The sequence below is a fragment of the Scyliorhinus canicula genome, chromosome 12 (assembly GCF_902713615.1).
Source record: "Scyliorhinus canicula chromosome 12, sScyCan1.1, whole genome shotgun sequence".
In the NCBI taxonomy this organism is placed as follows: Eukaryota; Metazoa; Chordata; class Chondrichthyes; order Carcharhiniformes; family Scyliorhinidae; genus Scyliorhinus; species Scyliorhinus canicula.
In genome coordinates this window covers 59,980,142-60,124,320 of record NC_052157.1, presented here as the reverse complement: position 1 = coordinate 60,124,320, position 144,179 = coordinate 59,980,142, and the positions used below count along the sequence as shown (strand labels likewise).

Below are 144,179 nucleotides of genomic sequence, written 5' to 3'. Positions count from 1 at the left end.
ATATCTCTGATACCCTGCCCTCTCCAACTCCTGCTCTCGACAGCATCTTGTCCTGCAAACCCGGGGGGTGGCAGATCAGGAAAGGATGGCACCTCCTTTCTCATGTAATTCCGCACCAGTATGTATTGGAACCCATTTCATACTCGTCCACCAGCCCTTCCAAACTCGGGAACCTCTCCTACACAAACAAATTCCAAACCTCGCAATTCCTGCCCGCCGCCAACCCTAAAAATCCCAATCCAGTTCCCCCAGAGCGAACCTGTGATTCCCCACAGATCGGGCCCCAAACCGAAACCCCCTCAAGCCTCAAGTGCTGTGGCTACTATCCCCACACCCTCAGGGCCACCACTACTCCCGCTCTTGCTGGAGTACCTGGCCGACGAGAACGGCAGAGGTGCTGTCAACAGCACCACTCCCAAACTAGTACCCTTACACGAGGCCTCCTCCATCTGCTCCCAAACCAACCCTGCCCCCACTACCCAATTCCTTACCATGGCTATGTTTGCCACCCAATAATAATTCATTAAATTTGGCAAGCTCAACCCACCCCACCCCCGCCCATCACCCCCGCTCCAACAGCGCCTTCTTTACTTGAGGGGCCTTTCTCGCCCACACCAATCCCAACATCAATTTCAAGAAGAAGTTAACCTTCTTGAAAAAGGCCTTGGGGATAAAAATCGGGAGGTTCTGGAATGCAAAGAAAAACCTCGGGAGCATTGTCATCTTCACGGACTGCACCTGTCCTGCCAATGACAATGGAAGCACAATCCCACCTTTTAAATTCGCCCCTCATTTGCTCCACCAACCGAGCCAGATTCAACTTGTGTAGGTGCTCCCACCCCCCCGCGCCACCTGAATACACAGATACCTAAATCGTTCCCCCACCACCTTAGACGGTAGCTTGCCCAACCTCCTCTCCTGCCCCCTCGCCTGAATCGGAAACCCTTCACTCTTTCCCATGTTTAGTTTGTACCCCAAAAACTGACCGAATTTCACCAAAATACTTTCCAGTGGATCCGATATATACAACAGCAGGTCGTCCGCATACAGGGACACCCACTGCTCTGCGCCACCCCCCCCCCCCCCCCCCCCCACCCCCGCACATTCCCTTTCCAACCCCGAGACGCTCCTAGTGCCATCACCAATGCTCTATCGCCAAGCAACGGGGAGAGCGAGCATCGCTGCTTCGTCCCCCAGTGCAACCTAAAGTACCCCAAACTAACCTGATTCGTTCTGACACTCGCCAACGCCGCCTGGTAAAACAATCAAATCCAATCTACAAACCACTGCCCAAACCTGAACCACTCCAGTATCTCCCACAAATACTCCCACTCTACCCAATCAAAGGCCTTCTCCGCGTCCATTGCAACCGCCACCTCCACGTTTCGTCCCTCCGGGGGCATCATTATAACATTTAGCAGGCGCCTGATACTGGCCAACATTTGCCTCCCTTTTACAAATCCCGTCTGATTCCCCCCCACTATCACACAATCCTCAATCTGTGAGGCCAGAATCTTAACCAGCAACTTGGCATCCGCATTCAATAGTGATATCGGATAGTGTGACCCACACTGCTCCGGGTCATAGAACATAGAACAGTACAGCACAGAACAGGCCCTTCGGCCCTCGATGTTGTGCCGAGCCATGATCACCCTACTCAAACCCACGTATCCACCCTACACCCGTAACTCAATAACCCCCCCCCCCCCTTAACCTTACTTTTTAGGACACTACGGGCAATTTAGCATGGCCAATCCACCGAACCCGCACATCTTTGGACTGTGGGAGAAAACCGGAGCACCCGGAGGAAACCCACGCACACACGGGGAGGACGTGCAGACTCCGCACAAACAGTGACCCAGCCGGGAATCGAACCTGGGACCCTGGAGCTGTGAAGCATTTATGCTAACCACCATGCTACCGTGCTGCCCTAATCTTATTTTTCCTTATCTTTCTTCAGGATCAGAGATATTGAGGCCTGTGACAACGTTGGGGGGAGCTCACCCTTCTCGCCCTCACCAGTGATACACCATCAATTGGACTCGAGTCGTAGTGAAGTTCCAAACAACAGGCTTTAATACGCTAGATGTGAGCCAGGCAGTGGTCATACAGAAAAAGGCCGACTGCCAGCCAACACGAGCTCTTATACCCTGCCTTGTAGGTGGAGCTACCAAGCTCTCAGCCAATCAGCGGGGAGTCACATGACCAGCCACAACCAATTGGCAGAGAGGCACATGACTTGCCTGGGCCAATAGGCAGTGAGGCTGCTGTACCAATGGCAGCCTGGTTCTCCGGTAATATGATCTCTCTAGCCATACTACCACAACCAGCAGGGGCTCAAGTCACCCAAAAATGTTTTATAAAACCCTACTGGGAAACCGTCCGGACCCAGGACCTTCCCTGCCTGCATTGCCCCCATACCCTCCAGCACCTCCACCAAGCCAATGGCGCTCCCAACCCCTCTACCAGGCCCTCCTCTACCCTGGGGAATTCCAGCTCATCCAAAGAAATCCCACATTCTCTTCCCCTCCGGCGGAGGCTCTGATTCATAAAACCTCCGATAAAACTCCTCAAACACCTCATTCACCCCCACCGGTCCAATACCACTCCACCCTTGCCATCCTTCACCCTGCCAATCTGCCTCGCTGCCTCCTGCATGCTGAGCTGGTGTGCCAGCATCCTGCTAGCCTTCTCCCAGTACTCATACACTGCCCCTCTGGCTCTTCGTAACTGCTCCTTGTGGACACCAACCCAAACTCCATCTGGGGCTTTTGCTTCTCCATCAACAACCCCGCCTCCGGGGGCCTCAGCGTACCTTCTGTCCACCCACATAATCTCATCCAACAACCTTGGCATCTCTGCCCGCTCTGCCTTCTCCCTATAGGCCCGAATTGATATGAACCGCCTGACCACTGCCTCCCATAGCATGGCAGCCAAGACCTCACCTCCGTCGTTTAATTTCGTTTAACCCCCGGATGGCAGCCCTCACCGGCTCACACACCTCTTCCTCCGCTAGCAACCCCACATCCAACCTCCACTGCAGGCACTGAGCCCAGACCTCCCCCTCCCCGATCTACCCGCAAGTCCACCCAATGTGGCGCGTGGTCCGAGACCACGATCACCGGGTATCCCGAGTTCACCTCTCCCGCCAGCAACGACTTACCCACCACAGAAAAATCAATCCGAGATTAAACCCTGTACTCATGGGAGAAGTCTGAAAACTCCTTCGCCCTCGGCCTCCCAAACATCCAGCGGTCCACTCGCCCCCCCCCCATGCGCTCTCTAAACACTTTCAGCTCCTTCGCCGATATCGACACACTCCCCGAAATCGAACTCGACCGGTCCATCCCCGGGTGAATAACTGCGTTAAAGTCCCCCCCCCCCCCCCCCCCCCCCCCCCCCCCCCATAATCAGCCGGTACGAGTCCAGGTCCCAGATCTTCCCCAATACCCGCCTAATAAACAACGTCCCAATGTTTGGCGTAAACATTAACTAGGACCACCGGCATCCCCTCCAATTTCCCACTTACCATCACAAACCTCCCCCCCCGAATCCGCTACGATACTCCCCACCTCAAACGCCACCCGCTTATTGATCAGCACCACCAACCCAAGCGTCTTAATATCTAACCCCGAATATAAAACTTGCCCTACCCACCCTTTCCTTAGCCTTGTCTGGTCCCCAATCTTCAGATGTGTCTCTTGCAAAAAGGCCACATCGCCTTCAAACTCCTCAGATGCGTGAAAGCGCGCGGCCGTTTGACTGGCCCATTCAGCCCCCTCGCGTTCCATGTGACCAGCCTGGTCGGAGGGCTTCCCCCCATGTGACCAGCCTGGTCGGAGGGCTTCCCCCCATGTGACCAGCCTGGTCGGAGGGCTTCCCCCCATGTGACCAGCCTGGTCGGAGGGCTTCCCCCCATGTGACCAGCCTGGTCGGAGGGCTTCCCCCATGTGACCAGCCTGGTCGGAGGGCTTCCCCCCATGTGACCAGCCTGGTCGGAGGGCTTCCCCCCATGTGACCAGCCTGGTCGGAGGGCTTCCCCCCATGTGACCAGCCTGGTCGGAGGGCTTCCCCCCATGTTACCAGCCTGGTCGGAGGGCTTCCCCCATGTTACCAGCCTGGTCGGAGGGCTTCCTCCCATGTGACCAGCCTGGTCGGAGGGCTTCCCCCCATGTGACCAGCCTGGTCGGAGGGCTTCCCCCCATGTGACCAGCCTGGTCGGAGGGCTTCCCCCCATGTTACCAGCCTGGTCGGAGGGCTTCCCCCATGTTACCAGCCTGGTCGGAGGGCTTCCTCCCATGTGACCAGCCTGGTCGGAGGGCTTCCCCCATGTTACCAGCCTGGTCGGAGGGCTTCCTCCCATGTGACCAGCCTGGTCGGAGGGCTTCCCCCCATGTTACCAGCCTGGTCAGAGGGCTTCCCCCCATGTGACCAGCCTGGTCGGAGGGCTTCCCCCCATGTGACCAGCCTGGTCGGAGGGCTCCCCCTCCCCCTGCCAATCAATCTTCTTTAGCCAGCCCCCGCCGGTCCACACAACCCTACAGGCCCACCCCGGATGTCCATCGCCACCACTCCCTCCTGTATAACCCCCCAGCAACAACACCTTCATCAACAGACCCCTTCCCCGAAACAAAACAACAACCCCATTGCTACACTGTCCACCTGACCACCCCCCCACTCCGCCCAGCTAGCCTGGCAGCCCCCTCCCAAGAAGCTCCTAGCCCCCACTGATTCCCCTCCCCCCACTTGCACACTTTGCAACAGTGCAACAATAAACAACAAAAAAAAACAAGTCGAAAAGGTGCACTCACCTCCTCATCGCATCGAAATATCTCGGAGGGTAAGAGATCCCCAACCACCCACCAAACCGAAAAAAAATACAAGAATTACCAAAAATAGCAGGACAAAAGAAACCACATTCCTCTCCACACCCTTCCTCCACCATTCAACGTCCTCCTTCAGGGTTACAAGGACAGGGTGGAGGCATGGGCTGAAGTAAGGTGCTCTTTCCAAAGACGGTGCAGATTCGATGGGCCGAATGGCCTCCTTCTGCACTGTAAATTCTATGATCTATAGCCTGCCAGTCCGTTGTCTCGCAAACATTCCGACGCCTCCTCTGGTGTTCCACAGTCATGCTCTTTATTATTAAAGGTCACCCAGAGGCGAGCCGGGTACAACATTCCAAACTTCACCCTCTTTTTAAAGAGGGCAGGCTTCACCCTAGGTTTAAACCCAGCCCTCCTCTTCGCCAAGTCCTGGCCCAGGTCCTGATACATTTGCAGCTCACTCCCCTTCCAGGTGCATCTCCTTATCTGCCTCGCCCATCTCAGAATCTTCTCCTTATCTAGGAACCGGTGAAGATGCACCACCATTGCCCTGGGTGGCACGTTCGCCTGCAGCCTCCTCATCACCGCCCTGTGCACTCGATCAACCCCCAGGGGCCGGCCAAAGGCCCCCTCTCCCACCTTGGTCTCCTACATTCCAGCGCAGCGTCTTCTCCCCAGACGCCTTCAGGCATCCATACAATCCTTAAATTCTGCCTCCGGGAGCAGTTCTCAAGGTTCTCCACCTTCTCCTGCTGCCATCTCTGGTTATCTCGCATTACTCCCACCTCGGCCGCCAGCGAAGCAACTGCTCCTTGTGCTCCCCACCATCTCCTCCACATTCAGGAGGATGGCCTGACCCTGGGACTCCAGCCTCTGCCCCACTCGATCAAACCCAGACTTCAACAGGTCTACTACCTTGGCAAGATCATGGGGCTCTCTTCTCTGCTGGCTAAACTTCTCCTCTGCTGGCTAAACTTCTCCTCTGCTGGCTAAACTTCTCCTCTGCTGGCTAAACTTCTCCTCTGCTGGCTAAACTTCTCCTCTGCTGGCTAAACTTCTCCTCTGCTGGCCAAACTTCTCCTCTGCTGGCTAAACTTCTCCTCTGCTGGCTAAACTTCTCCTCTGCTGGCTAAACTTCTGCTCTGCTGGCTAAACTTCTCCTCTGCTGGCTAAACTTCTCCTCTGCTGGCTAAACTTCTGCTCTGCTGGCTAAACTTCTCCTCTGCTGGCTAAACTTCTCCTCTGCTGGCTAAACTTCTCCTCTGCTGGCCAAACTTCTCCTCTGCTGGCTAAACTTCTCCTCTGCTGGCTAAACTTCTCATTTAAGAAGTCTACCAGTTGATCCATCGACTGTTGGGCCGTCAGCGCTGGCCCTACACCTTTTGCCATCTTGTCCTTGACTCCATCCACCAGTCTCGCCAGTGGAATCCGACTCGCCTCTGACACGTCCTACATCTTTTTAGCCATACATCCACCCTCCAAACAGGGAAAAGGTCCAGCAAAAAGAAACCTCGAGGGAGGAGCTGCCAAATGGGCGACCGTTCACACCATGGTCGCCACTGGAGCCTCTGAACTGTTTCTCACACATTTGCATCTTTCCTTAAATAAGGAGACCAATACTGTACACACTACTCCAGATGTGGTCTCACCATTGCCCTGCACAGCTGAAGCATAACCACTGTACTTTTGTCATCAATCCCCCTCCCAATAAACAATAACATTCTATTAACTTTCCTAATTACTTGCTGGACCTGTACACCAGCCTTTTGTGATACATGCACTAGGACACCCAGATCCCTCTCCCCTCAGAGCTCTGCAATCTTCCACCATTTAGATCAATGCTTTTTTATTTTTCCTGCTAAAATAGACAATTTGACATTACCCACATTGTACTGTCTACCCACTCACTTATCCGCTCTCCTTCCCTTTACAGCATCCGAACCTGCTCTTCACAACTTACTTCCGACCTACCTTTGTGTCATCAGTAAACATTGTAAATGTACCTTCAGTCCCTTCATCCAAGTTATTTATAAAAATTGGAAATAGTTGAGGTCCCAGCTCTGATCACTGTGATGCACCAAATATTACATTCCGTCAATCAGGAAAAGACCTATTTAGGCCAAATCTCTGTTTCCTGTTTGGTTGTCATTCTTCAATCCATTCCAATATCTTAGTACCTCAAGCCCCTACAACCCTCCCTATCTCTGTAACCTCCTCCAGCCCCTACAACCCTCCCTATCTCTGTAACCTCCTCCAGCCCCTACAACCCTCCCTATCTCTGTAACCTCCTCCAGCCCCCGCAACCCTCCCTATCTCTGTAACCTCCTCCAGCCCCTACAACCCTCCCTATCTCTGTAACCTCCTCCAGCCCCTACAACCCTCCCTATCTCTGTAACCTCCTCCAGCCCCTACAACCCTCCCTATCTCTGTAACCTCCTCCAGCCCCTACAACCCTCCCTATCTCTGTAACCTCCTCCAGCCCCTACAACCCTCCCTATCTCTGTAACCTCCTCCAGTCCCTACAGCCCTCCCTATCTCTGTAACCTCCTCCAGCCCCTACAACCCTCCCTATCTCTGTAACCTCCTCCAGCCCCCGCAACCCTCCCTATCTCTGTAACCTCCTCCAGCCCCTACAACCCTCCCTATCTCTGTAACCTCCTCCAGCCCCTACAACCCTCCCTATCTCTGTAACCTCCTCCAGCCGCCGCAACCCTCCCTATCTCTGTAACCTCCTCCAGCCCCTACAACCCTCCCTATCTCTGTAACCTCCTCCAGCCCCTACAGCCCTCCCTATCTCTGTAACCTCCTCCAGCCCTGATAACCCTCCCTATCTCTGCAACCTCCTCTAGCCCCTACAGCCCTCCCTATCTCTGTAACCTCCTCCAGCCCCTACAACCCTCCCTATCTCTGCAACCTCCTCCAGCCTCTACATCCCTCCCTATCTCTGTAACCTCCTACAGCCCCGACAACCCTCCCTATCTCTGTAACCTCCTCCAGCCCCTACAGCCCTCCCTATCTCTGTAACCTCCTCCAGCCCCTACAACCCTTCCTATCTCTGTAACCTCCTCCAGCCCCCGCAACCCTCCCTATCTCTGTAACCTCCTCCAGCCCCTACAACACTCCCCATCTCTGTAACCTCCTCCAACCCCTACAACTCTCCCTATCACTGTAACCTCCTCCAGCCCCTACAGCCCTCCCTATCTCTGAAACCTCCTCCAGCCCCTACAGCCCTCCCTATCTCTGTAACCTCCTCCAGCCCCTACAGCCCTCCCTATCTCTGTAGCCTTCTCCAGCCCCCGCAACCCTCCGAGGTTTCAGCTCTCCTCCAATTCCGGCTTTTTGTGTCTCCCCTGATTCCCGTTGCTCCGCCATTGGTGGCCATGACTTCGATTGCCTGGGCCCCCAAACTCTGGAATTTCCTCCCGAAACCGCTCCATCTCTATCTTTGTCTGTCTACAATCCATGTGTGTGAGTGAGTGTGTGCGCATGAGAGAGCAAGTGTGTGTGAGCGAGTGTGTGTGCATGAGAGAGCAAGTGTGTGTGAGCGAGTGTGTGTGCATGAGAGAGCAAGTGTGTGTGAGCGAGTGTGTGTGCATGAGAGAGCAAGTGTGTGTGTGAGAGAGAGTGTGGGCGGGATTCTCTTAGCCCAAGCCAGGCCGGCGATTCTCGCCCTTACACCGCTCCGCCGATTCTCCGGCGCGACGCCAGTATGGGGGCCCTTCTACGCGGCGCCCCCCCCCCCCCCCTCCTCCCCCCCCCCCCCCCCCGGCGATTCTCCACCCGGGATGGGTCGAGCGGCTGCAATCCGAGTCCCACCGTCCACATGTGGCCTTACCCGGCGGGACCGCGACGTGTATCCTTTCGGGGGCGGCCTGGTGGGGGGGAGGAGTGTTCCAAACCCGGGAGGGACCTCCACTGCGGCCCAGCCCGTGATCAGGGCCTACCAATTGGCGGGCCGGCCTCCAATGCACATGCGTGCAATCGCGCTGGTCTCAGCGCGCACGTGCAGACCCACGGCGGCCATTTGAGGGGCTTGGAATCGCCGCTCCAGTGGGCCTGTTTTACGATGGCATTTACGACGGTGTCAACACTGAGCATCAGGATCAGAGAATCCCGCCCTGTGAGTGAGAGAGTCTGTGGGCGAGATTCTCCACAAGTGCGGAGAATCGTAAAGGCTGCCGTGGGACAGGACGTGAGCCACGGCAGCCTTCACGCCCACTAGCGGGGCTAGGAGCGTGGCCTCGTGCGTCACGGCGGCGCGGCCTTGACGACGGCTGACACAACCGATAACGTCGTCTGCGCATGCGCAAGTTAGCCAACGCCAACCCGCTCATGTGCAGTTGCCGTCTTTTCCCTCAGCTGCCCCGCAAGACGTGGCAGCTTGATCTTGCGGGGTGGCGGAGGGAGAAGAGTGCGTCCGTTACGGACGCACGGCCCCCTTGGCACGGCCGTGGTACTGCTATGCCAATTGGGCCCCCAGATGCCCCAAACAGGCATCTGGCGCCCGTTTCACGACAACAGCGAGCAGGTGAGTTTGCTGCCGTGTTGAAACGGGCGTGAAGGCCCGCCCGCTCGGCCCATTGGCCTCGGAGAATTGACACTCGCCATTTTTTACAGCGAGCGGCGATTCGTGCCGTGGGCCAGGCGTGGGGGGTGGGAGAATAGCGGGAGGGCATGAAAAATGTCAGGAGGCCCTCCCGCTATTCTCCCACCTGGCGTGGGGGGGCGGAGAATCGCTCCCTGTGTGAGTTTGTGTGGGAGAGTTAGTGTGTGTGTGTGTGTGAGTGAGTGAGTGTGTGTGAGTGAGTGTATGTGAGTGAATGAGAGAGTGAGTGATAGAGCGAGTGAGTATGTGTGGGGGATTGTGTGTGTTTGTGAGAGAGTATCTGTGAGAGAATGAGTGTGTGAGAGAGTGTGGGCGCGATTCTCCGCACCCGCGAAAAATCGCGAAGTTGGCTGTTAAAACAGGCGCGTTTTACGACGGTCAGGAAGGGTCCATTTCCCGACGTATTCACGTCCGGGAAATGGGCTAGGAACGTGGCCGCGTCAATCACGTGCGCGATGACGACGGAACGTGACGACGATACGACCACGCCCACGTGACGCCGCCCGGCGCCGTAAAAAGGCGCGGGCGAGCACAGAATCTGTCGGCCATAATGTCGGAGCTCAGGAGAGCTGCCCCTCGGTTTGTTGAGGCCGATGTCGAGACGCTGCTCGATGCCGTCGAACAGAGGAGGGGCATCATCTGCCCGCGTCGAGGGCATCGCCAATCTGCCAGCGCTGTGCGCCAGGCCTGGCATGAGGTGGCTGCTGCCATTAGTGCTGTGGGGCAGACCCCTCGCTCAGCAGAGCAATGCAGAAAAAAGATGCACAACCTCACCAGGGCTGCCAGGGTAAGTGCCAAGAGGGTGCCCCCTGGTCACAACCATCCCTCCCCCCTTAACTTAATCACCCACCTCGCCCTCTGGCACGGGGGGTGGAGGGGGATTGGGGCACAGTTAGTTGAGGGTGGTTCACAAAGTTGTCACAGACCCAGCGCTCTGGCCCCCGTGGAGAGATGCTATGGTCTTATGACAACTTGACCCCCAACCTGTGCCAGTATCTGAACGGACTGCTGATACCTGCCGTATTGTAATGATCTACCTTTGTCCCCTCCCCCAACAGGCCAAGACCGCTCACAACACCCGTGAGCGGCACCAGACTGGAGGGGGTTCGCCCAACCTGCACCCCCTCACCACGTTTGAACAGAGGGCACTGGACCTTGTTGGGTCTGGCACCCGGGAGGTCGCGCTATGCGAGGTTGGCGGAGCTGCAACAAGTGAGACTACCCTCCATGACAAACAACCCCCCCCCCCCCCCCCCCCCCCCCCCTCCCCCATCCTCTGTCCCATCACACACCCTTCCCACTTGGACACCTCCCCCATCCTCTGTCCCTTCACACACCCTGCCCACTTGGACACCTCCCCCATCCTCTGTCCCTTCACACACCCTGCCCACTTGGACACCTGCCCCATCCTCTGTCCCTTCACACACCCTGCCCTCTTGGACACCTCCCCCATCCTCTGTCCCTTCACACACCCTGCCCACTTGGACACCGCCCCCATCCTCTGTCCCTTCACACACCCTGCCCACTGGGACACCTCCCTCATCCTCTGTCCCTTCACACCCTGCCCACTAGGACCGTCCAGCGACCAGCCGAGCGAATCTAAATAAGCCATTTCATTCTCTTCCCTAGGGCGTGATGCCGAACGACCAGGGCCGTCTGCCTCCAGGCGGAGACAGGCATCTGGCCCCACCTCACCCAGGGCTACACAACATTCGGTGCCCGATCAGCGGGGAGTCCCATCCTCCCCAACAGAATCTGTGGAGCAGGACGCCCAGAGGGCGGCGACACAGCAGGAAACAGAAATGGCCTGCGAACGCCCTGCGGCCTCTCACCTGGACGATGACACAGAGGAGGCGTCAACCCAAGACGACCTCGAGCTTGCGGCACTGCTATCTCCCACACCATCCACCATCCCAGAGACACTCACCCCGGCTGGCCTATTTAGTGATGAGGCTCCTGGGTCACAGTCTGGTTCGCACATCACAGCTGAGCAGGTACAGCAGGTGGAGATCGGAGCAGCCGAGGGCCCGGACTGGCGGAGGCCAGACCAGGCCCAGCATCCAGCTGGCTCCCAGACGTTTTCTGAGTTCCTGGAGTTTCTCAACCCACCCGCACAGCCGATGCCTCAAGTAACCCAGAGAAACAATGACGGGATGAGGGCTGTCTTCCTGGCTCTGCAGACGCTGTTAGAGGAGTCGAACCGCGTCCACGAGCAGGGAGTGGTGCCGCTCATGGCAGCGACCCAGTCCGACACCACACGGGTGGCGTCCGCGGTGGAGGCAATGGGTCAGGTTATGCAAGGCGTTGGGGTTAATGTGCACGCGTCATCCTCGGCCCTGGACAGGGTTGCCCTCTCACAGGCAGCAATGTGCCAGAGCCAAAACGACATTGCCGGCGCCCTGCAGGCCTTGGCCCAGTCTCACCAGGTCATGGCCCAGTCACAGCAGTCAGTCGCCGAGAGCATCAACCGCCTGACACATGTGCTGGATGGCGTCGTGCACACACAGGTTGAGGCCGCACAGTCCCTGGCGGGAATGTCTAACTCCCTGGACTCCGTGTCTGCAAACATTCGGATCCTGGTGGATACCGTCGCAGGCCTCCAGGACTGGCAGCGCCAGGTGTCGGTGGCGCGACAGGGCACCTCCCCACTCGCACCTCTGTCCCAAAGTGAGGCCCAGGGGCCACCGGGCTCCCCGAGGGAGGAGGAGGTTTCGGGGCCCGTCCCATTAACTCCATCACGGGACGTCCCGGAATTCTCGGCCTCCCCCCGTCCCATCCCTGGTGCATCGGGTGGGCAGCAGGCAGAGCAGGGTGGCACAACGTCACCCGAGACGCCCACAAAGCAGCCTGGCCCATCAAGGCCGGGTCGCCCCAGGAAACGCTTGGCCAAGGAGAAACGAGTCGAAGGGGGCGATTCGCAGTAGTCCTCCTCCACTCCTGCTGTATCATCTAGGGAATCACGTAGATCTAGTGGTGGGGCCCGTAAGGCAACTAAGATAGACACTGAGTAAGTTGGCACGGGTGAAGGGCACAGTTTAGTTGTAGGGGCTAGGGCACCTGTAAATTATTGTTAATATTAAACGCACTGTTCCACCTTACTTGTAATACCGTGTGATTGTGCCACAGCCACAGGAATCGTGATGGTGACCGAGTGTCGCTGGGGTTGACGAGCGGTGAAACTTCGGTGCCGGGTGTGCAGTCCCTGCCCCTCCCCCCACCCCCTCCCACAGCTAGCCCACGCGGGCACGTGATGGAGTGTCAGTGACAATCTCAGCGGCCACCAAGGTGGATGGTTCAGCTATTGCCATGGGTCAGACTCTCTCTAACGATTCTGAGCTCACAGCTCTTTGCAGAGCGGGCTGTCATCATTCCACATGGCACTGATCACACCCGCTGACACAGCCATCAATGTTGTGCCATACCGTCTGGACCCAGTGGTAAGGGTGATGTCGAAGTGGAGCAGTGTACACTGAGAGGGGGTGGGGGGGGGGGGGTTGTGGTGGTGGCAGTTGTGTGTTGACCCTCTGCACGACTAGTGATGCAGGTGGTGGTTTGGTGTTCAGCGGGGACGTCACATGCGACGCGTGAACCGTGCTGCCACCAAGGCGTCGCGTGCCCGCCATCCTCGCCGGGTCCGTTGTGCCGCCTCCTGGACATCACCAGCACCTGGGTCGTGTCTGCGTGCTGCGCCCGCCACTCCACCAGCCTCCTCCTCCTCCTCCTCCTCCTCCTCCTCCCTCTCCTCCTCCTCCTGCTCCTCTGTGCTAGCACCACTGCCACTAGCTTCTCCCTCCGCCTCCTGCAGCAGGTCATCTCCACTCTGCATCGCGATGTTGTGTAGCGCACAGCAGACCACTACAATGCGAGCGATCCTGTCGGCCTGGTACTGCAGGGCCCCTCCGGAGCGGTCCAGGCACCTGAATCTCATCTTCAGGAGGCCAAGGCAGCGCTCCACCACACCCCTGGTTGCTGCATGGGCCTCGTTGTATCGGGTTTCCGCATTGGTCTGAGGCCTCCGTATAGGCGTCATCAGCCAAGACCTCAGCGGATAACCCCTGTCGCCTAGCAACCAGCCCCTCAGCCGGGGGGGACGTCCCTCAAACATCGCAGGGATGAACGGCTGCGCCAGTATGTAGGAGTCATGCACACTCCCTGGGAACCTTGCAGAGACGTTCATGATCCTCATGTGGGGGTCGCATACCACCTGGATATTCATGGAGTATGTCCCCCTCCTGTTTGTGAACACGTCCCTGTCCCCTGCAGGCGGGCGCATGGGGACGTGAACACAATCGTTTGCCCCCTGCACCATTGGTATCCCGGCCACTCTGGCAAATCCACGAGCTCGTGAGTCTTGAGTTGCTCGGTCCTCGGGAAAGGTGATGTAGATGTCCGCGATGGCATAGAGGGCGTCGGCCACATCCCGGATGCACCTGTGCACCGATGACTGGGAGATCCCGGAGAGGTCCCCGCTCGGAGACTGGAAGGAGCCGGTAGCATAGAAGTTAAGAGCGACCGTCACCTTGATGGCAACCGGGATCGCGTGTCCTCCCCCCGTTCCACGTGGGGCGAGGTGCGCCACGAGGTGACAGATATGTATCACCATCCGCCTACTCAGCTGGAGTCTCCTCCTGCCGGTGATGTCCGTCATTGTTAGGAAAGAGACCCGGACACGGTACACCCTCGGCCTTGGTCGTCGCCTCTGGCGCCGTGGCTGCACCCTCACTCTCTCCTCTTCCTCTTCCTCCTCCTCCCTCCCCATGCTGCTCGACGACTGCCAACTCCTCGGCCCTTCCCCTCTGCTGCTGCAGCTGGCCCTGCATCCACTGCGGGTTGTGGGTGTGGATGCTGCTGCATCTCCAAATGCAGTGCAGCGGCCCCAACCACTGCGCAGAACATAGCCGTTAGACGGACGTTAGTCGTTACCTCGGCAGCCGCCTGCCACGGGATACCTGTGTGTCCCGGTGGCCTGGACGCGCTGCTGACACGCGGGCAGCCTAACCCATGGTCACTTTCTGCATCCAACGGCCAGTAAACTATGTCCTCCTCACGGGTGCGTCAGTGGCCTGTGGCCGTCAGCCACAGGGGAACCAGCGGCCGTGTCCTCGTGACCGGCACGTCATGGCATGGTGGCAGACATTTTGTAACCGGGGTTGGACGAGTCACTCGCTCACTCTCTCCCTACCCCCTCCCACTCCCACTCCCCTCCCTCCGTCTCCCCCCTCCGTCTCCCCCACTCCCCCCCTCTGTCTCCCCCACTCCCCCCTCCGTCTCCCCCACTCCCCCCCTCAGTCTCCCCCACTCCCCCCTCCGTCTCCCACACTCCCCCCCTCTGTCTCCCCCACTCCCCCCCGCTCTGGACCCCCCTCCCGTTCTCAGGGATGCCTTCCCGTTGTGGCCAGACTCGAGCGGTGCGCTGAGCGGTGCGCTGAGCAGTGCGCTGAGCGGTGCGCTCACCTCCTCGAAGCTGCCGTCAGCCAGCACGACTGGTTGACGAACTTGAAAAGCAGGTGTGTTGGCCGGCGTGAAAACAGTGCGTGATGACGTCGGGACTTCGGCCCATCCGGGCTGGAGAATAGCGGGGGGCCAAAAACTAGCGATTCTGGTCGTGTCGGGAGCGCGTTTTAGAGTGGGAGACCACCTTCTAGTGTACTGCCTGGTGATTGGTTGTGTTCTGTCCTGTGTGTTGTTTGGCTGTACTGTGTGTCTGTCACTACCTGTCTTATCTCATTATGTGCATGAGTGCATATCATGACATGTGTGAGAGAGTCTGTGCGTGTGTGTGTGAGTGTGTGTGTGAGTGTGTGTGTGTGTGAGAGTGTGTGTGTGTGAGAGTGTGTGTGTGTGTGAGTGTGTGTGTGTGAGAGTGTGTGTGTGTGAGAGTGTGTGTGTGTGAGTGTGTGTGTGTGAGAGTGTGTGCGAGAGAGAGAATGTGAGAGAGAGTGTGTGAGGGAGAGAGTGTGAGAGTGTGTGTGAGAGTGTGTGTGTGAGAGAATGTGAGAGAGAGAGAGAATGTGAGAGAGAGTGTGAGAGAGAGAGTGTTAGAGTGTGTGAGAGTGAGTTTGTGGGTGAGAGAGTGTGTGAGAGAGAGTGTGTGTGAGAGGGAGAGTGTGTGTGAGAGAGTGTGTGTGTGAGAGAGTGTGTGTGTGAGAGGGAGAGTGTGTGGGAGAGAATGTGAGTGTGAGAGTGTCTGGGAGAGAGAGTGTAAGAGAAAGTGTGTCAGTGTGGCGCTAACAATTGCACACAAAGACTTGATTCGGTACAAGAGAGGCTTTATTACAGTGAGATGCTATTCCTTCGGCTGCAGCTGTAGAATGGCTTCTCAGGGAAACTTATGAATATTTATACTGCTCCCTGTGGGCGGAGCTAGCCGGCAGGGGCTTACTGGAAATCCTGTAATACAGCTACTGTCATACATCCCCTAATGCAAGCACACACATATATACAGTGGTACATCACCACATTCACCCCCTGTAAATAATGAGTCCGGCGGGGGTGACATGAAACTATAATACATAAACGTGATCTATTTACAGAGTGGGGGGGGAAAAAGAACCAAGTGTCCATCGGGCAACCCGGTGCCCGTCACAGGTTGAGTCGGACCGGCGGTCGGATGTTCCGTTGTTAGCGACGCAGCAGTGGTGGCGACGTCTGCACAGGCGGTGTCAGCATCGACGGCGTAGGTGCTGCCGGTGTTGGTGCTGGCGGTGTTGGTGCTGCCGGTGTTGGTGCTGGCGGTGTTGGTGCTGGCGGTGTTGGTGCTGGCGGTGTTGGTGCTGGCGGTGTTGGTGCTGGCGGTGTTGGTGCTGGCGGTGTTGGTGCTGGCGGTGTTAGTGCTGGCGGTGTTGGTGCTGGCGGTGTTAGTGCTGGCGGTGTTGGTGCTGGCGGTGTTGGTGCTGCCGGTGTTGGCGCTGGCCAGTGGCTGGATGACTCCGGGAGCGAGCTGAAATCTTCCATGTCCTCTAGTGTGGGCAGGGGAACGAGGGATGGACCTGGTGGGGCTGAAGTCGGGGGCGCTGGGGAAAAGGAGGGTGGCGCGTGGGTAGGGAGGTGTGTGGGCATGGGGTCGGCACCCGAGGGAGCCAGGTCCCTGAGCGAGACTGTATCCTGGCGGCCGTCGGGGAACTCCACGTAGGCATATTTGGGGTTTGCGTGGAGCAGGCGTACCTTGTCCACCAGAGGGTCTGCCTTGTGGAGTCTGACATGCCTACCAAGAAGGACTGGCCCTGGAGTAGCGAGCCAAGTCAGGAGCGACACCCCGGATGTAGACTTCCTAGGGAAGGTAAAAACACGTTCATGGGGTGTGTTGTTAGTTGCGGTGCACAGTAGCGACCGAATGGAATGGAGCGCGTCAGGGAGGACCTGCTGCCAGCGAGCGGCTGGGAGGTTCCTGGACCATAGGGCCAGCTGGACGGCCCTCCATACCGTCCCGTTCTCCCTCTCTACCTGCCCGCTTCCCCGGGGGTTGTAGCTGCTGGAGGCGATACCCCTGCTGAGCAGGAACTGACGCAGCTCATCGCTCATGAACGAGGATCCCCTGTCACTGTGGATATAGTCGGGGAAACCGAACAGAGCGAATATGGAATCAAGGGCCTTGATGACGGTGGCAGACGTCATATCCGGGCATGGGATGGTGAAGGGAAACCTAGAGAATTTATCGGCCACACTAAGGATGTAGGTGTTGCGGTCGGTGGAGGGGAGGGGCCCTTTGAAATCCACGCTGAGGCGTTCAAAGGGGCGGGACGCTTTCACCAGGCACGCGCGGTCTGGCCGGTAGAAATGCGGTTTGCACTCCGCACAGATCTGGCAGTCTCTGGTGACTGTCCGTATTTCCTCGACGGAGTAGGGCAGATTGCGGGCTTTGACCAGATGGTACAACCGAGTGACCCCCGGATGGCAAAGGCTCTCATGCAAGGCACAGAGCTGGTCTACTTGTGCGCTGGCACATGTACCTCGGGAGAGGGCGTCTGAGGGCTCGTTCAGCTTGCCGGGGCGATATAAGATCTCGTAGTTGAAGGTGGAGAGCTCGATTCTCCACCGCAAGATTTTGTCATTCTTGATCTTGCCCCGCTGTGTGTTGTTAAACATGAAGGCTACCGACCGTTGGTCAGTGAGGAGAGTGAATCTCCTGCCAGCCAGGTAATGCCTCCAGTGCCGCACTGCTTCAACGATTGCCTGGGCCTCCTTTTCAACAGAGGAATGTCGGATTTCGGAGGCATGGAGGGTGCGGGAAAAGAATGCCACGGGTCTGTCTGCCTGGTTTAAAGTGGCGGCAAGGGCTACATCTGAAGCGTCGCTCTCTACTTGGAAGGGCAGTGTCTCGTCTACTGCGTGCATCCCGGCCCTGGCTATGTCTGAGCGAATACGAGCGAAGGCCTGTTATGCCTCGGCCGTGAGGGGAAATTGTGTGGACTGGATCAGTGGACGGGCCTTGTCCGCGTATTGTGGGACCCACTGGGCGTAGTAAGAAAAGAACCCCATGCATCATTTGAGAGCTTTGGGGCAGTGGGGGAGGGGGAGCTCCATGAGGGGGCACATGCGGTCGGGATCGGGCCCCAGTAGTCCGTTTTGGACTACGTAGCCGAGGATGGCTAAGCGGTCTGTGCTGAACACACACTTCTCCTTGTTATAAGTGAGGTTGAGGAGAGATGCGGTGTGGAGAAATTTTGCAAGGTTGGCTTCATGGTCCTGCTGGTCGTGGCCGCAGATGGTGACATTGTCGAGGTACGGGAAGGTGGCCTGCAGTCCGTACCGGTCAACCATCCGGTCCATTTCTCGCTGAAATACCGAGACCCCGTTAGTGACGCCGAAGGGAACCCTAAGAAATTGATGGAGGCGACCGTCCGCTTCAAAGGCAGTGTAGGGATGGTCCGATTTACAGATGGGGAGCTGGTGGTAGGCGGATTTCAGGTCAATTGTTGAGAAGACCCGGTACTGTGCAATCTGACTGACCATATCAGATATGCGGGGGAGGGGGTACGCGTCGAGCTGCGTGTACCAGTTGATGGTCTGGCTGTAGTCCCCGACCATCCTGTGTTTCTCCCCAGTTTTAACCACCACCACTTGGGCCCTCCAAGGGCTGTTGCTGGCCTCGATAATACCCTCCCGTAGCAGCCGCTGGACTTCGGACCTGATGAAGGACTTGTCCTGGGAGCTGTACCGTCTGCTCCGGGTGGCGACGGGCTTGCAATCTGCGGTCAGATTGACAAAGAGGGAGGGAGGGTCAACCTTGAGGGTCGTGAGACCACAAATGGTGAGGGGTGGCGCCCATGCAGCGCACGTTGCGGTGGCGGGCAAGGTGGCGGCAAGATTGAGGGTGAGGCTCTGGAGGTTACATTGGAAGTCCAGGCCCAGTAAAAGTGTGGCACAGAGGTTGGGGAGAACGTACAGGCGGAAACGGTTGAATTCAATGCCCTGTACGGTGAGGTTGACCGGACAGAAGCCTCGGATCGGGACAAAGTGGGATCCGGAGGCCAGGGAGACCCGCTGGTTGGCGGGATGGACCGCAAGGGAGCAGCGCCTTACTGTGTCCGGATGCATGAAACTGTCCGTGCTCCCGGAGTCGATGAGACAGGAGGTCGCGTGGCCGTTGATAAGCACCGCCGTAGAAGCGGTGGCCAGGTTGCGAGGACGGGATTGGTCGAGCGTCATGGAGGCGAGTAGCGGGCGATCGACCGAAGAGTCCGACGAGTCCGATGAGTAGCGGCTGCGACCCGGGTCCCGTGGTCCCGTTCCGAGGGGAGGACAAAATGGCGGCGTCTGGAGTACCGGCGGGGAAGAAGATGGCGGCGCCCATGCAGCGCACGTTGCGGGGGTGGGGCAAGATGACGGCGCCCATGCAGCGCACGTTGCGGGGGCGGGGCAAGATGGCGGCGCCCATGGAGCGCACGTTGTGGGGGCGGGGCAAGATGGCGGCGACCGTGGAGTGCACGTTGTGGAGGCGGGGCAAGATGGCGGGAGCCATGGAACGCACATGGAGTCGGAGGATGACAATGGCGGCGCCCATGGTGCGCACATGGCGGGGGCGGCGAAAGATGGCAGCGCCCACTGATCGCACGTGGAGTCGGGGAAGGAAGATGGCAGCATCCACTGATTCCACGTTGCCCCAGGGGCAGCGGACGGCGGGGCCCATTGCGCGATCGGCTGAGGCGAGGGGGAGAGTTCGGGCGCGATAGCGGCAACAGCGTGGGCCTGACATACCGGTGCAAAGTGGCCTTTCTTGCCACAGGATTTGCAAGTCGTGGTGTGGGCTGGGCCGCGCTGGCGGGGGTGCTTCTGCTGGCCGCAGAAGTAGCAGCGGGGACCCCCAGAGTGCGCGGTGCAGCGAGCAGCGCAGGTATACTGCGCGGGAGTGGCCCCAGTCGGGGGGGTCGGTTGCGGGGTCCACGAGGGGTAGGATGGGTGGGCTGCACGGTGGGCAGGGTTGGATTGCAAATTACGGGAAGCGGCCGTCATTGAGAGCGCTAAAGTCTTTGTTGCCGCTAGGTCGAGAGCGGCCCCTTCCAGCAGTCGTTGCCAGATGGGGTCCGATGCAATACCCGTCACAAAGGCATCCCGCATGAGGAGATTCGAATGTTCCATGGCCAAGATGGCCTGGCAGCCGCAGTCCCGCACTAGAGGGATAAGGGCCCTCCAGAAGGCCTCAATCGACTCACCCGGTTGCTGAACGCGAGTGGCGAGTACATGCCTCGCAAACAGAGTGTTCGTCGACTGGGCGTAATTCTCTTTGAGAAGTTCCATGACCAGAGCGTAGTTAGGCGCGTCCTGAATCAGCGGGAACACACTGGAGCTCAACCTTGAGTATAGAAGTTGTACCTTCTGAGCCTCCGATGGTGTAGGGTCCGCTGAGGTGATGTAGGCCTCAAAAACAGCCAGCCAGTGGTTAAAGTCTTTCCTGGCGTGTGGCGACTGCGGATCCAGCTGCAGGCGATCAGGCTTGATTCTGATGTCCATGATGTTGGAAAATCTCACTGTAATAAATTGTGGCACTAATAATTGCACACAAAGACTCGAATCGGTACAAGAGAGGCTTTATTACAGTGAGATGCTATTCCTTCGGCTGCAGCTGCAGAATGGCATTTCAGAGAAACTTATGAATATTTATACTGCTCCCTGTGGGCGGAGCTAGCCGGCAGGGGCTTACTGGAAAATCTGTAATACAGGTACTGTCGTACATCCCCTAATGCAAGCACACACATATATATACAGTGGTAGATCACCACAGTGAGTGAGTGTGTGAGAGAGAGAGTGTGTGTGTGAGACTGTGTGTGAGAGAGTGTCTGTGTGAGAGTGTGTGTGTGAGACTGTGTGCGTGTGTGAGACTGTGTGTGTGTGTGTGAGAGAGTGTGTGTGTGAGAGAGTGTGTGTGTGAGAGAGTGTGTGCATGAGAGTGTGTGTGAGAGTGTGTGTGTGTGAGAGAGAGTGTGTGTGAGAGTGTGTGTGTGAGAGAGCGAGTGTGTGAGAGAGTGTGTGTGTGAGAGTGAGAGTGTGTGTGTGAGAGAGAGAGAGTGTGTGTGAGAGTGTGGTGTGGGAGAGTGTGTGTGAGAGAGAGATTGTGTGTGTGAGAGAGAGATTGTGTGTGTGAGAGTGTGTGTGTATGTGTGTGTGTGAGAGAGAGATTGTGTGAGAGTGTGTGTGAGAGAGTGTGTGTGTGAGAGAAAGATTGTGTGTGTGAGTGTGTGTGTAAGTGTGTGTGTGAGAGAGAGATTGTGTGAGAGTGTGTGTGAGAGAGTGTGTGTGTGAGAGAAAGATTGTGTGTGTGAGAGTGTGTGCGTGTGTGTGTGTGAGAGATTGTGTGTGTGTGAGAGCGTGTGTGTATGTGTGTGTGAGAGAGTGTGTGTGTTGTGAGAGAGATTGTGTGTGTGTGAGAGATTGTGTGTGTATGTGTGTGTGAGAGTGTGTGTGAGAGATTGTGTGTGTGAGACAGTGTGGGGGCGATTCTCCGCACTCACGACGGTGCGGAGAATAGCGGGGGTCGTAAATTTTTACGGCCACGCTAGACTGACGCCCTCCCGCTATTCCCCCCCCCCCCCACGCCCGCCTCCCGACACGAATTGCTGCCCGCCGTTTTTTTACGGCGAGCAGCGATTCTCAGCTGGCCGATGGTCCGAAGTCCAAGCCCTTTACAGCCGTTTTTAGGAACGTCAAACACACCTGGTCTGACCGTTCGTAAAAACGGCCGTAAAGTTGGGATCTTGGCAACCATGGCACCGATTGGCACGGCAGTACCACGGCCGTGCCAAGGGTGCCATGGGCCCGCGATCGGTGGGCACCGATCGCGGGCAGCGGGTACTTACCCCGTGCACTCTTTGTCCTTCCGCCGCCCCGCTGTATCCATTCGCGGGGCAGCTGAGGGCCATACCGGCCCGCGCATGCGCGGGTTTCGTGCAAATGCGCGATGACGTCATCCGCGCATGCGGGGGTTGAGTCTTCCAATCCGCGCATGCATGGCTGACGTCATGTGACGTGTCAGCCGTCGCAAACTCTGGCAAGCGGGCTTAACGAAATTCGTTAAGCCCGCGATGCTGGAGTTCACGGCCGCGGCATACTAGCCCCGACCGGGGACCAGAATCGGTTCCCGGTCGGGGAGGGGGAGGCTGGCGTCAAACCCGCCCGATTTTGACGCCAGCCTCACGATTTCTCCCGGTTTGGGAGAATCTCGCCCTGTGTGTGTGAGAGAGAGAGTGTGTGTGAGAGTGTGTGTGTGGGAGAGTGTGTGTGTATGTGTGTGTGGGAGAGAGATTGTGTGTGTGTGAGAGTGTGTGTGAGGGAGAGAGTGTGTGTGAGAGTGTGTGTGTGGGAGAGTGTGTGTGTATGTGTGTGTGGGAGAGAGATTGTGTGTGTGTGAGAGTGTGTGTGAGAGAGATTGTGTGTGTGAGAGAGAGATTGTGTGAGTGTGTGTGAGAGTGTGTGTGTGAGAGTGTGTGAGAGAGATTGTGTGTTTGAGAGAGATTGTGTGTGTGAGAGTGTGTGTGTGTGAGAGAGAGTGTGTGTGTATGTGTGTGTGAGAGAGAGATTGTGTGTGTGAGAGATTGTGTGTGTGTGAGAGTGTGTGATAGATTGTGTCTGTGTGAGAGTGTGTGTGAGTGTGTGTGAGAGATTGTGTGTGTGTGTCAGAGTGTGTGTGAGTGTGTGAGAGATTGTGTGTGTGTGTGAGAGTGTGTGTGAGTGTGTGTATGTATGTGTTTGTGAGAGAGAGATTGTGTGTATGTGAGAGTGTGTGAGAGATTGTGAGAGCGATTGTGTGTGTGTGAGAGAGTGTAGGAGAGAGAGAGTGTGAGAGAGATTGTGTGTGTGTGAGAGATTGTGTGTGTGTGAGAGAGTGTATGAGAGAGCGAGTGTGAGAGAGATTGTGTGTGTGTGAGAGTGTGTGAGAGATTGTGTGTGTGTGAGAATGTGTGAGAGATTGTGAGAGCGATTGTGTGTGTGTGAGAGAGTGTATGAGAGAGAGAGTGTGAGAGAGATTGTGTGTGTGTGAGAGATTGTGTGTGTGTGAGAGAGTGTATGAGAGAGCGAGTGTGAGAGAGATTGTGTGTGTGTGAGAGATTGTGTGTGTGTGAGAGAGTGTATGAGAGAGCGAGTGTGAGAGAGATTGTGTGTGTGTGAGAGTGTGTGAGAGATTGTGTGTGTGTGAGAGTGCGTGAGAGATTGTGAGAGCGATTGTGTGTGTGTGAGAGTGTGTGAGAGATTGTGTGTGTGTGAGAGTGCGTGAGAGCTCTCACTTCTTTCACAGAAACCCCGCCAGTGCCTGATCTTTCCAGGAAAATTCAACCAGGGTTTCACTTTCATGCACATCACTCAGTGGTGGGTGAACAAAAATAAACCACCAACCCGTGGAGAATCCCTGCACCAAGTGTCTGCAGTGAAAAGAGAGTAAATAAAACCCTGCACTACTTGGAAATGAAATATAAAGTGATCTTTATATGGCTATGTACATAAGGGGTTCATGGGAAATTGGAAGATTACTCGAGGGCAGCACCGGCAGGTATAAAAGCAGATGCTAGCAGTTCTCTCCTCTCTTGGTGATTATACTGTGATGAGAGCAGGAGCATAGATAGAGCTCAGGGCGACTAGCGTGGTCAGACATAGCTACTGTATATTGTTGCGTGTTTTACTGGAGTGTTACGCGTTTTATTGGAGTGTATTAACACGCCTCCGTTTAAAGGCCGTGTGCTTAACACTACTACGGCTCTGTGTATGTAATTCTGCTCAGGAGTCGCCAGGTGCCGTATTTAGACACCTCACAAGTATATCAAGGTCAGGTTCAAAGTAATAAATCTGTACACCGATTAGTAAGTCCAAACGATTGTGTTTATTATAACAAATATAATAAATACGCATGCATATGCTAAAGAGACTACGTTACTTCTAAACTAAACAACTAAAATACTTATCTAGACAGGAACAGGCAAGGTCAGGGAGCGAGGCCTTCGTCCCGTTCTTGGTCTGCAACTCTCAGAGTCTTAAAAGTCGTCAGGGTCTAGTAAAGTCTGGATCACGTAGTGATCGTTGTGGTGGCACTTACAGTTCGATGGCTGGTGGCTCAACGGCTGGTGATGGAACTGGAGTCAGGATGCGATGTATCAGCAAAGCGATGAAACAGCAGAGAGCTGGAGCCAAAACAACGGAGCCGGAGCAAACACAACAGACCGAACCATGTGCGGGGTCTACTTTTATAGGTCCCCCAAAGTCCGTGCCTCTTCGGGGCGGTTCTTTATCTGCCATGTATCGATTGGGCCTCTTCCCAATCGATATTTTCCAAACCCCCCAATCTGAGGGTCGCTTCTCGATGGGTGGGGCGGTCTCTATGGTTCTTTGTGATGGATACTATGGTGCCGTTCTGTCTGGGCGTCTACTCAAAAGTATCCATTCATACTTAAATGTTTCTATTGTGTGGGGTCTGGATCTGGATCACCTCATTACTATGTAGATCGTTGTTGCCATTTACACCTTTGGCTGATACTCTGCACCTGGCCATAAACTGGTTTCTGTACGTGCAGAATGCTAATTAGCCTTCTGCAAACTGCTTGTCCTTGCTAAGACTGTTTTCTCCCTGCAGCCTCAGCAGTTCTCCATTTTGTAGCCCAGTGTCCATCTTAGGTGGCTACAATATAAACTTTGTAACCTTTCTACTGGTTCTTAAAGTAAGAACTCACACAGTTGTTAATTCAGTCACTCAATAAACCTTTCAGTACCTCTGGACGACTTTGAGCCTTCTGTGGGTTTTCTCCCCACAGTCCAAAGATGCGCAGGATACACGGATTGGCTATGCTAAATTACCCTTTAGTGTCAAAATACGTGGCTACGGGGTTAGGGCGGGGGAGTGAGCATAGTTTGGGTGCTCTTTCGGAAGGCCAGTGCAGACCCGATGGGCTGAATGACTGGTCAATGAGATTCACACGGTATTATAATCTGTATATATGTATCTATATTGTAAGTGCAGTTGCACTACCTGACCACCAGGGGGAGTAGCTCTGGGAGTACTCGAGAGTTTGTACTGGGCTCCTCCCTTGGCTCCGCCCAGGACTCCTCCCCCTGGAGCTGCTGTATAAAGATCCGTGCCACAGGGTCAGCAAGCCAGTTCACAGAAAGTTCAACGGCAAACAGGCTGGCTCTGTTGTAAGTATATTAAAACCGCTATTCTAATCCTACAAGCACGTGTCCGTAGAATTGTTGGTTCCAACAATTTAATATACTTACGAAACAGTCGAAGTAAATCATGGATGCAGCCCTCAAGCCCGGATGCCTAGAACTCGACCCGCAGGATGCAGAGGCTAAGGAAATTTTTTCCCACTGGCTGAGATGTTTTAAGGCCTACCTAGCAGAAGCCAGCATTGCCGGAACAACGGAGGAACAAAAACTCAGCCTACTGCACGCGAGGGTAAGCCACAGAATCTCCACACAGCTGAATCCGGCCGGTTCTTACACCGCAGCGCTGGCGATATTGGACAAAATGTACGTTAGGCCCATTAACGAAGTGTATGCACGCCACGTGTTTACGACTCGCCGTCAGCGGCCTACAGAAACGCTAGTCGAGTTTGTACGGGAACTGAACAATCTTTCCAATGACTGTAATTATCAAGCCGTTACCGCGGCTGAATATAGGGAACTTGCTGTGCGGGACGTTTTCGTAGCGGGCCTTAGATCTAACTATGTGCGCCAAAGACTGCTAGAAAAGGGGGCCCAGGACTTAGATACTACTGTGGAGGCTGCTACCACTATGGAAGTCTCCTTCCGCAGCCTCACGTCGTTTCCCGCGGACCCCGCAACCTTATCGTGGACCCCCGACCAACAATCCCCCCAGGCCTGTGCCACACGGCCCCCCCCAGCTACCGCGCTGCCAAAGCCAGTTACTCTGCTGCCCCAGCCAGCTACTCAGCTGCTCCAGCCAGCTACTCAGTTGCCCCAGCCTGCCATTTCTGTGGCCAAAGCCAGCACCCGCGGCAGCACTGCCCAGCCCGATCCGCGACCTGCAGCAGCTGCGGGAAGAAAGGCCACTATGCCAGAGTGTGCCTCGCGAAAAGGGCCCCAGTTTCTAACTCCCCAGCAGAGAGAACAAATCGCTCCCAACACGGGCCCGCGGGGCCCGAAACGCTGCGGCCTACGCCCCGACTCCTCCCCCTCCTGCCACGTGCGATCCATGGGGGCCGCCATTTTGGCAAACCCCCACCATGCGGCTGGCCACGTACGACTCATGGGGGCCGCCATCTTCCTTGCCGCTCACCACGTGCGATCCACGGACCCCATCTGCATCGGCATCTGAAGACTACGACTTCCCCGGGAACCCATCACGCGGCCCACAACTCAGCGCAGCGATTCTGCATCAAGCTTGCCAGAACGTACCGGCATCTACTCGACCGGACGCCCACTCGGAAGACTACGACCTTCCCGGGCACTCATCACGCGGCCCGCAACTCAACGCGGTCACCCTAGATCAATCCCGCCCCAAGCACCTACGAAGTTCGATGGCGGAGGTCCAGATCAACGGGTACAGCACGCCATGCCTCTTTGACTCCGGGAGCACCGAGAGCTTTATACATCCAGAGCTGGTAAGACGCTGTTCGCTTCCTATTTATCCTGTGAGCCAAACTATCGCCCTCGCTTCGGGCTCCCACTCAGTACAAATCCAAGGACGCACCGTCGCTACGCTCACAATTCGAGGCGCTAGTTATTCAAAATTTAAACTTTATGTCCTGCCCGACCTCTGCGCGCCACTCTTATTAGGCCTGGATTTCCAGAGCAACCTCAAGAGCCTCACCCTCAGCTTCGGCGGGCCCCTGCCCCCACTCACTATCTGCAGCCTAACCACGCTGCGCATCGCCCCTCCCTCCTCTCTTCGCCAATCTCACTCCAGATTGCAAGCCAGTAGCTACTCGCAGCAGGCGATACAGCCTACAGGATAGGGTCTTTATCCGTTCGAAGGCCCCACAGCTGCTCAGTGAGGGGATCATAGAGGCCAGTAATAGTCCCTGGAGAGCTCAGGTGGTGGTCGTCAAGACCGGGGAAATATTTTGCATGGTCGTCGACTATAGTCAGACCATAAATCGCTTTACGCTCCTAGACGTGTATCCCCTCCCCAGAATTGCAGACATGGTTAATCAGATCGCCCAATATCGGCTATTTTCCACGGTGGATCTAAAGTCTGCATACCACCAGCTCCCAATCCGCCCAGAGGACCGCCACTACACAGCGTTCGAGGCCGATGGCCGCCTCTTCCATTTCCTCCGGGTTCCCTTCGGCGTCACTAACGGGGTTTCCGTGTTCCAACGAACAATGGACCGAATGGTGGACCAGTACGGGCTGCGGGCCACGTTTCCGTATCTGGACAACGTTACCATCTGCGGCTATGACCAGCAGGACCACGATGCCAACCTCCACCGTTTTCTCCAGACGGCACAGAAATTAAACATCACTTATAACAAGGAGAAACGCGTTTTCCGCACAAACAGACTGGCCATCCTCGGCTACGTCGTGGAGAACGGAGTCCTGGGCCAGACCCAGACCGCATGCGCCCCCTCTTAGAACTCCCCCTCCCTCATTGCCCCAAGGCCCTCAAACGGTGCTTGGGGTTCTTTTCATACTACGCCCAGTGGGTCCCCCAATATGCGGACAAAGCCCGCCCACTCTTTAAGGCCACACGATTTCCACTGTCTGCTGAGGCGCGCCAGGCCTTCAGCTGCATCAAAGAGGACATCGCCAAAGCAGCCATGCGGGCGGTGGATGAATCCACTCCCTTTCAGGTTGAGAGCGACGCCTCAGAGGTAGCTCTAGCAGCCACTTTAAATGAGGCAGGGAGGCCCGTTGCATTTTTCTCCCGTACCCTATCCGCTTCAGAACTCCGACACTCCTCAGTCGAGAGGAAGCACAAGCCATCGTGGAGGCTGTTCATCACTGGAGGCACTACCTCGCAGGTAGGAGGTTCACCCTCATCACCGACCAACGATCAGTTGCCTTTATGTTTGACAACTCGCAAAGGGGCAAAATAAAAAATGATAAAATCCTTCGGTGGAGGATCGAACTCTCCACCTATAGTTATGATATTAAATATCGACCGGGGAAGCTCAACGAGCCCTCGGATGCCCTATCCCGCGGGACATGCGCCAGCGTGCAGATCAGCCGTCTGAAAGCCATCCATGTGGACCTCTGCCATCCAGGGGTCACCCGGCTCGCCCACTACATCAGAGCCCGAAACCTGCCTTTCTCCAACGAGGAGGTAAAAGCGGTCACCAGGGACTGCCCGATCTGTGCAGAGTGCAAACCGCACTTCTATAGACCAGACAGGGCCCACCTGGTCAAGGCTTCTAGGCCCTTTGAACGCCTTGCGATCGATTTCAAAGGGCCACTCCCCTCCACTAACAAGAACATTTATTTGCTCAACATCATCGATGAGTTCTCCCGATTCCCTTTCGCCATTCCATGCCCCGATATGACCTCCCACACAGTCATTAGGGCCCTGCATAGTGTCTTCACCCTGTTCGGTTTCCCCAGCTACGTGCACAGCGACCGGGGTTCGTCCTTTATGAGCGACGAGCTGCGTCAGTACCTGCTCGACAAGGGCATCGCCTCGAGCAGGACTACCAGTTACAACTCCAGGGGGAACGGGCAGGTGGAGAGGGAGAACGCGACGGTCTGGAAGACCGTCCTACTGACCCTCCGGTCTAGAAAACTCCAAGTCTCCCAATGGCAAGAAGTCCTCCCAGACGCGTTCCACGCAATCAGATCCCTCCTCTGTACAGCTACAAATCAAACCTCTCACGAGCGACTCTTCATTTTTTCTAGGGGCACTACCACGGGAGTCTCACTTCTGGCGTGGCTGAGGACACCAGGCCCGATTCTCCTGAGGAAGCACGTCAGGGGGCACAAAACTGACCCCCTTGTTGAAAAGGTACGCCTCCTCCATTCCAACCCCAGTACGCATTCGTGGAGTTCCCGGACCGTCGCCAGGACACAGTATCCCTTCGGGACCTGGCACTCGCTGGATCCAGCCCCCCCTACCCCCACTGAGGAACCACTTACCCCATTCCCTATGCTGCCGCCCCCTCACGCCCCCGAGTCCGCAAGCTCGCCCCACCGGTTCCACACGCCAGCACCAGCCCGCCCCCAGCGCCCCCAGTCTCCGGTCGAGCCAGAGGTGTATGAAGTTTGGACGAGACCCGCCCCGGAGTCTGCCATCGTACCCCAGCTCTCAACACCCACCCAGCCACCGCAAGAGGCTGCAACCCCGGTGCTCCGCAGATCGAAACGAACAATTCACCCACCGGACAGACTAACTCTGTGAGCCACCACCCCCGCCGGACTCGATTTTTTTCACAGGGGGTGAATGTGGTGAATGAGATTCAGACGGTATTATAATCTGTATATATGTATCTATATTGTAAGTGCAGTTGCACTACCTGACCACCAGAGTAGCTCTGGGAGTACTCGAGAGCTTGTACTGGGCTCCTCCCTTGGCTCCCCCCATGACTCCTCCCCCTGGAGCTGCTGTATAAAGATCCGTGCCACAGGGTCAGCCAGCCAGTTCACCGAAAGTTCAACGGCTAACAGGCTGGCTCTGTTGTAAGTATATTAAAACCGCTATTCTAATCCTACAAGCACGTGTCCGTAGAATTTTTGGTTCCACCAATGACCTCCTTCTGCACTCTACTGATTCTGTGGATCACTGGTGCCACCGTTACTGATTTGTATTCCTGAATTGGGAGATCTTTAACTGGCTTTTCAATACCCTCCGCACTTTAAGGGTAGGAAATTCATCCCAGGCAACGAAGCACAATGGGCGCTAACAAATGGGCCCCCTGTTGCACATAAACAGAAAATGCTCAAGGCGGCATGTGCACAGTGGTTATCACTGGGACTGCAGGCGCTGAGGACCAGGGTTCGAATCCTGGCTCTGGGTCACTGTCCGTGTGGAGTTTGCACATTCTCCCCATGTCTGCGTGGGTGTCGCCTCCACAACCCAAAGATGTGCAGGGGTAGGTGGATTGGCCACGCTAATTGCCCATTAATTGGAAAAAACATAATTGGGCACTCAAAATGTATTTGAAAGTGCTAGCGAAATGCAGCATGGAAGAACTCCAGGACATAGAACCCTGGTGACAGCTTGGAAGGGAAGCCGAGTTAATTTTTCGAGTCTAATATTATTCATCTCAGAACTGATGGGCAGTTCCATTCCAGCCCGAACCTATTTTGATCCTCTTTAACTCTCTTTGATCTCAAAGATTACTCTCTGGTCCATACTGACTGAGAAGCAATGGGTTCGCAGTTGGATCTGACTGTGCAGTTATTGGTTTGAAAGCCCACCTTGGAAAAAAAAATGTAATCTCTCCAGTGTTTCTCCGGTGCTGTGCTCCACCAGGAGCCTGGCCAGTGGAAGCATTTTTCCTGAATTCCGGACTGTATCACGGATTGTTTTCTGGTTGGAGATTCGCAGGCCGAGTTACATCTTCCATTCCCACCCCACTCCCCGGCCATGTCAAGCAGGTGAACCTCCCTTGGAAAATCTCCCCCTTCATAAACCTGGGGCGGGGTTCTCTAATCCCACGGCAGAGTGTCCACGTCTTCGTTTTACTATGGCGTGAACGGGCCACCTCGACGACTAATTCTGGCCCGCAAAAGGGTCCAGCATGGGCGCGGCGAGAAGCGTGGGGGACGTAGCGCCAGACCGGCGTCATTCGCGTGACGCCACCCATGACACGGCACAAATCGCATAAAATGTGCACAATCGGCGCAGAGCCCCAAGACCGGCGAGAAGGACGCCTCCGCCATGCCGCCCTGAGGTTCAGGGACCATGACCTCGAGATGCTGCTGGACGCGATTGAGGAGAGGAGGGCGACCCTGTGCAGTAGACGTGGCCACCGTCACTCTGCCAGCACAGTCCGACAGAATTGGCGTGAGGTGGACAATGCCGTAAGCTCGATGGGGCACACCTCACGGACGGGCGAGCAGTGCAGCAAGAAGGTACGCGACCTGACGAGGTCAGCCAGTGTGAGTACACCGAGACGTGCCCCTGGAACCACCCAAATCGTACCACCCACACATGGGAAAGTAACCCGCCCCCCCAGGAGGGATGCCAAACCCCCCACCGGACCACATGGGCTGCATACACCCCTGAGGGCCGCCGTGGCCGGGTGTGCAGTGCACCCATGCCATCATCTAGTGAACATCTGCGTGGGGGGCTGCAGAATGCCTAATTCTGAGCCTTCCCCCCCACTAGCCCACCCCCCCCCCCCCCCCCCCCCCACCGGCAGCAGAAGACAGCCCACAACCACAGGGAGAACTGCAGTGGGTTCACCTGTACTGCACCCCTCACAGTCCATAAGCAGAGGCAACTGGACCTCGTTGGCAGAGCCGGTGACCGGGAGGTAGCCCCTTGCCAGATCAGAGGCACACCAGCAAGTGAGAATCCCCTGCCTGGCTCCACCCCCTCACCCCATTTCACCCCCCCCCCCCACTACACCCACTCACCCCATTCCCCCCCCACTCCACCCCCTCCCCCTACACTCCACGCCCTCACCCCATTCCTCCCCCCACTCCACCCCACACCCCATTTCCCCCGACTACACCCACTCACTCCATCCGCCCCCACTACACCCCCTCACCCCATTCCCCCAGACTACACCCACTCACCCCATTCCCCCCACTACACCCCCTCACCCCATTCCCCCCGACTACACCCACTCACCCCATTCCCCGCACTCCACCCCCTCACCCCATTCCCCCCGACTACACCCACTCACCACATTCCCCCCCACTCCACCCCCTCACCCCATTCCCCCCCACTCCACCCCCTCACCCCATTCCCCCCGACTACACCCAGTCACCCCATTCCCCCCACTCCATCCCCTCACCCCATTCCCCCTCCACTACACCCACTCCACCCCATCCCCCCCACTCCACCCCCTCCCCCACATTCCACCCCCTCACCCCATTCCTCCACCACCTCACCCCATTCCCCCCCACTCCACCCCTCACCCCATTCACCCCATTACACCCCCTCACCACATTCTCCTCCACCACTCCACCCACTCACCCCATTCCCCCACACTCCACCCCTCACCCCATTCCCCCGACTACACCCACTCACCCCATTCCCCCCCACTCCATCCTCTCACCTCATTTCCCCCCTCACTACACCCACTCGCCCCATCCCCCCACTCCACGCCCTCACCACATTCTCCCCACTCCACCCCCTCCCCCCACACTCCACCCCCTCACGCCATTCCACCCCCCCACTCCACCCCCTCACCCCATTCCCCCCACTCCACCCCTCACCCCATTCCCCCCCACTACAACCCCTCACCACATTCCCCCCCACTCCACCCCCTCACCCCATTCCCCCCCACACTCCACCCCACCCCCTCACCCCCTCACCCCATTCCCCCCACTCCACCCCTCACCCCATTCCCCCCCACTACAACCCCTCACCACATTCCTCCCCACTCCACCCCCTCACCCCATTCCCCCAGTACAACCCCTCACCACATCTCCCGACTCCACCCACTCACCCCATTCCCCCCTCCACCCCCTCACCCCATTCCCCTCCACTCCACCCCCTCACCCCATTCCCCACTCCACCCCCTCACCCCATTCCCCCACTCCACCCCCTCACCCCATTCCCACCCACTACACCCCCTCACCCCATTCCCCCCACTCCATCCCCTCACCCCATTCCCCTCCACTCCACCCCCTCACCCCATCACCCCATTCCCCCCACTCCACCCCCTCACCCTATTCCCCCTACTCCACCCCCTCACCCCCCCACTACACCCCCTCACCACATTCCCCCCCACTCCACTCCCTCACCCCATTCCCCCCACTCCAGCCCCTCACCCCATTCCCTCCCACTCCACCCCCACACCCCATTCCCCCCCACTACACCCCTCACCACATTCCCCCCCCCCACTCCACCCTCTCACCCCATTCCCCCACCACTCCACCCCCTCATCCCATTCCCCACCACTTCCCCGGCTGGCTTCCAGCAGCTGCATTCACAGTTGGAGGAATCCATCCGCGTCCAGGAGCAGGGAGTGGTGCCAGTCATGGCTGCCCCCCAGGCCGACACCGCATGGGTGGCATCCGTGGTGGAGGCAATATGTGCAACGGATTTGGCGATGGGTCAGGTTATGCAAGGCATGGGGCTTCATGGTGCACACGTCATCCATGGCCCAGGACAGGGCTGCTTCTCACAAGCAGCCATGTGCCAGAGCCACCTGGACATCTCAGCCACATTCCGCATTCTGGCCCAGTCTCAGCAGGCCACTGCCCAGGCTCAGCAGGCCACTGCCCAGTCTCTGCAGGCCACTGCCCAGTCTCAGCAGGTCATGGCCCAGTCTCTGCAGGCCACTGCCCAGTCTCAGCAGGCCATGGCCCAGTCTCAGCAGGTCACGGCCCAGTCTCAGCAGGCCATGGCCCAGTCTCAGCAGGTCATGGCCCAGTCTCAGCAGGCCATGGCTCAGTCTCAGCAGGCCATGGCGCAGTCTCAGCAGGCCATGGCCCAGTCTCTGCAGGCCATGGCCCAGTCTCAGCAGGCCATGGCCCAGTCCCAGCAGGCCATGGCCCAGTCTCAGCAGGCCATGGCCCAGTCTCAGCAGGCCATGGCCCAGTCTCAGCAGGCCATGGCCCAGTCTCAGCAGGCTATGGCGCAGTCTCAGCAGGCCATGGCCCAGTCTCAGCAGGCCACTGCCCAGTCTCAGCAGGTCACGGCCCAGTCTCTGCAGGCCATGGCCCAGTCTCTGCAGGCCATGGCCCAGTCTCAGCAGGCCATGGCCCAGTCTCAGCAGGCCATGGCCCAGTCTCAGCAGGCAATGGCCCAGTCCCAGCAGGCCATGGCCCAGTCCCAGCAGGCCATGACCCAGTCTCAGCAGGCCGTGGCCCAGTCTCAGCAGGCCATGGCCCAGTCTCAGCAGGCCATGGCTCAGTCTCAGCAGGCCATGGCCCAGTCTCAGCAGTCCATGGCCCAGTCTCAGCAGGCCATTGCTGAGAGCATCGGCTTCCTCGCCCAGATGCTGGGTGGCGTCGCACAAGCACAGAGGGAGGTGGCGCAGTTCCAGACAGGGATGACCCACTCCCTGAGCTCCATCGTTGCCAACATTCAGACCCTGGTCGATGCCACAACAGGCCTCCAGGACTGGCAGCGCCAGGTGTCAGTGGTATCTTGGGGCTTGTCTCCGCTCGCACCCCCGTCGCACAGAGAGGCCCGGGAGCCACCGGGCACCCCAGGGGAGGAGGAGGTTCCGGGATCCGTCCCGGTGACTTGCAAGGGAAGTCCCGGAACACCGCGGATCCTCGGACTCCCCCGTCCCGTCCCTGGTGCATCTGGTGGGCAGTGGGCAGAACAGGGTGGCACCACGCCATCCAGCACACTGCGGAACAGCCTGGCCCATCCAAGTTTGGCCGCCTCAGGAAACGCGCGCCAATGGGGAGCCAAGTTGCAGGGCAGGAGTCTCAGCAGTCCGCCTCCACTCCTGCTGTACCATCTGGGGAAACACCAAGACGTAGTGGTAGGGCCTGTGAGGCCAAGTAGTTTGACACCTAGTATGTTGGCATGGGTGCAGGACACAGTATAGTTATAGGGCCAAGGGCACTTGTATGTCACCATTACAATTAAACTCACGGTTACACCAATGCAAGATGCCTCTGTTCTATGCCCGGTGCCCGCGGGGTCATGAAGGGGACTGAGTGGCACTGTGTTCGAAGGTCGGTGGGACGGTGAACCCAGGTGGGTGTTCCCCCCGCCGTCCTCAGCACCTCACCGCCAGCTGCCCAACATGTCCATGTGATGGAGTGTCAGTAATGCATACAGGGACCATCCAACACGGTAGCAGCATGGTAGCATTGTGGATAGTACAATCGCTTCACAGCTCCAGGGTCCCAGGTTCGATTCCGGTTTGGGTCACTGTCTGTGCCGGAGTCTGCACATCCTCCCCGTGTGTGCGTGGGTTTCCTCCGGGTGCTCCGGTTTCCTCTCACAGTCCAAAGATGTGCAGGTTAGGTGGATTGGCCATGATAAATTGCCCTGAGTGTCCAAAATTGCCCTTAGTGTTGGGTGGGGTTACTGGGTTATGGGGATAGGGTGGAGGTGTTGACCTTGGGTAGGGGTAGGGTGCTCTTTCCAAGAGCCGGTGCAGACTCGATGGGCCGAATGGCCTCCTTCTGCACTGTAAATTCTATGTAAATCCAGGTGGAGGGTGTAGCTGGGGCCATGAATCAGACATTGGCTAACGATTTGGAGCTCACAGCTCATCGCAGAGCCGGTTGGCATCATCCTTCATGGCATTGAACACACCCGCTTCCACAGGCAATCGTGTGAGACAAGCCCATTGTGCCGCAGTTGGAGGGTGCTGTGCCTGTGGTGGTGTGGGAGGTAAGGTAGTCGGGTGGTGTGGGAGGTGGGGGTGCTGGGTGGTGAGGTGGGTTGGTACGGTGGTGCCGGTGCCCCTGCTCAGAGAGCCCCTACCCCCCTAGTTGGTGAAACGTGCGGCGATTAGCGCCTCGCGTGCGCGCTGGCCAAGCCGCTGGCGTTGTGCAGCCTCCCGCCCATAACCCTCCCCCATGTCACGTCTGTTGCCCCCCTCGTCCCCATCCTCCTGATCTGGAGAGGCATCCCCTCCCACGGTCTCCCCCTCTGCCCCTCCTCCTCCTCCTCCAACACTTCGCCCCTCTGTTGGGTAATATTGTGGAGGGCGCAGCAGACCACGACAATGCGGCCGTCCCTCTCCGAATGGTACTGGAGGGCCCCTCCAGAGCGGTCCAGGCACCTGAAACTCATCTTCAACAGGCTGAAGCACCTCTCAATCAAACCCCTGGTTGCTGCATGAGCCTCATTTTGGCAGGTCTCCGCGTCGGTCTGTGGCCTCGGTATAGGAGTCATCAGCCACGACCACAACGGGTCACCCTTGTCATCCAGCAACCAGCCCCTCAGCTGGTGGGGGGCGTTCCTCGAACATGGTGGGCTGAACGATTGTTCCAAGATAAATGCGTCATGTACACTGCCTGGGTATTGGCCACAGACGTGCATGATGTTCATGCAGTGAATCACCTGAATATTCATGGAGTAGGCCTCCTCCTGTTCATGAACATGTCCCTGTTCTCCGCTGGTGGCCGCATGGTGACATTAACCCCATCGATCGCCCCCTGACCCATGGGTATCCTGGCCATGGCTGCGAATACTACTGCCCGGGTATTCTGGTGGGCGTGGTCCACAGGGAACTGAATGTCCCGGTCCGCGATGTCACACAGTGCGTCAGTCACTGCACGGATGCACCTGAGCGCCGATGGTTGGGAGATGCCGGACAGGTCCACACTCAGCTACTGGGACGACCCCGTCGCATAAAAGTTCAGAGCCACTGTAACCTTGACGGCCACCGGGAGAGCGTGTCCCCCCCCAGTGCCACGCGGTGCCAGGTGTGCCTTCAGTTGGCAGATATGGCCGACCGTTTCCCGAATCATCCTGACTCTCCTCCTGCATGCCCAGTCCAGCAGACCCTCGAAGGACATACAGCCCCTCCCTCTGCTGCAGCCCATCCCCCTGCTGCAGCCCGTCCCTCTGCTGCAGCCCGTCCCTCTGCTGCAGCCCATCCCCCTGCTGCAGCCCGTCCCCCTGCTGCAGCCCGTCCCTCTGCTGCAGCCCGTCCCTCTGCTGCAGCCCGTCCCTCTGCTGCAGCCTGTCCCTCTGCTGCAGCCCGTCCCTCTGCTGCAGCCCGTCCCTCTGCTGCAGCCCGTCCCTCTGCTGCCCGTCCCTCTGCTGCAGCCCGTCCCTCTGCTGCAGCCCATCCCTCTGCTGCAGCCCGTCCCTCTGCTGCCCGTCCCTCTGCTGCAGCCCGTCCCTCTGCTGCAGCCCGTCCCTCTGCTGCCCGTCCCTCTGCTGCCCGTCCCTCTGCTGCAGCCCATCCCTCCTGCTGCAGCCCGTCCCTCTGCTGCGCCCGTCCCTCTGCTGCAGCCCGTCCTCTGCTGCATCCGTCCTCTGCTGCAGCCCCTCCTCTGCTACAGCCGTCCCTCTGCTGCAGCCCCTCCCTCTGCTGCAGCCCGTCCCTCTGCTGCAGCCCGTCCCTCTGCTGCAGCCGATCCCTCTACTGCAGCCCATCCCTCTACTGCAGCCCATCCCTCTGCTGCAGCCCGATCCTCTGCTTGCTGCCGCCCTCTGCTGGCAGCCCGTCCCTCTGCTGCAGCCGCCCTCCTCCTGCTGTGCAGCCCTCCCTCTGCTGCAGCCCGTCCCTCTGCTGCAGCCCATCCCCCTGCTGCAGCCCTCCCTCTGCTGCTGCCCGTCCCTCTGCTGCAGCCCGTCCCTCTGCTGCAGCCCGTCCCTCTGCTGCAGCCCGTCCCTCTGCTGCAGCCCGTCCTCTGCTGCAGCCCGTCCCTCTGCTGCAGCCCGTCCCTCTGCTGCAGCCCGTCCCTCTGCTGCTGCCCGTCCCTCTGCTGCAGCCCGTCCCTCTGCAGCCCATCCCTCTGCTGCAGCCCGTCCCTCTGCTGCAGCCCGTCCCTCTACTGCAGCCCGTCCCTCTGCTGCAGCCCGTCCCTCTGCTGCAGCCCGTCCCTCTGCTGCAGCCCGTCCCTCTGCTGCAGCCCATCCCTCTGCTGCAGCCCGTCCCTCTGCTGCAGCCCCTCCCTCTGCTGCAGCCCATCCCCCTGCTGCAGCCCATCCCTCTGCTGCCCGTCACTCTGCTGCAGCCCATCCCTCTGCTGCAGCCCGTCCCTCTGCTGCAGCCCATCCCTCTGCTGCAGCCCGTCCCTCTGCTGCAGCCCGTCCCTCTGCTGCAGCCCATCCCTCTGCTGCAGCCCGTCCCCCTGCTGCCCGTCCCTCTGCTGCAGCCCGTCCCCCTGCTGCCCGTCCCTCTGCTGCAGCCCGTCCCTCTGCTGCAGCCCGTCCCTCTGCTGCAGCCCATCCCTCTGCTGCAGCCCATCCCTCTGCTGCCCGTCCCTCTGCTGCAGCCCCTCCCTCTGCTGCCCGTCCCTCTGCTGCCCGTCCCTCTGCTGCAGCCCGTCCCTCTGCTGCCCGTCCCTCTGCTGCCCGTCCCTCTGCTGCAGCCCGTCCCTCTGCTGCCCGTCCCTCTGCTGCCCGTCCCTCTGCTGCAGCCCGTCCCTCTGCTGCAGCCGATCCCTCTGCTGCAGCCCCTCCCTCTGCTGCAGCCCGTCCCTCTGCTGCAGCCCCTCCCTCTGCTGCAGCCCCTCCCTCTGCTGCAGCCTGTCTTTCTGCTGCAGCTGCCACTGCTGCAGCCCATCCCTCTGCTGCAGCCTGTCTTTCTGCTGCAGCTGCCACTGCTGCAGGTGCTCTGAGCCACCTGCACCGACGCTGCCACAGGGCCACAATCAGGGAAGCAGCTCCCGCCACGGCAGCCAGCATCGCTGGCTGGTGCCCAAACATTATGATCTGCTGGGGGTGGGGGGTATAAAACATGTTTAGAGATGGCACATGGCCCCCTCTACAGCCAGGTGCCATGGGGTACATGTCTGCCCCGGGTGGCTGATTGCGCTACAACCACGCATGCACCCAGACCCCTGGCCACACCCTCCATGCCCCGACCACTATTGCCCGTCCCTCCTGATAGCGCCATCGTTGGATGGCTATGCCCTCACGGGGGGCTGCCATGGGTGTGGAGCCTCCCCTTCCCGCCGATGGTTGCCGGCTGCTGAGAGGTCTGCCCCGGAAGGTCCAGGACCCATGGGCAAGGCCCGGGTCCGTGCGGGCAACCAGTGCCCAGGGCCCGGTGCCCATCAGCCTGGCTGCCGTACTGGCAGCCGTGGCTTTGGCAACTGTGGTGAATGTATTCAGCAGAATAAGTGTCTGTAGAGTATTGTAATATGATCTCTTTTCCATGTAGTGTACTGGAACCCTGGTGGGCTCCTCCTCTGGCTTCGCCCCCCCCCCCGGGCGGTATATAGACCAGCCGCCTGGGGGTGGCGCTCAGTTGCTACAGTGATCTCAGGCAGGCAAGTTCTTGTGTAATAAAGCCTATGTTCTCTCGCTCTCATCGTCTAGCAGTGAATTGATGGTACGTCAATTTATTATACAATGACATCACTATGGAAGCCGCTCTGAAGCCTGATAAATTGGACCTCGATGCACGAGCAGCAGAAGCTAAGGAAATCTTTTCCCACTGTCTCTGCTGTTTTGAGGCCGACCTCAACTCCTCTGCAACGCCTCCCTCCGACGCCCTCAAGCTGCGCCTCCTCCACGCCCAGGTGAGCCACCAAATCTCGGGTACGATTCAGGACGCTCCAACGTACGATGCCGCGGTTGCGATTCTAAAGAGACAGTTCGTGAAGCTCGTGAACGAAGTGTTCGCTCGGCACCTCCTCACTACCCGTCGACAATGCACCAGGGAATCGCTGGATGAGTATCTGGAGAGCCTGACCCTACTCGCCCGCAACTGCAACTGCAGGGATGTGAAGGCCGATGAACACATGAAGCTGATGATCCGGGACACCTACGTGGCTGGGGTCCGGTCTAACTACGTCCAGCGGTGACTGCTGGAAAACGGGGCCCCTGATCTACAGGACACGGTAAAGCTAGCCTCCTCCTTAGAAGTGGCCTACGAGAGCCTCAGCGCGTTCCCGGCAGACCCAGCGAACCCCTCGTGGGCACCACAGACGCGGCCTTCACCAGAGCCGACGACGTCCCAGGCCTGTGCCGCGTGGTTGCCTGTTTAGCCCAGGAGACCGCCTTGCTACTTCTGCGGTCAGGGCCAACACCCCCGGCAGCATTGCCCAGCGCGCACCGAGACATGCAGCGACTGCGGCAAAAAAGGACATTTCGCCAGAGTCTGTCTGGCCCAATCCAAAGCCCCGAAGTCAAAAGTGTACCAGGCCTGACCCATGGACTCACAGGTCAGCTGACCCCACAATGTGGCTGCGTGCCTGCCGGTACCGCCCCCTTCAGACGTGTCATCCGCCTCGTGCAGCTCGTGGGGGCCGCCATCTTTAACCCAGCCCGACACATGCGACTGATGGGGGCAGCCATCTTGGTCGCCATCTCCGACTCAGCTCAACACGTACGACCCGTGGGGGCCACCACCTTGCGTTCCCGATACCTCCGACCACGCAGACTACCCGCAGCTCGGTGCAGTCACCCTCGACCAGTCGCGGCCAAAACACCTGAAGAACTCGATGATGGCCGTTCGGGTCAATGGGCACGAGACCCCCTGTCTTTTCAACTCCGGGAGCACAGAGATCTTCGTCCACCCCGACACGGTAAGGAGCTGCTCCCTCCAAATCTACTCTGCGTCCCAGACAATCTCCCTTGCTTCTGGATCACATTCAGTGCAGATCCGGGGTTACTGTGCTCCGAACCTCGCGATACAGGGCGCTGAGTACACCCATTTTAAACTGTAAGCCCTCCCTCACCTACTGCTTGGAATCGACTTCCAATGCCGTCACCAAAGCCTGACCCTAAAGTTTGGCAGACCCCGACCCCCCCTCACTGAATGTAGCCTCGGGACCCTTAAGGTCACTCCCCCGTCGCTCTTCGCGAACCTCAACCCCGACTGTAAGCCCGTCGCCACCAGGAAGGTGGTACAGTGCAAGAGGCCAGCAACAGCCCCTGGAGAGCATAAGTGGTGGTTGTCCGGACAGGGGAGAAGAATCGGATGGTAGTGGACCATAGCCAGACCATTAATCGGTTCGCGCAACTTGATGCGTACCCCCTCCCCCGCATAGCGGAGATGGTCAACCAGATCGCACAGTACCGGGTGTTCTCCACGGTATACCTGAAGTCTGCGTACCACCAGCTCCCGATCTGCCCGGAAGAGCGCCACTACACGGCCTTTGCAGCAGCCGGCCGACTCTTCCAGTTCCTCAGGGTCCCGTTCGGTGTCACTAATGGGGTCTCGGTTTTCCAGAGAACGATGGACCGAATGGTGGACCAGTACAAGTTTTGGGCTACATACCTGTACTTGGACAATGTTACCATCTGCGGCCATGATCAGCAGGACCACGACGCCAACCTCCAGAGGTTCCTCCAGGCCGCCCAATCCCTCAACCTCACATGTAACGAAGAGAAGTGCATTTTCTGTACAACCGGCTGGCCATCCTCGGCAACGTCGGGGAAAACGGGGTCCTCGGCCCCGACCCCGACTGCATGCATCCCCTCATAGAACTTCCCCCTCCCCAAAGCCTAAAGGCCATCAAACGCTGCCTGGAGCTCTTTTTCTACTACACCCAGTGGGTCGGCAACTATGCGGACAAAGCCCGCCCACTTATCAAGGCCACTATATTCCCCCTGACGGCTGAGGCCCGCGTGACCTTAAGCCGCATCAAGGTAGATATTGCCACAACCGCGATGCACGTGGTGGATGAGTCCATCCCTTTTCAGGTAGAGAGCGATGCGTCAGACGTCACCCTGGCCGCCACCCTCAACCAGGCGGGCAGGCCAGTAGCCTTCTTTTCTAGAACCCTTCACGCCTCTGAGATTCAACACTCCTCTGTTGTAGAAGGAAGCGCAAGCCATTGTGGGAGCTGTATGGCATTGGAGGTGCTACCTAGCCGGTAGGAGGTTCACCCTCGTCACCGGCCAACAGTCGGTTGCCTTTATGTTCGACAACGCAAAACGGGGCAAAATTAAAAAACGACAAACTCTTGAGGCGGAGAATCGAACTCTCCACCTATTCTTACGATAATAAGTATTGTCCTTGGGAGCTCAACGAGCCCCCAGATGCCCTGTGCAAGACGACCGACTTCAGGCTATCCACATTGACCTCTGTCACCCGGGGGTCACTCGGCTTATCCACTTTATTAAGGCCCGCAACCTGCCCTACTCTACCGAGGAGGTCAGGGCCATGACCAGGGACTGCCAAGTCTGTGCGGAGTTCAAGCCGCGCTTCTACCGGCCAGACAAGCCCCACCTGGTAAAGGCCTCCCGGCCCTTTGAGCGCCTCAGCATCGACTTCAAAGGGCCCCTCCCTTCCACCAACCGTAATATATACTTCCTCACTGTCATTGACAAATACTCCCGCTTCCCCTTCGTTAACCCATGTCCCGACAGGACCTCGTCCACTGTTATAAAGGCACTGCACAGCATCTTCACCCTGTTCGGTCTCCCTGCATACGTCCACAGTGACCGGGACATCTCGTTCATGAGCGATGAGCTGCGTCAGTACCTGTTTAGTAAGGGCATCGCCTCGAGCAGGACTACGAGCTACAACCCGCAGGGAAATGGGCAAGTAGAGAGAGAGAACGCGACGGTATGGAAGGCCGTTCTTCTTGCCCTTTGGTCTAAAAGTCTCCAGATTCCCCGCTGGCAGGAGGTCCTCCCCGATGCCCTCCACTCTATTAGATCGCTTCTCTGCACAGCCACGAATGAGACTCCTCACGACCGTTTGTTTGTGTTCCCCAGGAAGTCCATCTCCGGGGTTTCGCTTCCATCCTGGCTGACAACTCCGGGACCTGTCCTTCTCCGGAAGCATACATGGAGCCATAAGACCGACCCCCTGGTCGAGAGGGTCCAGCTGCTGCACGCCAACCCCCAATATGCCTACGTCGCGCACCAAGACAGATGGCAAGATATGGTCTCCCTCCGGGACCTGGCCCCTGCTGGATCCCATGCCAATGCGCCCCCCCCCCCCCCACCCCCCACCTACCGCCACCCCACCAACCCTTTACGCCTACCCAGGGCTCCTGTACTGTCCCGAGCCTACGCTGCTGCCATCCACCTACCCCTTACCACTATCCAGCACGCCCCTGCCGCCATCCACCTCCCCCCTGCCTACCCACACTCCTCAACCATCGCTGACACGCCGGACCGAAGCTCCAGACAACACACTCCTGGAGTCAACGACTACATTGGTAGCACCCGCCACACCGCCAGGGCTGAGGAGGTCCAATTGAACAGTCCGGCCTCCAAACAGACTGAACATTTGATGACCCCACTTCACCCCCACTGGACTTAATTTTTTCAACAGGGGGTGAATATGGTGAATGTATTCACCAGAATGAGTTGTCTGTAGAGTATTGTAATATGATCCCTTTTCCATGTAGTGTACTGGAACCCTGGTGGGCTCTGCCTCTCGCTCCGCCCCCCCCCCCCCCCCCCCCCCCGGACGGTATGTAGACCGGCCGCCTGGGGGCGGCGCTCAGTTGTTACAGCGATCTCAGGCAGGCAAGTTCTTGTGTAATAAAGCCTATGTTCTCTCGCTCTTATTGTCTAGCAGTGGATTAATGGTACGCCCTGCCATGGCAGGCCAGCTGGCATGTCACCCCCACGCTCCCCCGAACATGGAGGCCCTGCATCCCCAAACATGGAGGCCCCCCTCGAACATGGAGGACCTGCCCCTGCCCGAACATGGTGGCCCTGCCCCCGAACATGGAGGTCCCCCCCCCCCCCCCAACATGGAGGCCCCCCTCGAACATGGAGGACCTGCCCCTGCCCGAACATGGTGGCCCCGCCCCCGAACATGGAGTTCCCCCCCCCAACATGGAGGTCCCCCCTGAACATGGATGCCCTGCTCCCCCCACCCGAACATGGAGGCCACGCCCTCGCCCCCAGCCCCGGCCGTGGCCGTCCCAAGTGACTCAGAAGCGCAAAACACCTCCTCTCCCACAGCGTCAGGCAGCATGACTGGCTGACAATTTTTATTTGCAGGTGTGAACGGCGCCGGTGTGACCTGGGGTCACGCTGTCGGGACTTCGGCCCATCCGGGCCGCAGAATCCACGGGACCCCGGAGAATCATGGGACTTGCCCCCTCAGCCGATTCTACGGGCGTCACGGTATCATTCACGCCGGTTCAGAGAATGGCGGAACGGCGTTGGACTGGCATCGTGTAAAACCACGGCGCGATTGCCGATTCTCTGACCTGGCGCAGTCTGACAGAATTTTGTCGAGGTTGATATTTTATTTTCCCATCTCCTCTCCTCCGATTGGCTTCCGACAGACAGTCATGCATCACTCATTCCACCCCAAGCCTCCTGGCCAGAAACACTGATTTCACTCATTGTGAGCTTATCACAGACTCATCTCTGCGTCGGGCGTGTTAAGCTCTCACCACAGGCCTATAACTCTTTCAAAAATTTAATGTCCAGTTAATAGGTGAAGGAATGACAAATCATGATTTCCATGTGTTAAAACTTTTATTGTAACCAATAACTAAAAAGCACCATGACCGAAACACTATTTTCTTTTTGTAGGTAGCTTATTCTTTAAACTGCATAGAGGAAAATGTACTTTTTATACCTCCTAACCCACTGCACTCTCCATGGAATTGTAGTCCTCAGAACCAACAATCCACAGTTGCTCCCAGCTTCCAACACATTTTTGTATCCCAACATCGCCATGTAGTAATTTTAAGTGACCATCACCAGGTGTTTTCCTTAGGTCTCAGATAGTTCTTAACTCTACCCCCAGCTGTACATACTGATATGAATATGGCCTCCACCAGGAGAATGGGCAGCAGGGTAGCATGGTGGTTAGCATAAATGCTTCACAGCTCCAGGGTCCCAGGTTCGATTCCGGCTGGGTCACTGTCTGTGTGGAGTCTGCACGTCCTCCCCCTGTGTGCGTGGGTTTCCTCCGGGTGCTCCGGTTTCCTCCCACAGTCCAAAGATGTGCGGGTTAGGTGGATTGGCCATGCTAAATTGCCCATAGTGTCCTAATAAAAAAAGTAAGGTTAAGGGGGGGGGGGGGTTGTTGGGTTACGGGTATAGGGTGGATACGTGGGTTTGAGTAGGGTGATCATGGCTCGGCACAACATTGAGGGCCGAAGGGCCTGTTCTGTTCTGTGCTGTACTGTTCTATGTTCTATGTTCTAAATCTTCTCAAATCCATAGAAAACCTCAGGATGTATGTCTTTAACTAGAGACTGCTTCCCATCCACACCTGCATCCTGTTGTGGAAACCCACAAGTTCAAGCAGTTTTTTTCTCTCAGCTTACCACAGAAATGGGGGGGCGGGGGGAATGGTAGCACAGTGGTTAGCACAGTTGCTTCACAGCTCCAGGGTCCCAGGTTCGATTCCCAGCTTGGGTCAGTGTCTGTGTAGAGTTTGCACTTTCTCCCCATCTCTGCGTGTGTTTCCTCCGGGTGCTCCAGTTTCCTCCCACAGTCCAAAAATGTGCAGGTTCGGTGGATTGGACTTTGTTGGGTTGGGTGGGGTTACTGGGTTGCGGGGATATGGTAGGGGTGTGGGCTTAGGTAGGGTGCTCTTTCCAAGGGCCAGTGCAGACCCGATGGGCCGAATGGCCTCCTTCTGCACTGTGAATTCCATGATATCTACGATAAATCTGCTGCTGTCTGTCTGTAATATTGATTGATTTTTTTTTTAGGGAAGTCTGTAACCTGATCTCAAAAATGGCATCCTCTTCCCCGTGGCAATGTGAAACAAATTAGCCTTTCATCCAGGTAGAAATTGTGAATTAAGTATCCTTGATCCCAACCAGGAATAATTAGTTTCATTCCAAAAATAAATGGATAGTTTACAGCCGTCTGTAAGGAATTCCACAGGTTCACTATCCTCTAAGAGAACAAATTCCTCCTTTTCTCTCTCTTAAATGAACAACCCTTTACTCTGAGATTATACCCACTGGTCCTAGGTTCTCCCACAAGGGTAAAACAGCCTTGCATCATCTACCCTGTCAGAACCCTGAGAATCCTATACGTCTCAATAAGGTCACCTCTCATTCTTCTAAACTCCCAATGAGTACAGACGCAACCTACTCAAACTTTCCCCATAGGAAAATCCCTCCATATCCGGGATCAATCTAGTGAACCTTTTCTGGACTGCCTCTGATGCCATTTATCTTACCTTTTTGTTTCCTTTCAAATTAGTTTGTGAACCACTTGTCCCAAGAAATACCTCCCATTGTCTTTCATAGCTGCAGCTTTTTTGATATCTAAATCTGCGATAGAAAATAGTTCAGCTGGGCAAACATCGGGGTTGTCTTTCTCCTGTTTAAATGGAGGATTATGGTTCTCCTTTGCTGATTTAAGAATCTTAAAATCATTGAATTTACAGTGTTGAAGGAGGTCATTTGGCCCATCAAGTCTTCCCTGACCCACTGAAAGAGCACCCTATTTAAGCCCATGCCTCAATCCTATCCCCATAACCCAGTAACCCCACCTAACCTTTTGGTCACTAAGGGCAATTTAGGATGGCCAATCAACCCAATCTGCACATCTTTGGACTGTGGGAGGAAACCGGAGCACATGGAGGAAACCCACGCAGACATGGGGAGAAAGTGCAAACTCCACACAGTCACCCTAGGCCGGAATTGAAGCTGGGTCCCTGAAGCTGTGAGGCAGCAGTGTTAACTGTGCCACCTTGCCGCCCCTGCTGAGATCACGTTTGTATTCCACCAAAAATTATTGGGCGGCACGGTAGCACAGTGGTTAGCACTGTTGCTTCACAGCGCCAGGGTCCCAGGTTTGATTCCTGGCTTGGGTCACTGTCTGCGTGGAGTCTGCACGTTCTCCCCGTGTCTGTGTGGATTTCCTCTGGGTGCTGTGGTTTCCTCCCACAAGTCCCGAAAGACGTGCTGTTAGGTAATTTGGACATTCTGAATTCTCCCTCAGTGTACCTGAACAGGCGCCGGAATGTGGCGACTATGGGCTTTTCACAGTACCTTCATTGCAGTGTTAATGTAAGCCTACTTGTGATAATAAAGATTATTATTATAAAATGATCTCACATAGTTTCCTGCACTCTTGCTGTTATTTTTAAAAATCTTCCCATACAGTATTAGCTCTTTCCGAGCAAGTACCACAGCTTCTTCATTTTGGAGTTTCATTTTGCAGTCAGTCATGTGGCCTCGTAAACCAATTGCATGGGCGTTTGCTACAAATAAGTCCTTTCACTTCCTCACTTTCTCTGCTGGTCCATTAGGCTGGGACACCCTTCCTGTATTGTGTTTTAAAATAATTGTCCAAATCTCTCATGGTCATTGTAACTTTATGGCAATTTTTTCAAATAGAGCGAAATACATTTCAAATCCCTCCTCGTCGGACCTAGGTCAATATTCTTTGCGAAATAAAGGTCAGGGCTGGGATTCTCCCTTCTGGGTCGAAGTCCCCACACCGGCGGGAAAACCGGCGCCAACGACTCCGGCGTCAACGGGCCCCCAAGGTGAGGAATTCTCACCCGACTCGGGAGCTAGGTGGATGCCAGAGGGGTTGGAACAGCTCCAGCCTGCGGCGAAGGGATGGTGCGAGTTCGCGCATGTGCCAAAGGGCCGGCGTGATCTCGCGCATGCGCAGACCAGCTGGCATATTTTGTCGCATGCGCTGGGGTTTCTCTTCTCTGGGCCGGGCATGGCGGAGCACTACAGGGGCTAACTCAGAAGGAAGAAGTGCCCCCGCGGAACAGACCCGCCCACAGATCAGTGGGCCAGGCCACCATGGACGCTGACCCCCCCCTCCCCCCCCCAGGCTGGATCCCCCCGCACGCCCCCCCCCCCCACCCGAGGACCGCCCCCTCTGACTTACGTGTCAGGGACCGGCATGTGGGACCATACGTAACCCACGCTGGCAGGACTGGCCAAAAGCAGACGGCCGCTCGGCCCATTGGGGGCCGGAAAATTACCGGGGGGTGGGGCAGCTGCCAATGGCCCCCAACCAGCGTGGCTGAGCCCCACCCCCTCTCGAAAAACGCCACCAGACAATACGACAGCCGGCATCGGGGCGGGATTCGCGCTGTCCCACCCGGGCATTCTTCGACCCGGCCGGGGGGGGGGGGGGGGGGTTTGAGAATCCCTCCCCAGGGAGCTGAATCTGTGTGTCAGGGTTACCTATAAATTTAAAATTTGTTAACTGAATTAAAATTTCAACAGTTGTCATGAAGGATTTCAAACCCTTGTTGTGAGAGTATTCGCCCAGGCCTTGGAGTTGCTGTCATGTGACATTATCGCTGGACCACCAAAGTGTTCCTGTGTGTTAATTTTCTTTCATTATTAAACCTTGGTTGGTCACGTATGGAGAACAAAGGGGTTGCCAAGCTGCATGGATGAGTCTGAGTCTTGGTGGGATTGTCACTGGACCAGTAACCTTCCCAAAAATAAATGGATAGTTTGCAGCACAAATGTTTACAACCTGAAATGTACAACACCTTGCTGGAACTTTGGGAGATTCACAGCCATCATAAACTCACAGACTGCTGTCATTTGACTCCATGTGTAAATTCCTCGTCTCAGAAAAACAATCTAAGACTTACTTTGATCCCTAACAGTAAAACCACCGAGCATATTGTCGGACAGACCACAGACCCCCTTCATTTGCCCTGAACTTAAAGATAAATCCCCAAAATAATAATCTTATAAACCTTAAAATTGTAACACCTCTCCTCTAAATAATGAAAAGTCATCAACATAATGGTTAGTTTTCATAAATATTATTACAACTTATAATATTTGACACACTTAACAACTAACTTACACTTAACTTAGTACATTTTGGGGGCAGCACGGTGGCTCAGTGGATAGCACTACTGCCTCACGGTGCCGAGGTCCCAGGTTCGATCCAGGCTGTGGGTCACTGTCCGTGTGGAGTTTGCATATTCTCCCTGTGTTTACGCGAGTTTCGCCCCCGCAACCCAAAGATGTGCAGGTTTGGTGGATTGGCCATGCAAAATTGCCCCTTAATTGGAAAAAATGAATTGGGTACTCTAGATTTTTTTTAAACTTAAAAACCTACTACATACTGTGCATGTAACTTCCTTCCCGCACATGAAAAAAAGAAAAAAAGTATGTGTGTGTGTGAGAGAGAGAACGAGAGAGAAAAAGAGAGAGAGAGAGAGAGAGAGCGCATGTGTGTGTGGCTGACTGTGTGTGAGAGAGTATGTCTGAATGAAATGAAATGAAAATCGCTTATTGTCCCAAGTAGGCTTCAAATGAAGTTACTGTGAAAAGCCCCTAGTCACCACATTCCGGCGCCTGTTCGGGGAGGCTGGTACGGGAATTGAACCGTGCTGCTGGCCTGCCTGGGTCTGCTTTCAAAGCCAGCGATTTAGTCCTGTGCTAAACCAGCCCCCTATGAGAGTCTGTGTGTGTGTATGTGTGTGTGTGTGTGTCTGTGTGCCTATCTTTGTTGAAACTGTCCTAGTAAGCATAAACAGCTTCTCTAAATAGGTTTAATCATCTACTTATATCCCTTTGATCTTCCCTTACCTGATCTAACTTCTTCAATTGGTGAATGTGTGAATCTTCATTTCTTAGTTCAAGCTTTTAGAGTGTAAATACACTCAAATTATGACCCTTTCTTCACACCTTGGGCACAATCGAACGGCCACATTGTGCCCGGCACTGATCGGTGCGAGGTTAGATTGCTGGAGTGATCGACATCAGGGCCAGGCCAGGCGCTGATTGGTTTCCGATCCAACCGGCTCAATCCCCTTGGTGCATTCCCGGATCCCATCTAGATACGGCGAGGTACGAATTAACACCAATTGAGGGCAATCTTCACTTCATTAATGATATGGATGCCCTATTTAACAGCCTCCCGGGATCTCCCCAGCAGGCAGTGCCCTTTCGCACACCTATTTAAATATGGAAACTGGTACAATGGCTGCTGTAGTGATAGGAGAAGGTGAGCAGCATCTCCCGGATCCCCCACGGGTCCTACATGCCACCCGGATTGTGTATACCCATACCAGGGGCAGCTTCAGCTGCTGTCTGTTCATATCACCAAACATTTTCAGGACACAGTCCTGGCTGTGGTAATATGGTGAGGGTCATTTTAACTCGCTCTGACTGTGAGCAGCCTCTGACTGCACAGCTGAAGGCTATTGTTAATCGGGAATTGGCAATGTTAGTCATGAGAACACTTCAAAGCTCAAGTGGAATCTTGTGGGTACATGTGTCATGTCTCTGGTGAGTATTATTGCCCAGCATCCCAATAAGACTGCGAGGTCTGGACACTTGACCTGAACCCTGGAGATGTCAACGCCACAGACGCAGCAGCCAACATTTAAACACAGTAGAGATGGGCCTCAGCACTGGGGATATCATGGCAGAAGGTGTACAGGCGTTGTTGGTCGTTTGATGAGATGTTAGAAAACATGCGTCGCAGGAGGCTCCGAATTAACAAAGAGATGGTGCGACACCTTTGCCAGGCCCTTGTGGACTTGGCACCTCATGGAGGAAGAGGCTATCTGTTTCTGGTTGCCATCAAGGGGCTGCGCCATCTCTTTGTGTCTGAACATCTATGTTTCAGGTTCATTCCAGGGCTCGAGCAGGGAATTGTTTGGCATCTTGCAAACTGTAGTCCACAAGTTCATCCGTGAGGTCACAGATGCCAGATTTGCCATTATGTCTAGATGTGTCCCCAGCACATTGGAGATGGAGGCAGCCCGTTGCTTTATGCACCCTGTGGCCTTTGATGCCCCTCGCGTGCGTCCACTGGAGGGCCTGAGGCCTGAGGGCCCCGGCTGCCTTACGTGTGGCACTTACCTCGCTGTGCCAGCCTGTTCCGCTCGCTGACCTCGAGACGTACCGTTGTCAGGAGGGGGAGGGAACTTGGAAGAGCTGGAGAGCGCCGCAGTATCCCTGTTGGAAGGCTCCGGGTCAGCCTGGACGGTGCCCTTAGGGTCCTGGGGGTCACTTTGGGATGGAAGGCAGCTGGAGTGAGCTCCAGAGGCCCCTGAACCATCTGGCTCTGCCAGCGCTGGCGGCTCCCCGTCGTCTACACCATGGTGCTGATGCCCTCAGCGATGCTCCTCTGTGACTAGGCCATGGTCTGGAGTGCCTCGGCAAGGTCCACCTGTGTCAGCGACACATTCCTCAGTGACTGGGACAATGCTCTGGAGTGTCTTGACAATTCCCACCTGGGACTGGGACATGCTCCGCGATGCTTTGGCAAGGTCCACATGCGTCTGGGACATGTGCCCCAGCGACTGAGTCATGATCAGGTGCTCAGTCATGGCTATCACTAACTGAGTAAAGCCTTGGACACCACCACTCATGATACTGACCTCGGGCTGCAGACATTCCACTGCAGTCGCCACCCTAGTAGAGTTGGCCTCAGTGCCACACATTGCCGTCGCCATCTCCTGCGCCCAAAGCCTTTGGGACTCCAATCGGCTATTGACTCACTGCAGTGTCGCTGACATCCCCTCCTGAATCACACGGCCGCACCCTAGCTTCTGCATCAGCTCCGGGATACTCTGGTTTAGAGGCTCGGCATCTGACTGGGACCCAGCTGGGTCCTGGGATCCACAGACCTCCAAGTTCTGACTGTCCTGGATGTTCCTCCCTCCACCATCCTGGATCAGCATCTTTGTGTTGCTCACCAGATTGTGCCCCAGAAGCCACCGCTGATGTCGCCCACCAAGGTGTGTGCTCTGCGCTGGTGGAAAGTAGGGACAACAGATGGGACACCTTAATGGTGGCATCCTCGGAGCTCTCCTCTGAGGTGTTCTTATGGAAGGCAGGGAGGGCCACCCCGGATGGGCCGGTGCTATCAAATGGAGATCCTGCTGGAGAATGGGCATGTGGTCAATGAGAAGGAAAGACCATTAGGTCTGACATGAACAATTCACTTGCGACATGTCATCTGGGTGGGGCCCCATGTTTACTCACCTCTGTGGCGCAGGCCAACCTCGATGTCAGTGACCACTCTATCCTCGGCCAGCCCTGTGATCTCCAGGGCCAGTTCCTCATTGGTGATGAGGACTCTGATGTCTGGCACCCATGTCTCTTCCTCTGAATCTTTAACAACTTATTCAAACCAATTAATGTTCTGTTTCCCATCGTTACCAACTTGCCTTAGGGGTAAACATCTGTTTGCAATGTTGCTAATGTTCATCAACATTTCAAAGGCCCTAGTTCAATTAACAGAGCCAGGCTCTCCCTGCTTTATGCTATTAATATTTCCAACGATTTTATAAATATGTTACCAGCAGAAAATATTCCAATCCCTTGGATTTCCCTAATATTTTCATGTCACCCCTGTATTCTTGACAATGGCACCAAATTGCAAACATGCAGTTGAGGGTTTTGGGATAACTCAGCGTTTACCATCAGCTGCGTCCTTAACAAAATGGAATAAATAAAAGCATAGTAATATAATTAAAGTGATTAATGTAATACAAAGATGAATGATACATTGACTTACAGTACAAAGATTAATATATAGGTCAAGGAAAAAAGGATAATTAAGAACAGAAGAACTAGGAGCAGGAGTCGGGAATTCAGCCTCTCGAACCTGCTCCGCCATTCAATACAATAATGGTTGATCTCATCTAGGCCTCATCGCCATTTTCCTGCCCGTCCTCCTAACCCTTTATATTGCTACTCATTAAAAAGCACCTATCTCCTTTGTTAAATCCGTTTAGTGTTCCAGTGCACACTGGGGTAGAGAATTCCGCAGATTTACAACCCTTTAAGTGAAGTAACTTCTCCATATTTCTGTTTTAAATCTGTCACCCCTTAGTTTAAAACTATGGCCGCGTGTTCTGGAATGTCCAACAAGGGGAACATCCTCTCTGCGTCTACCCTGTCAATCCCCATTTGCATCTTACATACCTCAATTTAGATCTCTCATTCATCTGGACTCCGGCGAGTATCGGCCTAAAATGCTCAATCTCTCTTCATAAGACAGCCCTTCATCCCAGCAATCAATCCAGCAAACATTCTGTAATGCATTTATGTCCTTCCTCAGGGAAGGGGACCAAAACTGTGCACACTACTCCAGATGAGGTCTCACCAATGCCCTTTTCACTTGCAACACTTCCCTACCTTTACACTCTATTCCATGAGGAATGAATGTCAAAATTCAATTTCTTGAGAGTTCCTATCAGTCACTGTGAGGTATCAGCGTGAACCCATTATCCAGGTGATGTATTGGCTGTCTGGAATGAAGGATTGAAATTTAAGAGGAGTGTCCATCAACTGTGATGCCTTGGACAATCGAACATTCGGAGGCTTGACTTTTCAGCTGGACTCAGCAGGGTTTATTTGGAGGTGGTTACACCACTTGCAGATTGCCTGGATTCAGATCAGCAGAGCTTCAGTTGATTTCTGGAAAACTTTTCCCTCTGCCTTCCCTTGGCCAAGAACCCTCTCTGCTGTTGTGACTCAGAGTTTGTCCCAGGGATTCTGGACCCCTGCTGCACAAGATGGCGTCTCACAGACTCCTTTTCAGTTCAGTACAGTTCAAAAAAAGACAAAAGGAAATGGCTGGTGTGTTATTTTTACAGAGAGCCGTTGCTTCATCAGGCAAAGACCACATTGTGGTCCTTCAAAGCCCTTTCTGATACCCTGTTCTGTCAGAAGTAAAGGAATGTTTCTGACAGCCAGGAGCCATGTTGTCTGCTTACCTCCATTTTGAAAAAGATCTTTTAAATTCAAAGTAAAGATTTGAAAAATAAATGAACATTTAAAACAGCTATCCTTAAGTTCTGTAACATCACGATGACACATCCATGAGGTTCTGTGAGCCATTGGCGAGTGTTGATTGTGGGTGTTGAGACAGTGTGGTTTGATGCCTTCTAATTCTAATTAAGGAGACAAACACAAAGAGGAAGTCTTTGTTCACAGCCAGAATGAGGGGACTGCAGTTACCGGCCGGAGTATAATCACAGGTTCAGCAGTCGTTCAGTGAGGCAAAGCCAGAAACGAGAAGCCGCCTTTGATCGTTCAACTCCACCCACGAAGCGTTATCAGGCAGGTGTGGCATTTTCTAATTAGAATGTAGGAACGGGGGAGGCTCATTCAGCCCCCTTGAGCCTGTTACACAGGACCAGGAGGAGGCCCATTCAGCCCCTCGACCCTGTTCCACAGGAGATAGGCCATTCAACCGCCTCAAGCCTCTTACAGAGAAACAGGTGGAGGCCCATTCAGCCCTTTGAGTCTATTACGCAGGAACAGGAGGAAGTCAATCCAGCCCCTCTCGCTGACAATGCAGTGCACCCTCAGTCCTGACCCTGTGAAAATGCAGCACTCTCTCAGTACTGATCTCCAACAGTTCAATGCTCCCTCAGTACTGAGTATTTGAAAGTACAGCACTCCCTCAGTACTGACCCTCTGACAGTGCAGCACTCCCTCAGTACTGACCCTCCCACAGTGCAGCGTTCCCTCAGTACTGACCCTCTGACAGTGCAGCGTTCCCTCAGTACTGACCCTCTGACAGTGCAGCATTCCCTCAGTACTGACCCTCTGACAGTGCAGCACTCCCTCAGTACTGACCCTCTGACAGTGCAGCACTCCCTCAGTACTGACCCTCTGACAGTGCAGCACTCCCTCAATACTGACATTCTGATAATGCAGCACTCCTTCGTACTGACTCTGATAGTATAACACTCCCACATTATTGAACCTCCGACAGTGCGGCACTACCACAGTATGACCATCTGACCATGCAACACTACTTCAGTTCTAACGCTCTGACAGTGCAGCGCTCCCTCAGGACTGATCGTCCAACAGCACAGAACTCCTTCAGTTCTGATCCTCTGACGGTGCAGCACTCCTTCAGTACTGATCCTCTGACACTGCAACACTTCCCCAGGACTGAGTCATAGATGTTTACAGCATGGAAACAGGCCCTTCAGCCCAGATTGTCCATGCCGCCCAGTTTCTATCACTGAGCTAGTCCCATTTGCCTACATTTTGCACATATCCCTTTATAGCAATCCTCCTTTTTAAAAGACAAAATTGTACCCACCTCTACCACTACCTCTGGCAGCCTGTTCCAGGTTCTCACCACCCTCAGTGTGAAGATATTTCCCCTCTGGCCTCTTTTGTATCTCTCCCTCTCACCTTAAACCTATTCCCTCTAGGTTCCAGACTCCTCTACCTTTGGGAAAAGACAATAAGAAGTCTTACAACACCAGGTTAAAGTCCAACACGTTTGTTTTGAATTGCTAGCTTTCGGAGCACTGCTCCTTCCCCTGAAGAGGTGGGTTCCAGAAACATATATATAGACAAAGTCAAAGATGCACTCTTTGCAGGTAATTAAGTCTACAGGTCCAGACGGAGCAACTGGAGTGAGGGATAATCACAGGTTAAAGAGGTGTGCATTGTCTCAAGCCAGGACAGTTGGTGGGATTTTGCAAGCCCAGGCCAGATGGTGGGGGGTGAATGTAATGCAAAATTAATCCAAGGTCCCGGTTGAGGCCGTACTTATGTGTGGGGAACTTGGCTATAAGTTTCCGCTCGGCGATTCTGCGTTGTCACACGTCCTGAAGGCCACCTTGGAGAACGCTTAACCGACGATCAGTGGCTGAATGCCTATGACTGCTGAAGTGTTCCCTGACTGTAAGGGAACATTCCTGCCTGGCGATTGTCGCACAATGTCTGTTCATCCATGGTCGCAGCATCTGCATGGTCTCGCCAATGTACTACACTTCGGGACATCCTTTCCTGCAGTGTATGAGGTAGACAACATTGGCGAAGTTGCACGAGTATGTACCACGTACCTGGTGGGTGGTGTTCTCACGTGTAATGGTGGTATCCATGTTGATGGTCTGGCACGTCTTGCAGAGATTGCCACAGCAGGGTTGTGTGGTGTTATGGTTGCTGTTCTGAAGGCTGGGAAGTTTGAAGCCAACAATGGTTTGTTTGAGGTTGCGGGATTGTTTGAAGGCAAGTAGTGGGGGTATGGGGATGACCTTGGCAAGATGTTCGTCTTCATCGATGACGTGTTGAAGGCTGCGAAGAAGACGTTGTAGTTTCTCCGCTTCTAAGAAGTACTGGACAACGAAGGGTACTCTGTCGGTTGTGTCCCGTGTTTGTCTTCTGAGGAGGACAGTGGGGTGTTTTGCTGTGGCGCGTTGGAACTGTCGATCGCTGAGTCGAGCGCCATATCCTGTTTGTACGAGGGCATCTTTCAGCATCTATAGATGTCTGTTTCACTCCTTGTCCAGGCAGATCATGTGCATACGGAGGGCTTGTCCAAAGGAGATGGCTTCTTTAATGTGTTTGGGGTGGAAGCTGGAGAAGTGGAGCATCGTGAGGTTCTCCGTGGGATTGAGGTAAAGCGAAGTGCTGAGGTTAACAATTGGTGTTGTAGGACTTGTTACTGTGCTCATGCCAGTCCAACACCGGCAGCTCCACATTTGGGGAAAAGATGTTGACTATCTACCTTATCTATGCGCCTCATTATTTTATAGACGTCTACAAGATCATCCCTCAGCCTCCGATGCTCCAGGGAAAAAACTCAGACTATCAAGTCCTAGTAGCATCCTCTGACAGTGCAGCACTCCCTCAGTACTGACCCTCTGACAGTGCAGCACTCCCTCAGTACTGACCCCCTGACAGTGCAGCACTCCCTCAGTACTGACCCTCTGACAGTGCAGCACTCCCTCAGTACTGACCCCCTGACAGTGCAGCACTCCCTCAGTACTGACCCTCCGACAGTGCAGCACTCCCTCAGTACTGGCCCTCTGACAGTGCAGCACTCCCTCAGTACTGACCCTCTGACAGTGCAGCACTGCCTCAGTACTGACCCCCTGACAGTGCAGCACTCCCTCAGTACTGACCCTCTGACAGTGCAGCACTCCCTCCGTACTGACCCTCTGACAGTGCAGCACTCCCTCAGTACTGACCCCCTGACAGTGCAGCACTCCCTCAGTACTGACCCTCCGACAGTGCAGCACTCCCTCAGTACTGGACCTCTGACAGTGCAGCACTCCCTCAGTACTGACCCTCCGACAGTGCAGCACTCCCTCAGTACTGGCCCTCAGACAGTGCAGCACTCCCTCAGTACTGACCCTCTGACAGTGCAGCACTCTCTCAGTACTGACCCTCTGACCGTGCAGCACTCCCTGAGTACAGACCCTCTGACAGTGCAGCACTCCCTCAGTACTGACCCTCTGACAGTGCAGTACTCCCTCAGTACTGACCCTCTGACAGTGCAGCATTCTCTCAGCACTGACCCTCTGACAGTGCAGCACTCCCTCAGTACTGACCCTCTGACAGTGCAGCACTCCCTCAGTACTGACCCTCTGACAGTGCAGCACTCCCTCAGTACTGACCATCTGACAGTGCAGCCATCCCTCAGTACTGACCCTCTGACAGTGCAGCACTCCCTCAGTACTGACCCTCTGACAGTGCAGCACTCCCTCAGTACTGACTCTCTGACAGTGCAGCACTCCCTCAGTACTGACCTTCTGACAGTGTAGCACTCCCTCATTACTGACCCTCTGACAGTGCAGCACTCCCTCAGTACTGACCCTCTGACAGTGTAGCACTCCCTCAGTACTGACCCTCTGACAGTGCAGCACTCCCTCAGTACTGACCCTCTGACAGTGCAGCGCCTCCTGAGTACTGACCCAGAGCACTGCTGCACTCCATCAATACCGTCTCTCTGACAGTGCAGCACTCCCTCAGTACTGACCCTGTGACAGTGCATCACTCCCTCAGTACTTACCCTCTGACTGTGCAGCACTCCCTCAATACTGACCCTTCAACAGTGCATCACTCCCTCAGTACTTACCCTCTGACTGTGCAGCACTCCCTCAATACTGACCCTTCAACAGTGCAGCACTTCCTCGTTACTGATCCTCTGACAGCACAGCTATCCCTCAGTACTGGGCCTCCGAAGGTGTAGAACCCCCCCCAATCCTGACCCTCGGAAAAGGCAGCACCCCTTCAGCATTGACCCTACGACAATGCAGTGCTTCCTCAGTACTGACCCTCTGTCCATGTGGAGTTTGCACATTCGCCCCGTGTCTGCTTGGGTTTCGCCCCCACAACCCAAAGATGTGCAGGTTATGTGGGTTGTCCACACTAAATTGTCCCTAAATTGGATAAAAATAATTGGGTATCTAAATTTATTTTCAAAAGTACTGACCCTTTGACAGTGCAGCAGTCCCTCCGTACTGACCCTCTGACAGTGCAGCACTCCCTCAGTACTGACCCTCTGACAGTGCAGCATTCCCTCAATTCTGACCCTCCGACAGTGCAGCACTCTCTCAGTACTGACCCTCCGACAGTGCAGCACTCCCTCAGTACTGACGCTCTGAGAGTGCAGCACTCCCTCAGTACTGACCCTCTGACAGTGCAGCGCTCCCTCAGTACTGACCCTCTGACAGTGCAGCAATCCCTCCGTACTGACCCTCTGACAGTGCAGCACTCCCTCAGTACTGACCCTCTGACAGTGCAGCATTCCCTCAATTCTGACCCTCCGACAGTGCAGCACTCCCTCAGTACTGACCCTCTGACAGTGCAGCACTCCTTCAGTAAAGACCCCCTGATAGTGCAGCACTCCCTCAGTACTGACCCTCTGACAGTGCAGCACTCCCTCAGTACTGACCCTCTGACAGTGCAGCGCTCCCTCAGTACTGACCCTCTGACAGTGCAGCGCTCCCTCAGTACTGACCCTCTGACAGTGCAGCGCTCCCTCAGTACTGACCCTCCGACAGTGCAGCACTCCCTCAGTACTGACCCTCGGACAGTGCAGCACTCCCTCAGTACTGACCCTCTGACAGTGCAGCACTCCCTCAGTACTGACCCTCTGATAGTGCAGCACTCCCTCAATTCTAACCCTCCGACAGTGCAGCACTCGTTCAGGACTGAACTCTGTCAGTGCAGCATTCTCTCAGCACTGACCCTCTGACAGTGCAGCACTCCCTCAGTACTGACCCTCTGACAGTGCAGCACTCCCTCAGTACTGACCCTCTGACAGTGCAGCACTCCCTCAGTACTGACCCTCTGACAGTGCAACACTCCCTCAGTACTGACCCTCTGACAGTGCAGCACTCCCTCAGTACTGACCCTCTGACAGTGCAGCACTCCCTCAGTACTGACCCTCTGACAATGCAGCACTCCCTCAGTACTGACCCTCTGACAATGCAGCACTCCCTCAGTACTGACCCTCTGACAATGCAGCACTCCCTCAGTACTGACCCTTTGACAGTGCAGCACTCCCTCAGTATCAACACCCTGACAGTAAAAACCCAGCTGGTTCACTAATGTCCTTTCGGGAAGGAAATCTCCCATCCTTACCTGGTCTGGCCTACATGTGACTCCAGACCCACAGCAATTGGTTGACTCTTAAATGCCCCTCAAGGGCAATTAGGGATGGGCAATAAATTCTGGCCCAGCCTGCGACGCCCACATCCCATGAACAAATAAAAAAAATAGTTCAGAACAGCATATTGTGTCCTGACAGAAATATATTTGAACTGTTCAGGAAGGCCCCGCCTTACCCCTGGACTGCTCTGTAGTGATTCTCAGAGTAAATCGCCACCAGTCAGCATTCCTCCTCAGCCTATGATCGTCTAGGACGATTGCAACTCTTATTTGAACTCAATTATTTTGTCCATTTTTAGATCTGATACCAGCATTGAATGGATTATATCGGGATACTTGTCATTTGTATTCTGCTGAGAGGTAAGAGATTATAAACACAAATCTGTTTCTCACAAGGTGAGATTTCTGTCCTCCGTTAACCCCACACTGGGCTGGCCCCGAACACGAAACTCACCACAACTGTTCAAGTATCACTACCGCTTACTGGTGATCCCCTCCCGGCCAGGAAACACTTCAACTGCAACAGCCTTCCCATCACTTTCAAATCCTCCTCATTCCCTCCCTCTCTCTGTAACCTCCTCCAGCCCCTACAACCCTCCCTATTCTGTGACCTCCTCCAGCCCCTACAACCCTCCCTATCTCTGTAACCTCCTCCAGCCCCTACAACCCTCCCTATCTCTGTAACCTCCTCCAGCCCCTACAACCCTCCCTATCTCTGTACCCTCCTCCAGCCCCTACAACCCTCCCTATCTCTGTACCCACCTCCAGCCCCTACAACCCTCCCTATCTCTGTAACCTCCTCCAGTCCCTACAACCCTCCCTATTCTGTACCCTCCTCCAGCCCCTACAACCCTCCCTATTCTGTACCCTCCTCCAGCCCCTACAACCCTCCCTATCTCTGTAACCTCCTCCAGCCCCGACAACCCTCCCTATCCCTGTAACCTCCTCCAGTCCCTACAACCCTTCCTATTTTGTAACCTCCTCCAGCCCCGACAACCCTCTCTATCTCTGTAACCTCCTCCAGTCCCTACAACCCTCCCTATTCTGTAACCTCCTCCAGCCCCTACAACCCTCCCTATCTCTGTAACCTCCTCCAGTCCCTACAGCCCTCCCTATCTCTGTAACTTCCTCCAGCCTCAAGAACCCTCCCTATCTCTGTAACCTCCTCCAGCCCCTACAACCCTCCCTCCCTATCTCTGTAACCACCTCCAGTCCCTACAACCCTCTATATCTCTGTAACTTCCTCCAGCCCCTACAACCCTCCCTATCTCTGTAACCTCCTCCATCCCCTATAACCCTCCCTATCTCTGTAACTTCCTCCAGCCCCTACAACCCTCCCTATCTCTGTAACCTCCTCCAGCCCCTACAACCCTCCCTATCTCTGTAACCTCCTTCAGCCCCTACAACCTTCCCTATCTCTGTAACCTCCACCAGCCACTACAATCCTCCCTATCTCTGTAACCTCTTCCAGCCCCTACAACCCTCCCTATCTCTGTAACCTCCTCCAGCCCCTACAACCCTCCCTATCTCTGTAACCTCCTCCAGCCCCTACAACCATTCCCATATTTGTAACCTCCTCCAGCCCCTACAACCCTCCCTATTTCTGTAACCTCCTCCAGCCCCTCCAACCCTCCCTATCTCAGTAAGCTCCTCCAGTCCCTACAACCCTCCCTATCTCTGTAACCTCCATCAGCCCCTACAATCCTCACTATCCGTTATCTCCTCCAGCCCCTATAACACTCCCTGTCTCTGTAACCTCCGCCAGCCGCTACAACCCTCCCTATCTCTGTAACCTCCTCAAGACCCTACAACCCTCCCTATCTCTGTAACCTCCTCCAGCCGCTACAACCCTCCCTATCTCTGTAAACTCCTCCAGCCCCGACAACACTCCCTATCTCTGTACCCTCCTCCAGCCCCTACAACCCTCCCTATCTCTGTAACCTCCTCCAGCCCCTACAACCCTCCCTATCTCTGTAACCTCCACCAGCACCTACAACCCTCCCTATCTCTGTAACCTCCTCCAGCCCCAACAACCCTCCCTATCTCTGTAACCTCCTCCAGCCCCTACAACACTCCCTATCTCTGTACCCTCCTCCAGCCCCTACAACCCACCCTATCTCTGTAACCTCCTCCAGCCCCTACAACACTCACTATCTCTGTACCCTCCCCCAGCCCCTACAACACTCCCTATCTCTGTACCCTCCTCCAGCCCCTACAACCCTCCCTATCTCTGTAACCTCCTCCAGTCCCTACAACCCTCCCTATTCTGTACCCTCCTCCAGCCCCTACAACCCTCCCTATTCTGTACCCTCCTCCAGCCCCTACATCCCTCCCTATCTCTGTAACCTCCTCCAGCCCCTACAACCCTCCCTATCCCTGTAACCTCCTCCAGCCCCTACAACCCTCCCTCCCTATCTCTGTAACCTCCTCCAGTCCCTACAACCCTCTATATCTCTGTACCTTCCTCCAGCCCCTACAACCCTCCCTATCTCTGTAACCTCCTCCATCCCCTACAACCCTCCCTATCTCTGTAACTTCCTCCAGCCCCTACAACCCTCCCTATCTCTGTAACCTCCTCCAGCCCCTACAACCCTCCCTATCTCTGTAACCTCCTTCAGCTCCTACAACCTTCCCTATCTCTGTAACCTCCACCAGCCACTACAATCCTCCCTATCTCTGTAACCTCTTCCAGCCCCTACAACCCTCCCTATCTCTGTAACCTCCTCCAGCCCCTACAACCCTCCCTATCTCTGTAACCTCCTCCAGCCCCTACAACCATTCCCATATTTGTAACCTCCTCCAGCCCCTACAACCCTCCCTATTTCTGTAACCTCCTCCAGCCCCTCCAACCCTCCCTATCTCAGTAAGCTCCTCCAGCCCCTACAACCCTCCCTATCTCTGTAACCTCCATCAGCCCCTACAATCCTCACTATCCATTATCTTCTCCAGCCCCTATAACACTCCCTGTCTCTGTAACCTCCTCCAGCCGCTACAACCCTCCCTATCTCTGTAACCTCCTCAAGACCCTACAACCCTCCCTATCTCTGTAATCTCCTCCAGCCCCTACAACCCTCCCTATTCTGTAACCTCCTCCAGCCCCTACAACCCTCCCTATCTCTGTAACCTCCTCCAGTCCCTACAGCCCTCCTTATCTCTGTAACTTCCTCCAGCCTCAAGAACCCTCCCTATCTCTGTAACCTCCTCCAGCCCCTACAACCCTCCCTATCTCTGTAACCTCCTCCAGCCCCTACAACCCTCCCTATCTCTGTAACCTCCTCCAGCCCCTACAACCCTCCCTATCTCTGTACCCTCCACCAGCCCCTACAACCCTCCCTATTCTGTAACCTCCTCCAGCCCCTACAACCCTCCCTCCCTATCTCTGTAACCTCCTCCAGTCCCTACAACCCTCTATATCTCTGTACCTTCCTCCAGCCCCTACAACCCTCCCTATCTCTGTAACCTCCTCCATCCCCTACAACCCTCCCTATCTCTGTAACTTCCTCCAGCCCCTACAACCCTCCCTATCTCTGTAACCTCCTCCAGCCCCTACAACCCTCCCTATCTCGGTAACCTCCTTCAGCCCCTACAACCTTCCCTATCTCTGTAACCTCCCCAGCCCTACAATCCTCCCTATCTCTGTAACCTCTTCCAGCCCCTACAACCCTCCCTATCTCTGTAACCTCCTCCAGCCCCTACACCCTCCCTATCTCTGTAACCTCCTCCAGCCCCTACAACCATTCCCATATTTGTAACCTCCTCCAGCCCCTACAACCCTCCCTATTTCTGTAACCTCCTCCAGCCCCTACAACCATTCCCATATTTGTAACCTCCTCCAGCCCCTACAACCCTCCATTCGGAACCCTCCTCCAGCCCCGCCAACCCTCCCTATCTCATAGCCCCCCTACTCCCTATCTCTGTAACCTCCATCAGCCCCTACAATCCTCACTATCCGTTATCTCCTCCAGCCCCTATAACACTCCCTGTCTCTGTAACCTCCTCCAGCCCCTACAACCCTCCCTATCTCTGTAATCTCCTCCAGCCACTACAACCCTCCTTATCTCTATAACCTCCTCCAGCCGCTACAACCCTCCCTATCTCTGTAAACTCCTCCAGCCCCGACAACCTTCCCGATCTCTGTAACCTCCTCCAGACCCTACAATCATCCCTATTTTGATAAGATCCTCCAGTCCCTACAAACTACCCTGTGTCTGTTATTTCCTTCAGTCCCTTCAACCCTCCCTACATCTGTAACCTTCTCCAGGCCTTCCAACTCTTCCCATTTCCGTAACCTTCTACAGCCCCGACAATGCTCCCTGCCTCTATAAACTACTCCTGCCGCTACATCCCTCTCTATTTCTATAAAGCCCTCCATTCCCAATGACTCTCACTGTCTCTTTAACCACCTACAGCCACTTAAAGCCTCTTTTCCTCTGTGAACAACTCCAGCACCTACAACCCTCCCTATCTCTGTAACCACCTCCAGCCCCAATAATCCTCCCTATCTCTGTAACCTCTCCAGCCCCAACAACCCTCCCTATTTCTGTAACCTCCTCCAGCCCCAATAATCCTCCCTACCTCTGTAACCTCCTCTTGCCCCCACAACCCTCCATATCTCTACAACCTCCTCCAACCCCTACAACTCATATGTCTGCAACATCCTCCTGCCCTACAATAATCTCTATCTCTGTAACCTCCTACAGCCCCTACAACCCACCCTATCCTGTAAACTCTTCCAGCCCCCGACAACCCTACCTATCTTAGAAAACCCTGCAGCCACTATAATGTTCCATATCCCCATAAACCCCCCAGCACCTACAGCTCTCCCAATCTCTGTAACCTCCTCCAACCCTACAAGTCTCCACATCTCAGTAACCTCCTCCAGCCCCTAGAACACACCCAATCTCTGTTCCCTCCACCACCTCTATCCCTCCCTATCCCTATAAACACCTCTAGTTCATCGACCCATATCTAACTTTGTAACTTCCTTGTGCCCCAGAATCTTCCCTATCTCTGTAATACCCTCCAGCCCCTTTAGCCCTCTGTATCTCTGTAACCTTCCTTAGTCCCTACAATCCTCCCTATCTCTGTAACCTCCTCTAGTCCCTACAACCCTCCCTATCCCTGTAACCTTCTCCTGCTCTCAACTCTCCCTATCTCTTTAATCTCTTCCAGCCCCAATTACACTGTCTAACCCTGTAACCTCCTTCCAGTCCCTACAACCCTCCCTATTTCAGTAACTTCCTCAAACCCATACAACCCTCCCTATACCTGTAACCTCCTCCAACTCGACCAATCTCTGTTACCTCCTCCAGCCCCTACAACCCTCCCTATCTCTGTAATGTCCTCCAGCCCCAACACCTCCCCTATCCCTGTAACCGCCTCCAGTCCCTATAAAGCCTCCCTATCCCTGAAAACTCCTCCAGTCCTTGCCAACCCTCCCTATCTCTGCAATATCGGGCGCAATTCTCTGACCCCCCCTAGGGGGTCGAAGAATCGTCCCGGGCCGGCGTCAATCCCGCCCCCGCCGTATCCCCAAATCCCCACCTCCCGAGATTCGGCGGGGGCGGGAACCGCCCCGCGCCGGTTGGCGATGGACCGAAGTCCCGCCGCTGACAGGCCTTTCCCGCCGACGTGGATTAAACCAGCTACCTGACCGGCGGGATTGGCAGCGTGGGCGGGAGGACGCGGGGGGATCTGACCCCAGGGGGTGCCCACACGGTGGCCTGGCCCGTGATCGGGGCCCACTGATTGGCAGGCGGGCCTGTGCCGTGGGGGCACTCTTCACCATGCCGGGGGCGGAAGACAGCCCCTCCCCTGCGCATGCGCCGGTATGACATCAGCAGCCACTGACGCTCCGGCGCATGCGTGGATTTACGCCGGCCAGCGAAGTCCTTTCGGCCCCGGCTGGCATGACGCCAAAGGCCATTCACGCCAGCCGGCGGAGTGGAAACCACTCCGGCGTGAGCCTATCCCCTAAAGATGCGGAGAATTCCGTACCTTTGGGGCGGCCCGACGCTAGAGTGGTTCATGCCACTCCGACACACCAGGACCCCCCGCCCCACCAGGTAGGAGAGAATCCCGGCCATCATCTCATTTCCTAAAACCCTCCTATCTCGGTAACATCCTCAACCAATACAAAGCTCCCTATTCAATCATCTTCTCCAGCCCTCACATCCCTTTCTATCCCTATATCATCCTCCCTTCACCCCTCCCATCTCTGTAACATCCCCCTGCTACAGAGCTCTACCTATTGCTGTAACCTCCTCCAACCCTAACAACCCTCCCTATCTCTGAATCCAACTCCAATACACTACAACCCTGCCTATCATTGCAACCTCCTCCAGCACCGACACACCTCCCTGTAAGCACCTTGAATAAGATACAATCCTCCCCATCTGTCTAATCTCCTCCAGCTGCTGGATCTCACCCTGTTTCAGTAACCTCCTGCAGCCCCTACTGCCCTCCCTATCTCTGTTAGCTCCTCCAGTCCCTGCAACCCTCCCTAACTCTGTAACCTCCTACAGCCTATACTGCCCTCCCTATCTCTGTTGGCTCCTCCAGTCCCTACAACCCTCCCTCTCTCTGTAACCTCCTGCAGCCCCTACTGCCCTCCCTATCTCTGTTGGCTCCTCCAGTCCCTACAACCCTCCCCCTCTCTGTAACCTCCTGCAGCCCCTACTGCCCTCCCTATCTCTGTTAGCTCCTCCAGTCCCTGCAACCCTCCCTAACTCTGTAACCTCCTACAGCCTATACTGCCCTCCCCATCTCAGTAACCTCCTTCAGCTCCTACAACCCTCCCTATCTAAGTAACCTCCTACAGCCCCTACTACTCTCCCTATGTCATAACCTCATCCAGCCCCTACTACTTTCACTGTCTCTGTAACCTCCTCCAGCCCCCTACAACCCCTCCCTATCTCTGTAAACTCTTCCAGTCCTTTAGACCCTTCCCTAACTCTGTAATCTGCTCCAGCCTTAGCAACCCTCTGTATCTTTGTAACTCCTCCATCATCTACAAACCTCTACAAACCTCCCTACCTCTGTAATCACTTCCAGCCCCTACAGCCTTTCCTATCTCTATAAACTCCTGCAGCCCTACAACCTTCTCTTTCTCTGTAACCTCCTCCACCCTCTTACAACTCTCCCTATCTCTGTAACCTCCTTCAGCTTCTACGACCCTCCCTACCTCTGTAACCTCCTCCATCCCCTACAACCTTGCCTATCTCTGTAACCTCCTCCGTTCCTACAACTCTCCCTATCTCTGGTAACCTCCTACAGTTCCTTCAACCCTCCCTATCTCTGTAACCTCCTCCAGTCCCTACAAGTCTCCCTATCTCTGTAACCTCCTCCAGTCCCGACAAGTCTCCCTATCTTGATGGCTTCCAGTGGTGACCATGGAGTGAGTGGTGGCATATTTGGTGGCTTTGAGGTAGGTCTTTTCTGCCCTTCCCCAGCCGAATTGTGTGGAGTTTGATGATAAACAGTGCATGAGTACTGAGGGAATGTGATACTCCTCTGGTGGGACTGCTGGCTCATTGGACAAGGAGCGCAACAAGAAAGAGACAGCAGCTTAAACGAGAGAGCAATAATGGTTTGACACAGGAGAAGATGGTGGAGTGCAGGAGAGCAGTGCTGACAGCCAGTAGTCTACAGAGCAGCTGGTGGAATTCCTCAACAGCAGGTTTCAGCAGCAGAGGAAGGAGGCCTTAGAGGACCTAGCTAAGTTGGAGCTGGTTAGGGCGGCGATTGAGTAAGTGGAGCAGAGGCAGGAGACACGGAGCCTGGCAATGCAAAAGGTGGAGGAGACGGTGGGGGGCACGAGGATCGGTTGACCTCACTGCAGGCAAAGATGGGGATGGTGATGATCAGTCAGAAAATGCAGATGGAAAAGTTGGAGGATCCCAAGAACCCCTCCAGATGGCAAAATCTCGGGATTGTGGAGATGCCTGAAGGTATTGAAGGTATGCATGGCGCCAACTATGTGGTGAGCATGTTGGAGGAGTTGATGGGGTCGTGGCCTTTGTCCGTCCTCTCGAGCTAGACAGAGTGCACAGGGCGCGTAGGAAGAGGCCGCAGGTGAGGGACCTGCTGAGGGCGAAGGTGGTGAGGCTGCATCGTTTTCTCAACAAGGAGAAGATTTTGAGGTGGGCGAGGCAGACGAGGAGGTGCATATCTATCAATGCCTGGGAGTTGGGTTGGCCAAGCAGAGGGCTGGTTACAACCGGATCAAGGCCACTCTCTACAAGAAGGATTGAGATTTGGCCTCCAGGACACCGCTCATCTGTAGGTTATTCACCAGAAGCAAGAGTGTTATTTTGACTCGCCGGAGGAGGCAAAGGACTTTATGAGAGACCATGGACTGGGAGGCGTGTGAGGACATTAAACATTGGAGTGGTGTTGGTACAGAGTATTGGCACATGCTGTGGGTGGAATGGCAAAGGTTACGGCGATGGGAGCGGAGAGGGTCAGTGTGCCTTTTGATTTTACTTGTCTGTTTGTTGTTTGGAGGGATGGGGTTGAAGGGTGGATTAGGGGGATGAGGAGTAGCCAGAGGCCCTGGGAAGGGCCCACCATGCTTGTTGGCTGGGCTAGTTAACGGAAGTGAAATGGGGGGGGTGCCAGGACGAGGGATGGGGGGGGGGGGGGGGGGTGGTGGAGAATGGGCTGGCTCATTGTTTGGTTATGGGAGGGAGGGTGTGGGGTGGGGGGGGGGGGGGGGGAGGGATGATGACATGGGTGTGGTTGTTGTGGCGCAGTTGGTTAAGGAGGGATGGTGGCGGACATCTTGGGGCGGGCCCGGAAAGGTGCAGGGCGCAGGCCGGGGGGGGGGGGGGGGGGGGGGGACGGACTGGCTGAAGAAGGGTCATGGCTGATCGACAGAGGAGGGGGTCGGGGAGCCCCTGACTTGGTTGGTTACATGGAACGTGCAGGGGTTGAATGGGCCAGTTAAACGGTCGTATATTTTCGCACAGTTGAGGAGGTTGAAGGCGGGTGTTGTGTTTCTTCAGGAGACACACCTGAAGCTGGGGGATCAGACAAGGCTGAGGAAGGGATGGGTGGGGAAAGTGTTCCACTCAGGGTTGGATATGAAGACGAGGGGGGTGGTGGTCCTGGCGCGGTGCAAACCACTCTGGCACCGGCCTAGCCCCTGAAGGTGCGGAGGTTTCCGCACCTTTGGGGCGGCCCAACGCCGGAGTGGTTCCCACCACTCCACTGTGCCGTTTCTGCATGCCGATTCCTGGAGAATCCCGCCCCAGGAGTCCAAAGTTCATGAATTTATACGGTCGATTGGCTTTCTTGTTTTCTTGTTGTCAATGTTGATGGTGTCATTTCCTTGTGAATGCCGTCAGTGTCCCTGTGCTTAAGGAACTAAGAAGTCATGAGGAGGTGTTGAAATGGTCAAATCACTTTGTTGTCTGATTTGGACTCTTTTTTTTTTTTCGATGCTTGTGGTAGTGATTCTTGATGTCAACTTTCCTGTCTGACCGGGACTGGTGTCTGTGTTTGCGGTATTGATGCCATATGTCAGGTGCCTTGATAGCTGGTCTGCTTGTTTGTAGAGTAGCAAACGTGAATTTGTAAGAGGCGTTATCATACCATGGTATATCTGCACACTTGCCATTGTCCTGAGCTGTGCTGTCACAGTGTCCTGCATTTGCAGAGTTGCACCATGACGTACCAGCCGTTGTTCCAGTGTTGTTGGTTTTGGCGTGCTTATTGTTGACCTTGGTACGCTTCTTGTTGTTGTCTGTGTTGTTGTTTTTGTAGGTTTTGTTGTTGTTTGTTGTGCTTAATGACCATTCCGAGAGGAGAATTCGAGTCCTTCACAAAGTTCCTTGTGTCAGTGTCCTTTGTGGCATCTGCTGTTTCATTGAGCGTTTCGTCTTTGATTTGGCGGCACTCCCCGTCTGGAGTCATGTCCGGTTCACCTGAATCATCTTTGGTTTCTTGATGGTCCTCGTCTGTGGTCAAAATGTACAAGATTTAAATTTCTTCTGCAGAGGCTCGAGTGGATGAGGCTTCAATTGACGTGGTCGCGCTGGACCCACGAGTAGTTTCATTTGGATTGTCGAGTGCCTCTGTGAATGTGAGCTGAGTCTCGCTGTGATGTTGCACATCTTGTTTGGGAGTTGTGAAGCTTTCGTCACTTGTCTCACATACAGTGGGTAGACCTGCAGTGTCTTCTTGCTGGTTAGATGAGCTGGGTAGACTGTCAGAGCCTTCTTCTGGTGGCTCAAGTAATCTGGGTAGACTGTCATAGTCTTTCTGTTGTTCATGTGAGCGTGGCACTCTTGCATTGTCAGCTGCTGGTTGCTCAGATAAGGTGGATAGACCTTCATGGTCTTGTTCATGCATGGACTGCGCTTTGGAGTCTTGAGTTGCTCCCATTGTGGAGCCTGTCAATGAGCTCGCTGTGGAGGCTTGTATCACTCTCTCTGTGGAGTCTGGCATTGTTCCCTGTGTGGAGTTGTGCAGTGGTCACGCTGTGGAGTCTTTCATCGCTTTCTGTGTGGATTTGTGCAGTGGTCTCACTGTGGAGTCTTTCATCGCTCTCTGTGTGGAGTCGGGGACTCTTCGTGTTGCGTGGACCGCCCTCTGTGTTGAATCGGGGACTCTTCGTGGTGCGTGGACCATTTTTCGTGTGGCATCAGGCCACTCTCTGTGGGCTTAATCTTCTTCGTGGGTATTTGACAGATTGCTGTCATCCAATGTATCGACGATCTGCCATGGCATCATGGTATTGGATTCATCTACCATGAGTAGAATCATGTTGAGCTTTGCAACCGTATTGCTGATGCTGTGAACAGCCTATCCGAATAACTCAGCCATGTCTGAGTAGTATTCTTGATTCTTCGATAAACCAATTACCTTCCTTTGTTTCGGTATTGTCATTGCGCTCTCTGTGTCCAAGGAATAAATCATCGTCTGAGTAGTAGTCTTCAAGGACCAAATCATCTCTTTGGGCAGTGCTAACTGCTTGTTGCAGGGTTCTGCAGCGGTTGATTTCAACTACTGGTCAAAGTTCAGTCATTGTTCTGTCTTTCGATGTAAAAGAATGGTGTTTTGCGGCTTTAAAACTCTTTTTAATTTTTGGACATTTCCCCTTTGAGTGGGCATGGTCTGGGGCCTCCGACGTCATGACGCTCGTGACATAAATCATAGGAATGGATTGCGCATGCTCAAATCTACTTTCCTTTACTGTGCGCTCTTTTCGCAACTGCGCGTAAGCGGCTTCTCGCGCATGCGCAAAACACTGTTTTGCCGGTTCGCGTCATCCAGGGAACTGCGCATGTGCGGACTGGGCTGGCTGGATACGCGCAAGATGGCTGCCAATAAAAATTGCCATTTGCTTCTGTTGCAACCTACCTCTGCCTCGTGGTGAGTATTGCCGCCAGTTGTACCGATTTCTTTTGCGTTTACCTCACAGTAGCTTTCAAATCTGTCCAGGACTGTCTGGAATTGCGTTCTGTCCTGCCCTCTGGAGTATTTAAAGGAGCGGAAGATCTCTGTTGCATGTTCACCCGCAATGGTGAATAGAAGAGCAATCTTCTCAGCATCGGCCATGCCAGTTAGGTCGGATGCATCCATGTAAAGCTGTAATTGTTGCTTGAATACACGCCAGTTGGCACTGAGATTGCCGTGGTACCTGAGTGGATTATGAACCGGAATCTCGATCACCGTGCCTGGGTTCGGTTACTGGTTGTCACGGATCATGCTGAGTTGAACTAAATAGATTGAACAGGCACTCCTGGTATCATGTTGTGTTATGCTGCTTCATGTAGCATAAGCTGGTTCCTTGATGTATGCTTTGACAAAGGAAGCTCCAGACTATGAAATGAGTTCAACTTGTTTCTGGAACTATTAACACAGTTCTTCAATGAGTTCAACACTCTGCTAATCTAACTGTACTAACTCAGTCTATCTTTACCAGCCTGCTCTAAGCCACATGCTGGGTGTGATGCTGCTGATCAACCCTGAAATACTCTCTAGATGTTTGGGGGCGATTCTCCAAAATGGAGACCAAGTGTTCGCGCTGTCGTGAACGCTGTCGCGTTTTCACGACAATGCGAACTGGACCTGGGTTCGACCGATTCTGTCCCCCACAGGGGGCCAGCATGGCGCTGGAGCAGTTCACGCCACTCCAGCCTCCCTTCCCGGTGCCAAATGGGCACCGCACCAACCCGCGCATGCACGGGGAACTCTTCTGCACCGGCCCCGACTCAACATGGCATCGGTGTTCAGGGGCCGGCCACGGAACAATGTAGGCCCAGGGAGGGGGAGGCTGGCCCACCGATTGATGGGCCCTGATCGCGGGCCAGACCCCACCGGAGGCCTCCTCGGTGAAGGATCGTTTCCCCGCCCCACAGCCACCCCCCGGACTTTCGCGCAGAGTTCCCGCCAGCAGCGACAAGGGGTGAACGGCGCCTGCGGGACTCTGTCGTATCCGCGCGGCCGCTCAGCCCATCCGGGGACCATTCCAGCGGCCCACGACCTGCGCCGCGTCAAATGCACCAGCGCAAATGGCGCCGATTCTCTGCCCCTCGGCGTCGGGGCACCGTTGCGGCGATTCTCCAGCCCTGCGCGGGGCTCGGAGAATCGCCCCCTTTGTCTGTGGGAAGAGGCAGAACATGTGCGCCCTGTCCTCTTATATGGGTTATGAAGTGCCCCCTCGTGGTAATGCCACCTCTGGGTTGTGTCCTGTTGTAATGTCCCAATGGCTGTATGTCTGTGTGTCATGACATCTCTGGTGCTCCCTCTAGTGGTTACTTAGTTGTCGTGTATTTACATTAACCCCTTGTGTATATACAGTGATGCATATCACCACAGGATGTAAGGTGGTATCAGACCCAGAAGGGGTGAACAGGCCTTTTACAGAAGGTTACATGAGTTGGAGCACCTGCCTGGTGAGGAAGACATAAAGGTTCTAAGACGGGCACGGGTTCCCAAGGGTGGAGGAGGAGAAGGTGCAGGGGTTGGGGATCTAGGTTGGGCTGAGGGAGGTGATGGACTGAATAGATTCGATGCAGGCAGGGAAGGCCCCGGGCTGGATGGGTTTCCAACCGAGTTCTGTAAGTTCCAGCCAAGTCTCTGCTTGTGGCGATGCAATGAGGCGAGGCGAGGGGGGGGGGGGGGGGGGTTCCCCCACATTGTCGCAGGCATCCATTTTGTTGATTTTAAAGACAGATAAGGACCTGGTGCAGTGTGGGTCGTACCTCCCGATTTCGCTCCTGATATGGATATGAAAGTGTTAGCGCTACGGATAGACGATTGTGCGCTGAGGGTGATGGGGGAGGACCATACGTGGTTTGTGAAAGGGCGGCAGCTTTTAACAAATGTGTGCAGGTTGCTCAATGCCATTATGATGCCCTCGGAAGGGTAGGAGGTAGAAGGGGTGGCGTTAATGGATGCGGAGAAGGCTTTTGATCGGGCGGAGGGGGCGTATTTGTTGGAGATGCTGGATTGATGCGGGTGAGGCCAGGGATTCGCGGATCAGGTTCGATTCCTGTTAGGGGCATCGATGACGAGTGTCCAGTTGAATAGGAAGAGCTCAGGATACTTCGGGCTATATCGGGGGATGAGGCAGGGGTGCCCGCTTGCCCGCTGCTTTTTGCTCTGCCGATAGAGCCATTGGCAACTTTGCTCAGGGGGCCCAGCGGGATTGAGTGGGGTGAGGTTGAGCACAGAGTCTCATTGGATGCTGACGAGTTTCTGTCATACATTTTGGATCCGGAAGGCAGTTTTGAAAGGATTATGGAGATCCTGAGGGAATTAGGCTGTTATTCGGGGTATAAATTGAACATGGGGGAAAGCGAGATGTTCCCGATTAATGCTAGAGGGCGGGAGCGGAAGCTCGAAAGTTTGTTCAGGCGGACAAGACTCCGTACGTGAGGTGGGTGTTTTTAGAGACGTGGTGAGGGTGGCGGGGGGCGTTCTGGCTTTGCCAAGCTTGATGAACTATTACTGGGCCGTGAACATTGCAATGATCTGGAAATGGGATGTGGAGGAGGGGTCAGTTTAGGGATGGATGGAGTCAGCGTTGTGCAAGGGGCGGGTCTGAGGGCTCAGCTGTTGGTGCCTTTCCTATTCCCATGTATGCTTTGACAAAGGAAGCTCCAGACTATGAAATGAGTTCAACTTGTTTCTTGAACTATGAACACAGTTCTTAAATGAGTTCGACTCTCTGCTAATCTAACTGTAGTAACTCCGTCTATCTTTACCAGCCTGCTCTAAGCCACGTGCTGGGTGTGATGTTGTTGATCAACCCTGACGTACTGTCTAGATGTTTGGGGGCGATTCTCAGTCCGGTATTCCGTGAGCCTGGTGGTGGTCTCAGCTTTGCGATCTTGGAAACAGTGCAAGCAACATTTCAGGTTCGAGGGCATGTCGTTGAAGTCACCGATATGCAATAATCACAGCTTTATGTCGGCTGGGCTGGATGCGAGATTCAGGAGGTGGAGGCAGGTGGGGTTAGAGTACTTGAGGGACTGTGGTGAATGTATTACTGTGACCATTCACCATTGTATTACATTAAATTACATTGTATTATATTGATGCCCTTGTGGGCTCCGCCTCTGGCTCCGCCCCCTCGGGGGAGGTATATAGATCTGCAGCCTGTAGGCGGCTCTCAGTACAGAGCAGTCGCAGGGAGGCACAGTTCTAGCTGGTTAAAACCACTATTCAATTCAACTCTTCATCTCGTGTGAATTGATGGTCGCACCAGGGACTTGTTTGAAGGGGATAAGTTTCCGGCCTGGAAGAGCTTGAGGAAACGTATCAGTTGCCTAAGGGGAAAGGGTTCAGGTACCTGCAGGTGAGGGGCTTTGCGAGGAGAGAGGTACCGTCCTTCCATGGACTGCTGCCTTCAGTGTTGCAGGACAAGCTGTAGTCCGACAATGGCATTGGGGAGAGGAGAGTGTCAGACATTTATGGAGAACTGATGGAGAGGAATGGTGTTCCGGTAGCGGAGATAAAGGCAGAGATAAATCGGAGGAGGCATTGGATGAGGAGGGGAGGTCCGGAACGTGGAAGGAAGCCCTGCGAAGGGGGAACGCGTCCGCGCTGTGTGAGAGGTTAAGCCTCATCCAGTTTAAGGTGATGCATCGGATCCACATGATGGTGGTGAGGATGAGCCGGTTCTTTGTCGGGGTGGACGTTAGGTGTGGGCGGTGTGATATCGGGTCCACGAATCACATCCACATGTTCTGGGCGTGTCCAAGGCTGAGGGGGTTCTGGCATGGGTTCGCGGAGGTCATGTCCCAGATTCTGGAGGTAGTGGTGGCCCTGGGTCCGGAGGTAGTATTTGGAGTGTCCAATTGGAGGATCTGGTGGTCCAGGTGGGGAGAGAGGCCGATGTCTTGGCCTATACCTCCCTGATAGACCGGAGTTGAACTTTGTTGAGCTGGTGGGATTCGGAGCAGCCGAGGGCGGGGGCAGGGATGAGTGACCTGGCAGAATTCCTGCACTTGGAGAAGGGCAGAGGAGGGGTACACCTGAGGTGTAAAACGTCTATCGATTTCTTTATGGCAAATTAAGATGTCAGAGCGGCAGGGGGTGGACTAGGGAATTATTTCTGAATTGCTCCTTGTTTTGGGGGGCTAACAAAGGGGGTAGAAGTATGGGAGAGCTATGGGTTCATTCTCAGGGGTTGTTGTGGGCCTATGTTTTTTGTATCTGTGGCTTTCTGGTTTTCAGATATTTCGATGGATTAATGCAGAGTATCTTCAATAAAAATACTTTAAAAAACCTATCTTAATACCAATCAGCAATAACAGCGTATCCATATTTGGTATGGCAGCCAACACCATTGCCGCCTCCCCCTCCCCCCGCTCCGGAGCGACCGCTGAGTCCGGTCCAACTTGTACAGGGATTGGAAGGGTCCTCCTCCTCCCCATCAAGCTAGCGAACTTCTCCGCAAATTACTCTGTCGGCCTCGGGCAGTCCCACGATCCTTTAGGTTCTGCCATTGTGACGTGTTCTCCAGGTCCACCACCTTGGCTCTCAGCCCTTTGCAGCTCTTCTCCCATCGAGATGAACTGGTCGCCGAGCTGTGTCAATGCGTCCTCCACTCCCTTCAACACCTCTCCTGTTCCTTCACTGCCATCGATGTCTTTGCCAAAGCCTCTTTCCTCAGGGCAAGGGTCTCACCCACCCACTCCATGAGCGAGGTCATCATCTCCTTGCGATGCTTGTCAAAGTGTTTGCAAAACAGCCGCTCAAACTCCCCACCATCACTTCGGCCACCTTATCCACCATAATGGGCGCGGCACCACTCAGCGAGCTGACTCCTGCCAGCTTTCCTCCAAATGGACTCCCCACTGAAATCGCTGGCGGACTTTCCCTCACTCCCTTTTTCCCCGACACTTTTTCGAGGTTCGACATTGTCATGATATGCAGGCACACACGCACACACACATAATGATATACAGACAAGCAGCTAATGGACACAGTAAACAGGACATGACCAATAAACAGGCAGGACACTCAGGGGTGGGATCTGACCATAAAAGACACGAGGCACTCACACTCCGCCTCTTTCCACTGATGAACATCTAGCGAGTCAGTCAAGGGTGTTGTTACAATCTCACACCTCCACCACGTGGCTAAGAGCTAGTCTGGTTCAGTCAGACAGAGTAACCTCACTTAAATTAGCAGAGAGGCGAACTCACAGAGAACTGTGCTAACTGTGCTATTAGTTCAATAAACCTGATTGATCTAACTGCAAGGTCTGGAGTATCTTTCTGATCTAAGCTGCATCCAGTTGCAGCCAGTGTTAGACAAGTGTACCTAACACGACACACATCTTTTGGTTGCCTTAGATTTTTCCACAAATAATCAAACCAAATTCTCTCCAAAAACTTAGTACCAAGGGCCAGAAACCAAAATCTCTAGCAGGAGACACCCAACATGCGATCTCCACCTACATGTCACCACTGGAAGTCACCCATCCTCCCTATCTCTATAACCTCCCCCAGCCCCTACACCCCTACCTATCTCTGTAACTTCCCTCAGCCTCTACAGCCCTCCCTATCTCTATAACCTCCCTCAGCCTCTACAGCCCTCCCTATCTCTGTAACTTCCCTCAGCCTCTACAACCCTCCCTATCTCTGTAACCTCCCCCAGCCCCTACAGCCTTCCCTATCTCTGTAACTTCCCTCAGCCTCTACAGCCCTCCCTATCTCTGTAACCTCCTCCAGCCCCTACAGCCCTCCCTATCTCTGTAACCTCCTCCAGCCCCATAACCCTCCCTATCTCTGTAACCTCCTCCAGCCCCTACAACCCTCCCTATCTCTGTAACCTCCCCCAGCCCCTACAGCCCTCCCTACCTCTGTAACTTCCCTCAGCCTCTACAGCCCTCCCTATCTCTGTGACCTCCCCCAGCAGATACAACCCTCCCTAAGAATGCGGCACTCAATCCCACAGGGAGTGGGGAGAATGTGGGACTCGCTCCCACAGGGAGTGGGGAGAATGTAGACTCGCTTCTACAGAGTGTGAGGGCAATGTGGGACTCGGCCCACAGGGAGTGGGGAGAATGTGGGACTCGGCCCACAGTGAGTGCGGAGAATGTGGGACTCGGCCCACAGTGAGTGGGGAGAATGTGGGACTCGGCCCACAGGGAGTGGGGAGAATGTGGGACTCGCTCCCACAGGCAGTGGGGAAAATGTGGTACTTGCTCCCACAGGGAGTGGGGAGAATGTGGGACTCGCTCCCACAGGGAGTGGGGAGAATGTGGGACTCGCTCCCACAGGGAGTAGGGAGAATGTGGGACTCGGCCCAGAGTGAGTGCGGAGAATGTGGGACTCGGCCCACAGTGAGTGCGGAGAATGTGGGACTCGGCCCACAGTGAGTGGGAAGAATGTGGGACTCGGCCCACAGGGAGTGGGGAGAATGTGGGACTCGCTCCCACAGGGAGTGGGGAAAATGTAGACTCACTCCCACAGGGAGTGGGGAGAATGTGGGACTCGGCCCACAGGGAGTGGGAAGAATGTGGGACTCGCTCCCACAGGGAGTGGGGAGAATGTGGGACTCGCTCCCACAGGGAGTGGGGAGAATGTGGGACTCGGCCCACAAGGAGTGGGGAGAATGTGGGACTCGGCCCACAGGGAGTGGGGAGAATGTGGGACTCGCTCCCACAGGGAGTGGGGAGAATGTGGGACTCGCTCCCACAGGCAGTGGGGAGAATGTGGTACTCGCTACCACCGGGATTGGGGAGAATGTGGGACTCGCTCCCACAGGCAGTGGGGAGAATGTGGTACTCGCTACCACCGGGATTGGGGAGAATGTGGGACTCGCTCCCACAGGGAGTGGGGAAAATGTGGTACTTGCTCCCACAGGGAGTGGGGAGAATGTGGGACTCGCTCCCACATGGAGTGGGGAGAATGTGGGACTCGCTCCCACAGGGAGTGGGGAGAATGTGGGACTCGGCCCACAGGGAGTGGGGAAAATGTGGGACTCGGCCCACAGGGAGTGGGAAGAATGTGGGACTCGGCCCACAGGGAGTGGGGAGAATGTGGGAGTCGCTCCCACAGGGAGTGGGGAGAATGTGGGACTCGCCCCCACAGGGAGTGGGGAGAATGTGGGACTCGCTCCCACAGGGAGTGGGGAAAATGTAGACTCACTCCCACAGGGAGTGGGGAGAATGTGGGACTCGGCCCACAGGGAGTGGGGAGAATGTTGGACTCGCTCCCACAGGGAGTGGGGAGAATGTGGGACTCGCTCCCACAGGGAGTGGGGAGAATGTGGGACTCGGCCCACAAGGAGTGGGGAGAATGTGGGACTCGGCCCACAGGGAGTGGGGAGAATGTGGGACTCGCTCCCACAGGGAGTGGGGAGAATGTGGGACTCGCTCCCACAGGCAGTGGGGAGAATGTGGTACTCGCTACCACCGGGATTGGGGAGAATGTGGGACTCGCTCCCACAGGGAGTGGGGAGAATGTGGGACTCGCTCCCACATGGAGTGGGGAGAATGTGGGACTCGCTCCCACAGGGAGTGGGGAAAATGTGGGACTCGGCCCACAGGGAGTGGGGAGAATGTGGGACTCGGTCCTAGAGTGTGTGTGTGGGGAGAATGTGGGACTCGGCCCACAGGGAGTGGGGAGAATGTGGGATTCATTCCCACAGGTAGTGAGGAGAATGAGGGACCCGCTCCCACAGAGAGTGGGGAGAATGTGGGATTCATTCCCACAGGTAGTGAGGAGAATGAGGGACCCGCTCCCACAGGGAGTGGGGAAAATGTGGGACTCGGCCCACAGGGAGTGGGGAGAATGTGGGACTCGCTCCCACAGGGAGTGGGGAGAATGTGGGACTCGGCCCACAGGGAGTGGGGAGAATATGGGACCCGCTCCCACAGGGAGTGTTTGAGGCGAATATTGGAGATGTATTTCAGGGGGAAGCTCGATAAACACATGAGGGAGAGATAAATACAAGGAAGTGGTGATAGAGGAAATGAAGAAGGGGGGAAGAGGCTCTTGTTGAGCAGCTTTGTAGAGTTGGGCCGAAAAGCCTGGTTCTGTGTATGTCGACTGTAATCCATTGTATTCCACAGGAGTGAGCAGTGAGAGTGATTGGTCAATGATGGCACCTGGGAATGTTACAGCGTTCCATCACTCCTGCATTGTGATTCCCTGCAACTGCACATTTCCAAGGAATCTGGCCCCGGAAAGGAGTACGATGATCTGGTTCAAAGGTCATGATTTCTGGGAGAATGTCGTGGCTCGCTCCACGAATGCAAAGAAGGACCAATCAGATTACAAATATCGTGTGTCCCTGCTGAATAGCACGGCCCTCAATAACTGCACCTTGTTAATTGAGAACGTTTCCCAGAGCGATGGAGGAAAGTACATATTCCGACTGGAAGTCAATCAGGAATCAAGAGGAAAGTACACGTATAGGGTAAATCCAGTCTATATCCATGTTTCCGGTAAGTTCAGAAGGTGTGAAGGAGCTTGAGAAACTGTAGAAATGCTGACTCACTCCCCTAGTATTCCCCCCGCCCCTGTAAACATTAACACACTTCCCGAGGATACCGCCCCATAAATACGGACACACTCCCCGAGAAGTTGCCCCTGTAAATACGGACACACTCCCCTAGGATACCGCCCTGTAAATACTGACACATTCCCCGGGGATTTTCCCCTGCAAATACAGACACACTCCCCGTAGATTCTCCCCTGTAAATACGAACACACTCCCCTCCGCGACCGCCCTGTAAATACGGACACACTCCCCAGGGATTCACCCTGTAAATGCTGACTCACTCCCCAGAGATACTCCCCTGTAAATACTGACACACTCCCCAAGGATACCCCCCCCTGTAAATACTGACTCACTGCACGGAGATTCTCCCCTGTACATACTGACCCACTCCCCAGGGGTTCCCCCTGTAATACTGACACACTTACCTGGGGATTCCCCCTGTAATACTGACACACACCCCGAGGGTTCCACCTTTAAATAATGACAACCCACCGGGGATTCCCCCTGTAAATACTGACAGATGTTTTGTTATGCTCTTGACGTAGCATAAGCTGCTTCCTTGATGTGCACTCCGACAAAGGAAGGTTCAGACTTGGAGATAGCTTTAACACATTTATTAAACTGTTAACAATTCTCCTACTTGGATTCGACTCTCCTGTTAATCCTACTGTAGCTACTCAGATTGACGAACCAGTCTGCTACAATCCAGGTGATGGGTGTGATGTGTTCAATCAACCCTGTGTACTCACAAAGTGTCTCCATTGGAAAGAGGAAGATCATGTGTGCTGTGTCCTTTTACATGGGTTGGTGTATTGCCCTCCTGTGGTAGTGTCACCTATGTGTGTGTCTTGAATGCCCATTGGTCGTGTCCTATCTTACTAACCTATTGGATGAATGTCTGTGTGTCATGTCTCTGGTGCTCCCTCTGGTGTCTATCTAGTCTACGTGTATTTACATTAACCCCTTGTGTATTTACAGTGATGCATATCACCACATCCCCCTTTTTTTCATGTGACATAATTTCTGTACAGTGTTAAAGAAAATTGAACAAACCAGGTAGATAAGTGATGCTATGTACAAGTTATGACAACAGTGATCATGAAACAACGTGTCCAAAATGAGTCCAAAATTAATTAATTATTATGGTCGAGTGTCTTTCTTGTTTGGTTGGTGAGTTGGTGATTTTGATGGTGGCATGTCCTTGTGAACGCCATCAGTGTCCCTGTGCATAAGGAACCAAGATGTGGTCAAATCACTTTGTTGTCTGATTTCGAGTCTTTTTTTCTTCCGATGCTTGTGGCAGCGATGTTGGATGGCATCTGTCCTGAAAGACATGTTGCCTGTTGGTAGTGCAGCAAACGTGAATTGGGAAGATGCATCGTCCTGCCATGGTATGTCATTGTACTGAGCTGAGCAGTAACAGTGTCCCTCATGGGCAGAGTTGTACCATGTCGTACCAGTCGGTGTTCCAGTGGTGTTGTGTTTGTCGTGCTTGTTGTCGACGTAGTTGCCTTTGGTACACTTCTTGTTATTGTCTTTGATATTGTTGTTGTGTTGGTTGGTTTTGTTGCCGTGTTGGCTGCGCTCAAGGACCACACTCTGTGGATAATACGAGTCCTTCACACAGTTACTCGTGTCAGCGTGCTTTGTGGCATCTGCTGTCTCCTTGGGCATGCCGTCACTGAGTTTGCGGCGCTCCCCGTCTGGAGTCATGACGGCTTACTTGAATCAGCTTTGGCTTGTGGATGCTCCCCATCTGGAGTCTGGTCTGTGTCACCTGTGTCAGTTTTGGTTTGTTGATTCTCCCCGTCTGGAGTCTGGTCTGTTTCACCTGTGTCAGTTTTCGTTTGTCGATGCTCCCCGTCCGGAGTCATTTCAGGTTCACTTGAGTCAGCTGAGGTTTCTTGATGCTCCACGTCTGGAGTCAAAACATTCAAGAATGCATTTGCTTGTGGAGAGGCTCGAGTGAATGAGGTTTGACATAATGTGGTGTCACCGGAGTCACCAGTAGTCTCAATGTGATTGTCGAGTGCCTCTGTACACACTAGCTGAGGTCTGTCACGTTGCGCATCTGGTATGGGAAGTGGGATGCCGTCGTCACTTGTCTCACATACAGTGGGTAGAGCCTCAGTAGCTTCTTGTTGTTCACTTGGGCTGGGTAGACTGTCAGAGTCTTCTTCTTGTGGCTCAAACAATCTGAGTGGATTGTCATAGTTGCTTCGTTGTTCACTGGAGCGTGGTATACTGTCATAGTCTTCTTGCAGTGCACTTGAGCATGGCAGACTGTCATAGTCTTTCTGTTGTTCACCTGAGCATTGCAGACTTGAATCGTCTGCTGCTGGTTGCTCAGAGGAGGTTGCTAGACCCTCATGGGTCATGTCCACCAGTTCATGCCAGGACTGCGCTTTGGAGTCTTGCGTTGCTTCTATCGTGGAGTCTGTCCACGAGCTCGCTGTGGAGGCTTGTGTCACTCACTCCCTCTGTGGAGTCTTGCAGCGTTCCCTGTGTGGAATTGTGCATTGGTCTAGCTGTGGAGTCTTTCATCGCTTTCTGTATGGAGGCTGGGACCATTCGTGGTGGGTGGACCGCTCTCTGTGTGGCAGCAGGCCGCTCTCTGTGGGCTTGTACCGCTCTCTGTCTCTTGGTGTCAGGCTGCAGCATAATCCTGAACTCACGAGTCGGGATGTCATATATGCTGAGCTGAAGATTCCCCAATCCGAAGAACTCGTCGGTGGGGTCTTCAATGTACCACACGTCTAGTTGTGGTTTGGATTTGGTACTGGGGTAGCCACCTTCCAAGGTGAAATCTTCGTCTGTGTCGTTGTCTTCCAAGACCATATCATCTCGTTTTGTGTCGGAGCTGGCATTGGGCTCGCGATGTCCAAAGAAGAATTCAAGGTCTGAGTCATAGTCTTCAAGGACTGTATCATCTCTTTGGGCGGTGCTAACTGCTTGTTGCAGGGTTCTGCGGAGGTTACTTTCAGCTACTGGTCGAATTTCAGGCATTGTGCTGTCGTTCCAGGTGAAAGAATCGGGTTTTACGGCTTTAAATTTTGTTTTTTGTGTTTTGGGACATTTCCCCTTTAAGTGGCAAGGTCCAGGGCCTCTGACATCATGACGCATGCGCCGTAGGTCCTAGGAGCCAATTGGGCATGCGCAGATCGCTATTCCTTTACTTGGGGCCTTTTTCTCAACTGCGCATGTGCAGCACCTTTACCCAGTTGGCTGCAATTCAAAACTGCAGATTTCTTCAATGGAAAGCCTACCTTCGTCTCATGGTGAGCTTTGGCGCCTCTTTTACCTTTTCTTCTTGTATGTTCCTCGCAGAATTCTTGGAATTTGTCCAGGACTGCCTGGAAATCGCTCTTGCTTTACCCCTTTGAGTATTTGAAGGTCTGGAAGATTTCAGCTGTTTCTGGACCCACGATGGTAAGTAGAAGCTTTATTTTCTCTGCATCCGCCACGCTATCTAGATCGGACGCTACCAGGTAGATCTCGAATCTCTGCCTGAACCAACGCCAGTTTTCACTGAGATTGCCTTGGTAATTGAGCTGCTGTGGAACCGGAATCTTGAACATCATCTTGCCTGGGTGCTGCTGCTGGTAGTCACTGTCTGCTGAGTTGTAACTATATGGATTTAACAGTCACTCACTGGTACCATGTTTTGTTATGCTCTTGACGCAGCATAACCTGCTTCCTTGATGTGCACTCTGACAAAGGAAGGTTCAGACTTGGAGATAGCTTTAACACATTTATAAAACTGTTGACAATTCTCTTACTTGGATTTGACTCTCCTGTTAATCCTGCTATAGCTACTCAGACTGACGAACCAGTCTGCTACAATCCAGGTGGTGGGTGTGATGTGTTTCAAATCAACCCTGTGACTGTACTCACTGAGTGTCTCCACTGGAAAGAGGCAGGTCATGTGTGCTGTGTCCTTTCTATATGGGTTTGTGTAATGCCCTCCTGTGGTAGTGTCACCTCTGTGTGTATCGTGAATGTCCATTGGTCGTGTCCTATCTTACTGACCTATTGGATGAATGTTTGTGTGTCATGTCTCTGGTGCTCCCTCTAGTGTCTATCTAGTCTACATGTATTTACATTAACCCCTTGTGTATTTACAGTGATGCAATCACCACAAGACTCCCCGAGGATTCCACCTGTAAATGCTGACACACTCCTCGGGGATTCACCCTGTAAATACACGCATACTCCCCGGTTATTCCTCCTGTAAATACTGGCGCACTCCCCGAGAATTCCACCTGTATATACTGACATACTCCCCGGGGATTCACCCTGTAAATACTGTCACACTTCCCAGGGATTCCCCCCCCCTGTAATTACTGACAGACTCCCCATGGTTTCCATCCCCCCCCCCCCCCCCCCCCACTGGTAAATACTGACACACTCCCTGTGGATAATCCATGTAAATACCGACACACTCCCCAGGAATTCCCCCAATAATTACTGACACACTCTCCAGGGACTCCCCCGATAATTACTGACACACTCTCCAGGGGCTCCCCCCTGTGAACAGTGACACACTCCCCAGGGATTCCCCCCTGTAAATAGTGACGCACTCTGCAGGGATTCCCCCCCTGTGAATAGTGACACACTACGCAGGGATTCCCCTAGTACATACAAGCATGTCCCCCAGGGATTCCCCCCTGTGAATACTGACACACTCCCAGGGACTCCCTGCGAATACTGACACACCCCTCGGGGTTTCCCACTGTAAATACTGACACAAACTCCAGGGATTTCCCTCTGTAAATAGTGACACAATCCCTGGGGATTAACCCCCTGTAACTAGTGACACATTCCCCGGGCTGTTCCCCCCATTAAATACTGATGCACTCCCTGGAGATTCTACCCTTGAAGTACTGAGACAATCCCTGATATTCTCCCCTGTAAATACTGACACACTCCCCGGAGATTCTCCCCTGTAAATATTGTAACACTCCCCGGAGATTCTCCCCTGTAAATACTGACACACTCCCCGGAGATTCTCCCCTGTAAATACTGACACACTCCCCGGATATTCTCCCCTGTAAATATTGACACACTCCCCGGAGATTTTCCCCTGTAAATACTGACACACTCCCCGGAGATTCTCCCCTGTAAATACTGACACACTCCCCGGAGATTTTCCCCTGTAAATATTGACACACTCCCCGGAGATTTTCCCCTGTAAATACTGACACACTCCCCGGAGATTCTCCCCTGTAAATACTGACACACTCCCCGGAGATTTTCCCCTGTAAATACTGACACACTCCCCAGAGATTCTCCCCTATAAATACTGACACTCTCCCCGGAGGTTCACCCCTGAAAATACTGACACACTCCCCGTGCATTCTCCCCTGTAAATACTGACACACTTCCCGGGGCACCCCTTGTAAATACTGACACACACCCTGGGGATTCCTCCTGTAGATACTGACACACACCCCAGGGATTCCTTCTGTAAATACTGACACACTCCCCGGGAATTCCCCTGTAAATACCGACACACTCCCTGGGGATTCCCACTGTAAATACTGACACACTTCCCGGGGATTCCCCCTGTAAATACTGAAACACTTCCCAGGGATTCCCTCTGTAAATACTGACGCACTTCCCAGGGCTCCCCTTTTTCAATACTGCCACACTGCCGGGGGATTCCCCTGTAAATACTGTCATGGGAGTGTACCTTTAAGAAATGGGTGTTTATCAAATAGCTGCAATGATGTCATTGTGTGGGTGGTGTTGGGTTGTGTCCCTGATCTACTTTCGTTTTGAGCTGGAAACTGTTTGTGGCTTTGTGTTTTACTTTCGTTTTAGGGTTGAGATATATTCTCCCCAAGGATTCACTCTCACATGCACACACTCTCACGCACTCCCACACCCACACACAGTCTCAAGCATTCATTCTTACACATAGTCTCACACATATGCACTCTTGCACACAGACACACCAACACTCACTCACACACACATTTACACTCTCTCGAACACGCTTACACTGACACTCACACATTCATGTACTGACACTCTTTCACACACACTCACACACTTATATTCTCTCACACACACTCGCGCTCATACATAAACACTCACACACACACAAACTCACACACACTCAAACACACACAAACTCACACACACTCACACACACACACACTCACTCCCACATACATTCCCTCACACACAAGCACACACAAACACACACACACAAATTTGCAGTCACATATATACACATGCACCCATAATCATACTCACATACACTCACTCACAAACGCACGCATGCAAAGACTCACGCATGCACACACACACGCATGCACACCGCACGCACACACACCCAGACACTCATGCTCACACTCTCTCAAACTCACTCACTCACATGCACACTCACTCACATGCACACTCACTCACATGCACACTCACTCACACGCACACTCACTCACACGCACACTTAATCACACGCACACTCAATCACATGCACACAAATCTGCACACACAAACTCTCATTCACCCACACGCGCTCACACATGCGCTCACACGCGCTCATGTCGTATGCATACTCAGACACGCAGTCACTCACACATCCATTCACACAGACAGTCACACACTCACACCCATTCACACACACATAGTCACACTCACACACACGCACATAAATGCAAAAATATGAGCAAATCCACTGTGGCAGGAAATGAGGCTCATGGACAGGAAGTACAGGCCTCATTTTGACGTTCTGGTCTGCTTTCACTAATTCGTTCTTGTTTTTCGGTCTAGATTTTCCGAATGGCCCTGTTCTATGGGCTCCTGGGAGCATTGTGGAGCAGATTCCAGCCAATCTCTCCTGCCATACCGACTACAGTTGCCTCCTGGAGCCACCCAATATCAGTTGGACTGGTTTGAGTAAAATAATCTCCATAAAGCAATCATCAATGCTCCCTTGGCAATATTCCTCCACGGTGACCTTTGAACCTTCCTACAAGGACCATGGGAAGACTGTGAAGTGCCTTGTCCAATACCCACGGATGAAAGTCACCCGGATAGACCATATCAACCTGACCATAAAATGTGAGTCAAAGGCAATGAACTGTTGCCTCCACCCCATCCCCATTGTGCATCTATCAGTCTCGGGCCTTGTATCTGGGTCTTGAGTATGCAGGACCCGGTGAATATTTGGACACATGGTGGACGGGGGTGAGGCGGGGGGGGGGGGGGGGGGGGGCTGGGGCTGGGGGGGGGGGGGGGGGGCTGGGGCTGGGGGGGGGCGGGGGGGGGGGGGGCTTTGGATGACCTCAAGTTTACACGGGGCGGAATATGGGAGACCACAGGAGTGCATTGCAATAGTCGAATCTGGAGGTCAGAGACCATGCAACGAGGGTTTCGGAACAGATAGAAAGAGAGAAAACAGGAGCAGGTGGTGGCCATTTGATCCTCTGTTGGACATTGGGCCACTGGAAAATGAGGCTGGAGAAGTAATAAAAATGAACATAAAAATGGCAGAGGAACTGAATAGTTACTTTGCATCAGTTTTCACATTGAAGACACCAGTGACATACCAGAAAATCAGGGGCCAGACGTCAGTTTAGTGGCCATTACTAAGGAGAAGGTTCTGGGGAAGCTGACAGGGCTGAAGGTGGATAAACCACCTGGACCAAATGGACTACACCCAGGGTTCTGAAGGAGATAGCTGAGGAGATTGTGGAGGCATTGGTGGTGACCTTTCAGGAATCACTGGAGGCATACTGCTGACAGGGAGGGGACTTTCAAAGTAGAGGAGGATGAAGGCTGATGACGGTAGTTGCCTGAGGATGGGTGGGCCAGGGGAGGTACGGGACATGGGCCGAAGACAGGCCTAGGAGAGGTTATATTGATCGACGGGAGGGGACTGAAGGAGCTAGTCAAAAGGGCCCATGTGTTCTCCCACTTGAGGCAACTGAAGGCGGACGTGGCCATGTTGCAGGAGACACATCTGAAGGTGGGGATCAGATTAGGTTAAGGAAGGGCAGCACAGTAGTACAAGTGGCTAGCACTGTGGTTTCACAGCGCCAGGGTCCCAGGTTTGATTCCCCGCTGGGTCACTGTCTGTTCGGAGTCTGCATGTTCTCCCCGTGCCTGCCTGGGTTTCCACCAGGTGCTCCTGTTTCCTCCCACAGTCCAAAGATGTGCAGGTTAGGTGGATTGGCCAAGCTCAATTGCCCTAAGTGTCCTAAAAGGTTAGGAGGGGTTATTGGGTTACGGGGATAGGGTGGAAGTGAGGGCTTATGTGGGTCAGTGTAGACTCGATGGGCCGAATGACCTCCTTCTGTACTGTATGTTCTAAGGGATGCGTGGACAGGTGTTCCATTCGGGTTTGACTTTAAAACGAGGGGGGGGTGGTGATCTTGGTTAATAAATGGGTGGCTTTCGAGGTGGGGAATATAGAAGTGGACCCGGCGGGGGGGTAGATATGTTATGGTTAGTGGGAAACTGGAGAGAATGGCCGGGTATTGGTAAATATATACGCCCCAAACTGGGATGACGTTGAGTTTGTGAGACGGGTACTGGGGAGGAAACCGGACCTAGATTCACATTGATTGATTATGGGGGGAGATTTCAATATGGTCTTGGAGCCAAGGCTGGACCGGTCGAGTTCTAGGTCTGGGAAGGTATCAGCTATGGCAAAGGGGCTTTGGGGTTCATGGAGCACATGGTGGGGCTGATCTGTGGAGATTTGGGAGGCCGAGGAGTAAGGAATACTCGTTCTACTCCCATGTGCACAGGTGAATTCTTGGATCAACTTTTTTGTTATGGATAATGTGCTGCTGGCTGAGGTGGCAGATGCAATGGTGGTGTCAGATCACGCCCCGCATTGGGCGGATTTGCAAGTCAGCAAAGGAAAGGTCAGCGAATGCAATGGAGGTTGGATGTGGGGCTGTTAGCGGAGGAGGTATGTGAGTGGGTGAGGGAAGCCATTCTGGGATATATGAGGATCAATGACATGGGTGAGGTTTTGGTGGGGGTGGTTTGGGAGGCACTGAAGGCACTTATCAGGGGGGAATTCATCTCAATTCAGGCCCATAAGGAGAAGGCTGAGTTGGATAGAGTGGTAGGTGAAATTTTACAGGTAGACAGGAGGTACGCAGAGTCTCCGGATGACGGGCTTTTGAAAGAGCGTCAGAGGTTGCAGCTGGAATTTGGGCTCCTGGCCACAGGTAAGGGGGAGGGACAGCTGAGGAGGGTAAAGGGTGTGGTGTATGAACATGGGGAAAAAACCAGCAGGATGCTCACTCACCAGCGGAGGAAACGGCAGGCGGCGAGAGGGATTGGGAAAGTGAGGGATATGGAGGAAGAAGGTGATTCTGGATCCGGCAGGAGTGAATGATGTGTTTCATGAGTTCTGCAGTAAATTGTATAAATCGGAACCCCCAGCCGGGGAGGAGGGGATAATAGTGATTTCTTGGGGGGCTGGAGTTCCCGAGGATAGATGAGGAGTTGGTGGAGGGTTTGAGAGCCCCAATCGGGCTTGGGGAGGTTATAGACGGATTGGGGGCGATGCAATCGGGTAAAACCCCCGGATCAGACAGATACCTGGTGGAGTTTTATGAAACGTTTTATGGGCTGTTGGGGCTGCTTCTGGTAAAGGCTTTTAATGAGTAAAAGGAGCTGGGAGTGCTCCCGCAGCATCGGTTTCCCTTATTTTAAAGCGGGATAAGGATCCGGACAGCTGTGGGTCATACAGGCCAATCTTCCTGCTAAATGTTTATGTGAAATTGCTGGCAAAGATCTTGGCCACACGTATACAGGATTGTGTTCCAGGGGTAATAGGGGAGGACCAGACGGGATTTGTTAAGGGACGACACCTGACGTCCAAAATTATGTGGCTCCTGAACGTAATAATGATGCCTGCGGAGGGGCGCAAAGTCGAGGTGGTGGTAACCATGGATACAGAAAAGGCCTTTGATTGGTTGGAGTGGAAATATCTGTGAGAGGTCCTGGGAAAGTTTGGGTTTGGACAGGGATTTGTGGATTGGGTCCGGTTGCTATATCAGGCACCGGTGGCAAATAGAACATAAAACAGTACAGCACAGTACAGGCCCTTTGGACCACGATGTTGTGCCGACCATTTATCCTAATCTAAGATCAACCTAAACTACACCCCATCAATTTACTGCTGTCCAGCCTAGTTCCACCCACTCTCTGACATCACTGCAGTAGTAAACACCCATTTCTTAAAGATACTCTCACTACAGATATTTATATACACACCCATTTAAAAACATCCATTTCTTAAAGGTACTCTCACATGACACCTCCCCCCAAGAAACAAAAAAATAAACCATCAACTTCGAGATGGCTTCATTTTTCACTTTTCCACTATCCTTTAAGAAATGCACACAGTAATTATACATTTTTGTTTCAAACAACAACACACACAAACAGGTGTAATAATATAGTCCTTTATTTTTCCTTCTCCCCTCAACTGAAATCCCTCTCAATTGGCAGTCTCTTTGAACAAGAAGGTCTCTGCACGATCCATCCATTTCTCCACGCCTTGCCATTTCTCTTTAAAGTCAGATACTTTCGTTCAATCTGATCACAGAGTCCCTTGTAATTTTCCAACACAGGTGCATTGGTTATCACAGCTTTCAGGCAGTCAAATGCCTGTTGACACTCCGCTGTCCACTGGAATTTGTTACGCTCCTTGACCAAGTCCGTCAATGGAGCGACCACACTGCTAAAATTCGGTACAAATTTCCAGTAAAATATACTCATTCCAAGAAATCGCATTATTTCCCATCGTGTCGAGGGTATCGGAAGCTCCCCAATAACTTTTGTTTACACATCCCATGGGACCGATCAACCCTGTCCGATTGTCCGATTGCATGGCCAAGGAAAGTGACCTGGGCTTTTCCAAATTCACCTCTGGCTCGGTTTATCACCAAATCCGCCTCCTGAAGTCGATCGAATAATTCAATCAGGTGTTTTAAATGTTCTTTCCATGTCTGGATGAAAATTACCAGATCGGCTATGTATACCGCACAATAGGGTAATTCTGAAAAGATTTTGTTAGTTAACCATTGAAATCTGGCTGGGGCGTTTTTCATGCCAAATGGCATAACTTTGAATTGTATATACCATCTGGTGTCACAAAAGCTGAAATCTCCTTTGCCCTTTCGGATAAAGGTACCTGCCAGTAACCTTTAAGTAAATCCAGTTTGGAAATAAAAGCTGATTGTCCCACTTTCTCAATGCAATCCTCCAAATATGGGACAGGATAAGAGTCCGTTCTTGTAACTGCATTAACCTTTCTATAGTCCACACACAACCGTTGGGTACGGTCTGGTTTAGGTACCATCACTGTGGGTGAGCTCCATTGGCTGCAACCCACTTCAATTATGCCATTTTTAAGCATTATCTCAATCTGTTTGTTAACCTGTGCCAATTTTAAAGGGTTAAGTCTATATGGATGTTGTTTGATTGGAACAGCATTTCACACACCTATATCACATGTAGCCATTTTAATACTTCCAAATTTATCTCTACAAACTTGCCCATGTGATATAAATAACTCTTTGAGGTCAGTTCATTTTTCCTCTGGAAGGTATCTCAACAACTTATCCCAATTTTTAAAAACATCTTGTTTTCCAATTTAATTTGAGGTATGTCAAATTCACAGTCATCTGGATTTGGTTCGTCACTTTAAGTTAGAATCATTAAAACCTCCTCCTTTTTCCTTCCTTCCCTTTCAAAGTACCTTTTAAGCATATTCACATGACACACTCGGTGAGTTTTCCTTCTATCTGCCGTTTTTAACCACATAATTCACCTCACTTAATTTCCTTTCAATCTGATAAGGTCCACAAAACGTTGCTTTTAAAGGTTCACCTACCACTGGTAACAGCACTAAAACTGGCAAAACTACGAACTTTGGATTTCTTGTCTGCTACCCGCTTCATCACATTTTGTGCAACTTTTAAATGTTGTCTAGACAACTCTAGCCGATTAGCTATTTAATCATTCCCTAAATGATCAGATTATGTGACTCTAGGTCCAGGATCTTACCTAACACCCGCCTCATAAATTCCAGAACATCCCAGTTTGGTGCATATACATTCACGAGTACCACCAGCACCCCCTCAAGCTTCCCACTCACCATAATGCCCCTGCGTCTGCCATGATTCTCACTGCTTCAAATGCCACCCATTTGTTTATCAGGATCGTGACCGCCCCTGGTCTTAAGAGTCCAGCCCTGAATTAAACACCTGGCCGACCCACCCCTTCCTCAATCTGGTCTATAACCTTTAGGTGTGTCTTGTAACATTGCCATGTCCGCCTTCAATCCCCTCAGATGCGCGAACACGTGAGCCCTCTTAGCCGGCCCATTTAGCCCTCTGACATTCCAGGTAATCAGCCTAGTCGGGGGGGGGGGGGGTGTGCCTAGTTGGGGGCCTACCCCCCCTGATTAGCTATCACCCTTCTTAGGCGAGCCACCAGCTCACGTCCCTTGCCTCCTTGGGCCCGTCCTCGGGCATCCGCCGCCCTCCACCTCCCCTTTGTCCCCTAGCAACAGTCCCTCCATTGTCAGAAGAGCAGCACCCCCCACCCCCCTCCCCCCAGTGACAGCACCAGAATATCAACCCCCCATATCAAACTTATCACCTGCTCATCCCCCACTGCGCTTCCGTGAGCTAGCTAACCTAGCTGGCCTGGTAGCTCCCTCCCCTGGCACCAGACATCCTATCTCCCCATTGTTCTCCATCCTCCCCCCAGCTTGGGCATACATATTGAAATCACAGTCCCCAGTAAACAAATAGTAGAAGAAATCCCTCCACCCAACTTCCCATGGAACAGAGTTAGCTTTACATTACTGAGCTGCTGCTCAAAGTTCTTATCACAACGAAAACCAAAAGAAAAAAGGAAGTGGCAAAAGTAACCAAAGAGAAAAAAAGACACAAGAAACAAAAATAACCTCTTGTTACAGAGAGCACTGCATAGTCAAAACGACACGGAAGTGATTTTGACCAAATCGCCACCACAATGCAGTCCCCCCCCCCCCCCCCCCCCCCCCCCCCGCCCCCCAGGGTTCATTGACCTTAATCCCCTGCTAGCCTTTTGTCCTTGATAAAGTTCATCACCGTTCGGTGATTCAAAATAAAGTTCCTGGCCCTCAACCGTGACCCAAAGACGCGCTGGATACAACATCCCGAACTTCACCCCATTCTTGAAGAGGGCCGATTTTGCCCTATTAAATCCGGCTCGCCTTCTGGCCAGTTCTGCACCCAGGTCCTAGTAGATGCGCAACTCACAGTTTCGTAAGAACATAAGACCTAGGAGCAGCAGTAGGTCATCTGGCCCCTCGAGCCTGCTCCGCCATTCAATTAGATCATGGCTGATCTTTTGCGGACTCAGCTCCACTTTCCGGCCCGAACACCATAACCCTTAATCCCTTTATTCTTCAAAAAACTATCTATCTTTACCTTAAAAACATATAATGAAGGAGCCACAACTGCTTCACTGGGCAAGGAATTCCATAGATTCACAACCCTTTTGGTGAAGAAGTTCCTCCTAAACTCAGTCCTAAATCTACTTCCCCTTATTTTGAGGCTATGTCCCCTAGTTCTGCTGTCACCCTCCAGTGGAAACAACCTGCCCGCATCTATCCTATCTATTCCCTTCATAATTTTATATGTTTCTATAAGATTCCCCCCTCATCTTTCTAAATTCCAACGAGTACAGTCCCAGTCTACTCAACCTCTCCTCATAATCCAACCCCTTCAGCTCTGGGATTAACCTAGTGAATCTCCTCTGCACACCCTCCAGTGCCAGTACGTCCTTTCTCAAGTAAGGAGACCAAAACTGAACACAATACTCCAGGTGTGGCCTCACTAACACCCTATACAATTGCAGCATAACCTCCCTAGTCTTAAACTCCATCCCTCTAGCAATGAAGGACAACATTCCATAACCTTCTTAATCACCTGTTGCACCTGTAAACCAACTTTTTGCGACTCATGCACGAGCACACCCAGGTCTCTCTGCTCAGCAGCATGCTTTAATATTTTATCATTTAAAATGATAAAAGTTCTCCCACTTAAAGTCCGTACCTGCTGGGCCCACCGCAAAATCTGATCCTTGTCCAGGAACCGGTGCGTTCGCACCACCATCGCCCTCGGCCGTTCATTTGCTCGCGGCTTCCTTGCAAGAGCTCCATGCGCTCTGTCCACTTCCAAGGGCCGCATAAACACCCCGGGTGCCATTCCCCCAACGGGAGACGAAGTGCCACGCAGGAGTGAAAACCGGAGTGTTTCACTCCAGCGTCGGAGGCCGCTCCTCGCCCCCTATTCTCCCACCCCCAGGGGACTAGGAGCGGCGCCGCATCAATTATGCGCGCCGGGCCTTGGCGCTGTGTCAAAGGGGTGCCACGTAAATGACGCGGCCAGCGGCGCTTAAATGACGTCACCCATGCATGCGCAGTTTGGCCGGCGCCAATCCGCGCATGCGCAGTTGCCGTCCTCCCCGCGGGCGCCCCGCAAGACATGGAGAATTGATCTTGCGGGGCGGCGGAGGAAAAGAGTGCGTCCTTTAGAGATGCCGGCCCGCCGATAAGTGGGAACCGATCACAGGCAGACCCCTACTGCGCACCTCCCTGGTGCTCGATCCTTCCTCCCCCTCCCCGCAGGCCGCACACGCAGCGTTCGCGCGCTAATCACGCCGGCAGAGACCAGGTGTGGTTGGCGCCGGCGTGAACCCATTGGATTGGGCAGGCCGCTGGGCCCATCCATGCCGGAGAATCGCCGCTCGCCTGTTAGAAACAGCGAGCGGCGATTCTCAGAGCGGCCTGTCGTGAAATGCGGCACGCCGTTTTGGGTGGGGTGGGAGAATCGCGTGCGGGTGCCAGGGCGGCGTGGCAGGAATCGCCCAGCACTCCCACGATTCTCCCACCCGGCGTGGGGGTCAGAGAATCATGCCCCCCATTTCCCATCAACGTTTCCAGCACACTTGCCACATATGCCTTCACGTCCAATCCCTCACTGCCCTCAGGGAGACCAACGATTCTCAGGTTCTGTATCCTGGACCTGTTTTCCAAGTCCTCCAGCTTCTCCTCCATCCATTTGTGGTGGTCCTTCATCAGCCCCACCTTGGCCTCCAAAGCGGTTAGATAGTGCTTGTGCTCGGACACCTTTTCCTCCACCTTCTGAATCACCCAGCCGTGGGTTTCTAGACCCTGTTCCACCCGATCAATCGCTGCCTTAATCGGGTCGAGCGTATCTTTCTTTAGCTTGGCGAAGCTTTCCTCAAAGAACTTCACCAGCTGTAACGTCGACCACTGTGCTACCACTCCAGGACCCTGCACCTCCGCCATGCTTTCCTGCGCTGCCGGCTTTGCATGCGTCTTCCTTGCTTGACTATGTCTCCTTACACTGCTACTTCTATTCCACTACTCCATACACTAGTGGGGGATTTCCCCTCACTGTCTCACTCTCCACCGATTTATCTGGCAAAATTCCGAAAAAATCAGGAGAAAAGGTCCAAAAATGTTGTCACAAGCGGAAGCTACCAAATGTGCGACCTCCTACTCCATGGCCGCCACCAGAAGTCCCAACCTTTTATTTTCATCGACCACCACTGCTACCTCGGCCTCTAGTGATGCAAACTCATCCTCGTGACTCGCAAGCAGCTCCTCAACACCCTTCAGTGTCTCTCCATGTTTTTTTTACCGCCCCCATGGCTTTGGCAAGCTCCGCCTGGACCAGCCCCAGCCTCTAATATCCACTGGCTCTCGAAGTGCAGGTTAAATTCTGAAAGCGTGTCTAGTATGATCGTTGTTGCTGAGGGCAGTTCTGTCATCACCATCTCAGGTGCTAAGGCGCTCCACGGGCTGTCGAGAGCAGATCACTTTGGGCTTCTTGGTTTCTCTTCTTTGTTGTTTGTGCATGGGATCGGCATGGAGGGAACCTGGTCTCTGACGTTCCCTGGTGAATATCACTCGGAAAAATGGGCGAAAATTCCAAAAGAAAAGTGGGTCGCAATTGGAGCTCCCAGAAACGCAACCTTCCTCTTACACATCACACCGGACGTCATGCCTGACATATAGAATTCTTTGAGGAGGTAACAAGGAGGTTAGACAAAGTAGAACCAGTGGACGTGATTTATTCAAAGAGGACCCTAATCTGGCCCATTCCCCTACCCTATCTTGGTAACCCCACCCAACCTGTGCATCCTTGAACACTGAGGAGCAATTTAGCATAGCCAATCCACCTAACCTGTGCATCTTTGGACTGTTGGAGGAAACAGGAGCACCAAGAAGAAACCCACGTGAACACGGGGACAAAGCGCAAACTCCAGACAGTCACACAAGGCTGAAATTGAACCTAGGCAGTCAGTGCTGTGAGGCAGCAATGCTAACCACTGTGCCACCATGCCACCTTTATGTTAACATTCATTTTGAGGGGGCGAGATTACAAGAGTAGGGGTATACTGCTGAAGCTGTATAACGCTCTGGTCAGACCCCATTTGGAACATTGGGAGTAGTCGTGTGCCCCATATGTAAGGAAGGATGTGCTTGGAGGGGGTCAGATGAGATTTACAAGAAAGATCTCGGCAATGAAGGGCTTGTCATATGAGGAGCGGTTGAGGACTCTGGGTCTGTACTCAATGGATTAAAAAAAAAATTAAGAGCATCCAATTCTTTTTTTCCAATTAAGGGGCAATTTAGCATGACCAATTTACCTACCCTGCACATCTTTTTGGAATGTGGGGGGTGAGACCCACACAGACATGGGGAGAATACTCGATGGAGTTTCGAAGGATGACGGGGGGTATCATTGAAACTTACAGGATACTGAGAGACCTAGATAGATTGGACATGGACAGGATGTTTCCACGAGCAGGAGAAACGAGAAACAGAGGCACAGCCTCAGACTAAAGGGACGATCCTTTAAAACAAAGATGAGGAGGTATTTCTTCAGCCATAGGCTGGTGAATATGTGGAACTCTTTGCCACAGAAGGCTATGGAGGCCAAGTCACTGAGTGTCTTTAAGACAGAGATAGAGAGGTTCTTGATTAATAAGGGGATCTGGGGTTATGGCAAGAAAGCAGGAGAATGGGGATGAGAATTATATCAGCCGAGATTGAATGGCGGAGCAGACTTGATGGGCCAAATGCCCTAATTCTGCTCCTATATCTAATGGTCTATCTCAACGCCTCACTCCCGCTCTCTCCCCATGCCCCTTGACACCTGTAGAGTCTAGAAATATATCCATTTCCTTCCGGAATATATTCAGTGACTTGGCCTCCACATTCTGTGGCAGAGAATTGCACAAGTTCACCACTCTCTGTGTAACACCCAGGATGAGGTTTTGAGGGAAAACCTCAGTAATTAATCTAACCTATCTGTCGATTCTTTTCAACCACGCTGCCCTTCGGTTTTATCATACCTTCCTCCCGCCAAATGAAGATTCTCCCAGGAACACGCACGTGGCCGTCGAGGAGGACGGAAACTGGCTGGAGACAGGGGAGCACGTTCCCTTGACCTGCGTCACCGACAGCAACCCGGAACCCCACAACTACACCTGGCTTCAGAAGGCTGGTGACTCCGAGGTCAGTCTGAGCCAATACACCAGGAGAATTACCGTCAGCCGAGGTTCCGGGAGTTACATCTGCATCGCCTTCAACTCCATTGGATCTGAGAAATCAACACCAGAACCAAAGGAGGGCAAAGGTGAGCATTATTTCCAAAATACTAACTGTTCACTAACGTCTTTTAGGGAGGGAAATCTGCCGTCCTTATCTGGTCTGACCGACATGTAATTCCAGACCCACATCAATGTGGTTGACTATTAATCTGCCCTCATCTGAAATGACCGCGCTTGACATCAGAGTTGTATTAAACCGCTAAAAGGAATGAAAATGGACGGACGATCGCCCGGCATCAAGCCAAGCATTGGAAATTACAACGGCAAACCCAGCCCTGTTAACCCTGCCAAAGTTGGGAGAGCTGCCTCACAGACTAGTTAAGCAATAGCTGGTCATAGTCATACTCACAGAATCATGCCTTCCAGACAATGTCCCAGATGCCACTATCACCGTTCCTGGATATGGTCTGTCACACCGGCAGGACATACCCAGCAGAGGTGACGGCGCAGTGGCATACAATCGGGAGCGTGTTTCTCTGGGCAGCACGGCGGCACAGTGGTTAGCACTGCTGCCTCACAACGTCAGGGACCCAGTTTGAATTCCAACCTCGGGTGACTGTGTCAAAATTGATAAGGAGGAAGTATGGAATAGACTGCCAGTACTGAAAGTTGACAAGGTACCCGGACCATCCAAGGATAATGAAGGAAGTCTGTGTGGAGTCTGCATATTCTCCCCCTGTCTCCGTGGGTTTCCTTCAGGTACTCCAGTTTCCTCCCACAGTCCAACGATGTGCAAGTTCGGTGGATGGGCTACGGTAAGTTACCCCTTATTGTCCAAAAGGTTAGGTGAGGTTACTGGGTTACTGGGAGAGACTCATTCCAAGGGTCAGTGCAGATATAATGGGCCAAATGGCCTCTTTCTGCACTATAGGAATTCTATGATCTGTGAGTCTTCAACATCGAATCTGGTGAAATCTCATGGCTTCAGGTCAAACATGGACAAGGAAACCTTGACCTGAATCGTTCCAGTGCAGAAAGAGGCCATTCAGCCCATCGTGTCTGCAGCGGCTCTCCAAACAAGCATCCTAACTCAGTGCTGTTCCTCTGCCTTTTCCCCATACTTCTCTGCATTGTTTTCATTCAAATAATCATCTAATGCTTTCTCGAGTGCCTCTATTGAACCTGCCCCTACCACACTTCCAGGTCTCACGTTCCAGACCACAATCCGTCGCTTTGGGTGAAAAGGCTTTTTCTCACATCACATTTGCTTGTTTTGCAAATCTTTTCAAATCTGTGCCCCTCTTGTTCTTGATCCTTTTACAACTGGTAATGGTTTCTCCCCTGTCCCTTGGCATCTCCCCTAAGGCTAGGGAAGACTGGAGGATTATGGCCAGTACCCCTGCAATTTCCATTCTCTTCCATAGAATCCCTACAGTGCAGAAGGAGGCATTCAGCCCATTGACTCTGCACCAACCCTCAGGAAGAGCACCCTAACTAGACCCACTCCCCCGCCCTATCCCCGTAACCCACCTGAACCTGCACATCCTTGGGCACTAAGGGGCAATTTTAGCATGGCCAATCCACCCAACCTGCACACCTTTGAACACGAAGAGGTAATTTTAGCATCACTAATCCACCTAACCTGCACATCTTTGGACACTACGGGGCATTTTTAGCATCGCCAATCCACCTAACCGGCACATCTTTGGACTGTGGGAGCACCCGGAGGAAACCCATGCAGACACGGGGAAAACATACACACTCCACACAGAGTTCCTTCATTATCCTTGGATGGTCTGGGTGCCTTGTCAACCTTCAGTACTGACAGTCTACTCCACACTTCCTCCTTATCAATTTGAACCCTTCTCGGGACAGAGTTTTCTCGACTGTCACCATGACAGGAGTGGCACAGTGGTTACCACTGCCACCTCACAGCGGCATACACCCATAAGGATTCTATGATAGATACAAATTACTGAATACTTCAGCCATGGCCCCTATCTCCATGTATAAATTCCCCTTCAGGTTCTGAATCGGCCCACTCCTCCTTTTGACCACCTTTTTACTATTTATATGGCTATAGAAGACTTTGGGATTCCCCTTTATGTGGGTTGCCAGTCTTTTCTCAGAATCCCTCTTCACTTCTCTAATAAGCTTTTTCACCTCCCCTCTGAACTTTCTGTATGTCTCTTGGTTCCGTATTTTCGACCTGACACTTGTGTTACGCCACAGCGGGCAAGTGTGTGGTCAATTCCAGCCCCACAGGCCCTGGAGTCACACCACAAGTGAATTAACCAATAATTCTTATTAAAATATCCAATGTCTTTGGCCCTTGGCTGCCTAATAATTACAGTCACCAGGCCTGTAAGTAGAAACACAATTACTGTTTATTTGTCACAAGAAGGATGATGAAATATGCAATCAATGCAACTGAATAGCAACAAACTAACCTACTACCCTCTTTAACTGCCCCACCCTCTACCCACACACAAGACAGACAAACACAAAGGGGTGGAAAGGGGTAAAAATACTCTTATCAAAAGATAAGAGTCTTGCTTCCAATGGTGGTTCTGTAGTAGGGTTTCCTCACAGTAGGCTGGTTGATCAAAACCTCCAGTTAACAGCTGGTGATGGTCTTCTTCGCAGAGTTATTCATTCAGTATGGTACTTACAGGCATCAGGCCTTCTGGAGAGCCACTTTAGTTCTTATCAAACTGGGCCTTCAAATCAAAGGTTCTCATTCAGGCCTATTTCTTTCCTGAGACCCTTTGTCTCACATCAAATCCGGCTTCCTGCCTATGGTTTGACTTCAAGCCTTTGCAGTTCCAAGGGAATGGCACCCTTACTTAATGGAGAGAGAGAGAGAGTCAGCCCACAGTGGCCTTATGAAGAGAGTTCAGCTGTTTTTTGTGGGGGAGTGAATTAGTTGGAATCCTCCACCCAGACTAAAGAATCAAAGGTGAAACTAAAAGGGAACCTCGTGGCTCTGAGAAATGTTCCAGAGGGATCATATCCAATCACCACCTGTCCATGGGCAGAACACGGCCTTTTAAGCCCAATGCATTGGCCACCAGCCACGTCAATCAAACCGAGTAATCCCTGAAGCCAGCTAATCACCAGTCCAAAACAGCACAGCCTCCTGGAATCTGCTTTTTTGAATGAAAGGTACAGGCTGCTTTGCCATAAAGTCACAGGTCCATCTACGGATCAGAAATGTAACAGCAAATATAAAAGAAAGGGGAAAACAAGAGAATAGACAGGGAATAAATAAGAAGGAATGTTCCTGCCTAACTGGCCCAGCTCCATTCTCGCCCCATTGCAGCTGGCTCTCCCCACGTTAACCTTTTTTAAATCTTTGATTGTCTGTTTTCCTTTCCTATAAGCATCCTAAACCTTACAATGCAATGATCACTGTTAGCATCTACAACACGACACCCAGTCCCACCTCGGCCCCCCCAGCCCCTCAGCTGATCATGTTCTTCCTCCATGTTGAACAGCACTTGGAGGAAGCATGAAGGATGGCAAAGGCTGTGGAATGTACTGGCTGGAGTTTTCAATGCCCATCACCAAGAGTGGCTCAGTAGTACCACCACAGACTGATCTGGCCGGGTCCGAAGGGACATCGCTGCTCGACTGGGGCTGCGGCAGGTGGTGAGGGAACCAACAAGAGGGAAAAACATGCTTGCTCTCATCCTCATCAAGCTGACCCCCACAGATACAAAGTGATGGAAGGGGCCATCAACAGTGCTATCAAGTGGCAATTACTCAGCAATAACCTGCTCACGGACGCTCAGTTTGGGGTCCACCGGGGTCACTCAGCTCCTGACCTCATTGCAGCCTTGGTTCAAACATGGACAAATGATGCTGAATGCCAGAGGTGATATGAGAGTGACTGGCCTTTAACATCAAGGCAGATTATGGCATCAAGGAGCACTAGCAAAACTGGAGTCAATGGGAATGAGCGGGAAAATTCTCCCTGGTTGGAGTCATAACTGGCACAAAGGAAGATGGTTGCGGTGGTTGGAAGTCAATCATCTCAGCTCCATCCAGGCTTCGGCTGACAAGTGGCAAGTAACATTCACGCTACACAAGTGCCAGGCAATGACCATCTCCAACAAGAGTGATCTAACCACTACCTGGTATTCAATTGCATTAGCATCACTGAATCCCTACAATCAACATCCTGGGGATTATCATTGACCAGAAACTGAACTGGACTAGCCATATTAATACTTTGGTGAGTAACTCGCCTCCTGACTCCCTAAACCTTGTCCACCACCTCCATGGCTCAAGACAGTCAGACTGTATCAGAACACTCTCCATTTGCCTGGATGAGTGCGACTTCAACACCACTCAAGAAGCTTGACACCATCCAGGACAAAGTAGCCCCATTTGATTGGCAACCCTTTCACAAGCATTCACTTCCACCACCACCAACGTATAATGTCAGCCTTGTGTACCATCTATAAGATGCACTGCAGTAACTCGCCAAGGGTTCCTCAAATAGCACCTTCAAACCCGCCGACTATCTCGAAGGACATGAGCAGTGGACACATGGGAACACCATCACCTGGAGGTTCCCCACCAAGTCACTCACCATCCTGACTTGGAAATTGTTCCGAAACCCTGGGCAAGTGCGCGGTCAATTTGAGACCCACGTATCCCGGAGTCCCAACGTTGATGAATTAACCAATAATTTGTACATTTCCCTGAGATCTTTGACTCTTGTCTTCTCCAATGACTCACAGGCACATGGGGCGAAATTCTCCCCTATCCGGCGGGGCGGGGGGTCCCGGCGTAGCGGAGTGTCGGCAACCACTCCGGCGTCGGGCCTCCCTAGGCCCGCGGTGGAGTGGCTCCCGCTCCGCCGACTACCGCCAAAACTGGTGCCAACGGTCTTTGGCGCTACGCCGATCGGCGTCGGGGCTGGCCGAAAGGCCTTCGCCAGTTGGCGTGAGTCCGCGCATACGCCGGAGCGTCAGCAGCCGCTGACATCACCACCGGCGCATGTGCGGTGGAGGGGGTCTCTTTTGCCTCCGCCATGGTGGAGGCCATGGCGGCGGCGGAAGTAAAAGAGTGCCCCCACGGCACTGGCCCGCCTGCCGATCGGTGGGCCCTGATCGCGGGCCAGGCCACCGTGGGGCACCCCCGGGGTCCGATCACCCCGCGCCCCCCCCAGGACCCCGGGGGCCCGCTCGCACCACCAATCCCGCTGGCACAGAGGTGGTTTAAACCGCGTCGGCGGGAGAGGCCTGACAGCGGCGGGACTTTGGCCCATCGCGGGCCGGAGGGGCAGGGGGGCCCGCCGATCGGCGGAGCGCGACTCCCGCTCACGCCGATTTCCGGGTGGCGGAGAATTCCGGCCACGGCGGGGGCGGGATTTACGCCGGCCCCCAGGCGATTCCCTGACCCTGCGGGGGGGTCGGAGAATTCCGCTCACGATTTGTAAGTAAAACATTTTAAGAACTGTAACAAGAGAAGAGATAAACATATAACGGGGAAAAAAATAGAACAAGAGACTGCTAATCCATTTATTCCCCTTTTCCCATCCCACCTTTCACCAGATATACACAAAACAGACATAGGGTGAGGGGCGGGGGCAGGAAAGATCCAAAATAACAGGAATTAAACTGGGTATGAGAGATACGTATTTTCACTGCTAAGGTTGTGATTTGTGTCAGTGATTATCATCTCCGAACACACAGTGTTGCAAACCATCAGTTAGTTTGGATTGTTAGTGATCCACCTTCAGTTAGAACTCTAAGACTTCCTCTGGAGTTGCCTTCAGATCCACTGACTTGGGCTTTCACAGAGAATATTCCCCTCAGGTCTCTGCAATTCTAACTTGTGACCACCAGCTGGACATCAGCCTCACTGAGTCAATCTGAAGTTCTCAACGTGAAAATTTAAAAGAGGGTTTTTAAACCACTGCCTGCAGCTTCTGCTTGACTAACGTTCCTTTGGTCAATCTGACTGTAGAGAGAGAAAGTTCTTTACTTGGCTCCGTCAGACAAAGACCCACCAGATCAGAGAGTTCAGGGCTTATACGCTCCAGCTTCTTGATCCAACTAAAAACTAACTCAGAAAACAATCTCCGAACTGCTCAGCTGAGGAGAAAACAGAGCCTCCAACAGGGGGTTTGAGAGAGATCTTTCTCCTTCAGGGAGAGAGAACTTAAAGCCCTCTTCAACTCTGTCCCAAAAATGAAACTAAGACCTGAGAGCCAACCTGCCTTTCCTTGCAGACATTCTGCAAGCTTCTGACAGGCTCCACCAATCACAATCGAGAATCAAACAAGATCCAGAATTTCAGAAGAGTCAATTGGCTGCCAGCCAATTCCATCAAAATAACATCATGGGACTAAACGACACAATGCATGCTCTTGGGGTAATCCCCTTGGGTAAATTCAAATAGCAGCTTGTAGATAGGGGGGGGGGGGGGGTCAAAAGTCTGTAGTTTAAAAGCAGCCAGCAAGACAGGAATTAAAAATTGCACAAGGATCAGACAAGGATTTAAAAGAGATTCCTTACAAAATATATCACCATTCCTTTGCTATCTTGGAACAACCTCCACACGGTTGCAAGAACAACTTGCACCACAAGGACAACAGAGCTTAAAGAAGGCAGCCCACCACCACTTTCTCAACGGACAATTAGGGATGGACAACAAATGCTGGCCTAGCCAGTGATGCCAACATCCTGTAAATTAATAAAAATCAATTTGTGACTCCTGAAAACTGGGATGGATGGATTTTTGTGTGGGGATTATTATTAAGGGTTACAGAGCTAAAGCGGGAGTTATATATAAGATTAATTTAAATCATGGAAGGTTGCAACAGACCTGAGGGGCTGAATGGCCTCCTCCCATTCCTATGTCCAAATGGATTAAATTGCCTGGTGCACAACAATTTGGATTATAGTGGACTGAGGCATAATCATTTCTCTTTTTCTGATCTCTGTGGAGAAATTTATTTTTAAAAATTGGCCTTCTGGTTAAGAGCTCAAAGAATGAGGTATTTTAAACCTTGTAATTTAAGAAATGATGAGAACCATTAGAGACAAAATGCAATTTTGTGTTCTCTAGGTACTGGCCCTCCAACAGTCCAACACTCCCTCAGTAATGATCCTGCAACAGTACAGCATCCTCGGTACTGATCCTCCAACAGTACAGCACTCCCTCAGAATTAATCCTACAACAAGGGCGGCACGGTAGCATGGTGGTTAACATAAATGCTTCACAGCTCCAGGGTCCCAGGTTCAGTTCCCGGCTGGGTCACTGTCTGTGCGGAGTCTGCACGTCCTCCCCGTGTGTGCGTGGGTTTCCTCCGGGTGCTCCGGTTTCCTCCCACAGCCCAAAGATTTGCGGGTTAGGTGGATTGGCCATGCTAAATTGCCCGTAGTGTCCTAAAATGTAAGGTTAAGGGGGGGGGGGGGGGTGTTGGGTTACGGGAATAGGGTGGATACGTGGGTTTCAGTAGGGTGATCATTGCTCGGCACAACATCGAGGGCCGAAGGGCCTGTTCTGTGCTGTACTGTTCTATGTTCTAACAGTGCAGCACTCCCCAGTAATGATCCTCCAACAGTACAGCGCTCCCTCAGAACTGATCCTCCAACAGTGCAGCACTCCCTCAGTAATGTTCCTCCAACAGTACAGCACTCCCTCAGAACTGATCCTCCAACAGTGCAGCGCTCCCTCAGTTTTGACCCTCCAAAAGTGCAGCATTCCCTCAGCACTGACCCTCTGACAGTTCAGAACTCCCTCAGTACTGACCCTCCAAGAGTGTATCACTCCCTCAGTACTGAACCTCATATAGTATAACACTCCGTCAGTACTGAACCTCTGACAGTATGGCACTCCCTCAGTACCAAAACTCTGATAATGCATCATTGACCATCCGACTGTGTATAATTCCCTCATCACTTACCCTCTGACAGTGCAGCACTCCCTCAGTGCTGACCCTCTGACAGTGCAGCACTCCCTCTGTACTGACCCTCTGACAGTGCATCACTCCCTCAGTACTGACCCTCTGACAGTGCTGCACTCCCTCAGTACTAATACTCTGACAGTGCAGCACTCCCTCTGTACTGAACCTCTGACAGTGCAGCACTCCCTCTGTACTGACCCTCTGACAGTGCAGCACCCCCTCAGTACTGACCCTGTGACAGTGCAGCACTCCCTCAGTACTGACCCTCTGACAGTGCAGCACTCCCTCAGTACTGACCCTCTGACAGTGCAGCACTCCCTCAGTACTGACCCTCTGACAGTGCTGCACTCCCTCAGTACTAATACTCTGACAGTGCAGCACTCCCTCTGTACTGACCCTCTGACAGTGCAGCACTCCCTCTGTACTGACCCTCTGACGGTGCAGCACCCCCTCAGTACTGACCCTCTGACAGTGCGGCACTCCCTCAGGACTGACCCTCTGACAGTGCGGCACTCCCTCAGTACTGACCCTCTGACAGTGCGGCACTCCCTCAGCACTGACCCTCTGGCAGTGCAGCACTCCCTCAGTACTGACCCTCTCGCAGTGCAGCACTCCCTCAGTACTGACCCTCTGACAGTGCAGCACTCCCTCAGTACTGACCCTCTGACAGTGCAGCACTCCCTCAGTACTGACCCTCTGACAGTGCAGCACTCCCTCAGTACTGACCCTCTGACAGTGCAGCGCTCCCTCAGTACTGACCCTCTGACAGTGCGGCACTCCCTCAGTACTGACCCTCTGACAGTGCAGCACTCCCTCAGTACTGACACTCTGACGGTGCAGCACTCCCTCAGTACTGACCCTCTGACAGTGCAGCACTCCCTCAGTACTGACCCTCTGACAGTGCAGCACTCCTTTAGTACTGACCCTCTGACAGTGCAGCACTCCCTCAGTACTGACCCTCTGACAGTGCAGCACTCCCTCAGTACTGACCCTCTGACAGTGCAGCGCTCCCTCAGTACTGACCCTCTGACAGTGCAGCGCTCCCTCAGTACTGACCCTCTGACAGTGCAGCGCTTCCTCAGTACTGACCCTCTGACAGTGCAGCGCTTCCTCAGTACTGACCCTCTGACAGTGCAGCACACCCTCAGTACTGACCCTCTGACAGTGCAGCATTCCCTCAGTACTGACCCTCTGACAGTGCAGCATTCCCTCAGTACTGACCCTCTGACAGTGCAGCACTCCCTCAGTACTGACCCTCTGACAGTGCAGCACTCCCTCAGTACTGACCCTCTGACAGTGCAGCACTCCCTCAGTACTGACCCTCTGACAGTGCAGCACTCCCTCAGTACTGACCCTCTGACAGTGCAGCACTCCCTCAGTACTGACCCTCTGACAGTGCAGCACTCCCTCAGTACTGACCCTCTGACAGTGCAGCACTCCCTCAGTACTGACCCTCTGACAGTGCAGCACTCCCTCAGTACTGACCCTCTGACAGTGCAGCACTCCCTCAGTACTGACCCTCTGACAGTGCAGCACTCCCTCAGTACTGACCCTCTGACAGTGCAGCACTCCCTCAGTACTGACCCTCTGACAGTGCAGCACTCCCTCAGTACTGACCCAATGACAGTGCAGCACTCCCTCAGTACTGACCCTCTGACAGTGCAGCACTCCCTCAGTACTGACCCTCTGACAGTGCAGCACTCCCTCAGTACTGACCCTCTGACAGTGCAGCACTCTCTCAGTACTGACCCTCTGACAGTGCAGCATTCCCTCAGTACTGACCCTCTGACAGTGCAGCACTCCTTCAGTACTGACCTTCTGACAGTGCAGCACTCCCTCAGTACTGACCCTCTGACAGTGCAGCACTCGCTCAGTACTGACCCTCTGACAGTGCAGCACTCCATCAGTACTGACCCTCTGACAGTGCAGCACTCCCTCAGTACTGACCCTCTGACAGTGCGGCACTCCCTCAGTACTGACCCTCTGACAGTGCGGCACTCCCTCAGCACTGACCCTCTGACAGTGCGGCACTCCCTCAGCACTGACCCTCTGACAGTGCAGCACTCCTTCAGTACTGACCCTCTGACAGTGCAGCACTCCCTCAGTACTGACCCTCTGACAGTGCAGCACTCCCTCAGTACTGACCCTCTGACAGTGCAGCACTCCATCAGTACTGACCCTCTGACAGTGCAGTACTCCCTCAGTACTGACCCTCTGACAGTGCGGCACTCCCTCAGCACTGACCCTCTGACAGTGCGGCACTCCCTCAGCACTGACCCTCTGACAGTGCGGCACTCCCTCAGTACTGACCCTCTGACAGTGCGGCACTCCCTCAGTACTGGCCCTCTGACAGTGCAGCACTCCCTCAGCACTGACCCTCTGGCAGTGCAGCACTCCCTCAGTACTGACCCTCTCGCAGTGCAGCACTCCCTCAGCACTGACCCTCTGACAGTGCAGCACTCCCTCAATACTGGCCCTCTGACAGTGCAGCACTCCCTCAGTACTGCCCCTCTGACAGTGCAGCACTCCCTCAGTACTGACCCTCTGACAGTGCAGCGCTCCCTCAGTACTGACCCTCTGACAGTGCGGCACTCCCTCAGTACTGATCCTCTGACAGTGCAGCACTCCCTCAGTACTGACACTCTGACAGTGCAGCACTCCCTCAGTACTGACCCTCTGACAGTGCAGCACTCCCTCAGTACTGACCCTCTGACAGTGCAGCACTCCTTTAATACTGACCCTCTGACAGTGCAGCACTCCCTCAGTACTGACCCTCTGACAGTGCAGCACTCCCTCAGTACTGACCCTCTGACAGTGCAGCACTCCCTCAGTACTGACCCTCTGACAGTGCAGCACTCCCTCAATACTGACCCTCTGACAGTGCAGCGCTCCCTCAGTACTGACCCTCTGACAGTGCAGCACTCCCTCAGTACTGACCCTCTGACAGTGCAGCACTCCCTCAGTACTGACCCTCTGACAGTGCAGCACTCCCTCAGTACTGATCCTCTGACAGTTCAGCACTCCCTCAGTACTGACCCTCTGACAGTGCAGCACTCCCTCAGTACTGACCCTCTGACAGTGCAGCACTCCCTCAGTACTGACCCTCTGACAGTGCAGCACTCCCTCAGTACTGACCCTCTGACAGTGCAGCACTCCCTCGGTACTGACCCTCTGACAGTGCAGCACTCCCTCAGTACTGACCCTCTGACAGTGCAGCACTCCCTCAGTACTGACCCTCTGACAGTGCAGCAATCCCTCAATACTGACTCTTTGACATTGCAGCACTCCCTTAGTACAGACCCTCCAGCTGTGCATCGCCCCTCAGTACCGACCCCCCGACAGTGCAGTGCACCCAAGCTACTGACCATCTGGCTGAGATGCATCTCCTCACTACTGATCCTCCAAAAGTTCAGCACTCCCTCAGTTCTGACCCTCTGACAGTGCAGCACTGCCTCAGTCATAACTCGCTGATAATGCAACACTTCTTCAGTCCTGATTATCTGACAGTGCAGCGCTCCCTCAGTACAGATCCTCTGACAGTGCAGCACTCCTTCAGTATTGTTCCTCTGGCAGTGCAGCACTCCCTCAGAACTGACCCTCTGGCAGTGCGGCGCTCCCTCAGTCCAGACCCTCTAACAGTGCAGCACTCCCTCAGTACTAACACTTCGATAGAGCAGCACTCCCTCAGTACTAACACTCCGATAGAGCACACTCCCTCCATGCTAATCCTCTGGCAGTGCAGCACTCACTCAGTACCTACCCTCTGACAGTTCAGCACTCCCTCAGTATTAACCCTCCAATAGTGCAGCACTGCCTCAGTCATAACCCACTGATAATGCAGCGCTACCTCAGTGTTGATCCTCTGACAGTGCAGTGCTCCCTCAGTACTGACCCACTGACAGTGCAGCGCTCTCTCATTGCTGACCCTCTGACAGTGCAGCACTCCCTCAGTACTGACCCTCTGACAGTGCAGCACTCCCTCAGTACTGACCCTCTGACAGTGCAGCACTCCCTCAGTACTGACCCTCTGACAGTGCAGCACTCCCTCAGTACTGACCCTCTGACAGTGCAGCACTCCCTCAGCACTAACACTCCGTCAGTGCAGCACTCCCTCAGTACTGACCCTCTGTCCATGTGGAGTTTGAACATTCTCCCCGTGTTTGCGTGGGTTTTGCCCCCGCTCCCCAAACATGTGCAGGGTAGGTGAATTGGCCACGCTAAATTTCCCCTTAATTGGAAAAAATGAATTGGGTACTCCAAATTAATAAAAAATAAAATAAGAGGCATTAAACGGGCATGAGCTACATCTTTGCTGATGAGGTGGTAGTCTTTGTAGCTGACGATCTACCAAGGGCATGAATTGTTGAAATCATCAGATGGTTTGGATCTTCTCATCTTTATCTTCAAATAGAACATGCAGGCTAGAAACTCTCTCTGGGGAGTCACTTTCGTTTGACCGACCTCCATCAGACAGGCAATCAGTCTCACTGAGATAATATTAGAATTCTTCTCCTGAGGATTTTAGACAGGTTTTCAAACAGCCCCCTCTTCCTGCAGGTGGTACTAGACTGTATCATACTACAGGTTGAACTGACTGCCGAAAAATAGATCGTTAAACACAGACCATCAGTGGTTGCTGCCCAGTCCTTTAATCCAAAGTGACACTTTCACTGGCTTGGCTGGAGAGTATTTTAACAGCCAGCCTTAGCTGATAGAAACTGATTTTTCCTATGTTTTCACAGAACTAGCTTCAGACTGCTTGCAGCCTTTTAATCAAAGGTTAACGTTTCATAGGCCTGGCTGGATAGAGAGTGTTTTAAACCTGCTTCTCTCTGTTCTCGGTGTCTAAGCAGAACTGAAACATAGCTCTGAAAATGGAGCCTGCCTGTGTTTTCAGAACATTCCGGAACCAGGCCCCCGATCAGTATTGAGATCCTGCCAAAGACCTGGATTTCAAAAAAGCTGATTCATTGATAGCCAGGTCCATCAAACTGACATCACGGGACCCTGCCACATAGCACACTAGATCGAGGGGTGTGCTTGGGCCAGTTCAAATAGCAGCTTGCAGCAGGTGGTGGGTTCAAGAGGCTTTAGTTTAAAAGCAGCCCGCAAGACAGGAATTAAAAAGGATCAGACAAGTATTTTAAAGGGGTTCCTTACAGCAGGAATATGGAGGGAAAGAGCAGAAGGGTGGAGGGTAGTGGAGTCTAATTGGAAAGATCTTTCAAAGGGCCAGCATAGAGATGATAGGCTGAAATGCCTTCTCCTGTGCTGTGTGGGAATATATACTGGCCGTCACGATCCTGTTTCCTATTTGCAGCTCCTGTCTCTTGGACCATAATTCTCACTATCTGCGGAGTTTGTTTATTTATCGCCATTGTGCTCGTCCTGACTGTCCTCAAGTACCGATCATCAAGGAATGGGTAAGTCTGATCTGAGTCCATGGTCTCTAAATTCACCATCCCCATCTCCACCATCGGGAATTCCCGCTCAATCCGACCTCCACCCTCAACTCCCCAAAGCCTGTCCACCATCTACAAGGCACAAGCCAGGAGTGTGATGGAATACTCTCCACTTGCCTGGACGAGTACAGCTCCAATAACACTCAAGAAGCTCGACACCATCCAGGACACAGCAGCCCACTTGATTGCTCCCCCTACCATAAACATTCACTCTCTCCACCACTGACGAACAGTGGCAGCCGTGTGTACCATCTACAAGATGCACTGCAGCAACTCACCAAGGTCCGAGGCAGTCCAACCCACAGCCACTACCATCTCGAAGGACAAGGGCCGCAGATACCTGGGAACCCCACCACCTGGAGGCTCCCCTCCAAGTCACTCACCACCCTGACTTGGAAACATATCAGCCATTCCTGCACTTTGGCTGGGGCAACATCCTGGAACTCCCTTCCTAACAGCACAACAGGTGTACCTACACCACATAGACTGCAGCGATTCCAGAAATCAGCTCACCACCATATTCTGAATGGCAAGCAGAGATGAATAAAATATGCTGGTCTAGCCATCGAAACCCACATCCTATAAATACATTTTTTTAAAATCCTGAACTGATGTTTAATGATGTAAAGCTGCCTTCATTTTTGCCATTGCGCAAGATGAGTGAGTGATAGCTCATCTCACAGAGACCAAAGCAGACTGAACGTAAAAATTGGGTCGTGTTCAACTGAGCTCCATTTTTCAAAACATTATCCTTCAACTCAGCTCAATCCAGTGGACATGGAGGGTGTCAGCTACACCTCCCCGCTCCTGGTCGCAAGCTCCTGGCTCCTGTCTCTCCCTCATTGGACCATGTAACCTATGGCATTGCCATGCCTCACCAAGCCAATCAGGCAATGGGGGTCGGGGGGTGGGGTCGGGGGGTGGGGGGGGGGGGTCCTTGCTGCCAGCTCTGAAGCTTGAGGCAGGGCCAATTCAACCTTCCCTGAAAATCCCTCCCCAATTTCGCCCATTCAATTTGATGAAGGATTTGAGAAACTCCAAGGGGAACTCAGAGGGGAATGTGTGGATGGCAACATTAACCAGTGCCTGTTCAATTTTCAGACAGCGGGATGTGGCAGGGTCAGCACGTGTCACCGAGACGGCAAATCCGATTGAGGTGAATGCAACTCCTAATATCTACTTTACAGGGCAGAATGATTAATCTTTAATCAGCACTATATCCCACAGTCCCCAACAACCGTTCCCCAAATCCCTCAATCCCCATCTACTCCTCCCCATATCCCTCAGTCCCCAACTACCCCGCCCAGTATCCCTCAATCCTCAACTACCCATCTTCTCCCTGTATCCCTCAATCCCCATCTATCCACCTTCTCCCTGTATCCTCAATCCCCATCTACCCAACTTCTCCCTCATTTCCTCAATCCTCATCTACCCACCTCTCCCTGTTTCCCTCAATCTCCATCTACCCACCTTCTCCCTATTTCCCTCAATCTCCACCTACTCATCTTTTCCCCATATCCCTCAATCCCCATCTACCTACCTCCTCCTTGTATCCCTAAATCCCATCTACCTACCCACCTTCTCCTCTTATCCCTCAATACCTATCTACCCACCTTCCCCCCAAAACTCTCAATCTCCATCTACCCACCTTCCCCCTGCATGCCTCACTCCCCATCTACCCTTGTTCTCCCTGTATCCCTCAATTCTCACCTACCCACCTTCTCCCCATGTCTCTGAATCCTCATCTACCCACCTTATCCTCATATCCCTGAATCCCTCAATGAAGGGCAGAATGGCAGGATTAGGGAAGCATGGATGACAAGGGAAATTGTGAGGCTTGTCAAAAATAAAAAAGAAGAATAGATAAGGGGCAAAATTCTCCGACCCCCCCCCCCCCCCCCCCCCCCCCCTCCCGCAGGGTCGCGGAATCGCCCGGGGCCGACGTAAATCCCGCTCCCACTGTGACCGGAATTCTCCGCCACCCGGGAATCGGCGGGCCCCCCACGGCGATTCTCCGGCCCGCGATGTGCCGAAGTCCCACCGCTGTCAGGCCTCCCCCGCCGACGTGGTTTAAACCACCTCTGTGCCAGCGGGATGGTAGTGCGAGAGGGCCCCCGCGGTCCTGGGGGGGGCACGGGGGCGATCGGACCCCGGGGGGTGCCCCCACGGTGGCCTGGCCCGCGATCGGGGCCCACCGATCGGCGGGCGGGCCTGTGCCGTGGGGCACTCTTTTCTTCCGCCGCCGCCACGGCCTCCACCATGGCGGAGGCAGAGGAGACCCCCTCCACCGCGCATGCGCCGGTGGTGACGTCAGCGGCCGCTGACGCTCCGGCGCATATGCAGACTCACCTTTGGAGAGGCCCGACGCCGGAGTGGTTGGCGCCACTCCGCTACGCCGGGACCCCCCGCCCGACCGGGTAGGGGAGAATTTCGCCCCAGGTCTTGCCAACTAAAAACAGATGAAGCTTTTATAGAATACAGGGAAAGTAGAAACACACTCAAATGGGGAGTTCAGAGATCTGAAAGAACCCATGAAATGTCATTGGCAAGCAGGGTCAAGGAAAATGCCATGGCCTTTTATACATATAAGGGGCAAGAGGGTAGCTAGGGAAGGAGTAGGCCCACTCAAGGATAAAGGAGTGGCATTGTGCGTGGAGGCAGAGGAAGTGGGTGAGATCCTGAATGAATACTTTGCATCAGTATTCACCAAGGAGAGGGACATAACAGTGTTGAGGTTAGGGATGGGTGCGTGAATACTCTAGGACATGTCAGCATAATGAAGGAGGAAGTGTTCGATATCTTAAAATGCCTTAACGTAGAGAAATCCTTGGGCCGGATGGTATAAATCCCAGGTTATTGTGGGAGGCAAGAAGGAAATAACTGGAGATATCTTTGCATCATCTTTGACGACAGGCGAGGTTCCAAAGGACTGCAGAATAGCCAATGTTGTCCCTTTGTTTAAGAAGGGAAGCAGGGATAATCGAGGTAATTATAGGCCTGTGAGCCTGACGTCAGTTGTGGAGAAACTGTTGGAGAAGATACTGAGGGCCAGGATTTATTCACATTTTAAGCGAATGAACTTGTTTGTGATAGGCAACATGGTTTCGTCCAGGGAAGGTCATGCCTTACCAACTTGATTGAGTTTTTCGAGGAGGAAAATTAATTGATGAGAGATGTGGGTGTCGTCTACATGGACTTTAGTAAGGCGTTTGACAAGGTCCTTCATGGCAGACTGGTACAAAAGGTAAAGTCGCAAAGGATTTGGGGTGTACTAGCTAAATGGATAAAAAAAACTGGCTTGGCAACAGGGGACAGAGAGTAAAAGTGAAAGGCAGTTTTTCAGAAGATCTGTAACCAGTGGTTAGACGTCTTACAGCCATAATCTGTTGGTGGTCTATAGCATCTGTAAGAAAAGTCTAGGCAAACTTGTTGCACCTCACCCAGCATAAAATGCAATTAAGTGTCCATGGATGTGATAATTTACTAAGTTACTTGAATGGGAATGGACTTTCAACATTTTACACGTTTTAAGTAACGATTACAGATTATGGATTGTGATTCACTTAACTGTGAATCAGTCCTGGTGTCTTGATGAAAAACAGGAAGAGTTTAAAGGACTCTATAGATGCTGCCTAAAAGAAAGTTCCTGTAAGAGGCGATGGCCCAAGCCGAAACAAATCTTCAGATCAATAATTTAATTCTCGTGTTCCTGGTCAGTGACAGGTTCAGTGGGTAGCACTGTTGCTTCACAGTTCCAGGGTCCCAGGTTTGAATCCCGGCTTGGGTCACTGTCTGTGTGGAGTTTGCACGTTCTTCCCGTGTCTGCATGGGTTTCCTCCGGGAAAGCCCAAATATGGTCTGCACTACATGCATGAATCCCAAATTTAGTCTGTGCCCCAGGCATGAATCCCAAATTTAGTCTGTGCCCCAAGTGTCAAGCCCAAGTTTAGCCTGCACCGCAGGCAAAAAACCCAAGTTTAGTCTGTGCCCCAGGCATAAAGTTCAAATTTAGTTCTGTGCCCCAGGTATAAAGCCCAAATTTAGTTCTGTGCCCCAGGTATAAAGCCCAAATTTAGTTCTCTGCACCAGGCATGAAGCCCAAATTTAGTCTGCGCCCCAGGCATAAAGCCCAAATTTAGCCTGCACCCCAGGCATGAAGCCCAAATTTAGCCTGTGCCCCAGGCATAAAGCTCAAATTTAGCCTGTGCCCCAGGCATGAAGCTCAAATTTAGCCTGCACCCCAAATTTAGTTCTCTGCCCCAGGCATGAAGCCCAAATTTAATCTGCGCCCCAGGCATGAAGCCTGAATGTAGCTGCGCCCCAGGCCTGAAGCCTGAATGTAGCTGCGCCCCAGGCATTTTAAACCCATAATGTATCACTGAAACCCCACCCTAGAATGAGAATGCTCTCTCCCTGCATTGCAGGCATAAAGCCCAGGCAGTCATGTCAGTACACTACAGCACCCCCTTCAGGGTAACAATCCCAATGACATGTATTCAGTTTAGAACATAGAACAGTACAGCACAGAACAGGCCCTTCGGCCCTCGATGTTGTGCCGAGCAATGATCACCCTACTTAAACCCACGTAACCCGTATACCCGTAACCCAACAATCCCCCCATTAACCTTACACTACGGGCAATTTAGCATGGCCAATCCACCTAACCCGCACATCTTTAGACTGTGGGAGGAAACCGGAGCACCCAGAGGAAACCCACGCACACACAGGGAGGACGTGCAGACTCCACACAGACAGTGACCCAGCAGGGAATCGAACCTGGGACCCTGGAGCTGTGAAGCATTGATGCTAACCACCATGCTACCGTGACTACAACTGAAATTTACAGCATTCCTTCAAACTTGAATAATGTAGGCGTAAAGCCCCAGACAGGCCAGTGAAATTTAGGCTTAAAGCCAATCTCATGTCAATTCTTCAAGACTGAACTAAAGCCACCCATCATCTCATTCACAAGCTTAACAAAAACTTAAAACTGAACAGTAGAAGTCTTACAACACCAGGTTAAAGTCCAACAGGTTTGTTTCGAATCACTAGCTATCGGAGCACTGCTCCTTCCTCAGGTGAATGAAGAGGTTGGTTCGAAAAGCACCCATATAGACAAAGTCAAAGATGCAAGACGATACTTTGAATGCGAGTCTCTGCAGATAGTCTTTACAGATCCAGAGAGAGGGGCAATCAGAGGTTAATGAGGAATGATTTATCTCAAGTCAGGACAGTTGGTGGGATTTTGCAAGCCCAGGCCAGGTGGTGGGAGGTGAATGTAATGCGACATGAATCCAAGGTCCCGGTTGAGGCTGTACTCATGTGTGCGGAACTTGGCTATAAGTTTCTGCTCGGCGATTCTGCGTTGGCGCACGTCCTGAAGGCCGCCTTGGAGAACGCTTACTCGAAGATCAGAGGCTGAATGCCCTTGACTGCTGAAGTGTTCCCCGACTGGAAGGGAATATTCCTGCCTGGCGATTGTCGCGCAATGTCTGTTCATCCATGGTCGCAGCGTCTGCATGGTCTCGCTAATGTACCACGATTCGGGACATCCTTTCCTGCAACGTTTGAGGTAGACAACGTTAGCTGAGTCGCACGAGTATGTACCACACATCTGGTGTTCTCACGTGTAAAGGTGTTCTCATGTACAAAGGTCATTAAAACTGAAGTCAAAGCATGCTCTGACTCAGCTCACTGTTCCTGTCAGTATTAACCTTCACAACTAATAATATCAATTCAACAGGGATCAGTGCTGTGACCACTATTGTTTGTAATATGTATAACTGATCTGGAGGAAACTGTAGATAGTCTGATCAGCAAGTTTGTAGATGACATTAAGATAAGTGGAGTTGCAGATAGTGAAGCAGACTGTCAGAGAATGCAGCAGACTAGAGATAGATTGGAGAGTTCTGCAGAGAAATGGCAGATGGAGTTCAATCCTGACAAATGAGAGCTGCTGCATTTTGGAAGATCAAATTCAGATGTGAATTATACAGAAAATGGCAGAACCCTTCAGAGCATTGACAGACGGAGGTATCTGGGTGTTCAGGTCCATAGTTCCATGAAAGTGGCAATTCAGGTGGATAAGGTGCCATCCAGCATGCTTGTCTTCATCGGCCAGGACATTGAGTATAAGAGTTGACAGGTCATGTGATACAATAATAATCTTTATTAGTGTCACAAGTAAGCTTACATTAACACTGCAGTGAAGTCACTGTGAAAATCCCCGAGTCGCCACACTCCGGCGCCTGTCCGGGTACACTGAGGAAGAATTCAGAATGTCCTAACAAGCACGTCTTTCAGGACTTGTGGGAGGAAACCGGAGCACCCGGAGGAAACCCAGACATGAGGAGAACATGCAGACTCCGCACAGACAGTGACCCAAGCCGGGAATCGAACCAGTGTCCCTGATTTGTGAAGGAACAGTGCTAACCACTGTGCAACCGTGAGTTGCATAAAACTTTAGTTAGGCCACATTTGGAATATTGCGTGCAGTCCTGGTCGCCACACAACCAGAAGGACATGGATGCTTTTGGAGAGAATGCAAAGAATGTTTACCAGGATGTTTCCTGGTCTGCAGGGTGTTAGCTACGAGGGGTTGAATCAGTTCGGATTGTTTTCATTGGAAAGACGGAGGCTGGAGGAAAACCTGTTGAGGTACAGACAGAGTGAAAAGTCAGAAGCTTTTTCCCAGGGAGGAAGACTCAATTACAAGGGGGCACAGGTTCAAGGTGAGAAGGGGATAGTTGAGGAGGGATGTGCAGGGAAAGATTCTCATGCAGAAGGTTGTGGGTGCCTGGACTGCTTTGCCAGTGGAGGTGGTGGCAGGAGGCACAATAGCAACGTTTAAGATGTATCTTTATAGACACATGAATGGCGGGGGTGTGGGGAGGCTGGAGAGATGGAGGGATGCAGATCATTTGGGCAATAAGTAGTAGGTCTAAATAAGGAATCTGAATCAGCACAGGATTGACGGGCTGAAAGGCCTGTTCCTGTGCTGTAATGTTCTTTGACCTTCGTTCCCACCTTCCCCTCATATCACGGAATCCTCACCTCCCCGTATCCCTCAATCCCCACCTACCCACCTTCTCCCCTCATCCCTCAATCCCCACCTACCAACCCTCTCCTCATATCCCTCAATTTGCAATAAAGCAGCAAAGTAACAAAACCAAGGCTAAACTCTTCATATTAGTGAGGGCTGGGCTGGGGAACTCTGGGTGTTTCACACTATAGGAAGGATGTCAGGACATCGGAGAGGGTCCGAACTCAGGCCCTGGAGCTGTTTTATGGCCAGCACCCGCTCTGCATCGTGGGAGCCTTGCCGTGCCGTCTCTGCAGCCTTGATATGGGAGTACCTGTTGTTACCGGCTGACAGTGCAGCAGTCCCTCAGTACTGACCCTCTGACAGTGCAGCACTCCCTCAGTACTGACCCTCTGACAGGGCAGCACTCCTTCAGTACTGACCCTCTGACAGTGCAGCACTCCTTCAGTACTGACCCTCTGACAGTGCAGCACTCCTTCAGTACTGACCCTCTGACAGTGCAGCACTGCCTCAGTACTGACCTTCTGACAGTGCAGCACTCCTTCAGTACTGACCCTCTGACAGTGCAGCACTGCCTCAGTACTGACCCTCTGACAGTGCAGCACTCCCTCAGTACTGACACTCTGACGGTGCAGCACTGCCTCAGTACTGACCCTCTGACAGTGCAGCACTCCCTCAGTACTGACACTCTGACAGTGCAGCACTCCCTCAGTACTGACCCTCAGACAGTGTAGTACTCCCTCAGTACTGACCCTCTGATAGTGCAGCACTCCTTCAGTACTGACCCTCTGACAGTACATCACTCCCTCAGTACTGATACTCTGACAGTGCAGCACTCCCTCAGTACTGACCCTCAGACAGTGCAGTACTCCCTCAGTACTGACCCTCTGACAGTGCAGCATTCCCTCAGTACTGACCCTCTGACAGTGCAGCACTCCCTCAGTACTGACCCTGGCAGTGCAGATTCCATCAGTAATGACTTTCTAACAGCGCAGCACTCCCTCAGTACTGACCGTCTGACTGTGCAGCACTCCCTTAGTACTGACCCTCTGACAGTACATCACTCCCTCAGTACTGACCCTCTGACAGTGCAGCACTCCCTCAGTACTGACCCTCAGACAGAGCAGTACTCCCTCAGTACTGACCCTCTGACAGTGCAGCACTCCCTCAGTACTGACCCTCTGACAGTGCAGTACTCCCTCATTACTGACCCTCTGACAGTGCAGCGCTCCCTCAGTACTGAGCCTCTGACAGTATAGCACTCCCTCAGTACTGACCCTCTGACAGTATAGCACTCCCTCAATACTGACCCTCTGACGGTGCAGCACTCCCTCAGTACTGACCCTCTGACAGTGCAGCACTCCCTCAGTACTGACCCTCTGACAGTATAGCACTCCCTCAGTACTGACCCTCTGACAGATAGCACTCCCTCAGTACTGACCCTCTGACAGTGCAGCACTCCCTCAGTACTGGCCCTCTGACAGTGCAGCACTCCCTCAGAACTGACCCTCTGACAGTGCAGCACTCCCTCAGTACTGACCCTCTGACAGTGCAGCACTCCCTCAGTACTGACCCTCTGACAGTGTGCTTTCCCTCAGTACTGACCCTGACAGTGCAGCACTCCCTCAGTAATGACTTTCTAACAGCGCAGCACTCCCTCAGTACTGACCGTCTGACTGTGCAGCACTCCCTTAGTACTGACCCTCTGACAGTACATCACTCCCTCAGTACTGACCCTCTGACAGTGCAGCACTCCCTCAGTACTGACCCTCAGACAGTGCAGTACTCCCTCAGTACTGACCCTCTGACAGTGCAGCACTCCCTCAGTACCGACCCTCAGACAGTGCAGTACTCCCTCATTACTGACCCTCTGACAGTGCAGCACTCCCTCAGTACTGACCCTCTGACAGTGCAGCACTCCCTCAGTACTGACCCTCTGACAGTGCAGCACTCCCTCAGTACTGACCCTCTGACAGTGCAGCACTCCTTCAGTACTGACCCTCTGACAGTGCAGCACTCCCTCAGTACTGACCCTCTGACAGTATAGCACTCCCTCAGTACTGACCCTCTGACAGTGCAGCACTCCCTCAGTACTGGCCCTCTGACAGTGCAGCACTCCCTCAGAACTGACCCTCTGACAGTGCAGCACTCCCTCAGTACTGACCTCTGACAGTGCAGCACTCCCTCAGTACTGACCCTCTGACAGTGTGCTTTCCCTCAGTACTGACCCTGACAGTGCAGCACTCCCTCAGTAATGACTTTCTAACAGCGCAGCACTCCCTCAGTACTGACCGTCTGACTGTGCAGCACTCCCTTAGTACTGACCCTCTGACAGTACATCACTCCCTCAGTACTGACCCTCTGACAGTGCAGCACTCCCTCAGTACTGACCCTCAGACAGTGCAGTACTCCCTCAGTACTGACCCTCTGACAGTGCAGCACTCCCTCAGTACTGACCCTCAGACAGTGCAGTACTCCCTCATTACTGACCCTCTGACAGTGCAGCACTCCCTCAGTACTGACCCTCTGACAGTGCAGCACTCCCTCAGTACTGACCCTCTGACAGTGCAGCACTCCCTCAGTACTGACCCTCTGACAGTATAGCACTCCCTCAGTACTGACCCTCTGACAGTGCAGCACTCCCTCAGTACTGACCCTCTGACAGTATAGCACTCCCTCAGTACTGACCCTCTGACAGTATAGCACTCCCTCAGTACTGACCCTCTGACAGTGCAGCACTCCCTCAGTACTGACCCTCTGACAGTGCAGCACTCCCTCAGTACTGACCCTCTGACAGTGCAGCACTCCCTCAGTACTGACCCTCTGACAGTATAGCACTCCCTCAGTACTGACCCTCTGACAGTGCAGCACTCCCTCTGTACTGACCCTCTGACAGTGCAGCACTACCTCAGTACTGACCCTCTGACAGTGCAGCACTCCCTCAGTACTGACCCTCTGACAGTGCAGCACTACCTCAGTACTGACCCTCTGACAGTGCAGCACTACCTCAGTACTGACCCTCTGACAATGCAGCACTCCCTCAGTACTGACCCTCTGACAGTGCAGCGCTCCCTCAGTACTGACCCTCTGACAGTGCAGCACTCCCTCAGTACTGACCCTCTGACAGTGCAGCACTACCTCAGTACTGACCCTGTGACAATGCAGCACTCCCTCAGTACTGACCCTCTGACAGTGCAGCGCTCCCTCAGTACTGACCCTATGACAGTGCAGCACTGCCTCAGTACTGACCCTCTGACAGTGCAGCACTCCCTCAGTACTGACCCTCTGACAGTGTGCTTTCCCTCAGTACTGACCGTCTGACTGTGCAGCACTCCCTTAGTACTGACCCTCTGACAGTACATCACTCCCTCAGTACTGACCCTCTGACAGTGCAGCACTCCCTCAGTACTGACCCTCAGACAGTACAGTACTCCCTCAGTACTGACCCTCTGACAGTGCAGATCTCCCTCAGTACTGACCCTCAGACAGTGCAGTACTCCCTCATTACTGACCCTCTGACAGTGCAGCGCTCCCTCAGTACTGAGCCTCTGACAGTATAGCACTCCCTCAGTACTGACCCTCTGACAGTATAGCACTCCCTCAATACTGACCCTCTGACAGTGCAGCACTCCCTCAGTACTGACCCTCTGACAGTGCAGCACTCCCTCAGTACTGACCCTCTGACAGTGCAGCACTCCCTCTGTACTGACCCTCTGACAGTGCAGCACTCCCTCAGTACTGACCCTCTGACAGTATAGCACTCCCTCAGTACTGACCCACTGACAGTGCAGCACTCCCTCAGTACTGACCCTCTGACAGTATAGCACTCCCTCAGTACTGACCCTCTGACAGCATAGCACTCCCTCAGTACTGACCCTCTGACAGTGCAGCACTCCCTCTGTACTGACCCTCTGACAGTATAGCACTCCCTCAATACTGCCCCTCTGACGGTGCAGCACTCCCTCAGTACTGACCCTCTGACAGTGCAGCACTCCCTCAGTACTGACCCTCTGACAGTATAGCACTCCCTCAGTACTGACCATCTGACAGTGCAGCACTCCCTCTGTACTGACCCTCTGACAGTGCAGCACTCCCTCAGTACTGACCCTCTGACAGTGCAGCACTCCCTCAGTACTGACCCTCTGACAGTGCAGCACTACCTCAGTACTGACCCTCTGACAGTGCAGCACTACCTCAGTACTGATCCTCTGACAATGCAGCACTCCCTCAGTACTGACCCTCTGACAGTGCAGCGCTCCCTCAGTACTGACCCTCTGACATGGCAGCACTCCCTCAGTACTGACCCTCTGACAGTGCAGCACTACCTCATTACTGACCCTGTGACAATGCAGCACTCCCTCAGTACTGACCCTCTGACAGTGCAGCGCTCCCTCAGTACTGCCCCTCTGACAGTGCAGCACTCCCTCAGTACTGACCCTCAGACAGTGCAGTACTCCCTCAGTACTGACCCTCTGACAGTGCAGCACTCCCTCAGTACTGACCCTGGCAGTGCAGCACTCCCTCAGTAATGACTTTCTAACAGCGCAGCACTCCCTTAGTACTGACCGTCTGATTGTGCAGCACTCCCTTAGTACTGACCCTCTGACAGTACATCACTCCCTCAGTACTGACCCTCTGACAGTGCAGCACTCCCTCAGTACTGACCCTCAGACAGTGCAGTACTCCCTCAGTACTGACCCTCTGACAGTGCAGCACTCCCTCAGTACTGACCCTCAGACAGTGCAGTACTCCCTCATTACTGACCCTCTGACAGAGCAGCGCTCCCTCAGTACTGAGCCTCTGACAGTATAGCACTCCCTCAGTACTGACCCTCTGACAGTATAGCACTCCCTCAATACTGACCCTCTGACGGTGCAGCACTCCCTCAGTACTGACCCTCTGACAGTGCAGCAGTCCCTCAGTACTGACCCTCTGACAGTGCAGCACTCCCTCAGTACTGACCCTCTGACAGTATAGCACTCCCTCAGTACTGACCCTCTGACAGTGCAGCACTCCCTCAGTACTGACCCTCTAACAGTGCAGCACTCCTTCAGTACTGACCCTCTGACAGTGCAGCACTCCTTCAGTACTGACCCTCTGACAGTGCAGCACTCCCTCAGTACTGACCCTCTGACAGTGCAGCACTGCCTCAGTACTGACCTTCTGACAGTGCAGCACTCCCTTCAGTACTGACCCTCTGACAGTGCTAGCACTGCCCTCAGTACTGACCCTCTGACAGTGCAGCACTCCCTCAGTACTGACACTCTGACGGTGCAGCACTGCCCTCAGTACTGACCCTCTGACAGTGCAGCACTCCCTCAGTACTGACACTCTGACAGTGCAGCACTCCCTCAGTACTGACCCTCATGACAGTGTAGCTACTCCCTCAGTACTGACCCTCTGATAGTGCAGCACTCCTTCAGTACTGACCCTCTGACAGTACATCACTCCCTCAGTACTGATACCTCTGACAGTGCAGCACTCCCTCAGTACTGACCCTCATGACAGTGCAGTACTCCCTCAGTACTGACCCTCTGACAGTGCAGCATTCCCTCAGTACTGACCCTCTGACAGTGCAGCACTCCGTCAGTACTGACCCTGGCAGTGCAGATTCCATCAGTAATGACTTTCTAACAGCGCAGCACTCCCTCAGTACTGACCGTCTGACTGTGCAGCACTCCCTTAGTACTGACCCTCTGACAGTACATCACTCCCTCAGTACTGACCCTCTGACAGTGCAGCGCTCCCTCAGTACTGACCCTCTGACAGTGCAGCACTCCCTCAGTACTGACCCTCTGACAGTGCAGCACTACCTCATTACTGACCCTGTGACAATGCAGCACTCCCTCAGTACTGACCCTCTGACAGTGCAGCGCTCCCTCAGTACTGCCCCTCTGACAGTGCAGCACTCCCTCAGTACTGACCCTCAGACAGTGCAGTACTCCCTCAGTACTGACCCTCTGACAGTGCAGCACTCCCTCAGTACTGACCCTGGCAGTGCAGCACTCCCTCAGTAATGACTTTCTAACAGCGCAGCACTCCCTTAGTACTGACCGTCTGATTGTGCAGCACTCCCTTAGTACTGACCCTCTGACAGTACATCACTCCCTCAGTACTGACCCTCTGACAGTGCAGCACTCCCTCAGTACTGACCCTCAGACAGTGCAGTACTCCCTCAGTACTGACCCTCTGACAGTGCAGCACTCCCTCAGTACTGACCCTCAGACAGTGCAGTACTCCCTCATTACTGACCCTCTGACAGTGCAGCGCTCCCTCAGTACTGAGCCTCTGACAGTATAGCACTCCCTCAGTACTGACCCTCTGACAGTATAGCACTCCCTCAATACTGACCCTCTGACGGTGCAGCACTCCCTCAGTACTGACCCTCTGACAGTGCAGCAGTCCCTCAGTACTGACCCTCTGACAGTGCAGCACTCCCTCAGTACTGACCCTCTGACAGTATAGCACTCCCTCAGTACTGACCCTCTGACAGTGCAGCACTCCCTCAGTACTGACCCTCTGACAGTGCAGCACTCCTTCAGTACTGACCCTCTGACAGTGCAGCACTCCTTCAGTACTGACCCTCTGACAGTGCAGCACTCCCTCAGTACTGACCTCTGACAGTGGCACTCCTCTGTATGCCTCTGACAGTGCAGCACTCCCTCAGTACTGACCCTCTGACAGTGCAGCACTCCCTCAGTACTGACCCTCTGACAATGCAGCACTCCCTCAGTACTGACCCTCTGACAATGCAGCACTCCCTCAGTACTGACCCTCTGACAGTGCAGCACTAACTCAGTACTGACCCTCTGACAGTGCAGCACTCCTTTAGTACTGACCTCTGACAGTGTAGCACGCCCTCAGTACTGACCCTCTGACAGTGCAGTGCTCCCTCAGTACTGATCCTCTGACAGTGCAGCATCCCTCAGTACTGACCCTCTGACCGTGCAGCACTCCTTCAGTACTGACACTCTGACAGTGCAGCACTCCCTCAGTACTGACCCTCTGACAGTGCAGCACTCCCTCAGTACTGACCCTCTGACAGTGCAGCACTTCCTCAGTACTGACCCTCTGACAGTGCAGCACTCCCTCAGTACTGATATATTACACAGCGAGTTGTTGTGATCTGGAAGGTGCTGCCTGAAAGGACGGTGGAAGCAGATTCAATGGGAACTTTCAAAATGGGGAATTTGAGAAATACTAGTCAGAGAAAACCTGCAGGAATATGGAGGAAAAGAGCGGGTGCCTAGGGGGAATATGGGGTCGAATTGGTCAGACCTTCCAAAGGGCGAGGGCAGGCGCAATGGGCCAAATGGCCTCCTCTGCTGTGTAATATTCACGCTTTATTGCCTCTGGTTTTGTTGCAGGCCTCTCAAATGGCAAAGAATGTGTATGGTTGCCGTGAAGAGCCTGTCTATAGTAATGTCGCAGCCGTTGAACTCTCCGCCATCTATGCCAACTGTGAACTTAAGGGAGCAGCTTGCAATCCGAGAAGAGGTCAAGGGGAGGCCGCCAGTGCAGGCAGCCCCAGGAAGCTTGAGGAGGAACTTTACACTAATCTCGGCAACAAGGGGACGGAGTGGAGCGGCAGTGAACTGTACATATACTGACCGGAAAGGTCAGAGAGTGCGATCGCCTCAGGCAAAGAAACAGGAAAAGCCCCTTTTCAAATAAAATAACAATCACCACAAGATTTGGCAGCCAATTCGGGGAAAAACTTTGTTCCCTCCAGCACCTGACCTCCACACTCCCTCTGACAGAAACAAAACAGACAGAGTGAAAGTGTGAGTGTGTGTGGGTGAATATGTGAGTGAGTAAGTGTGTGAATGTGTGACTGTGTGGGAGTGTGGAGGTGTGAATGTGTGAGTATATGAGTGTGTAGGTGTGTGATTGTGAGTGTGGATGTATGTGTGTGTGGGTGGGTGCGTGTGAATGTGCCAATGCGCTCGTGTGTGGGTGCGTGAGTGAGTACCTGAATGTGTGAGTGTAAGAGCGTGTGCGTCAGAGTGTGTGGATATGTGAGTGTGTGTTTGTGTGAGTGTGTGGGTGTGTGAGTGTCTGATTGACTGGGTGTGTGAGTGTGGGTGTGTGTAAGTGTGTGGTTGTGTGTGAGTGTGACTGTGTGTGGGTGTGTGAGTGTGAGAGAGTGGATGTGTGAGTGAGTGTATGTATGAGTGTGTGTGAGTGTGCATGTATGTGTAAGTGTGAGTTTGTGTGTGTCTGTGTGGGTGTCAGTGAATGTTTGTTTGAGTGCCTGTGTGAGTATGTATTTGTGACTGTGTGTGTCTGTATATGAGTGTGTACTTGTGTGTGTATATCATGAGTGTGTGTGTATGAGTATGTGTTTGTTTGATATGTGTGAGTGGATGTTTGTGTGTGTAAATGTGTGAGTATGTGAGTATGCATGTATGTAAGCATGAGTGTGTGTGAGTGTGGAAGTGGATTTCATTTATTGTCTTGTTTTAACCTTGCTGTCTGTATGTAATATTAAGGGTCTGAAATATATCTGTGATCCTCAAGTAAAAAGATGTTAAAGGGTTGAGGGAATGGAATGAGAACAGAACTCTGTATCTGTTAGTGCAGAGACAGCAAAGATGAGTGTGTAAAACCTTGTCAACTGAGACAATGGGCATTGGAATGTGAAAGAGCTGACTCAGGAGCACGAGGGGGAAGGAGATAAGGAAGTTGGACCTGGTGGACGGATAGGATAAGAAAACCGTTAGCAGCAGCAGTTATGTCATAGTCACCACCCTCTACCTCGAGGATAATAATTCCATATAAGTACATGTTCTGGATCCTTGCCAAATCATTGGTGTATCTAGGAATTTAAGGGGACCACCTCTAAGCTGTGATTGTATAAAGAGACAGTCCATACTTTGGGACTTTGGCACTTCTCGAAGGTGGTTCCCCGACTACTTAGAGATTTGTCCCGGCCGTGAATAAACGAATATTCGTTACCAACGTGTTCGAATGTTTTACTTCTGGACTGACGGACGGCTATGTGAAAGCGCAATTCACATGAGTACAAAGACCAAAGATCAATACAGCACAGGAACAGGCCCTTCGGCCCTCCAAGCCTGCGCCGACCATGGTACCTGTCTAAACTAAAACCGTCTGCACTTCCGGAGTCCATATCCTTCCATTCCGATCCTATTCATATATTTGTCTAGATGTCCCTTAAAGGCCGCTATCGTACCTGCTCCGACCACCTCCCCAGGCAGTGCGTTCCATATATTTACCACCCTCTGTGTAAAAACCTTGCCTCACACATCTTTACTAAACTTTTCCCCACGCACTTTAAACCATGTCCCCTAGTACTTGACTGTCCTATTTAGGGAAAGAACATCTGACTATCCACTCTGTCCATGCCACTCATAGTAGTAGTGCATGTGTGTATGTGTGCGAGAGCATGTGATTCTGTGTGTGCATATATGTGTGTGTGTGAGTGTATGCGTGAGAGTGTGAATGATTGTGAGTGTGTGTGTATGTGTGTTTGTGTGTGTGTTTGTGTGTGCATTGTTATGACACCCTAGGCTGGTGTGTGGTCAATTCCAGCCTCACAGGCCCAGGAGACCCAATATAAGTAAATTAACCAATAATTAGTATGTTTTCCTGACATCCTTTTCCCTTGACTGCTTCAATGAGTTATTGCCACCAGATTTATAAGTAAAGCATTATTTAAAAACTATCTGAAACAAGGGAAGAGATAAACATGTATTCGAAACAATAGAACAATGGTCGACTAATCTAACTATTCCCCAAACTCCGTCCCACCCTCCATACACACAGGACAGACACAGGGCGGAGGGGGTAGAAAAGTTTTTAAAAAACAGGGATTATAAGGGCTGAGATGAATCTTTACTGCTGAGGTGGTAGTCTTTGTAGTTGATGATCTTGAAATCAGAGGTTGGTTTGCATCTTCTAATGTCTGTCTCCAACTAGAACTCTCAGGCTGTAAGGCTTCCTCTGGGACGTTACCTTCACTTCCACTGACCTGGGCTTTTATGAAAAAGATTCTCCTCTGGTCTCTGCAATTCTAACTTGTAGCCACCAGATGGACGCTCAGCCTCAGAGTCAAGCTGAAGTTCTCACCATGAGAATGTACAAGAGATTTTTCCATCCAGATCAAGATTAACTGTAGTGATGAGAAAGTAAAAGGCCCTTTCTTCCCGATACCTAGACATCTGAGGGGAGATCTATCTGCACTGTGCCTTCCTCAACCTTCCAAACAGACGTTCAGCTTTTACAGATCTCTCTGAAGACTGCTTGCAGTCCTTTAATCAGAGACTGGCATGATGGAGACTGCTTGCAGCGTTTAAATCAGGAGTTAAAGCCTAATAACCCAGACCTGCTCACTCCAGCCAAGATATCAAAGTGAAAAGGAGTTCCAGCCTTTCTGGGAGCTATATTGCAGCCTTCTGCTCAGCTCCTTCTCAAAGCAAAACTAAAAGCAGAAAATGGAACCAGTCTTCCGCTCCAGAATCTTCTGAAAGGCTCTCCCAATCCCAATCGAAAACAGAAAATATGTGTGTACGTGCGTTATTGAGTCTGAATATGTGAATGTGTTTTTCTGTATGTGTATCTGAGAGTCTGTGTGTGTATGTCAATGTTGTGATGAATGTAGGTATTCCAGATGTATTGTACCATATGTGTTTGGTGCAGTAAGGGTTAAAAGCTTGGGTTAGTGTGTGTGTGACTGCTGCAGTAGTGTTTTTAAAGAATCCTGGTGGGAAAGGTTTTGGGGGCCAGAGGAGCAATTAGGGCACCATAAAAGTTTGGGCTAATGGAGTTTGGTTTGGATATAGGGTGTTCCCGATGGAACTGGATACATTTGGCGGAATTCTCAATTTCAGAAACTAAGTCTTGTTACCGGGACTGAATTGGTTGCGTTCTAAAACAGCGCAATTGGTTCTATTTCCAGACCAATTCATTGACCGTTAATGGGCTAGCACCAGCGCCACGTGGAACACAACAGATTTCAAAGAAAACCAGTGTCTGAATGCCCAGAGTTGGGATTGACACTTGAGAGGCTGATAAGCTGCAGATGCATAGAAGCACTCCGCCCCCCACACATACCCAACCCAACCAAAAAGATGGCGGCAAGAAGAGCGGCACCGCAGTTCACGGACGTGGAACTCGAGGCCATGTTGGATGCTGTGGAGGAGCAGTGGAACACCCTGTCTCCCGGGATTGGGAGGCGGTTGCCACCGTGCACCAGGTCTGCAGGCAGGTGGGAGAGACCGCGAGCGCTGTGGGCAACACCACCAGGGTCGGCAAGCTGTGCCACTAAAAGCTGCATGACCTCCTCAGGGTGGCCAGGGTGAGTAGGCAGCATAGTGTCCCTGGCGCTAATCCCTGGCCCACACACCCATAACCCCAGTCCCCCCTCTTACACGGGGGGAGGGCGAGGGAAACTCCAGCCTGCCCCACCTGCCAGCACCCATACCAGCCCCCACGAAGGCCACTAGCCACCCACCCCTGTACTGTCTAACACTGTGCGTTCTCTGACTCCATCGCCCCTCCCTCACCCAGGAGAAGTCAGCCCACAACCACTGTGAGAGGGAGAAAACCGCAGGGGGATTGCCGGACTTGCGACCTCTTACCGCAGCTGTCCAGCTGTGGACCTGATCGGCGGGTCGGGGGGTTGGGTGGTCACTGAGGCAAAAGTCGGCATCGGGCAAGCAATTGAGACCCTGCTGAGGTGGGGTTCCCCATGACACGTGTATCACGACCCCCACACCCACCACCACGCCCAATACCCACCACCATTCCTCCATCACTCTCACACATCTGCACATGTTCCCCTCCAGCATAACCACCCCAGAACCCCAAAATCCCCCCATACTGCCCGCTCCACCACCACCACCTCCACTAGCAACCCCACTCCCACATTGCCCCTCCACTGCCAGCTGAAGGCACAGTGTATTTGAAAGTGTTATGAAAGCTGAAATGTTTCTTTTTGTTATTTGAGTGAAAATAAAAATAGCAATTGGGGTTATAGTGTCACTGTATTCACAGTATTGGGTAGTATTGTTTAAGGGGTTATTGTAAGCTATTTTCTGATGTGATGTTAAAGATATTTTAATTCTGCGTTAGTAATAAAGTTTGTTTTAATAAACCATATTCCTATTTCTCCGTGAACTCTCTCCTGGAGCGAGGTATCCTTTCCTCACACTCTGACAAAAAATTAAAGTAAAATATTAGGGTTTCTGCCCAGTATTTTAACTACTGTTCTGGTCTGGGGCGGGATTCTCCGTTGCCCGTCGTAACGCGGGTTTCCGGCGAGAAAAATCGGTGTTAATCACTCCGGCGTTGGGGCCTTCTTTTAGGCGGCTATTCTCCATTCCCGGAGGGGCTAGCAGCTGACTGACGCTATACGCGTCAGTTTCACCAGCTGCGGAAGTGGTGAGACCCGGCGTTTTTTGGAGGAGGAGGAGGAGACCCGGCATTTGAGGGGGGGGGGGTTCCGGCATTTGGGGGGGGGGGGGTTCCGGCATTTGGGGGGGGGGGGTTCCGGCATTTGGGGGGGGGGGGTTCCGGCATTTGGGGGGAGGGGGGTTTGCGGCATCGGGGGGGGGGGGGGGGGTTTGGGGGCAGCGGCGTGCAGAGAGGGGGGGCGACGGATGCCCGGGGCCAACGCACCGTCGCCCCCCCCCCTCTGAACGCCGCTGCCCCCTACCCCAACCACCCTCCCCTCACCACCCCTACCTCCCTCCCCACCACCCCTACCTCCCTCCCCACCACCCCTACCTCCCTCCAACGCCCCTACCTCCCTCCCCACCACCCCTACCTCCCTCCCCACCACCCCTACACCCCTCCAACGCCGCCCCCCATCTCTCACAACGCTGCACCCCCCCACCCCCCACCTCCCACTAACGCCGCACCCCCCCCTACTAACGGAGGAAGGAAGGGGGGACGGAGGAAGGAAGGGGGGGGAGGAGGAAGGAAGGGGGGAGGAGGAAGGAGGGGGGGAGGAGGAAGGAAGGGGGGGAGGAGGAGAGAGGGGGTGTGTGGGTACCGGCCTTCAGAGGGAGGGGGACGGGGTGTGGGTACCGGCGTTGAGGGGGGGGGACCCGGCGTTGAGGGGGGGGGAGGGACCCGGCATTGAGGGGGGGGGGGACCCGGCGTTAAGGGGGGGGGGTTGCTGCGTTGCGAGAGATGGGGGGCGGCATTGGAGGGGGGTAGGGGTGGTGGGGAGGGGGGTAGGGGTGGTGGGGAGGGGGCTAGGGGTGGTGGGGAGGGGGGTAGGGGTGGTGGGGAGGGGGGTAGGGGCGTTGGAGGGAGGTAGGGGTGGTGAGGGGGGGGTTGGGGTAGGGGGCAGCGGCGTACAGAGGGGGGGCGACGGTGCGTTGGCCCAGGGCATCCGTAACCCCCCCCCTCTCTGCACGCCGCTGCCCCCAAACCCCCCCCATGCCCCCCCCGATGCCCCCCCCGATGCCGCAACCCCCCCCCGATGCCGCAACCCACCCCCCGATGCCGCAACCCACCCCCCCGATGCCGCAACCTACCCCCCCGATGCCGCAACACACCCCCCCGATGCCGCAACCCACCCCCCCGATGCCGCAACCCACCCCCCGATGCCGCAACCCACCCCCCGATGCCGCAACACACCCCCCCGATGCCGCAACCCACCCCCCCGATGCCGCAACCCCCCGATGGCCGCAACCCACCCCCCCGATGCCGCAACCCATCCCCCGATGCCGCAACCCCACCCCCCCGATGCCGCAACCCCCCCCGATGCCGCAACCCCCCCGATGCCGCAACCCCCCCCGATGCCGCAACCCACCCCCCCGATGCCGCAACCCCCCCCGATGCCGCAACCCCCCCGATGCCGCAACCCACCCCCCCGATGCCGCAACCCACCCCCCCGATGCCGCAGCCCACCCCCCCGATGCCGCAACACACACCCCCGATGCCGCAACCCACCCCCCCCCGATGCCGCAACCCACCCCCCGACACTGAACGGCGTCAACCATCATCAATGGTTGATGCCGTTTTAAAGCAACTGTGATTTTCGCCGACGTGACCCGTGGCCACGTCGGCGGGACTTCGGCCCATCCGGGCCGGAGATTTGTGGAATCTAAAAATATAATGAAATCCCGCCGGCGCCAGCTGTTTTCAGAGGCTGCCGGCGGGATTTGCACAGCGCCGGTTTTTGGCCGGTGGGAGATTTAAAAACCCTGCGGGAGCGGGAATAACGCCGCTGCCGGCCGATTCTCCGACCCTGCGTGGGGTCGGAGAATCCCGCCCCTTGTCTGAATAAAATTGGGGGCTCGTCCGGGAATTTAAAGTATAAATCCTTGTTTGGATTCGGATTATTGAATTTAAAGACAGGGAGCGTGTGTGGAACAGTTGCTTTCTTTCTGGTTTTGAAGTTTAAATAAGCAGTGATGGAGTTGGCTTTCAGTTGCAAAAGGTTTTTTTTGGCTGTGAAAGAGGTCACTTGGGCTGGTTTACAAAGGGTGACCAAAACAAAACTTTTGGGTTTGGTGGAAAAGCTGCAGTTGACTTCATCTGAAGGGGTGAGAAAGGTTGAGGTAATACAAGCATAGCTCAGAAGTTAGATTTGCCAGAGGCACAGCCTGAATCAATAGAATTAGCTGGAATTCAATTACAAATGAAACAATTAGAAATGCAGAAAAAAGATCAACAGAAAGAAATGGAACTGAAGAAATTTGAAATGAACAAAAAGGAAAAAGTGGCCATGGCAGAAGAAAAAGAAAGATATAGAGAGGGAATGATGGAAGGAGTTTTCCACTTTATTCCCTTCTTTCCCTTTTCTTTTGTTTATTTCGATCCATGGATGATTGATGGACAATATCTCTTTAAGGCCAGCAGCCTGTATGTTTAATTCAGAAGAATCCAGAAGTCTGTGCTGGTTTAAGCTGGAATTGCAGACGACCGGCACCAGTGAGATGGATGAGTTGGGACTCAGTTTGATTGATTTTGCTGGTGGCCAATGAACTGGCCAGTAACAGGTGGTGATTGGATCTTACTCTCCTGAAATGCTTTTCAGACTCCCAAGATTTCAGTTTGACTCTTGACAACAGAAAGACAAGAACCTCGCTGTTTTTGCTCCAAAAAGACTGTCTAAACTGGCAGGGAGCCTGAATGAATCTGTTTAGAGGAGACCCATTACTGGCTGCGCGGGCAAAGTCCAGAACCTGCTATATTTCTCCAGAAGGCTTGTGAGCAGTGCACTCCTAAACTACAGAGAACCTGAATGATTGAATCTACAAAGAAGATCATTGCAAGCTGCAAACCAAAGACTTTAACTTGCAAGCTTGCTATGAAGGAAGGTGTGCTACGTACCATCATCTGAAACAAAGATTCTTTCTTCCTTTCACCTACGATTGTTACCTATTTCCATCCCTTTGTGTTTGTCTGTCTTGCATGTGTGTGTAGAGTGTGAGGGCACGTTAAAGTGTGGATTAGGTATACCAGTTGTATTTGCTGCATATTTCATTATAGTTCTTGTTATAAATAAAAAGTAATCATGTTTACTTTTACAAACCTGGTGAGTGTAATTATTGGGCAGCCTAGGCAAAAGATTTTGGGTATTTTTATATGAATTATTGGTTAATTCACTTGTGTTGTGATGCCGAAGCACGTGGGGCTGGAATTGACCGTGCACTGGCCCAGGATGTTATAGCAATGGCAGAGAAAGAGTAAAGAGAAAGAATTTGAACTTCACAAAATGGAAATGAATAAGAAGGCATTGGAAGAAAACTAGAATATAAACTTGAACTGTTGAGTTAAAGGCAGTGGTTGAGGAACCTCTAGAGGAAGGAAAAACCCCTCTTAGTCAAAAGGTTAGGAGGGACATATTTAAAGATATTGAAGCAGTGTTAACGTTTGATGAGAAAGATGTGGAAGCATTTTTTTATCCCTTTTCATAAAGTGGCTAAACAATTGAATTCACCAAAGACCAGCTGGGTAGTGTTGATTCAAACTAATTTGGTAGGTAGAGCTAGTGAAGTGTTTGCCTCACTATCAGAGGAGATATTTTGGGATTACAATGAGTTGAGAAAAGTCATATTAAATGCATGTGAACTAGTGCCAGAAGCCTACAGACAAAGGTTTAGAAATCTAAGGAGAAAACCTGGTCAGACATAGATAGAATTTGAAAGAATTAACCAAAATAATTTTGATAGGTGGTTAAGAGCTTGGCACAACATCGTGGGCCGAAGGGCCTGTTCTGTGCTGTATTTCTCTATATCTATATCTAAGAGCATTAAAAATAGACCAAACATATCATACTCTCAGGGAAACGATTATTTTGGAGGAATTTAAAGGTTCACTTCCCGCGATAGTGGGACCTCATACGGAAGAGCAAACAATTAAAACTGCTAGACAGGCCGCAGAAATGGCAGTTCTGAATTAATTCACAATGGAAAGTCTGGTTCTCGACATCAATTTCAATCTGCGAAGGATAGAAACTGGCGAAATGAGAAATTCACAGGTGGTCAATGTAAATGAGATTTAGTTGGAGATATTAGGACACACAAAGTAGCAGTGTTGGCGAATTAAGAAATATACTGGGAAAATAGATCTGTTAAAATAGGACAAGCCAATGGGGTTGATTAAAGTGGGTAGAAAAACTCTTGTTCCCATGGAAGAGGTGTAACAGAGTGTACAGCCTGTACAGCTGGTTTAGCGCACTGGGCTAAATCGCTGGCTTTGAAAGCAGACCAAGGCAGGCCAGCAGCACGGTTCAATTCCCGTCCAGGCCTCCCCGAACAGGCGCCAGAATGTGGCGACTAGGGGCTTTTCACAGTAACTTCATTGAAGCCTACTTGTGACAATAAGCGATTTTCATTTCATTTCAGGGGTTGGTGGATGAGCAGGTGCCAGATCTTTCAAAAGATTTTATTTGTGGGATACTGACTACTCATGTGTATAAAATGGAGTAGGTGAGCAGATTAAGGTGGTAAGGGATACAGGAGCAAGTCAGTCTTTACTGATGAGAGATGAGGAGATAGGTAGTTTGGAAGGATTATTGCCAGAAAAGGCGGTAATATCTGAGTTAGTGGTGATAGGATTGGTGTATCACTAGGTCAGGTAAGGTAAAAAGAGGTGAAGTGGACTTCTGATAGCGGCTATGAGCTGAGCAGTCAGACGAAAGGTGGCTCTCTCTTGGGAACTTCAACGTAGACCCTTATAAACAATTAATCGGATATAAAAAGTAACAAAGCTTCCCCCCCTCCCCCCGCCCCCACTAACAACCTTCCAAAGTAATGCTCTTGGATCAGCCACGGAGGTGAAAAAAAAACAAAGGTCGCGTGAGGAGCACCCGAACCTCAAAGCGAATGGGTACGCAGAGCGAGGCGGAGCAGAGCATGGCGGAACGAGCAGAGTCAACAACGCAAGTGTCGGCCCACCCATCGACGGAGCAGTTGATGGAGCTTCTTACAGTAGAGTTTCAGAAATGCAAAGACTCTACAAAGGAGGACCTCATGGCAGCCGTGATGTTGGCCATCATGGCGTTGGTGAGAACGTCGAGGAGACAGAAGACCTAGGAAGCATCAGTGCAGCAGCAGGAGAAAGCGGCCACGACCAGAGCAAACAGATCTCCTCGCTCAAGCCGAGTTGGCAAGGTTGGCAACAACACAGAGAGCGCACAAAGGGAATGTGGTGATTGTAGATATGAGTAGATGCAATACAACTGAGCAAGCACTAGAGGGAGCACGGGAGAGCTATATAAATACACAGGGACAGGAAGTGAGGACACTTCACGGAAGGCAGAACTGGGAGCAGGACAGACACACAAGCAGGCAGCATTTGAGGTAGCCGTAAGTTAAGCTCTGAAGACAGAACAAATTCACAATAAAACATCTTCTCCACCTTTGAGACTACGAGCTTTATTAAGACACGAGGAACAACACATGGTACCAGGATTGGCTTCAGACGCTTACTACAGGACAACTCAGCTGCAGATACAGAAATAACAAAATGGCATGGAAATCTCCTACTGGACATTGGACTTGGGAAGACACCGCTTATTTGAGGATGTAGCTTGGAACCCCACAGCAGCTGGACATGACTGGCAATGTAAGAAATGTCTGGAAAATGTTTAAACAAATGTTCGATTTATATATCATAGGTAATGATGTAGCAGCAGCCTCAGACGAAATTTAAATAGCAATGCTCATCGCAGGACATGAAGCTAGGAAAGTATATAATGGATTTAAATACTCAAAAGCTGAAATCAGCAACAACTTACAAACAATACTAAACAAATTTGAAGAGTACTGTAAGGAATTTGAACAGCACGGTATGCTCAGAGGCCAAACTGCCCAGAGACTGAGTGATGCAAAACTCTACAAAAAGAAAGGATTCAGTCAAGAAATCGCGAGTGAAAAGTACAGATCAAAAAGAAGAAATAACTTGAATTTTTCACAAATCCAAAACGCTGAAATCCAGTCCAGATCGAAAGGAAAAGGTAACTTACAACTTTCAGAAAGAAAAAACGCTGAAATCCGTGATAAAATGGCGTCGGCTACATTTTACTGTCTCGGGCAGACAAAGAACAAAAAACTGCGTCTGCGCATGCGCAGGAAACAGAAGCCGCGCATGCGCAGTTACAATCACCCGTTTATCATTCTGCTCATGCGCCAGCTGCGCATGCGCAGTTTAAAAAAGTTTGTGTTGCTGATCGTTATGCGCATGCGTAAGCCACGCATGCACAGTCTCAAAACATTTTGGTCGCGGATCGTTATGCGCATGCGCAAGCCGCGCATGCGCAGTGCACACAAAACTGCACAGTAAAGGAAGGCCGATTTGCGCATGCGCAATTCATTCCTACGCATGATGTCATGAGCGTCATGACGTCTGAGCATCCGGACCACACCTACTTAAAAGGGAAATGCCCGATAATTGAAAACAAGATACTTAAAGCGGTAAAACCAAACTTTCTTGTCTCAGAAGACAAAAAAAGGCCTGAACTTAAACCAGCAGTTGAAAACAACTCGCACAACACCCTGGAAAAAGCAGTCTGCACCACCCAAAGTGAAGAGAACAAAAAGAAATCCGAAACAAAAAAAGATGATTTGTCTTTTGAAGAATACTACTCAGACATGGCTGAGTTATTCGGATATGCTGATCACCGCATCAGCGACACAGTCACATAGCTCAACACGAATCAACTCGTGGTAGATGAATCCAACACCATGGTGCCATGGCAGATCGTCGATACATTGGATGACAGCAATACCCAAGACAAAGAAAACGCCACACAGAGAGCACAGAGAGGGGCTGGTTTAGCTCACCAGGCTAAATCGCTTGCTTTTAAAGCAGACCAAGCAGGCCATCAGCACGGTTTGATTCCCGTACCAGCCTCCCCGGACAGGTGCCAGAATGTGGCGACTAGGGGCTTTTCACAGTAACTTCATTGAAGACTACTCGTGACAATAAGCGATTTTCATTTCATTTTCATTTCAGAAAGACTCCACAGAGAGAGCGATGTCAGGCTCCACAGTGAGAGTGATGAAAGACTCCAAAAGGGAAGCAAGCAAACACTCCCTGGCGAACACCATGCATGAACAAGACCATGAAGGTCAACCCGCCGTATCTGAGCAACCGCAAGCAGACTATGAAAGTCTACCAAGCTCACATAATCAAGAAGACAATGTACATCTACCCACTGCATGCGAAAACAGTGACAAGGTGATCACACTCGACATACAGGAGGTACAGGATCACAGAGCGACTGACAGTTCTCAGCTTGTCTGTACAGAAGCACAGAGTAGGGCCACCCAAGAGTCCAGCGAGACCATGCCAATAGAAACCATGCAGATTTTGACTCCAGAAGTGGAGCACCAAGAGTCCTGTCTGACCACATCAACAGAAACCATGAAGATTTTGACTCCAGAAGAGGAGCGCCAAGAGTCCAGAGAGACCACGTCAATTGAAATCATGAAGATTTTGACTCCGGAAGAGGAGCACCAAGAGTCCAGAGAGACCGCGTCAAATGAAATCGCAAAGAATTTGACTCCAGAAGAGGAGCACCAAGAAAGCAAAGATGACGAATCAAATCCACCGCAAATGACTGATGTCACCAGCATCAATGCAACATCAGATCAGTCTCACCATTCTCGAGACGAAACGTTCAAGGTAACAGATTCCACAAAGGACACTCGCACCAATAACTGTGACAATGACTCAAATTATCCACACGGGACACTCATTGAGCATAACAAGACAAACAAAAGCCACAAGAAGCACAGCAGAAACGAGAACAACAACAACAAGAACAAAAGCAACATGAAGCGGGATAAGAACAACAAAAATCGCAAGAAGCACTGCAGAAACAAGAACAACAGCACCAACAAAAACGACAAGCACAACGACAAAAACTACAAGAAGAACAACAAAACCAACAAGAAGCATAACAAAGATAGCGATAACAACAAAGACAGAAATGACAAAAATGGCAACGAAAACAACAAAGACACGAACGACAGAAACAACAGGAATGAAACAACGACTTGTACAAAATGGTACAACTCTGCACATGAAGGACAATGCCACAGCACACTGCAAAACAATGGCAAGACTACAAACATGCCATGGGATGACAACGAATCGCACAAACTCACATCTGCTCCAGAACAAGCAAGCACACCAGCTTTCAAGGCAGATGACATAATAAATCGATACCACAAGCACAGAAAAAAGTCCATGTCAGTCAACATCAGTGGTTCGACCATGCAAACACCTCAGGATGACGCATTGGTTACTTAAAATAACAAGAACACCGACAACATTCACCACGTCAACAACAAAAGAAAAAACTCAGTGAACAAATTTGTCAAATTTGGACTCATAAATATTTTTATTAAGAGTGGACTCATAAATATAAATTGGCTTTGTAAAATATGCAATAGCACCATCACTTGTATAGATACACATATCATAAGTAACTGTTTTGTACAATTATCTTTAACGATGTACAGAAAATATGTAAAGAAAAAAGGGGATGTGGTGATTATAGATCTGAGTAGATGCAATACAACTGAGCAAGCACTAGAGGGAGCATGGGAGAGCTATATAAATACACAGGGACAGGAAGTGAGGACACTTCACGGAAGGCAGAACTGGGAGCAGGACAGACACACAAGCAGGCAGCATTTGAGGTAGCCGTAAGTTAAGCCCTGAAGACAGAACAAATTCACAATAAAGCATCTTCTCCACCTTTGAGACTACGAGCTTTATTAAGACACGAGGAACAACACAGGGAAGATTGACGATCAGGAGACTGCCACCAGAACATAAGGATTGCCGGGCTACCTGAGGGAACAGAGGGAATAAACCCAGGTTTGGGGGGGGGGGGGGGGGGGGGGGGTTTGAGTGGGTTTTACTTTGCAATGTTATACATTTTAAATGTTTAAAACGTTAAAAATTTTAATAAAATTACTTTTAAGAGAAAGAGTATGCTGCAAGGATGCTCGGGAAGCTGATTGGAGGGGAAGGTCTCGCCAAACCCCCATAAATAGCCAGGCCCAAAGTTCACTCCGACAGAGGCCCAAATCAGGAGAACCACCTTGGGCAATAATAGTGAAACAACATTGGCTGGATTCTCCGTTCCTTAGCCGAACAGTTGACACCGGGGCAGGATCCATGGACTTCACCGACAGCAAAACTGGCACCGCACCTGGACTAATTAATCGACTAGTGAGGGTCGAGCACCGGCACCATGTGGAACATAATCGATTCCAATGAGAAACGGTGCGGAATTCGCCTGGTCCGTGATTGACATGCTCGGGAGGCTGGCAAGCTGCAGCCGCATATACACACTTCACACACACCCCCCCCCCCCCCCCCCACACACACACCACTTCACAGCTCCAGTATCCCAGGTTCGATTCCCGGCTTGGTCTGCGTGGGTTTACTGTGTGTATAGAGTCTGCACGTTCTCCCTGTGTCTGCGTGGGTTTCCTCCGGGTGCTCCGGTTTCCTCCTACAAGTCCCGTAAGACGTCCTGTTCGGTATTTGGACATTCTGAATTCTCCCTGTGTGTACCCGAACAAGCACCGGAGTGTGGCGATTAGGGGCTTTTCACAGTTACTTCATTGAAGTGTGAATGTAAGCCGACTTGGTGGGCAGCACGGTAGCACGGTGGTTAGCACAGTTGCTTCACAACTCCAGGGTCCCAGGTTCGATTCCCAGCTTGGGTCGCTGCCAATGTGGAGTATGCACTTTATCCCATGCCTGTGTGGGTTTCCTCTGGGTGATCCGGTTTCCTCCCACAGTCCAAAATGGATTGGTCATTGTAAATTGCCCTTAGTGTCCAAAAAAGGTTGGGTGGGGTTACTGGGTTATGGGGATACGGGGATAGGGTGGAGGCGTGAGCTTAAGTGGGATGCTCTTTCCAAGGGTCGGTGCAGACTCAATGGGCCAAATGGTCTCCTTCTGCACTGCAAATTCTATGATTCTATGATGATTCTAATAAAGATTATTATTAATACCATTGCAGCAAGGAGAGTGGTACCCCGTTTTACGGATGCTGAGTTGAGTCCCTGCTGGACGCAGTGGAGGAGAGATGGGTGACCCTGTGCCCCGGCCCGGGAAGGAGGCTGCCGGTTGCCGTCATTCACCATGCCTGGGTGGGCAGAGACAGTCAGCGCCAGCAGCAACACCGTCCAGGTTGGCCTGCAGCGCGTAAATAAACTGCACAACCTCATCAGGGCGGGCAGAGTGAGTAGGCAACACTACGCCTCGAGCACTAATCCCATCCCACACACCCGTAACCCGACACCCGACTGTGGTGATATGCGTAAAGGCATATCTATGCATAATTTTACAGAGTTGTACCAATGTATATATTTGTATATAATAGCACCACTGTACAGAGCCACTGACCAACACATGTAGGGACAGTTATGACCTCTCGCCAGCAGGTGGAACTAGACACCGATGCAGACATATACATAGTGGGGGACAAAGGGGAGGCGGACACTTGGTAGCGGAACGGACAAGAGGACAGACATTTCCCTCTATAGTTTTACAGTAATGGAGACGGAATCATTTTTACGTAGAAATACATGGTTGCCATCAATAATAAATACTTGTGGCAATCATATCCTTGTGTTCTATGTGTACCTTCATGATCAAGGAAGCAATCAAACGCAACATGGTACCAGGAGTTCTGAAGAACTAGAGGTAACCACAGCAAGACAAATTACGTGGCACAGTAGAAGAAACCAGACAAACAACCGCTCCACCAACCTGGTGATCGAAGGAGGTGCGACTCCATACAACGCAAGACGGTGAAGTGGGAGATGGATGGTTTGAAGGTACCACACCAGCTTCAAATCTCTGGCAATCTGGACTCAAACTGACATGGTTTCAAACAGCAGTTTGAACTCTGTCTTTTAGCCCGTGGCACACAGGCGCTGCTTGATGAAAAGCGCGTTGCATTGCTGTTACAATAATAATCTAATCATCTTTATTATTGTCACAAGGACTTCCGGTTGCGGCTATGACCAGCTAAGTCGCACATTTGGCAGCTCCTGCGACAAAGGTGTTTAAGGGCCGATTGGAGGGCCCTGACGGTACTGTAAAGACGAATCCCGGTGGGGGAAGGCTCCCTGAGGAGAGTGAGACCAACTTTATGGTCGGTACTCGGAGTGGGGCGACAAAAAAAGCGGCAGCAGCTCCCCGAAAAAAGCGGGGGAAGAGGACCAAAATGGCGGCCGGTGGCGCACTAGAAGATTGGAGAAAATGGGCGGAGGAGCAGCAAGCCGCTCTCCTCCGGTGTTTTACGGAGCTGAAAGTGGAACTCTTAGAGTCTATGAACGCGACGACCACAAGGCTGATGGGGGCCCAGGCGACCCAAGAGGCATCGATAAGAGAGCTGCAGCAGGAGATGACTGCAAGGGAGGAGGAGGCCACGGTCCTCGTGGGAAAGGTGGAGGTGCACGAGGCACTCCACCTGAAATGGCAGAGCCGCTTTGAGGAGCTGGACACTCGAATGAGGCGGAAGAACTTGAGGATCCTGGGCCTAGCAGAAGGCCTGGAGGGGCCTGATCTCCCGAAATATGTAGCGGAGATGCTGAGCTCCCTGATGGGAGAGGGGGCCGGTCCATCGCCCCTGGAGCTGGAAGAAGCATATCGGGTCATGGCTAGGCGGCCTAGGGCGAACGAGCCCCCGAGGGCGGTGCTGGTGCGATTCCAGCGTTTCTGTGATCGGGAGAAAGTGCTGAGGTGGGCCAAGAGGGAGAAAAGCAGCAAATGGGAGAATTCGACGGTGCGGATATATCAGGACTGGAGTGCGGAGGTGGCAAAACGGCGGGCCCGGTTTAACCGGACGAAGGCGGTGCTGCACGCAAAGAGGATCAAGTTCGGAATGCTGCAGCCAGCGCGTTTGTGGGTCACCTACAAGGACCAGCACCATTACTTTGAGACCCCAGAGGAGGCATGGACTTTTGTTCGGGAGGAAAAGCTGGACCTGAACTAGAACTTGGGAACGCCGGCGGTCGAGGCCGCCCGAGTACCCTTGACTGATCAAGTGGCCCATGTCTTTCTTAGGCCAGGTCGGAACTTGGTTAAAGTTGATGGATCGTTTGGTTTCTTTGAAACTTGTGTTATGGGGGGTTTCTTTGTTCCTTTTTGTGTGTCTCTTCCCGTTGCCAACTTCCCTTAATTATTGTTGTTGTAGGGGGGGGCTTTTGTACTGTTTTTTGATCTGTTCTTTAAGGGTTATGGTTACTGTTCTGTTCGATGGAGGGTGATGGTTAAATACGTTATTATTGGGTAGTTATTTAGTTATGCAGGCATAGTTATGTATTTATGTATTTATTTGAGATTTGTTATTTATATTGTTATATTGTTAAGTTGAGGAGGCGGGACGGGGGGGGTGCAAGTTGGTTATGCGTGTTTTCTTTTTCTCTTTTTCTTCCTCTCGTTTTAAGGGGGCTTTTTTATGGGCTTGGATGGGGACGGGGGTGGAATTGAAGATGGCGGGGTAGGGTGTGGCCGGGCGAAAGCGCGGGCTTTCCCCTGTTTCCCGCGCGCGGGACGGAGGAAGGGGGAGGAGAGAAGAGTGGGGTGTGGCCAGCAATGGCGGCTTTTCCCGCGCTGAAGCGGGGTCAGAGAGGGATGGCAAGGGGGGGGGGAGGCCCCTCCCCCCCCACATCGGGAGGAGTCGGAGTGTGGCAGGGGCAGCCGGGTCAGCGAAAACCAGCTGACTCTCGGGAGTACGATGGTGGATACACCGCGGCTAGGAGGGGTCCTAGCCGGGGGGGGGGGGGGGAAGGGGGATTAGGGGGGGATACCGGGTTGCTGCTGGAAAGGCCGAGGACGGGAAGGGAAGAACGGGAGGAGAGAGGGGGAGGGGCCATCGCCATGGGGAACGGGTCAGAAGGGGAGGGTCGACCCGGGGCGAACAGGGGACAGGACATGGCTAATAGACAGGGGAAAGGGACGGGTCGCCCCGCGACCCGGTTGATTACTTGGAACGTGAGGGGGCTGAATGGGCCGGTCAAGAGATCAAGGGTTTTTTCACACCTAAAGGGACTGCAGGCGGATGTGGCAATGTTGCAGGAGACTCACTTGAGAGTAGTAGACCAGGTACGCCTGAGAAGGGGGTGGGTGGGACAGGTGTTCCACTCAGGCTTGGACGCAAAGAACCGGGGGGTGGCGATTTTGGTGGGAAAGAGGGTGTCGTTCGTGGCGGCGCAGGTGGTAGCAGATAAGGAGGGTAGGTACGTGATGGTGAAGGGTAGGCTGCAGGGAGAGAATGTGGTGCTGGTGAATGTGTATGCCCCGAATTGGGATGACGCGGGTTTTATGAGGCGCCTGTTGGGCCTCATTCCGGGTCTGGAGGCAGGGGGCCTGATCATGGGGGGGGGACTTCAATACAGTGCTCGACCCTGGGCTGGACAGATCGAGTTCCAGGACGAATAGGAGGCCGGCAGCGGCAGAGGTGCTAAGGGGGTTCATGGAGCAGATGGGGGGGGGTACACCCTTGGAGATTTGGCAGGCCAAGGGCGAGGGAGTATTCTTTTTTCTCCCACGTCCACAGGGTGTACTCCAGAATAGACTTTTTTGTACTGAGCAGGGGGCTGATTTCGAGAGTGCAGGACACGGAGTACTCGGCCATTGCGATTTCGGACCATGCACCACACTGGGTAGAGGTAGAACTGGGGGAAGCACGGGACCAGCGCCCGTTGTGGCGCCTGGATGTGGGGCTGCTGGCGGACGATGAGGTGTGCGGAAGGGTCCGGAAGGGCATTGAGAGATATCTGGGCACGAACGACACGGGCGAGGTGAAGGTGGGGATAGTCTGGGAGGCCCTGAAAGCAGTGATCAGAGGAGAGCTGATCTCCATAAGGGCACACAGAGAAAGGAAGGAGAGGCAGGAGAGGGAGAGACTGGTGGGGGAACTTATAGAAGTGGACAGGAGATATGCGGAGACACCAGAGGAGGGGCTGTTGAGGGAGCGGCGCAGTTTACAGGCCCAGTTTGACCTACTGACCACTAGGAAGGCGGAGACGCAATGGAGAAGGGCATAGAGCGCGGTCTATGAGTACGGGGAAAAGGCGAGCAGGATGCTGGCACACCAGCTGCGCAAGCGAGATGCAGCCAGAGAGATTGGGGGAGTGAGAGAGAAGGGAGGGAACGTAGTGCAGAAGGGGCAAGAGGTGAACGGGGTCTTCAGGGATTTCTACAGGGAATTGTACCGGTCTGAGCCGCCCAGGAGGAGGGGGGGAATGGAGAACTTCCTCGATAGATTGAGGTTCCCAAAGGTCCAGGAGGAACGGGCGGAGGGGCTGGGGGCGCCGATAGAGCTGCAGGAGCTAGTTAAAGGGATAGGCCAGATGAAGGCGGGGAAGGCGCCGTGGCCGGATGGGTTCCCGGTGGAATTTTATAAGAAGTATGTGGACTTGGTGGGTCCAGTGCTGGTGCGAGCCTTCAATGAGGCGCGAGAGGGGGGGGTTCTGCCCCCGACAATGTCACAGGCCCTGATCTCCTTGATCCTGAAGCGGGACAAAGACCCTGTACAGTGCGGGTCCTACAGGCCTATCTCCCTCTTGAATGTAGATGCCAAACTGTTGGCAAAGGTCCTGGCAACCAGAATAGAGGATTGTGTGCCAGGGGTAATCCATGAGGACCAGACGGGGTTCGTAAAGGGACGACAACTTAACACAAATGTCCGGAGACTGTTGAATGTGATTATGATGCCAGCAGTGGAGGGGGAGGCTGAGATAGTGGTAGCACTGGATGCAGAGAAGGCATTCGATAGGGTGGAGTGGGAATACCTGTGGGAGACGCTGGAACGGTTTGGGTTTGGGGAGGGATTTATCAAGTGGGTGAAGCTGCTGTATTCGGCCCCGATGGCGAGTGTGGTTACAAACGGGAG

At 53.1% G+C, this 144,179-nt stretch overlaps 1 protein-coding gene across 1 annotated transcript; it reads left to right on the top strand.

Moving 5' to 3' along the window:
* The first annotated feature begins 59,061 nt into the window (after positions 1-59,061).
* LOC119974264 (sialic acid-binding Ig-like lectin 13) lies at positions 59,062-124,428 on the top strand. The gene is made up of 6 exons (XM_038813035.1): positions 59,062-59,163; positions 78,344-78,718; positions 85,552-85,842; positions 109,635-109,737; positions 110,878-110,932; positions 124,186-124,428. The coding sequence occupies exons 1-6, from the start codon at positions 59,121-59,123 to the stop codon at positions 124,426-124,428; spliced, it is 1,110 nt and encodes a 369-aa protein (XP_038668963.1). The 5' UTR covers positions 59,062-59,120.
* The last annotated feature ends 19,751 nt before the right edge of the window (positions 124,429-144,179 follow it).

Coding starts and splice junctions, on each gene's coding strand:
- LOC119974264 (XM_038813035.1), top strand. CDS start 59,121: ATGGATTATATCGGGATACTTGTCATTTGTATTCTGCTGAGAG. Junction 109,738..110,877: donor TACCGATCATCAAGGAATGG/GTAAGTCTGATC, acceptor TTCAATTTTCAG/ACAGCGGGATGTGGCAGGGT. Junction 110,933..124,185: donor AGACGGCAAATCCGATTGAG/GTGAATGCAACT, acceptor GTTTTGTTGCAG/GCCTCTCAAATGGCAAAGAA.